Raw genomic sequence first — 142,202 nt, forward strand, 5'->3', positions numbered from 1 at the left:
GTCAAGTCAACTGTGACTGAGCTTGCCTAAATCCTCCAATCACATCCTGGAGTTCTGGAGGCACCCGCCCAATCAATACATTGATTAATCCATGACACTTTGATCACAACGAGTGGCTGTGAAAGCAGCCCTGTGGCTACCAAAGGTTCTCGGCTTCATTCCTGATCGTTCCAAGTCCTCTGCCCAAAACCTGCTAATGTAGAGGATCAAAAAAAGTTTTCAAACTTGCACACAATAATTTGTTTTTTAAACTAATTCACTGCCATTGACGGCTATAGACGTCAAAAATTCATTCAAGCTATTTCTATTAGTTTCACATTTTTTTCCACTTTTGTTAACTAGAGTATGAAAACAGAAGAAAATGCATTGTACATTTATAACAGATAGAAAATTTGTGATTAATCTTGAGTTAACTCGTGAAGTTATGTGATTAATTACAATTTTTTTTTTAAATAATCGCCTCATGCCCCTAATTTAAAAAAAAAAAAGAAAAATATTATTAAAAAATTAGGGGCGTCACACGATTACATTTTTTTATTGCAATTAATCGCATGACTTAAATAGTTAACTCACGATTAATCACAAATTTATATCTGTTATAAATGTACAATACATTTTTTTTCTAGGTTTTCATACTCAACAAAAGTGGAAAAAAAATATGCCTATAGCCGTCAATGGCAGTGAATGAGTTAATTGGTTCATGAGCGTTGCTAATTTCTACATAAGCAACACCGACCTTTTTAATTCACATTATTCCATATCATGCAGACCAGCAGGGCATCAGCTTTAGGCTAGCCTGTCCTCAGTTTCCAGAAGCATCAGAACAGAATTTTCCCGTGGCAGGTTCTGACCCCCGGCGCTTTCAGAAAAGAGGATCAAGCCTGGACTCTCATTACTGCGATTTTGGGAGCGGCTGCAAAGTCAGAGCTGAACTCTGCAATTGGATGCTCTTTGAACCTGTGGGTGTTCGGCGCGGAGGACCTCCATAAATCACACTTTCTAATTGCAGCACCAAAAAAAAGTACGCAACAGTCACTTAGACTGTTATGAATTCATACATGCAGTCAGAAAGTATTTGACTCTATTTATGTTGTCCCTGGATGTCAAAATTTGAAAAGAAAAAAATCACTGAGAAGTCACCAATGTCTTACAAATGCAATTATGCCATCTAGTGGCAGAAAAACTACCTCAATACAACTCAATATCGCACTCATTTTTTACAGTGCAGTACATATTTTAAATTTTAACTCAGTTTTATGAATTATTTCAAAATTACTGTATCAATGACTAAAAGATGCAGCCATATTTCTACTAGTTTTTTTTTTCACTTTTATGTTAACAAGAGTATGAAAACTTAGGTGGGGAACAGACATAAAATGTGCAATTAATTGTGAGTTAACTATTGAACTAATGCAATTAATTGTGATTTAAAAATGTATTTGCCTGACACCCCTAATATATATATATAGAAAGAGAGAGAGAGGAATGTTGTTACTTTCTTCATTGTAAATACTTAATTTGCATATTTGGAAAACATATTTAGTATATAAAACACATTTATTAGTAGCAGGTATTATTTTTTAGTATATGCCGCGGGCTGCTTAAAAATGGTTAGCTAGCCCGCCGCAACCCGATTATGACTTTACAAAAAAGTGGCGGACACATCAAGCATATTGACTCGTTAATACACACAATACACATCACATCACTTTTTTTGCAGTCGTCATCAGTGCTTGAAGTTTCTAACTGACTCAAATAAACCCGGAGAGCACATTATGTAATGACATAATACAGTATGAGGACATCCTAAAGGCAAAGCCGCTGAGACAGGAGCCATCAAAGTCCCTCACTCCATCCGTCCATGAGTCTTAAATCCCAAGTAGCAAAGCATCCTGGGAAGGCTGCCCTTCAGCTTCAACGTAGCCCGCAGCTTCCCGCTGACATTCAATGAAAGACTCGCTTTTGCTCTGCCTTCATGACTCCGTCGCTGCTCCTGCTTGTCAGTTGATAATTATTACTAACATCCGCCCAATTTCGGCTAATTCTATTTGTTTATTGGCACCACGTTGGTCCAAGTACATCAGCAGTTGAATACGAATGTGACGCTGCGGCTAGACAACGAAATATTTGTGATGATTTTTTTTTTTTTTGTTATGAATTTTTCTTTCATCACCCGTCTTGTATTACTGTACATAATACTTGTCCCTCCACATGAGCAACAATTAACCGTCCTTTGCTGTCCTTTCTCCCCATTGATCGCTGATAAACATTGACAGCATGATCCTCATTAATCCCCAATCTTAAAAAAGGTCACAATTTTTCAATATTATCGATTTTTGTTATGACAATGAAGAAAATAATGAGGCCGAGATGATGAGAGTGTATATGACTGATCGCGTCCCATAGTTTGTCTTCCCACTCCAGATTTGACATCAACATTATGAGATACATTACGAGCCACGGGAATGATAAGATTATCAGTGACATTCTTCTGATGCTTCCTCTTGTGCTAATGAGGTACTGAAATATCCATCAGGAAAACCCATTGACTGGCTATCAGGCATCTGCCTGTCGCTCAACTGGCGTATACTGTATATCATATTCCTTTTATATATATATAACCTATAAAGAAATATTTTACTTTTTAGTTTAAAATAGCTAACTTTAACCTCCAGGATCCCTCACCATACACTGTTTGTTTGTTTGTTTGTTTGTTTGTTTTTTTGTCCCACTTTTAGTAAAGTTTTAATCCATTCATGTCGTCCATCCATGTCATGTTTGTTGTACTAGCTAGCTAGCTAGCGCTAAGCTAACCTTGAGCAGGATGGTCTCTCCGGTCCAGCAAACAGGTACATTCTCTTTTTTGTACAGTCTCCGCTGCTCACCTCAGTTATCATTGTTACAAAAAAAAAAAGTACAATTTACTTTCATGACATTCAAGCTGGTACACAAACCGATTTTTAACACTTGCGAGCATAACGACCAATTGCTAAAACGTGAGAGACCCCACACATGACGAATAGAATGTTTGGTATATTGGAGATACCACGCAAGTGATATCGCCACTGACAATTACAAGTCATAGAAGAAGCTAGGCTAACTGTTAGCATATCTGTCTCAATCGTCATTCGCAAGTTTCATTCGTTACAGTAAATACAGTTCACAATACGTTATCGGAACTGGCTGTATCATCTGCGTGAGCCTGTTTCAAAACAAAACAGAGGGCAGCCTGATTTAAAAAAATAAATTAAAAAAAACTATGACTGTGAGCATGGCTGGCAGGCCTCAAGACACAATATATACCTCGGCTGACTGTGTTTGCAGCCACAGACGCAGCCCATAACTCCCGCACAGATACATGTACAATTTCACACGGCGTGTATACATTTGTGAGGAGACGTTGGAAGCCTCCAGGCTGCACGTGTGCGTCCCACTCGGTCACTCTGCACAGCGTGGACGTAGCGGCATGCCGTTGTGAATGCGCTTTTTCATTTTCAGAAATGTTTACACTTACAGGAAAGCATGGCAGAGTTAATCACACTCTGTACTTGAGTAGCAGTACAGATACTGAGCAGAAATACTGATTCTACTCCTTAAGTACAAGAGCAAAAACACCAGAAAAATATATAAACTGTAAGCACCTTAATGATGTCATTTATACTTTGTTACTTCCCAACACCGCCTCAGAGAACACTGAAATTAACGTTTCATGACGAGGAGCTGCTCGACTGTGAATAAAATTATGTTTACTATATTAGAAAAAAAGTCCTATATTTTTATTGCAGCTCTTCATATCTGGAGGCCGTTACACTGTCTCGATTCAATTGCGACTTGTATAAAGTTTGTTGCCACGGGCAAATTTATATCCTGTTGACATATTAAATTAACACTTTCTCTCTGTGTCTCTGAGCTGCAGTACACCACAAAAGTAAATTTATCATTAATTAATGTATTTATTATATATATTTTATTATAATATTAATAATGCTCTACTAATTTAACTCATTCACTGCCATTGACGGCTATAAACATCCAAAATTCATTTGAACTATTTCTTTTAGTTTAACATTTTTTTCTCCACTTTTGTTAACAAGAGTATGAAAATGTACATTTAGAACATATACAGGTATAAAATTTGTGATTAATTGTGAGTTAACTAGTGAAGTCATGCGATTAATTACAATAAAAAAAAATTAATTGCCTGACGAGATGATTATTAAAAATTAGGACCGTCAGGCAATTAAAATTTTTAATCGTAATTGATCGCATGACTTCACTAGTTAGCTCAGGATTAATCACAAATGTTATATCTGTTCTAAATTTACAATTTAAAAAAAATCTAGGTTTTCATACTCTTAACAAAAATAGAAAAAAAATGTTAAACTAATAGAAATAGTTAAAATGATTTTTTATTTATTTATGATGTATTTATTTATTTTATTTATTTATATTTATTTATAATATAATATAATATATATATTTTGTTTACAGTTGCTTAAAAGTTGACATGGAAATCCTACGATTATTCCAAGACAACAAACAGAAGCGCTGTGACGTCCAGCTCGTCGACAAATCCAAAGCTGACAGAAGCTTTCAATACAGCCTGCTGAGGATTGTGACACGTCGACTGAATAATTCATAGCAGATTTACAAGTGACTACACTGAGTCTCGTGGGGAGGATGTGACTATAACTGTCAGCTGATGAATTCTTTAAGCACACCTTGCTCATGCAGGTGCATTATTTAAAAGTCAGTCAGGGTCCACTTCCCCCTCTAAAGAGACTAATCAACTTAAAAGACTCAATCTACTGTTACAAGGTTCATCATTTGTTTCTCACATAATAGAGCAGCGTCCAAACATTATCAGGTCAAGGGCTACATTAAAAATGTTGGCCCAGAGTGAATAGATCAGGGTTCACCAATACCGGTCCTCGATGTCTGGAGTCCTGCAGGGTTTAGATGTTTCCACCCACTAGCACACCTGAATCATATAATCAGCTCATCAGCATGCCTGATAACGATCCTGATCTTTAGTATCAGGTGTGTTGGCAGGCGGAAACTTCTAAAACCTGCAGGACTCCGGACATCGAGGACAGGAATTGGTGAATCCTGGACAAGATCATAGCAACTGCATGTCAACTAAGGGACATAGTAACTGCAAATAAACTACAAAATAAGAGATGAGACAAGGCATAGCAACTGCTTAGCAACTACAAATATCACAAGGGACATATCAACTGCATCACAACTGACAACATTATCATCATAATAAACATATCAACTGCATAGCAACTACAAAATAAGAATGACTAGAAAATCTAAGAATGGCTAATACACCATCATCATAAAGGGCATAGTAACTGCATAGCACCTACAAATATAATCACAAGTAACATACCAACTGCATAGCAACTGACAACATTATCATCATAAGGAAATTGATGCCGTAGGCTAAGGGTAGCTAATACATCATCATTACAAGGGACATGGTAACTGCATACTAACTGACAACATTATCATCACAAGGAACATATTAATGGAATAGATACTATAAAATAAGAGTGACTAGACAAAATAAAATTGGCTAATACATCATCATTGCAAGGGACATAGCAACTGACAACATCATCATAAAGAACATAATAATGGCATAGCATCTATAAAATAAGAGTGATTAGACGATCAAAGAGTGGCTAATTCATCATAATTACAAGGGACATAGTAACTGCATAACATTATCATCATAAGGAACATTAATTGCATAGCAACTATCAAATAAGAGTGACTAGACAAACTAAAATTGGTTAATACATCATCCTCGCAAGGGACATAGCAACTGACGACATCATCATCATAAAGAACATATTAATGGCATAGCATTTATAAAATAAGAGTGACTAGACAAACTAAGAGTGGCTAATACATCATCATCTCAAGGGAGATAGAAACAGCATAGCGATTGAAAACATCAACATTATAACACAATGACTCCATGACCCAATTAACCCAAAACAGTCACATATGACCCCATGACCCAACCCAAAACAGTCATAACATTGGGAAAGATTGATCTAATCGAAATGCTTTAAAATTCTGCCAAAGTACAATCTTCATTTTTGCAATTCAAATGTTTCAAGGTTCAAATGACGTGAGAAAACCCTGACATAAAAACAGTAAGTGTTGCATTTGTACGATCCACACGAGAGGTCATAGTTTGCTTATTTGGGCAGCGGACAGCTGTGAGAGGAACACTCTGCTTATGTACATGCTAAACAGTGGTACGTCCCACACCCACATTGTGACAACCACACACAGTGGAAATACATGCTGGGATATCCTCACATAACCTTACATGGTTTTAATCATAATATCAGTGCATATTTGGTCGCACAATATGTTTCTTTCACACACGCACATACAGAAAAACACAATCACGCAGGGCAAAGATAAACATTGAGTGAGAGCAGATGACCAGGGGATGTTTGTGTCAAGTGAAGAAAAGGCCAAGGTCAAAGATCAGGAGTTCCAGCAAATTATCACGTTATCACGTGACGCTGCCGGGAGTGGAGGCAACTTGACTCCAAATGTACCCGCTTGTGACTTCTTTCATATGTTCTCCTCACTGAGCTTAGTTTATAACTGTGAAAATACTTGAACGGGTGGAAGGTGAATTTATCAATAAGGCAACACTGCCATCTTGTGGATGCTTTTATTCCCATCACATTTTTATCATTTAAATAGTATATCTACTCAAATCCACAGGTAGGATGAAGAAATGTAAGAATTCCGTGCAAATGCTAAATATTCAATTCTGCCTAATATTATTAGGTAATAGTATGTATTTTATTACTTTATTTTATTTCCTCCACAGATGTATGTACTGTACACTTGCAAAACAAATGGAATATAATTTTTGATGTTTTGTTTCGACGTTTTTACACTTCGTAATGAATGATAAACTAATTATCTCGCCTTGAACCAACGATGTTTACCACAGACGTTAAGAATTGTGAACGTTAACCTTACAATCATTTCATCTGGATCCAAGAGATCGCAGTACTCCGGTGTGACCGCAAGAGGACGCCCAAGCGCCAAATTCATGTTGCTTGTCTGAGCAAAAAAAAATGAATCAATGGATTGCTAAAACTCCAATTTAAGGCATCTTCATGCGCCCATACACTTTTTTTTCCCTCCACCATCCAAATAGTGGAACTTCCCACTTTGGGTTTCCCCCTCGGCGTCGAAAGACTTTTACATTTCGTCAGTAAAAGAAACAAGGCGGCGCCACACTGGCAGGCAGGGCCACATCCGCACTCACGCTACTTTTTTAACACTCTTTTTACAAACACACATTCCCTCTCCGTCTGTCTGCCACCCCGTCTGCAAGCGTGTGCGTGCGTGGAGCAGCCGAGCGCCATGGAAGGAGCGTACAAGCAGGGAGAGGAGCAAAGCGCGTCCCCGTTTGTCACGTCGGAGCCGGAGAGTCAGAGGCAGACGCCGCAGAAGAAGAGCAGGCGTTGTAAAATCATCTGTGGGGTATGTTTGGCAAAATACACACGTAATGACTGAGCATCCACCTAAATCCCTTTTAAATCATCATTCGCTCGCAATAACTTCTTCTCTCTTTTTTTTTAAACCCATGTCTGCCTTTCTGTTAGTTACACTCGCATGTCAAACTCCAGTAGTGGAAAGTAAAAAAAAAACAACAACACTATTTTATTTGAAGTCGATTTTTCACCGATATAACAGATGAGCATGAACCAGAGAGCATTGACGGCTATGACGGAATAAATTCAGAGAAGCAAGATATTCCGCATCCTTTATTTAAGTGATTTGTTAGCTCGTCAGCTATAGGATTGATTCGTGGCACAGTTGCACGCCCATGTTGGAAACGTTTAACACCCCTGGTGTGTGTGAACATGGAAACAAAATGTTTTCACCCTAATGCCAAGAGACAGAGGCCAGGAGACGGGAGTTGCCCGTCCCCGCCCCCCCCCGTGCTGTGGGGGTCAAAGGGGCTAGTGTGGCTGAGTGGTGGGGGTCTTTTTCCAGCTGCTGGTGAAATGCAGTTCAGGATACCGAAGAGTAAAGTTTCAAGTGAAAGGAGGCCTTTTTTTTTTAATGGCTTTTTGTTTCTGCAGTGCAGTCAGTCGTTCCAGCAACACCGGAAAATGCTTTGCACAAGATTTTATGTGATTTAAAACAAGAGATAAAAAAAATTATATGTATATTTTAAAAAAGAAAAAGGAATGTCAGCGTTAGATTAAATAGTAATCTGGTTGAATGGGTTTTTGTAAACGATGTTAGATTTGGACATTTGAGTTTCATCTTTGTAGGTTTTAAGTCTTAGATTGTTTAAAAAAAAAATAGCGACATTTGTTGTTTACTCTTGGTGGAATGAAAACGAACCCAAAATATTCATGGGCAGGCTAAATCTGGGATGCAAGCAAAGCTTTTGATGAACCGTATGTAACTTCAATTCAATTTAAAATAGAAAGTTAAACACGCCGTATCCAACAGTTTCCCCACCTTTGCAATGGCTTCCAAGCTAAATGCAACAAAATGGTACCGAATGGTTTTAATTGGTGACATATGTGGACAAACTTCAGACTACTTCCTGGAGTACAAAACAGCCGGCATGCATCTGTTAGTAATTCTAACACTCGTCCTTGTTAAACTGCAGTGTTGAAGAAGTACTTCCAAGAAGAATGGCTTAAACTTTTTAAGACTTCTATAAAAAAGTATATTGAAAACGCAGCAAGGAATAAACTCATGCTTCTATTACAACTGTCAAAGTGTGTTCGTTTGAAAAACACTGTGGAGAAATAATTAAGCATTATCATCGAAACATGCAAAACCTGACAACTACATTGTGGAACTACTGTATAGCGTTATACTTTTTTTTTTCCACCATTTAATTTTTACTGATTTTAGTCTATAGCTAAAACGGGGCCACGCCTTCGTTCGCATCAGCAATTCGCAAGTTCCACTTTAGAGTGCCTCATTGTCCGCCATGAGTGCACGTACACCATGCAGAGATAGATGGATGAATGTGAGTGTCAAGGAGGGAATTCATTTTTGTCTGACTTGTCAGCATGTGGACCAGGACTTTTGCTGCTTTAGAGCGCCTCGTTGTGGCGTGGTAAAGCCCTGCGACGACTTGCTGCGATATACTGTATCTCAGTCGCAGCAAATTTTAAGTGGATATGCTGTAGTTTTACACTTCAAACATCCATTTATTTTTTTATTTTTTTAGACAAAAGATGAGCATTCAGTACTATTTAAATACATGCATGCCGACTATTTGTTTTTGCCACGGAGTAGAGCTCAGGATTACTGTTTGCTTATTCAAGGTTAGTTAATGTTTTTGGAACTAAGCTCAAATGTTTCACTCGTTCTTTTTATAGCATTGCAGTGACGTTTTGAAGCTAAAACAAGCTAATATTGTTACTTAAGAATACAGTGTTTAACCGTACTGTCCACTTTTGACAATTTAGTCCCACAAAACGCCCAAAAGACCTGAAAAATGCGGTCGATAGCGTATCAAGTACGTTTTCCACCAGACAGCCTGTTTACTTTCACAGACCACAAAGAGGGCTAAAGGGCATTCCCGAGGAGCCGGCTCACTCTCGTCATTATCCGCCTGCGTAGCTGTAAAACTCGAACTACCCAGAGAGGCACCGTGACCACAGCATATTTTCATACCTGTCACGGAATTCCACAGACTTATAAAGACGAACTCAACGCTTATCAGAAGAGATTATTTGTGTAACGGTTTACAGAGCTTCTTCTTCTTCTTCTTTTCCTTTCGGCTTTTCCCTTCAGGGCTCGCCACAGCGAATCCGTTTGCCTCCAGCTGAACACATTAAGGCATTCAATTTAAAACCTGTCATAGGCCTATAGCGTTTTTGCTGTTGAATATTTCAAGAACAGCAGTCAGGAGAATCTAACTAAAAGGCCTAAATTTCAACTGTATGCTTTTTTTAGTCGCGCGTGCTTACTCTGCCTCAGCATGATTTTGTTGCTTTAAGATGAAGGAAATTGCCAAAAATGATATACGCGATAAATTGAAAATGAACAAAACTGAGGAGTTTGTGATCAAAATAGATGTGGCATCGACTGTTTACGCTTCCATTTGTTCTTTACCCTCCCTGACTCTATAAACTGATCTGTGAAAATCCCCTCTAATTATAAAGCCCCACCCCCGGCTAGGCGTAGCTTTCCAATAAATTACAGGAGGCCAAAAGGAAAAATTTTGTTTGCTTTTTTTCTCCCTGACTTTTGCTCCATCTTCAATATTTATTCACTCAAAAATGGAGGTTCTACAACTAGCTTTTTTCAAACCCAAAGTCCCTCTCAAGTTAAAATACATACAATATGTATTTAAAATTGACACATAAACTTAAACGTAAACTTACCGAATGAACAATACTGAGCTCTCCAGGAAAAAAATTTAAATAATAAAAATGAAATAAAATAAAATAAAATTGACACATAATAGGGAAGAGTGCTAACAACAATTTAACCTTTTTAATGATTTTTTAAAAATCGCTAACTTTATAAATGAAGCTTCAAAGTCATGAAAAAAATCAACTCTCATGTTTGAGCTGTGAAAATGTATCTGCTTAGAACCCCCGGAGGCTGAAATGTATCCCTTTTATTGGTCTTTCCATGCTGTGGCAAGAGCTAGCCACCAGCTAACTCATGAGCTAACATAACATAACATAATAACTTCCATGGCTTCCGTAGACCAGCAGACGAGCAGCTGGCTCGTCTGCTGGCGTCACCTCGTCTCTTGGGAATGTGAATAACGACATTGAGCTGTTCTGTAAATTGTGACATCCGAGGAAAATGTATGAATTAGGTGCGTGTAACCAAAGCCAGCTAGCAAGCTAGCTAGCAAGCGAGTGATAGAAATAGTGTGTGACTAGTGAGGCAACACATGTCAAAATCAAATAATCTGTGAGCTGCTTATTATTAAGGGTAATGTCGTAATGATATTAAAACCACTTTTGGATCATAGTTTGTGACATTTTTGAATTTTAACTCTTAATAGAAGCATTTAAAAAAAAAAACGTTTTGGTGAGGGTACTGCGGGTACGATAGGCTTTCAAGGTCCACCTTCAGAGGTTACATTTAAGTTATTTTATAACCACAAATCAACACTGGTTATTCCCCAACAAAAAACAAATTAGAACATTGGAAACAACATCTGAGTTTTTGTTGTTAAATAAATAAATGCTGATTATTGAGCTCCTCGAAATTCTTGCTGTATTTTTCAGTATTTCATTTTTTTATATTTCCTGTCTACCAATGACATTGCTAAATTTTGTAAAATTGTTTTTCTTTTGCAGGTCGTTATCTGTGTACTCCTCCTCCTCCTCCTTGCACTGATATTACCCTTCCAACGTTCCCAAACCGGTAGGTTTGACTTTGCGTTGGTCAAAACACAACACAAGATATTTTCCACTTTTGTGACCTTTTTTTTTTTTTTGTGGGTGTTCTAAAAAAAAATGACCTCCTTTCTTGCATGGGTTATAACAAATGTCAGGAATCTGAAGCATGCACTGGATTGTACACATTAAAAATGGAACAGAACCTTTGGGGGTTTTGTCTTTTTGGTTTCCTTGAAAGTCCCCCTCGTCCACAAAAACCCGCTGTGAGTTATTCAAGCGCCACAAAAGGGAGGTCTCATTACCATAGCAGACCGTTTAGAGCCAATGTGGTGACACTGATACCCAACATTTGTCAGATTGTGAGTGTGTGTTGTGAATAAGCAATAGAAGCTGATTAGAGAAGGACGGTTGTCAAAAAGGCTCCGGTCCAAATCTCCTGCTGCGTGTTGGCGGAAGCCTCGCTTAGTTCAGCTGTGTGCGGCAGCTGCCCCCGTCCTGGGTGGGGTGCCTTCTTCTCTTGTGGCACCGCCCTTACGTATTTCCCATTTAGCGTGGCATGGGATGCATATGGAAAAAATTAAGACTTCACCACACGGAGCCCTATTTTGGCATGAGACAGTTGAGTGCATCTTTCTTGGTTGCTGTCCATGTCGCATAAAACATGCTCATTGATACGAGTAACTCAACTTTCTTCAAAGGATAAATTGTTGCGCAAAAAGCTGTTTTGGAATGATGTTATGCTGGCGGCAGTTTGAGCCTGAAGCGTCTACTTGTAGTTTACATTATTTCCTGTGTGGAAATTTCCATCACTATTGAATTCCTGTAGCCCGAAGTCAAGATTATATGCCTTCTTGTGCTAATTCTACTTTATTATGCTGATCCCTGCTAAATAATTGTTTATGCAACCATCACTTGGCTGATTTCACAAACCCTGCTTTTCTTTTTTTTTTAAGTGAGCAGAAGGAAGTAGAGATTTCAACCAAAGCTGCAAAGATTTGAAAAGATAAAAGTCATCTTACAGGTTTTGTCAAATCAGCCCACGAGTGGTTGTAATACTGATAAAGGTTATTTACAAGGCTATTTACAAGACACTCTACTAAGGAAGACTTTTTAACTCATTCACTGCAATTGACGGCTATAGTCAAAAATTCATTTGAACTATTTCTATTAGTTTAACATTTTTTTCCACTTTTGCTAACAAGAGTATGAAAACCTAGGAAAAAAATTGTGTACATTTAGAACAGATATAAAATTTGTAATTAATCGTTAGTTAACAAGTGAAGTCGTGATTAATTACAATTAAAAATTGAAAAAACTGATGGGCCTAATTTAAAAAAAAATTTTTTAAAATAAGGGCCATTCAATCGTAATTAATTGCATGATAATTTTTTATCTTTTATAAATGTACAATAAAAAAATCTAGGTTTTCATAAAAAAAGGAAATGAAATGAAAAAACTAATTTAATTTGCAGTGAATGAGTTAATGCCAAAAAAAAAAATCAATAGATAAGGTAAAAGTGCCATAAACATAAACTGCATACATTTGATTTACTCGTGTCCTTTGGAAATGTTTCACTCATCTAATATACATTTCTAGTGAGTTAGTTGTTGTCATAAGAGGATTATTGCATCAAATTACCGTATTTCCTCAAAACAGAAGCTTCTGAATTACGGTTCGTAACTGTATTTACCTCACCTCAAAAGTTAACTGCGAATCCCATTTCAACTCTGTTGCTAACCAAAACAGCAGCAGTACACACACACAGTCTCGGATGAATTCAAGAGTAAAGACTTTTGACAAATTAATGTGATCATGATAACCCCCCCCCCCCCCCCCTGCAGATGACGATGTGCCCTGGCTGCAGCAGGACGCCTCTGAGGGAAGTGAACAGTCGCAGTGTCCACCAAGGTAGTGCTTTGGAATTCTTTATCATTCCGCATATTTCTACCGTACCAGACAGAGAGCAGTGTGTTTCAAAAGTGGTATCGAACATCCTTATTAAAGTAAAAAAAAAAAATTGAAACAGAATTTGAGGAGAATTGAACAGATTAATGGCATTCCCATTCATTTAAATGGTGAAAGATGATTTGAGATACAAATGTTTTGAGTTAAGTGTGTTTTCACAGATTAAATTAAACTCACATCTCAAGACGCTGTTGTATTCCAATCAGAGCTTGTTGCTTTTGATCACACCACACCATTCTGCTTTTTCTAAGTAATTCACCGTAACGCATTTCTGTAAATAACTCCATTGACTGGCGACACCCACATGGATGGCGAATGAGTGGCCGCCATTGTTCCCAGCCGGCTCTTCTCAGCTTGTGGCTCCGGAAAAACAAAAAAAGAATTGTTTGCGGCTGCCTGCATGTTCCGTCTTTTTGCTTCTTAAAAAAAAGTGACCTTCTGTGGTGGAAGGTTGTTTTTTTTTTTTTTTGTCCGTGTGGAAAAATCATTGTCTCTGTGGAAACCCGTCTAACGACTCAAGCATGTATTTGTGTGTGGGTGTGTGTTATGGAAAAAAGGAACCGCTCACACTAAATGATTATTTTTGCTAATGTGTTGTTGCTCATAAGATTTTTATAAAAGCTTCCTCAACATCCTTTCCTAAGATTATGCAAAAACAGCCTGGCTTTTGCCAAGCCAATTTTTGGTATTACTTTCACCAATCTTGCCGCTTTCCTCTTTAGTTTCACCAGGTCGCCCCTCATCCTGGTGTCCTTGGACGGTTTCCGGGCCAGTTATCTGAAAGACCACGCCAGCCACACGCCAGTCATCAGCAAGTTACGTAAGTGGGCAAAAGTTGCATTTCTGCGGCATCTCGTGGTTGAAGAAACATCCTGATGTGGTCAAACGCCGTGTTGCAGGAGCCTTGGGTACGACCACGTCACATATGAGGCCAGTGTATCCTACAAAGACATTCCCAAACCACTACTCCATTGTCACTGTGAGTATTAGCTGCACCTCGTCTTTTATTTGTGTATCTGCCACGTGCTCTGTAAACAAACACAGTGCAACTCAACCTCCGGCTAGCACTTTATGTAAATGCGGTGCAAACATAAATTACAGCAGAAATTTTGCATCTTCTGTCGGGTTCTTCATGTGAATTAGGGATCAGCAACCTTTTTTTGTCAAAAGAGCCATTTTAGGCCAAATAAATAGCAAAGAATGTGTCTGGAGCCATAAAACTTTTGAAGATTGTGTTGCGATGATTGAAACAGGAAACAGTGTGTTAGTGTTAGTTGAATGTACTGAGGGCCCAAGAACTAATTCGAGCTGCACCAACATAAATAAATATGCATCATCCAATACTTTGACATTCATTTTCTTCTACCTTTAGCTTTAAATTTGTGATTTTTTTGTTGTAATTCTTCATACTTTGTTCTTCACACTTTTTTTTTATTTTATTTTTTTTACTTTTCTGCCTTTCTGGCTAATTTCTGACATTTTTGCCGATTTTATGGACATACGGTCATTTTCCGCCGTTTTTGGCAATTCTGTGGACATTTTATGGTAATTTTCAGGATTTCTACTTTTGATCACTTTTTTCTGCTTTAAAAAAATATATTTTCAGACTTTTTTTGGGCAATTCGAAAAATATTTTATGGTAATTTTCTGTCTTTATTTTTTGACATTTTATGTTACTTTTTGAACATTTAACATTTTCTTGTCTGCATTTTGTATTTTGACATTTTTGGCAATTTTATGGACATATGGTCATTTTCTGCCTCCTTAGTTTTTTGTGACATTTTTTCTGCCTTTTTTGCTCACATTTTCTCAATTTTTTGGCAATTCTGTGGATATTTTATGGTAATTTTTAGGATTTCTTGTTTTGTTTTGGGCCATTTGATAGATCATTTTTGATTTTTTTTCAGATATTTTTTTTTGATTTTGACTTTTTGGGCAATTCTAAAAATACTTTCTAGTATTTTTCTGTCTATATTTTGGGATATTTTATGTTACTTTTTGAACATTTAAAATGTTCTTTGTATTCAGTTCTCTGACATTTTTGGCAATTTCATAGACATTTTATGGTTATTTTTTTAAACATTTTTGGGTAATTTTTTTAAACATTTTTGGGTAATTTTTTTAAACATTTTTGGGTAATTTTTAAAAGCTTTTTCATCTTTTTTGAATATTTAATATTCTTTTTTAAAATCTAAATCTTGTATTCATTTGAAGAATATTTTATCTATAAAATTTTTTTAAAAAAGAATAAATACGTAAATAAATACTAATTTCTGCTCATTTTTGTAGAGATCCACAGGGAGCCACAGGAGAGGGACTAAAGAGCCACATGTGGCTCAGAGCCGCTTGATTTCGGCGATTTTAAATCAAGCAAATTATGTCTTTTATGAGGCTTCACAAAAACTATTGCCAATAGAATTATTTTCTGTAACTCAGTAACATTTGTTTGCCTGTACCACTTCCACTTCCACTTCCAGCACTTGTGGCGCTTTCTGTCAGCAGTCCCTAAAGCATAAAATCCTCTTTTGTATAAATACAATAGCGAATGCATGATGGTGTATTAGTGCTATTGTTTAAACACAGTAATTTATAATACACTTTGACACTCAGGGGTTCTGCAAGTAGGACTTGTTTTGTTTAAGGAGGGAAATATTAAACTAGAGATCTTACATCATGCATGATATTATGGAATGCTGACCTACGGAGACTTGCGCTGCAATTATGGACCAGAATGGCACAATACTTAATTCTCCCAACGTCCGCTATGTTCTTAAAGGGCACTGATTGTGGTGTTCATTCATTTGAATTATTGGTTGGAAAATCCATTAGTCAAATTCCAAATCTGCATCTCCATAAGTAATATTTGGTTTTGTTGAAGATAATAACAGAGATTTCATTGTTACAGGGCCTTTACCCAGAATCCCATGGGATAGTTGACAACAAGATGTACGACGTAACCCAGAATGCATTCTTCAGCTTGAAAACTGAGGAGAAATTCAATCCGAAATGGTACCAAGGAGAGCCGGTAAGTAAATGTTTTGTACTTTTTTGGAGTGTTAATTTTTCCACATCGTATCGTGAGAAACCTTGACAGTTAGCGTGGGCTGCACTTCGTAGGTCTCATTAAATAATGAATAGGAGGGATTTAATGTGCAGGAATGCGTGGCTTCACAAAGGCATTGTCAACATTATCTGTGGAGAGAAATGACGAACATTAATACAGATGTTAGATCACTAGCGACGCTTCGTTTCTTTTTATTTATTCCTCTTTGACTCACTTCACTTCCCTGCAGGTCTGGATTACTGCCATGCGTCACAAATTAATAACGGGAACCGTCTTTTGGCCCGGCTCGGACGTCGACATCAATGGCACCTTCCCAGATTTCTTCAAAATCTATAATAGGTAAGAGTGGCACTGCTTAGTTATCGTTATTTATGTTATTTTAAGAGAGTAATGTTATTCATTAATGTGAAGAGGGATCATTTAAAAAAAAAATTGATTTTAGTCCTACAAATCTCTGCAAGTGTTTGTAATTTAAATTAATCTACAACAAAGTTGTTCAATATGTCCTTGGTTGCAGGTTTTACTGGTAGATCGCATTATATATATATATATATATATATATATATATATATATATATATATATATATATATATATATATATATATATATATATATATATATAAAATTTTTAAAAATAGTCAGCCTATCTTCCAAATAAGAAATTTAGCTCACTGGTAGCGCTTGCTACCAAACCAGTGGGTGCAGGTTCAATCCCCAAGCAATGCGATCACATCAGGTCGATATTAGGGTAAAAAAATGTGATAACCTTGATCCACAACATTGAAAAACAGGATTGTACAAAGTGTGCAAAGTGTCTAATGTGAGGAAAAAGTTGTGATGTGATGACTTTACGACTGACTTATGTTGCGCACATACTAGTTTAGTCAAGTCATCTCTATTTAAGGTCATATCACATTCTATAATATTGCTCGGTGTGGATTTCTCTGTCCACAGAAGCACAACCTTCGAGTCCAGAGTGGGGATGCTGTTTGATTGGCTGGATTTAGCGCAAGGAGAACGACGGTATTTTGGCTTTTTTTTTAATAATATAATATACATTTTTTACTCTAAATATTTTTTTATTTTAATATATATATATATATATTTTTTTTTAATTATATGGATATATATATTATATAATTATATCTGATTTTTTTAAATATAATATATAAATAATAATAATAAATATTTATTTTATTTTATTTTATTTTAGACCTGACTTTTACACTTTGTACCTGGAGGAGCCTGACTCATCAGGGCATCGCTACGGACCGGAAAGCAGCCAAGTAAGGTTTTATCTCAACGGGTCACAGAAAAAAGTAAGGTTGGAAAAAAGTATGTGAGGTTGGGATTAATGGGAGACAACTTGACAGGAGCCCTGACCTCAACCCTATCAAGCATCATCTAGTATATGTCTTGCTCACAATCTGTAGAAAATCTTGAACCAAATCAACCACATTGTCTTCCCTTTTCACTTCCTGTAATGACAACGTGACCCAATTCTTTTGTCCATACGGTGTATCTGATTACTTCATTTGTTCCCCAGGTCGTCGAGGCCCTGAAGAACGTGGACCGGATTATGGGGATGTTAATGGACGGTTTGATGCACAGGAACTTGCTCCACTGTGTCAACCTAATCATCGTATCGGATCACGGTGAGTTGAGAAGGCTATTTTTCAGGTTGACTCGGATTCATCTGCTGTGCAGCCAAAACGAATGAATGGACTATGAAATAACATAAATGTGACCAAAGGCCCGACTGTGATCGAAAAGTTGGATGTTGCAAAAGCAGTGCGGTGCCGTCTTCGCTCGCCTGAAGTCTCTGCGGTTTGGCAGTTGAAAAACATCCAGATGGCTCTGAGGCTTCCATTTGCTTTCGTCATTGCACAAAACGTGCCAAACAGAGATAAAAAAATAAAAAATTGGTGTGTGAACTGAGGAAGAAGTTTAGTCAGATGAAAATATTAGAAATAATCAGATTTATATTATTATATATATCATATTAAAAATATCTGAGATAAGAAAGGCAAACTTTTAAAAAATAATTAATTGATTTTTTTTTATATTTCTTGGCAGGCAAGTTAGCCAACAGCCATTGAAAGTATTGACAGAATGCTGAAAACATTAGACACAAATTGGCTGAAATTTTAACGCACAATTGTAAAACTTTATTCTACTGAAATTCTTCAGCCCATTTCTCATAATCTTTAATTAGCCACTTTTGTTGGTCAGTGTTAAATTGCCTACCATGGTTTTCTGAAAATAATAATACATTTTATTATACTTATGGACAACAGTATTACAAAATCACAATCCAGTGTTTTTATTGGTTATTTAATTATTTTATATTATATAATATTTTGTGTTGCAATATTATATATATATATATATATATATAATTATATATTAATTATTTATTGTTTATATTATCAAGTATGAGAATATAAATAGTTAAAAATGTTCACATGGAATAAGACACCCACTTCCTGTCAGCGCTCTTATTTTGAAACATACTCACACCACTTGCGGTGCGCTACTTAGCGCACTGACGCTAACTTTGCCGCTTTTGTCCCGCCTCAATGATAATCGCAAGTCTCAGGGGAACTCGGCGCTCCATGAACTTTGGTAGTTTCGCACATTTTCGGAGGTCACGCAGGTGTCACAAGTTTGGACGGGAGCTTGTGTGTAGATAAAAATGATTTATGAATGATGTTCTTTTGTAGAAGAAATGCTATACAGCCATACATTTGTAATGTGTTTTTTCCAGGCATGGAAGAAGCAACATGTGAAAAAGCAGCATTCGTGTCTTCCTACCAGGACAACACCGACGCCTTCACGGTCATTCAAGGCCCGGCCGCCCGTATCAGACCCAGCCGCCTGCCTGGCGACTTCTTTTCCTGTGAGAAAACCCAACTTTCCCGTCCTCCCAACACCCTGACCTTTTCCTTACCGCCAACGTCACTTCTCTTTCTCTCCCGCAGTCGACTATGAGGGCCTGGTGAAGAACCTGTCGGTATGCAGAGAATTCCGAACGTGACTTGTTGTATTGATGCAAGCGGATGGAAGATTATCTGCTCGCTTGACTAACGAGCCGCCGTGTGTTGATGCTGCCGGCTCTGTGTCTGTTTTGAAGTGCAGGACTCCCGAGCAGCCATTGAAGGCGTATCTTAAAGAGAATCTCCCCAAACGCTTTCATTTTGCCAACAATGTGAGGATAGAAAGAGGACACCTGTATATGAAAGAAGGCTGGCAGGCTGCGTTGTAAGTCATTGTTGTCATTTAGGGGATCTCATCTCAACTCATTCACTGCCATTGACGGCTATAGACGTCAAAAATTCATTTGAACTATTTCTATTAGTTTCACATTTTTTTTCCAATTTTGTTAAGAGCATGAAAACCTAGATTTTTTTTTATAGTACATTTATAACAGATATAAAATTTGCTAAATAAACTCACAAATTTAAGAGTTTTTTGCTCACTTTATAAAGTGGCAAATTTTCCACTTAATAAAGTGGCAAATTTACAAGTTTTTTTTCCCGCAAATTTGCCACTTTATAAACTCACAAATTTGTGAGGTTTTTTTCACTTTACATTTGCAAATTTGAAAATGTACGATTTTTCTTTTCTTGCAAATTTATGATTTTTTTTCTTGCAAATTTAAAGTGAGAAAGAAACTCATAAATTTGCAAGTTTATAAAATGGCAAATTTGACATATTTTCTAAATGTAAAATTAAAAAATTCTAGGTTTTCATATTCTTTACAAAATTAGAAAAAAAAATTAAACTAATAGAAATAGTTCAAATGAATTTTTGACGTCAATAGCCAACAATGGCAGTGAATGAGTTGATATAGCTTGTTATATGAATTTACCTAAATGTTAAATTTGCGCTTTTTTTGTGCGAAAAATACGGTAAAATGAATTTTTGACGTCTATAGCCGTCAATGGCAGTGAATGAGTTAATAAAGTATTTTCTTCCTTTTTTTATGCACAGAAACAGCAAGGAAATCAAGTACTGTTCGGGCGGTTTCCATGGCTCCGATAACCTTTTCACCAACATGCAGGTGAGACCAAAGCAGGATGTTCGTCACTGAGCATAAATATCTTGTTTAAAAAAAGAATATGACATTTATCAGGTTCAAGTCAAGCTGATAAAATGAGTCTCCGTCAGTCAGATTGGATTTAAGGAAGTAATGTTTAAGCGGGGTTTCACATTCATCGTGATGTCTTTCCTGCAACTGGAATCACCTGCTTATTTTATCTCCATTTTAATAGGACTAAACAGACTAACTATAGTATTATCATTTTTTAATTATTAACAACTGAATTTTTTTTTTTCAGGCAATCTTCATCGGTTATGGCCCAGGATTTAAGAGTGACATGATTGTGCCTCCTTTTGAGAACATTGAATTGTATAACCTCATGTGTGGTAAGTGGCAGACACATTAACTCATTCACTGCCATTGACGGCTATAGACGTCAAAAATTCATTTGAACTATTTCTATTTGTTTTTCCCCCACTTTTGTTAACAAGAGTATGAGAACCTAGAAATTTTGTTTTATTGTACATTTAGAACAGATATAAAATCTGTGATTAATCGTGAGTTAACTGGTGAAGTCATGCGATTAATTACGATTACAAATTTTAATTGCCTGACGCCCCTAATTTTGAATAATCTTTTCTTTTCTTTTTTTTATTTATTTCTTTTTTTTAAATAATAAAAATAACTAGTGAAATTATTAATTTCAATTAAAAATTGTAATTGGCTGACGCCCCTAATTTTTAATAATCTTTTGTTCTTTTTTTTTTTTTTTTTTAAAAGAGAAGATTTAAAAACAAAAAAACAAAAGTGGAAAAAATGGTAAACTAATAGAAATAGTTCCATTTTTTTTTTTACGTCTATAGCCGTCAATGGCAGTGAATAAGTTGATAGGACAATTTATTCTTCATTATTATTTATTATATCCTGCCATTTCAGTTGATGTTGCAAAACACATGACACTCATATAGAAGAAGTTGTTTTTTTCAAACAATTTTTGGGTCAAAGAAGCAAATTTAAGTGTTCAAAATTGAACTTTATGATGCAAAGTTAATGCACAGCAAAAATATTAAATATAAAGGCAGCGTGTTAAATATTTTTCATTAATCAACATATATCATGTTTTCTGCCTAGCTAACTGAATGTTCACATAATTGCAATGTGGCGGTGCCACCTAATTACAGTGATTCGCATATCATTATAGTAATTGTACAATAATAATATAGCCAGCTGGTGTAAACTGAGAAAAAGCTGTATTCTGTCGAACAACCATATCAAACTTATGGCCTGCGGGCCAGAAGTGGCCCCTCACTGGGTCCGATCTGGCCCATGAGAACCGACGCAAACAAAAGTTTTTCACGAAAATTTACTATTTTGGCCACTGGATGGCGCACTGACAACCACGTAAATGAGCTTCTGAAATGTGGCCGTTATTTATGTATTATAATTTATGTATTTATTTATTCAGATGACGCTGCAATAATATAATAATAAATGGGAATATTTTCAGAGCGTATGTGTTATTTTTTGCACCCTGTTGTTATTTATAGCTCATTAGGGTTGAGATCAAATGTAGGTGAAAGTAGCCCTTTTTGATGTTACCCGCCCCGTCCCTTCCAGATCTTCTCGACATCCCTCCCGCCCCCAACAACGGTACACACGGGAGTCTGAACCACCTCCTCAAGCGTCCCGTCTACTTGCCTGTTCACCCTGCGCAGCTCTCCCACGATATCCCCTGCGAGGCCGGTGACTCGCGCCCGGCCGTCGACCTCAACTGCACGTGCAAGTCACTCAGAGAAGGAGAAAGGGTACACTTTTTTTTTTTTTTTTTTTTTTTTTTTACAACGAACCATATCATCAATTACATTACGTCGTTCTTACTGTGCAATCGATTTCAACTGTCTTCTCCCTTTAGGGTGGAGACGCGGCAATCTTGAGTCCAAATGCCGGTGAGTGTCTTTTTATTTTTCCGTTTGACGAGATCATAAAGGATAACTGGTGTGGTTTGCCAGCATGGGTTGTATTTTTAGACATTTTATTTTGGTAGTTCAGCTTTGTGGCAACACTTTGGCCCTTTTCTATTTTCCGCTGGCCAAAGTTCGCTTGTACTCAATGAAGTCAGTATAATCCAAATGAATGGGAGCCAAACCCTGCTGTTATTTTTTTTTTTTTCATTTTGGAGTTCCGTTATTGCATCTTGTAATCCACAGCCCAAGTACAGTTGGCAATCTTACATCAAACATTTTGTGCATTAGGTAACTACGCTGTTATTGTGATTACTGTGATTCCTCAAATTAGTGGCAAGAAAGAAAAACTGAAAAATGTTGGCTTTGGTCCGTCCACATGTGGGACTTACGTTCCAGAGCACCCTCACAATAAATGAAATCAGTTTTATAGCATTTGCGGCATTTAAAAACAAAAGTTTTTAAACACTTTTTTTTTTTAAGTAATACAATCACATTAGTATATTGAGAAAGAGCAAGCCAAGGCAAAAACATTGTTACAGTTTATCAATCCCTCTGTGTTTACAGTAAACAAATCCCATTTTTTCCTAACTAAATAATGTAACTTATCATAATCAATAATTATACCCAAAGATCTACAATATAAAATGAACCTACAGCCATGTAACAAAAAAAAAAATATTACATAGAATTTAATAATATATTAAATAATCTTCAGCAAAAACTGGACTGAACTTGAAATACTTCCTGTTTACGCGCTTCTTCTTTCAAATATAGTGTCAAATAATACTAATAGTATGCCACCATCTAGTGGCCAACAGTGGAATCACCCCAAAATAAACATTTAAACTGTACAAAAAAATGACATCATAACATGAGAAAATGATTTTTCCTTTTCTATCACAGCTGTCAGATGGGGTCTACGTCGCCTCCACCATCCTTTCGGCGTGCCCGGCGTCGTACAGCCGGACGCAACCTTTTGTCTGCTTCACCAGTCCAACTACATCACAGGCTACAGCCAAGACCGTCACATGGCTCTCTGGGTGTCGTATACCGTCCCCAATCTGGTGAGTCTTTCATCCCTAAACATAGCCTCGGCTAGCGGTGATGCGGGTTTGGAAGGGGGCGGAATGAGGGTTTGACTTTTACGGTTCGAATTCCTCCTGAGGCTGTTCTTAGTCATCTCCACAACGTTTTTCTGAACTGTTCTCATTGTGTGTTTAGTGTAAACATTAGCGACCTTAAGTGCATGACACTAGTTTAGAATGATGATTTTCCATTCATTCACTCTATTCTGGCAAGTGACAATTTGAATGGCGGTAATGTTATCTGCTGTCGAGGGAGTGATTAGTTAGTTGCTTTCTGACACCTTCAAATCCAAACGTGTGGTCATTCGATCCTAAAATAATCATTTGAAATCATTTTGATGGGATACTGGCTAGCAACAGTGAACGTAAATTCCGTCATTGTCACGGTGAACCCGGCTTGCATACTTTAATGGTTCATCGGGGGTTCAAAGGGGGTTCTGAGGGCTTCGCATACTCTTCGCATACTCTCCACCCTCAATGTATTCTAAATGTTATATTTTTCTTGTCTTAATTGTTCTTGCTAATGTTTTGCATTAAAGAATATATTGAAATTATTTTTTTATCAACACATATCTATACAACATTTATTTGGAAATATAACAAAAAATGTTAAAGTAAAAATAATAATATATAAAAAAAAAAAGTAAAGAACCACAATATGCCAACACAAAATTCATCAACTCACAGAATAAAATTTTATCATAAAGAAAGAAAACAAACACTTAAAAGAAACTTTGTCTCTGAGCAATTTTATACTGTAATATAGTTTATAAAATCTACATTTTAATATCATTTTGAATTTGGCCCAACTTTCTATTTTTTTTTGTGTTAAATGGTAACCCCCCCCACACACACACAATTTTTTTTATAAATATAATAAGAAATATGTATATTTAAAAATAGGTATATATATATATATATATATATATATATATATATAAATTTTATATTTGTTCTAAATGTACAACAAAATGTAATTTTTTTGGTAAGTTTTCATACTCATGTTAAAAAAATTTAAGCTAATAGAAATATGGCTGCATCTTTTAGTCACCGATACAGAAATTTCATAATAATTCATCAAATTGAGTTCAAATTAAAAAGATGTACTGTACTGTAAAAAACGAGTGTGATATTGATTTGTGTTGAGGCCATTTTCCTGCCACTAGACAACATAATTGCATTTGTAAGACGTTGGTGACATCTCAGTGCATTTTTATTATTTTATCTAATCTTTAACATGAAGTAACGTGAAATTCTGCACAATTCTGCACCCTGACTCCTAACCGATCTGCTCTTTTAGGCCACAATGAAACCCCTGGACCCGTCTCTGGAGGCGTGCATTGGCCCCGACGTCCGCATCCCACCGTCCACCAGCCAGATGTGCGGCAACGACAACACCCACGGCCTGCTGTATCCCGCCAGTGAGTGTGTATGTGTGTGCGCGTCCTGGTCACCGTTTCTCATCACCTGAATTGAAGCTGACAAGTGTAAAAGATGTCAAAAGAAACAGTTAGAGTAACTGTGGCGATTGTCCAGTGAGATTATACGTTCAGTCCTCTTGCTTCTTTCCTTCCAAAAGGCCTGAATATCAAAGACGGTTCGGCAGACTCACTCATCACAAGCAACATGGTGCCAATGTTCCCCGCATTTAAAGGTGACGTATACCATTTTGTTTATAAGACTGCAGCTCACTTTGGGGATTTTAGATGTGAATGTCTCTTTAAATGTATACATTTTCCACTTTCACTTCGATGAATACAGCAGGAAGGCAAATGTTTTGGGTGGGACCACCCAATACCATGGAAAAGTGACTCACTCCATTTGGATCGCTTTGAATGGTTGGGGCCTCACTGTTGAATGAGCTGACAGATGCTGCCCTCAAGTGGCTAATTTGGGGTATTACATGTCAGAAAATAAATGTCAAGTCAGGTTTCCATCCAAATGTTTCGAATTTTTTATGCGAATTTTGTGAAAATGCGCAAAATGGACATGCGACTTGTGCCCGTTTCCATCCGCTCTTCTTTTGCCAATATGCGCCGCGAGGTGACGTTGTAGTGACGGCACTTTGGGACAATGGTGAGTTTCAGGTGGGAATGTTGTTTTTGACGGACTACACGGAAGTAGTTTGTCTTGTTGGCTTCCCTCCCGCATGTAAGTGAAGTGTGTCGTTACATTGAGAGCTGATGTTAATAAAGCCATCTAAAATTGTATTATAGTTTTTCTTTTAATAATTATAAAAAAAGAATCGTGTTTCTTCGTCCACCCAAACATATCTTACTTTATTATCCGCCATTTATTGTTACTACAAACGTGCGTGTGACGTATTTCCGGTCTTGTAGTCGCTTATTCGCAAAACCTGTTTCCATCGCCAAAATGCGCATTTTCCTTTTTCGATACGCTTAAAAAACCACCCCCTCCTAACGTAAAAACTTTTTTTGCGAATTTTGGGGTTTTTTTTTTTTTAATTTCTGGCGTTTCCATTCAGCTTCTGTTTCGCAATTCTTGAAAATTAGTATTAAAAAAAACCAGGTCAAATTTACCAATTAAATACTGTATGTGGCACTGAAAATGATTTATTTGTGTATTTTCCACTTCCATCAGATGTTTGGAACTATTTCCATGGTGTCCTGCTTCCAAAGTATTTCGAGCAGTTGAATGGAGTCAACATCATGAGTGGTCCAATATTTGATGAGGATTATAATGGAAAAGTGGACGCCTTCAAGACCCTCTTGCCGTAAGACGATCGCACATTTGTTGTAGGATCATAAGATCTTGCTCGGTTTGATTTTCCGATTGGTCATAGTCAATGAAATGATTATAGTTAGTTTTAGTTGTTTTATAAACATAAGATGTCGTTTCAGGTTTTTATTTATTTAAAAATATTTGTTTTTGTTTCATTTCATTTCCCCCCATATTTTGTTAGTTTTTATTTATAATAAACATTGGTTTGCAGAAAAGACTACTGATAGTCTCTCCTAGGTTGTACTTGAAATTAAAAGTGTTCATCAAAAATGATCCAATAATATACTGAGCCAATATGCAAAGACCAAAATTCATATTAGAATTTTTTTCTTTCCATCTCCTATTTCTCCAGAAATGAAGCCCCCACGCCGACACATTTTTTCATCATCCTGACCAGTTGTAAGAATTCCACTTTCAGTCCTGTGAACTGCGAGGGTCCTCTCCGAGTCGAGTCCTTCGTCCTGCCGAACAGAGCGGACTACACCGAGAACTGCCCCGTGAGTAACGCCGACGCCGACGTCGCTAAGATGCCTCATTGGGTTTCTTGTCTAAAATTTCCCCGTTGATCCGTAGAGCGGCTCCGATTCAACGTGGATGCACGACTGGATGCAGCTTCACGTGGCCCGCGTCCGCGACGTGGAACTGCTGACTGGACTGAGCTTCTACCACGACAGGTTGTCTGTGGAAGAGACGCTACAACTCAAGACCTTTTTACATCGCGTTTGAAAAAAAAAAAAGAAAAAAAAAAAGCCATAATGCACTTGGTGCCTCATTATTTCAATAATCAGGAAAAAATTATCCTAATGTCCAGGTTTAGCGAATTTTTTTTTAACACTGTTGTAAAATGATTGTTGTACATAATGAACGCCATACAGTGGTTGTAAATGTTGTTAATCGTGTCACGAAATGACTTTTTTTTACTTCCGGAGGCCACAACCAAAGATGGACTGACACAAATCGTCAAAATTCTTCTGAATGTGTGTCCGCAGTTGAGAAGGATTGCAATCATTGTTGGGGGGGTAACGCGTTACTTTTGTAACTACAAAAAAATGAGGCATTGATTGCATGAAAACTGATTTAATGGAGGCTGTGCTTGTGGAAACTGAAGTGATGGGGATCGTGCTTATGAGGACTGATAGTTATGATAGATGAATGCTTAACAAATCTGACTGTTGTTGACAACGAGCACTTCACCTTGCATTGCAAATGACGTGAATTTTCAAAGTAATACGTGTCATTCACTTGTATATGGTGTGGAATATTAGTGTTGCCAAACTGGGGATAACCTTTTTTGAGCAGCCTCTTTGATGACCAAAAAAGAAAAAAACATGTTACTGATAAATTTGTACGACAGCGTATTAGGTATATTACGGTAAAGGGGGTAATATTCCGAGAGAGAAAAAATCGCCACTTTATAAAATTTGAGTTTTGTTCTCGCAAATTTGCCACTTTATAAAGTGACAAATTTGATACTTTATAAAGTGGCAAATTTGCAAGAAAAATACTCTAGTCTAATGTGAGGATTCATTGGTTGTTAATGGCACACTGTTTATAAAAAAAAAAAAGCAGGATGGAGACAGATTTATTCTTAATTTATATACATATAGAGTTTGCGATGTATGCTTGATGAAAAGGGGAATGTCAAACATTGCGATGGGACCCCAATACTTAATGGGCGTTTTCTAGGCCCTGGACCAGGGTACCTAATCACAGTAAACGGCACCGTGAGAAAAAAAGAGAGAGAGACTGTCAGACAGCCTGTGGTGAAATTTGGTCTTGGGCGCCATTGGACAGTTAAGCGTGACAAAATCCCCCAAAAAACACACAGCCAAAGTGGTTAAGAAATTTTTCATGAATGAAAATATTGTTTTGCATTTGCTCAGACAGTCCAGACTTGAATTCAGTTGAGGGAACTAAAGGTCAGGGTGATGACAAGAAAATCCTCCTACTTGAAAGAGATGGAGCTCATCTCTAAAGATGAATGGGTAAAAATGTCAGCAGAGACATTTAAAAAAAAAAAAAAAAAAAGCGGATCAGCAACTATAGAATGTGTTTTATTTGCTGTAATAGCCAATAAAGTTTTTTTTAATTGATTTTTGAGAAGGGTATTGTGATCAAGACAGGCATGCAGTGGATAGTGAGTCTCTCGCAGCCCCTCCCCTTCACGCCCCAACAGCCCGTGGATGTCTCAACTCTCTGAAATGCTTCGGACAACTGAGACGGACAAGCTACACACTCGCACCCGTCGACGGGAACGCGCAAACGATCGGCACAAAGGCGGAAGCGCAAGAACTGGGACCTGGCCCCTACTTCGCAAACAGGAAACGGAAACAAAGCTGATGTGTGAAAACCAGGAAGTCGGAAGTCCCGCCTCCTCCGTGGTATATACCCCATAGTACTAGTCTGTTAGTTGTTATGCTAGATGATTGGTTAACAAATCTGACGGGCAAATTTGCGACGCTCAAAACATCACGAACACGCAACTTTTGCGGAGAAGCATTGCGCTTCATATGCGGAATGATCGCCTCGATACGGGCTTCAGAGATTTCTTCCTGGATTACTTGACACAAGCTCCAGAGCCTCGGCACATGACGTCCCATCACTAGCCATAGTACGGCGCCGCTAGCTTTTAAGCTAGTAGTACTAGCCTAAGCTAACCCTCTTGCTCGGATGTAATAAACCTCTCCACAGCCCACCCCGGCACAGTGTCAACCCAGCGACCCTTTACATAAGGTAAAACATATAATTTTGTTGTGTTATTTCAATCCATTGCTTGAATACTTTGTGTTGAAGTTTTTGACAGCTGGCAGGTCGGGAACTGGTGCTATGTTGCTAGTTAGCTCGCAGCTAACAACACTAGCTAACACGCATAAATATTGACTTGTGGCTATTGATGTTAGCTTCGGCAACGTAATTTATTTGCATGTGTAATAAAGAAAATTATTTATCACAGGTGACATGTTGTCTGACAGTTGACGTTTTCCCGCCGCAGCTCGGACCATGTTTGCTTCTCCGACTCCTAGATGACCGCCACAAACTTGTCATGACCGACATAGAGCCTCACTTCTAGCTTCTTAAGGTCAGTAGATCAATTTCATGCTCTCAAAATGTTTCTAATCGTCCCTGCTGTTTGCTTTACAGGTGACATCCAGGGAGACTCATGCTTTCCGATGAACTCGATTCCAAACCCGAGGTAACCTTAGCTATAACTTAATGACATAACAATGACATTATAGATGGCATATTAGAACTCTTGACACCAAAGCCAGCTAATAGGAAAGTAGTAATTAGTGTGAAGGAATTACAGTGATACATCTCAAGAACAACAGCTTGATTTAGCACTAATAGTGTTATTTTGTCTTCCTCACAGCTGCTGGTGCAGTTTGTCCAGAACGCGTCCATCCCGCTGGTCCAGGGTCTGGAGGACCCCGAGCCCAAACAGCCCTGCCTGCCGCTGCTGACCCCGGTCGGTGGCACTCTGTGTGGACACCTGCAGATCACAGGTCACATTATAGTACTTATTTTTAAATGATACTTTGAAGTAATATTATTATATATTTTATTTAAGTAATTAGTTGAAAATATGTAGGCGTTGCATTCTAATACACTGTCCGTTATGACAGTATATTGTTTTTTTCCCCCCTTTTTGCTAGAAAAAAATAAATAAATATATAATTTAATCTAGATGTTTTTATAAGAAAACTTTATTTTCAATACATATTCGAAAAAGATTTTTTCTTTGCTGTTCAGATGGAGCTCTGAGCCCCCCACCGGAGAGTTCCTCGTCTCTGTCAGAGCTGGGGGGCGTCTCAGAACGAACGCTAGCGGTGCAGCAGACGCACGTCGCACCTTCGCGGGCCTCGCCCAGCCCGCCGCCCATCCTCCACGACTTGCAGCAGTCAGATGGCACTTCCTACGTCCTGCTCAACTTGGCAAAAGGTACGCAGCATCACGTCTTCTGAAGATACAAAACTGAGTCATTGGTTTTATAAATTGATAAGAATATCATTAAACTATGTCTACATATTTATGATTTTCAAATGTCCACATTGTGGGGCTAATAAAGGTTATCTTATATTTATGACAAAATATTAATAGAAAATGTTCATATGCATGAACATTTTATAAAATCTTGTTAAATGTGTAATATTGCATTGAGTTTATTAAAATATATTTACATATTAAAAAAAGCCTTTTATAACATATTTTAAAAATATTTAAACTTTTTTTTTTAAACATTTAAACTCTTTAAAAAAAAAATTAAATAAGAAATTGTTTCTAATATTTTACAAATATTAGAAATGTTAAGACTGCTATTTAAATCTTAAACTATTGCAACATTTTATATGCTTGTCTTATTTTGCTACAAAATATTCTTTAACATTAGGAGCTGTTTTTTTTATTCCAAAATGTTATTCAAAAATAATTTAGTTAGAAGTTTTCCATTTGATCACAAAATGGTCTAAAACGTTGTAAACTTTTTAAACTAATAAAGAAATTATCAAATTTCTTTATTTTATTTTCTATAAACTTTATGTAGTAGTTTAGGAAATGTGCTGTAAAAAATATCAAAATCTTATTTAGTTTAAAATGTTATAGAAAAGTGCTATGTTTCTAGTAATTATATTTTATATATAATTATATTAAATATATTTTAGCGTACCTAACCCTAATAATATAATTAAATAATAATTAATAAATAAATTATTTATTATTCTAATATTATTATTATTTATATAATTAATTAAATAATTAAGACAATTGTTTATAATAATAGTGTAAAAGGTTTTTCAGTAATTCATATTTTAAGACCCCAAACTTTGGCTGAAAAGGAAGCGGGTGCATTGTTTTCACGGAAGATTAAAATTGCGTGCATTGGGCGCAGGCATCACGGCCTCCTCGGATTCCCTCATCTTCGACGCGGATGGGACGGGAGACGATGAAGACGTCCAGTCGGGGGACTACGGCTTGGACGGCATCGCACCCTGGTATCTGCGGGTACAGGAGCTGGCCCACGACAGCCTGATCGCAGCCACGCGGGCACAGCTGGCACGGGACGCCAAGGCCAGTCAGGATGCCAGAGCGGCCAACGTCACCAACGGTAACAATGACATGTTTTCTTCTCATCAGCGCTAAATGCGTTTCCATCGATAAACTTTTGGAACCCTCTCATCCCGTTCATCATTTATTCAGAACTAGAGTGGGCTAACTATTACTGTTATTATGCATCGGTTATATTTTTAACCACTGGTTAAGTAGAGTAGTAACTGTTGAATACTCTGTTAACTTTAACCGGCTGTTATTTTGCTATTCAAATTAACACACCTAAGGACCCCGCTAACTTTTTAACTGTGGTTAACTCTGCGTTTGTGGCTTCATGATGCCTTCATGATGCCCGTTGAGCGCAAGAAAAGAGAGTCCATCGAGGTCTTGACTGTGACTTATGCACACGCTACCACTTAGAAGTAATACTGTACAATGCCAAGTCTCATGCTAAGTCAAAAGAGAAAGATTAAAAATGTGTTTTTTAGACGAGTTCTAAAAATAGACAAAATGGATGAATGGATTGCCCAACATTTAATGGGAGGTGATTCCAAAAAGAGGTTACCTGTCATGTTTCTTGTTTGCTTTCACGTCAATAATCAAACAGACAACACTATGAATAGCGGCTAATTAATACATTTTAATTTATAAGTAAAAAAAAATTAAGTACATTTTAATTTAAACAATTACAAATACTAGTAATAGCTACAAATATTAGATGAAAAATACACACATATTAGTGTATGTGAATATAAAAAGACAATTCAAAACTATTCTGTCAAAATATTACACAAAAATACAAATCAGTCCAAAAAAAAGAGAGACAAAAATCTGAGCAACAAACATATCCAATATTATATGCTACAAAAATATTGGCAAAAATATTCACTGAAATTATACACACAGTAGAAAACAAATAAATTAGAATGAATAAAAATAGATAAATAAATTATTTCACAAAAACTCCTAAATTGCTTCAACCATTGATTGAATAACGTTTTCTTCGTCAGCAGAAAAGTGCCAGGGGTCGTTTTGGATAATATCCATTTCTTTTGCCGACCCGGAAGTAAACAAAAAGAGAAATTGTGGGATATATCGGCGCTAACCAGTGATGTAAACGACAGCATGGTTAACTTTGACGGTGCCGTTAACAAACAGCGTGACTAACAGTGTTTTGAGCAACGCATACTTAACGGCTGGTTAGTTAACAGCGGGTTAAGAATTCAACCACCGGTTAGGGGTTAAACAGTGGTTAAAATAACCGAGAATTGAACAACTGGGCCCAGGTTTTTCTAATATTGTGGTTAACTATTATGCTATTGTTAACTCATCCATTGCATAGTACTTGTAATTAGCATGATGTCAATTTGACTGATTTCTGTGGAACAGAATCCCGTGACGTAACCCAGAGCTAAAATTAGAAGGGGAAAGCTGACTTAAAGACGTACACTTTACTTGAAAGACGGAGGCGAGCAGAATGAGGTCAGCGCTGAGATGAAGTGAGACGCGTAATCAGCGACGACTCAGAACACTTTTCGACGCCTCTCATCGCAAGTCTGGAGATCACAACCAATTTGTAGGCCCGTCCGCATGCTCGGCACGTCTTCATCTGCAGTAATAAGCGCTTGTGGGACCTGCGGCGGGTTTCTGAGATCAGGACCTGGAAGATAAATATTTACAAGTGACACCCAAGGTCTTGCGGTTCATCTTTGAACTCCCCGTGAGGTTCGAAAAGCGCTCCCGGCTTTAGTTGTGTTTACGCTAAGAAAGTTTGGTAAAGTAGTTCTTCAACTTTTCCCCACTCTTTATAATCCCAATGCTAATTAAACATAACTACCACGTATCGCTCTCTAAATGTCATATGAATAAAAAATTTTAAAAAACATCCACAACAAATTGATTTTTTATTTTTTTTAGAGGAAAGTTATCTTTACAAAAACAAAGATTTATTGAGGTTAAATGGTCTTGAGTGGATGACGCACCCGCTGACAGGCTTGTCCATTGCCTAGGCGACCACATGCACGCCTCGCCCTTGGGCGGCGACGAGCGAGAGGCCACCCCGCCGCCGCCGCCGGCACCGCTGCTGCCGCTGCCGCCAGCTCGGACCGGGCGCCCCCTGGCCAGCCGGCAGATCCTCCGCTGCTCTTTTGAGGGCTGCTGCAGGACCTTCACGTGGCCTGCTCACCTCAAGTACCACCTCAAAACACACAGGTGACTGACGAGACAACACGGCTTTCTTTTGAAAGAGGTTAAAAAAAATTTTTTTTTACAAAAAGTTACATTATGAGCTTTGGACCTTGGGACATAATGGGGAAAAGAAACTGAACCCATCTTTTAATTAAAAAATGTCTCAATTGTATCATCAGTGATGTTTTAACAATTAAATTAAAAAAGAAAAATCTTACTTCGCTATGGGAATTAAAAACATGAAAAAATGGACTAATTAAAGTTCAAGTGAATGAAGTTTCCGCCTAATTATACGAGTCCCCTTGGCCTCCCTGTTTTTTTTTTCCCCAGCTTGAACAAGAAATGAAACGGTGCTTATCGTTATAATTTTGCACCCCAAGCGTAGCAATAACACAATAAACAAAGCAATGTTTTGTAAATTGTCCAATATGTGTTAAGCGGCCCGTGTGGCAATAAAAAGGCCTCACACCGACACTAATGCAACCATTTTGGCTATATATCGATCCTTGAAAGGGTTCAAAATGGAGTGTGTCTCTCTCTTACCCGTGCCGTTTGTTGTCAGGAACGACCGCATGTTCCGCTGCGTGGCGGAGGGCTGCGGGAAGAGCTTCTACGTGCTGCAGCGTCTTCAGGTCCACATGAGGACGCACAGCGGCGACAAGCCCTTTGTATGCAAGGAGAACAACTGCGGAAAGAAGTTCACCACGGCCGGAAACCTCAAGAACCACAAGCGCGTGCACACCGGTGAGCAAACGCACGCCGATAAGGGGATGATTGACTCGCCGAGCGCGAGATTTGACCAGTCAGCGGCTTTGGTGTGGCGACCACTCATATTTTATTCAGTGTGACCTTCAGGTTATTAAACGGCGTGTTCCGGTCCACAGATTAACAGAGGAGCCATTGTCCATTGTTATGACACCTTAGCACCATTGGAGAACATTAAATTTCACACACACAAGCAACTCTTCACTTTGAGATATATATATATTTTTTGTACTTGGTTTTTCGAAATAGAAGGCGTTGATTTATTTTTGCTTTGAGAACAGCCTGCCATCTTAATGCTAAAATAAGGTAAAATGTCATTGCGATGCTAACGGTTAGCATCGATAGTCACAGTTTTCGAACCCGTTAAGCAAAATGGCTATGTGCAACAAACTGTATGTAGACAGACAATACAACAAAATGCACATATTTACCCTCTTTGGAAAATAAACAATGTCTTCTTCCTTTGTGTCTGCCCCCCAGTGGCCAAAGTGGGCACAACAAAATGGATGGCGGCATTAAATCATGTACAAACTACTTAAAATCATTAGTCTCCTCAATGACATTAAGTACATTTAACTCGTATCTCAAGGCATCACTTGTACTAGTTTTCTGTTTCCATACACTTCCTGCAACTTTGTCGTGTGTGTGTGTGTGTGTGTGTGTGTGTGCGTGCGTGTGTGTGCGTGCGCGCGTATGTATAGGAGAGAAGCCTTTCGTGTGTGAAGCAGATGGCTGTGGGCGCTCCTTTGCCGAGTATTCCAGTCTGAGAAAACACATGCTCGTACATTCTGGTCAGTGAAATGAGTGGCACCCACGCACATCTACACCCCCACCCTTTCACCCTTTCACCATATGTTTGTGTGAGTGACTTGTTGCCGATATTGTGTATGACCCAGGTGAGAAGCCTCACCAGTGTGGGATCTGCGGGAAGACGTTCTCTCAGTCCGGAAGCAGGAACGTCCATATAAGGAGGCGCCACGGGGAGGAAGGCCTCGCAGCAGAAAGTGGCGAAACAGGTCTTGAGACGCAAAGATCTTTCCTATAAATGTTCACAGGAAGGATTGATACCCAGAACCTCTTGACTGAGAGGCACAGATTCTAACCACTAGTGCACAATGCCACCTAAAAAGTTACATATATGACTGTACTTTTTAGACACCATGGCCCAGCACACTTTACATAAATAAATATTCATTTAGCATCACTTCCTTAAAATGAACCCAGAAAAGCCTGAGATTTGAACCTAGAACCTCTCAACTGTGAGGCATGACGTCTACCACGCTTCACCCGGGTGCACAGAGCGGTGGAAAAGCGCCATTTTCTTTCTTTTTGGCTGACCAATCCGCAGGCTCGAGTGCATCTAGCTCCTCCCCTTTAGTCACGCCAGTATGCTAGGTACCTTTAAAAGAAGAAGAAGAAAAAAAAAGTGTATTGCTGGGTTTGGCTCTCATTTGATGAGCGCTAATCAACTTAAAAAGGGCGACACGCGTTTTCATGCGCCAAATCAAAATGAGCTCTTCTTCTGGCACGCTCATTTATTTATCAGCACAAAAGCGTCACGGGGGGATTGCGAGGCAGACAGACGGGCTCCGGAAATAAGCGCTTCCATTCCACCACGCGCGCTCTAATTGAACAAGATGTGCTTAAATCTGGATTTTATACAGCGTGTGTGGGTTGAAACAATGATAGCAGACAGATACAAGCTGGAATTACGCACTGCACACAGGCTGTGGGAGCCGTTAAATTAACCGTCGACAAACTGGAGGCCCGCGGGCCAGATTCGGTCCTCCGTGTCATTTTATGCGGCCATAACCATTTTTCAAAAGCATAATGTGATTTTTTTTGCATTACAGGAGAGGCCCTCACACGCAGCAGCCTCCTGGAGGCCGACGGCGAGAGTAGCGGTGGCCTGGTTGCCATGGCTACCAGCGTGGACGCCGTCAACCTCCATCATGCCATGCTCAGGTCACCAGGTAGGTGGGCTGAGGTTGTTGTTGTTTTAACTTTAAAAAAAAAAAAAAAAAAAAAAAACGACTTTGAAACTAAGTGTAATTGCGCGAGTCCTTGACATGACCACTTACTGCTTCAGGTCCAGCAGACTCCGTGAGCGTCCTCTCTTCGCCACATCAACTGGTCACCATGACGACGGAGGGCACCACCTATGGAGACGTGGTGGCGCTGCTGTAGAAAGACTTGGGACTCTTGTATATAATCAATAAGAAGGATGATGGTTTTATTTTTTCCTTGTTGGGGGGAAAAGTGTAAAATAACATTTGTATAAGAAAAAAAAAAGTCCCAAAGAAGATGCAAGACGGGTTTTTAGAAAAATAACATTCATGTTACCTCTTCAAACATGTCAAGATACATGCAAAGCGTGGGGAACTTTTTAACAAGCTCCGCCTCCTCGGTGTGTTTGGAGGTTTTCAAAGTGATCCAAGATGGCGCCCAGAGCCCAACTGGCTTCCACGTTGCTCACTTTCTTGCACAGCTACCAACAAAACAGACAACCAAATAACTCAAATGCCTTTTTGTATTTATTCAAATAAAAATGAAATGGGGGAGAAAAGTTTTTCTGGTTTGGTTATGCAAAGTTGATTTATTTGAAGTGCTTCAACTATTTTGCTCATCAGTCTGTTATGTAAATTGCTTTTGATACATTTTTTTCTAATTCAATATAATTTGTCGACTACAGCTTTATTAATTTTAGAACATTTTACCGCATTTTCTTCCTCAATTTGTGTCATTTTTAGGCTGCCCCCCCAACATTCTATTTTGCAGTTTCATAACTTTTTCAAAATTTTTATTTAATTTTTAGATTTTTCTAAAGCCTATTTTCTTTTTATCATATTTTATAGTTCTTAATGTGACCTCTAATTTTTTTTAAATTATTTTCCTAAATTTTGATGCCTCATTGTCCCAATTTTTGTTTTAATTTTCATAAATTTTGAGGCCTACTTTTCCAATTCCAAAGTTTCATTTTAGTAACTTTTGAAACATACTTTATTTAAAATTTCCACCAATCTTTGTCACGTTTGAGGCATTATTTTCATGTTTTTATAAAGTCTTTCCCTCAAAATTCGTAACTTATAAGGCATAATTTCTCCACATTTACTTATTTCAACCCAAAATGTTGCATTGCTTTTGAGTCATTATTTCCCCAAATTTTTGCAAACTTTAGCTAACACGTTTTTTGTGTGTATTTGTTTGTCATGGCTCACCTGCAGCGCTGTGTTGTCCTTGAAGCGCAAGCCGTCACTCAGCAAACAACTGATGTAGGTCAAGTCCAGACACAGGAAAGGGCTGACGGGAAAATCATCCTTCCTTGTCTCCTTGCACACTGAATAACACACACAAAGTCATTAGCATGATTCATTTTATGAATATTATTCAATATGATGATGTCAGCTCACCTTCCTTGGCTCTCCTCTTGAAGTCTCGGACCTCCAGCCTTCCTCCGTGGACCTCGTCTGCAATGGTAAGGAGATGCGCGTTCTCCAAAATCATAAATAATAGCAGAAATGGACAAAATGTGTGTGTGTGTGTACCTATGAGGTGCGCATCCACAGCACAGTCAAAGTAATAGGCGAAAGCGTAGAAAAGAGTCACATGATCTTCAAAACCAGGATGATGGACGATCCCTTTGACCGTCTTCAACACGTCCTCGTAACACGCCGTGTATCCTGACGCGCCTGAACGCAACGTTGACACTGTATTGTGACGCGGCCGCATTCACAAAGTCATTGTTTTGTTTTGTTCTGTGGCTTAAATTGAGCTCACCATCCGGGTCTCCGCTCACTTGGTAGGTTTCTCCTCCAAAGCTCCACTCGCCCTGGAACCTTTTGGGCAGACACGGACTTTTGAAAACCGCACTTGACACACCTGTGGTAGTACATGCAAAGACACACACGCGCGTGAATAGTTTGTTGCTACTCGTGAATGATTTGTTGAAAAAAAATAAATAAATAAAAAACAGTACTGCGAGCACGCAGCGTAGAGAGTCGCGCTGCCATCAGTCCGTTGCCAAGGTAACTGCGGGACAACAAGGCGGGATTGTTAACGACGACAAGCAAGCCAGTAAATAAACATCTCACCCTCGTGACTCACAATGAACTCATTCAAGTGACATTTTCAAGTTAGCACGTCAGTCAACGTGTTTGTGATCCAAATACTAGTCAGTGACATTTAGAGCCGTCGATCTATTGACAAAGTGAAGACGGTTTAATTGTCGTAAGACTCGTCGTTGGCGGTGTTTACCTGTGAGTGTTCAAGTGGAAGGAGGAGTTGAACATGTCCACTCTGACAACGTCGTCTTTTTCTACACTGCAGTCCTGCACACACACCGACAACAAATTTCAATCTTCAACAAAAGGGCACTCGTTTGCTTGACGGTTTAGCCATCAAGTCATCTCATATTTCAGTATTTTTGGGAGGAGGCTTAATATTTTTTTAATTTTCGCATATAACGTTTTTTTGTGTTGAATTGTTGGAATTTTTCTAATATTTGCATACATTTTTGTCCATTTTTTTTGTTTTTACTTGAAATGTTTTTGTTTTTTTTTACTAAGTACTTAAATATATAGAATATTAATAATTAATACGTTTATATAAAATGTAAATATTTGATAGTAATATTTGTTTATTCTATTGTAGGTATTCAAATAATTTGTATTTTTGCATGTTTCATCTAATTTTTGTGTGTTTTTTCCATATTTTCATATGAAAGAATGAATTTGTGGTCTCGCATGTATGCAGTATTTTATAGTATTTCTTCTAAAATAGTATATACACACAAAGGACAGAACATTCTAAAATGCCATTCAACTCGGTTTGTTTAAATCAAAACCAATTTTCCGATTCAAATCGTTTTTCATTACAACCCTCATAGATATATATACCCATCAGATAATTTTTCAAATATAAAAAAAAATCCCGAGCTCTAGTAAAAAAAAGAAAGAAGAGAAAATAAATAAATTAAAAATTAAACCAAATTCAACATGTATATTTCTTATCAAAATAATTGTTAAAATAAATACCTTTGTTGTAGTATTTCATTCAAATATTTTTAAATTTCTCATCCAATATTTTTTTAATGTGATATTTCTCTATTTTTGCAATATTTATATTTTGTACTTTTTGTCAATCCAACCATCCAAATATTTTTAAAATATTTTTGGTAATATTTTAAGCATTATTGGTTTGTCTGTCAAATCATTCACTATTTGTAAATGTGTATTTATTGATTTTATATTCAAGCTTTATTCATTTATCTAATGGAATAATTAACTGTAAATAAAACAAAAGATTAGTATTAAATAAATACAACTAATTATTTGATTAAATTGGTAAAGTGCTTATAATTTAGTTGTTCAGAAACGTACCAAATGTTTTGACCGTCATTTGACTTACTGCGCGTTTGGGCAAAAAGGTGATCTGCGTGGAAGCTCCCCCCAAATCCAAGATTCCCACCGTCTGCTCCGTGAGCGCGTGAAGGTGACCTGAAAACACGTTCGCTCCATTAGATGTTCCCTTCAAAGGACACACACGAGCCAAAAATATCAAGTCCCAGTAGACGGGCTGCGGGAGAACTCACCAGACAGGAAGTTCACCGTCACCCACGCTAGGATTCCTACATTTGAAAACATTGGTGGAAAAAAAAAAAAAAAGAGTCAGCTGCGACCAATCAATGATCTCTTCACATGAAGTGATTGGTCACCGTGACCTTCGCTCGTGCCGTCCATGATGCCCAAACTGTTATCCGGTACCAAAAATGGCGAGTCGTCAAACACGTGCTGTACCTTGAGGAGGAGGAAAGACGACCTGATTGAAATGTTATCCGCTGTAATTGGGTTCATTAATTCCCTAGTGAGGGGGAGGAGGAATAAAGTATCTTCCCAGGGTACCCTGGGGCCGTTAATTACTATTCGTCGTCTGCCACACCAAAACGCGCGACACTCTGACAACACCTCCGCTCACACTCCACGCTGTGCGTCGACACGCTCATGTCGGTCACAAGAGAATTTGTCCACATCTCCAGCGAAAACAGTTGCACGAGTTAGGCAGCATGTATTCACTTTATTCACATGCAGCATTTTGTGTGTGATACTTTGGCTTTTAGGATAAAGAGGTTCAGAAAATGGATGGATGGGACTTTTTTTTTTTCATGTTGTATTTTAGTATTTTTGTCATAATACTTTTGTTTGTGCTATAATACTTTTGCTAAGATTTATTATTTTAAAGAATGGTTAATTTATTTATTTTTTTATCTAATATTCTTAATTTTTTTGACTACTTTCATTCATTTGGATTTTTTTCCCCATTGAATGCAGTACTTTTGTATTTTGTAATATTCATGTATTTATTGGTGCAATATTTGTGTCCAATATAAATGTCTCATCATCATTTTAATGTTTGTTTTTGTACTTTTCATCTTGTACTTTTTTCCCTCTTATAGTTTAAGATCTTTGTATTTTTCCCATAAAATTTTTCGATTTTTTTTTTTGCCTTATATTTTTGAAATTGTTTTAGTATTTAATATTTTTCATCTGATGTCTGTACTGTATATTTATCAAATGTTTTGTCTAATTTGTTTTCTGTGTGCATCCGTGGTAAAATTATGTATTACTTTCTAATAATTCTTTAATTTTTATTTCCCCAATACTTTGTTAAAAAATATATATTGTTCCTGTATTTCACATCTATTATCTATTAACATTTGTATTTTTTCCCCAAATATCGTACTTGTTGCATTGAATTATATGATTGTTTATTATTAGTGTATTCAATTTTACTTATTTTTTATTTTATTTATTTTTTTACAAATTTTAACATGTCATCTAATATTTTTTGTCTAATTATTATCATTTTATTTTGTCTAATTTCACATTTTTCCTAATATTCTACATTTTCCATCTAAAATGTATTTTCATCAAATATTAAAATTTTGTTTTTTGTTTTAAATACAAAAATCTATTTTTATTTCTCAAATGTTTCATCCTATATTTTTGCAGACTTGACATAATTTTTTTAATAAGTTTTGTATTTTTTCTGTAATATTTCTTTTAATATTGCGATATATTTTATCAAATGTTCATTTGTTAGTATTTTCATTTTCCCCCTAATATTTACAGTCATATATTTGGTAATAATATATTCATATATAATATATTCCATTCACACTCCTTCCTGCCACCAGTGTGTGGGAACTGAAGCCAGTCAGGGACATTTTCAAGGTACGACATTTTGTTTGGAGGGACAACAATGGCTCAGTAGCACAAGTGCCTCACAGTTGTGAGGTCAAGGGTTCGAATCTCAGCAGCGGCCGTCCTGTGTGAAGTTGATAAATTCTCTCCGTTTTTGTGTGGGTTTACATAATAATTATGATTGGTGGAATCTACAGTAGTGCATGTTGACAGACTAAGCGCCCGAAGCATTACCTGACTTAGAAGAGCTTGGGCTTTGTCTGGAGACATCAGTCGAAGTCCCGCAGTAGCTCTCAGCATCACTGGAGTGTTTTTCCACTGCGAAGGAGGCACCGCGCTCTTGGCCACCTTCAACAGTGTCCTCACGGAGTGTGCGGCCTTCACAAAACACACACACAATAACATCTCATACCAACCGGGACCTCTCGAGAATTTTGTATCCAGCCATCAACTCACCGTTTCCGGAGCGTGCACGTGCGCTGACAGACCGGGCTTCACCGAGTGGAACGTCTCATTGTCTAATATGGGCAGGGCATCTGCAAGATACAACACGCACACACGTACACATCAGTAGAAGAACAAGCCGACGACAAAGAATGACATCAAATACTTCATGTCAGATGTGCCGATAAATGGTGGAATACAGTCCTGGGGACGCTTTGTATTTTGGTCAAACATTTTTATTTACTAATATTTTTGTATTAACGTGCAATATAGTTGTGTATTGTTCATCTAACATACTTTAGGTCTATGTGTTTGTATTTTCTGTCTGTAGTTTTAGTGTTTTTACTCATTTTTAATTAAAAACAAAACATTTCTTTCTGTACAGAATTATATATTTCAGCATTTGCTCCATATTTTTGTCAAATATTTTTGCATTTTATGTAACAAATATCAGTCTGTATTTTAGCTATTTTTGTCAGGACAAAATATATCAATATTTTTATCTAATATTATTGTATATTGCAGCTAATGTTTTTTAATCATTTATAATATTTATGCATCTTTCATCAAATATATATACATATAAACAGTATATATATTTATTTATAATGCTTTGTATTTGTTGTATAATTTTTTTCTCTAGTTATTTAGATTTTTTTTTCATCAAATACTTATGAATTTGTCATATTCAGATTTTCGGTATAAGATTTTTTCCAGATTTTAAGTATTTTCCCTCTGTTTTTGTTGTAATAGGCAAGTATTTATAAACTATTAAACATGTTTTTCTTTTTTAAATATCTGGGTATATTTCAATGAATATTTTTCTACATTTTTTTGTAATATTTTTTTCAAAAATCTGTTATGTAATTCATTCATGATATAGTATGTTTTTTATTTTTTTCAAAATATAATTCCCTCCACATTTTTAAAATTGTGTAGTTTTCATCAGGACCTGCTTGGGTGTGAACAAAAGCATAGACGTGGATGCGCGTCCCCGTACTGCCCGCATCAAACATAACCGCGTAGACTCGGCTGTGGTTGGCTGTTTGGTGGAGCATGGCAGATGGATGGCCGCCGCCGCCGCAGACATCTGTCCACTCCTGAGCCCCGTTGGCGACCGCCAGCACAACCAGCAACAGGAAAAGCTTCATCTTCACTCTGAAGGACGAAGACCAGAGAGGCACAGTTACTCAATGTAGTTTAATATAACATACTTGAGTATTAATGCTATTTTTACTCTGTTACATCTGCTACATTCCACTCACTTATGTATGTATTATTGCTCGCATGATGTATTTTGTTGTGGTTTGTCACACCTCTGATCTGGACAACCTGTTAGCATTAGCACATGAATGACGTGAGTTATGCAACATGTCATTAGGCAGCGGGATGAGCTACAGGGGAGCGACAGTTTAGTGTGTTTGCGTCAAATCAATGCTCCTGCTTGCTGTCAACATGCTGTCGGCAGGAACAGGAGCATGAGAGAGTTGGATTGACTGTGTCAATCATTGCAACTCCAGTAACACGTTTTAACTGTACAAGTGAGGTCTTAAGTAAGTTTTTTAACCTTGTGATGGCTCTATGTGTGGAAAATTAATTCAGTCCAGTTTTATAATTCTAACAAATTTAAATATTCATATTTCGATGGATTAAGACATCATACATTAGCATCTGTTTGATTAAATCAATTAATATCATATGTATCATAGTTGTTATTTTATATATAATAAAATATCTAATATTTTTGCTCATTTAGATATTGCCAACTAATAGTTCTATTTTTACCACATTTTTGTGAAATATTTTATTGAATTTTGTAGTTTATTAAATATTGATGTACATTTTGTCATAATTTTGTATTTTTTTCAACGGTCTGAATTTAGCTTTTTTTTATTCATATTTTTTTTTTTTCAATTTTACCCCATTTTCGCTATTCCACGAAGGCTTTTAGCCAGAACAAATATTGAATAATAAAAATAATAATAATCTAAAATATGGCAAAAGGTCGCTATAATATATTTATACTATAAAATTATATGTTCACGGTAGTTCATATGGGGAAAATAACACATTCTATACAGAAATAAATATTAAAATACATTTTAATATTACTATACCTAAACTACACGATAATCGTTTAAATGGGGAAAACAAGGGTTTTAGCAACGGGGGGAAATAATACACTTTTTAATAATTGAAAGCAGACAACATATCTCTGAATAAATTAGTTGGTCGAAATAGCTGAATTTTGAGTTTTGTCAATTAAATAAGAAAGAAAATGAGCTGAGGTCGCGGGTGACGCTCAGCTTTTAAATATCTAAACACACAGTTTCACTTGCACACTCTAGTATATAAGATTATTTCCCTAGATTAAACTACAAAAAGGACATTTATCTCCTATTTCAACAGTCGGCAGTCTTATTTCCCCCCCAACTTTTCGCTAGCTAGCGACGACATGCTAGCTCAAGAAAACACGTCCAACTAAACCCAAACTTGAAAGCCTTCGAAAAAAACGAACAACGTCGAATAAAGACAACTGTCTCACAGTATGTAGCTGACATATTGGGTAGTAAAAAAAAGTAGTGAAAAACAAAAACACGGTTGGGTCTCACCATGATGTTCCTCTGTCAACAGAGTAACATTTCCGTTAGCAAAGCTGTGACGCCACGGGTTCCACAAACTAAAAGACAACATTCATTGAAACAAGAATTAGTCATTTATTTTAAATGCAAACACATTATAAATAAAATTCCCTGGTAAGTACTAGCAGTTGCGTACTATTAAAGCACATAAATAATGTGTTACAAAGCTTTACATTTTTATTGTAATATACAGTGTCAGGGTTTGTGCTTTGTAGCGTAAGGAAATAAAAACGGTACGAAGACAAAGTATGAAGGAAGAAAGGCAGTAAAATAGGAAGGCTGAAGGAAGAATAGAAGTATGAAGGAAGAAGGGAAGGCATAAAGGAACAAAGAAGAAAGTAGGAAAAAAGGAAAGAAAGAACAGTAAAAATTATTATGGGATGTGAAGAAAGCAAGAATTGCTGAAGAAAAAAGGGAAGAATTTAAGCATGAAGGAAGAAAGGAGGTAAGGAAAGAGACAGTAGAAAGGAAGAAGGTAAGGATGAAAAGTAGCCTGAAGGAAGGAGGAGGGAAGGACTAAGGGAGAAAGGAGGGAAGAAAAGAAAAAAAGAATGATGGAATTAAAATGGGAAAGACGAGAAAAAGTCTGGAGGAAGGACAAAAGGAGGGATTGGCTCCACGATCCTGATGAGGAACAGCAGTATAAAAACCCAGAAAACGGATGGATGGATTTTATAATGTTTATAATGCTCACTTCAATGATAAATTAACTAATGAAGATGTCAATGCAGGACAATGTCAGCACAGATTAGCCTTTGTATCATTTGGCTGATAAATTTGTGCAACGAGCCTTGTAAAGTTACAACTCAATGAAAGAAAGAGAAACAGACGACATCAGGAATACCAAGTAAACCGCTACAATTTATTGCCATTAAACTTCAACCTGACACATAGCGGACAGCATTGGGCCTTACACAGGGTGCAGAAAGTATCACAGATCAAAGTGTGTGGTCACATTTAGTATGGGACTGCAAGTAAACCTACATACATATCATGTGATGCGTGCGCTGTGAAGCTCTCGTCGGCGGAAGACGACTTATGTGACTGCTTGGAGGTTAATCCTGATCTTTGATTGCTCTTGCAGGCTTAAAAGGAACGACAGCAGACATATCACAAACTTGTCGTGCAATATTGATGAGGACCGACAACACTTTCTCCATAGGAGGCGCATGGATGACGACTTTGTTTTAGTAAATCTTCTACATAAAAAAAAAAGAAAAGAAAAAAAAGCAGCCTTCCACCATTCCCTCGTCATGTTTTTTTTTAAGGCACATGTCAAAGTCACTGAAGGAATGGCAGGAGGTTTAGCGTCCCATTGTCGGCATGGTGACAGCCGGGGTCGTGACGGTGGCGTCCTCGGCTTTCCACTGCGACGTCACCGTCTTGATCTGCGTGTAGAACTGGATGCCCTACACGAATAAATGGGCAACAACGCGCTTTGAGTCATGAATCGACTTTTTTGGTGGTGGACGTACTCTTTTGAAGATTTTCGGACCTGTTTGCCGTAGAAGTTGGTGTCTCCCCTGAACGAGCCTCTGGAGCCGGTGAAGGAGAACATGGGCAGGGGGACGGGAATGGGAACGTTCACGCCAATCTGCGGAAAACCACAAATTACTGTCAGTAAATCGTACATGCACGCAAGGTTCGTAGGCTTCAAGAGCTTTCATCACCTGAAAGGTTTATTTTTTTGTACTTTTTTTTTTTATATACTTCATATATTCTGAAATTTAGATTTGAATTATTTCTGAACCCCCCCCCCCCCAAAAAAAAAAAAAAAAGCACAAATAAAACCTTCCCGCAATTACCACCTCGTGTTCACAAAATGTTGGGAAATAAATGACCACTCCTCTCTATAGGAGGACATCTCAATATCCTATATATTACCACAGAGTAATCTCACCTGGCCTACGTCCACCTCGTGTGTATATTTGCGTGCCGTGGCTCCGTTGGAAGTGAATATGGCCGTGCCGTTGCCGTAGGGGTTGTTGTTGATCATGGTGATGGCTTCATCCAGGTCCTCAGCCTCCAGGACCACCAACACCGGACCGAAAATCTCCTCCTTGTAGCATGTCATGTCCGGCTGGAGACATCATTAAACGTAATAAATAGGAACGCTTCGCCTCCAGCTTCTTGAAAGTTCAAACTTTTTATGCTTCGGTGAAAGCGTAAAAAAAGTATTTTATCAGCGTCCTCGGGATATAAGCTCAGTGGGGGACACAAGGCTTAACAGCTGTGGGAATGCGGTGGAACTTTCTTTTATTATGGATTCAATGTTCTGTCTGAATAAATACCCTTCCCGCAGCGAAAAGAAAGCAACCATTCAAGTGTTTTTGTTAGTGGCAATGCGATTCTTACAGGACATTTTTGCAAATATGTCTGTGGTCACCCCAAAAAAAAGGGACAATGCATCGCAGTAGGTAGTAGAAAGTGGGTTGCGATTGAGAGAAAAGATGATGCATTACATGAAATGAATGAGTACGGTGCTAAATTTAAACAGAATGAACCGATCATCCGTTTGAGTATTTTCAGTCAAAATTGCTACAGAGAAAAGGATTTTACGGAGGCTTACCGTTACGCCGCCCAAGACGGTGGGTCCCACAAAATTGCCGTTCTCATAACCTTTGACGTTGACGTTCCTGCCGTCCAGCAGCAGTTTGGCGCCCTCATTGACTCCGCTCTGGATCAGGGACTCCACGCGGGCCTTGGCCTCGGGAGAGATAAGCGGTCCCACATCGGCGCCGGGCTGATCGCCTTCACAATTGTCCGTCGTTAATGAACGACATGTAATTAACGCTCGACGAAGGCTATGTGATGTTTACCTGCGTTGACACGCAGCGATTTGGAGCGCTCCACCAGCTCCGGGAGCCACTCGCGAGACTCGCCCACAAAGATGGCGGTGGAGAGAGCCATGCAGCGCTGGCCGGCCGCCCCGAAAGCGGCGCCCACCAGCTGGTTGATGGTGTTCTCCTTGTTGGCGTCTGGCATCACCACGCCGTGGTTTTTGGCGCCCTGGGACAACACAGAGAACCACGCAGGTGGTCAAATGTGACATTATCAGACCTCCAGCAAGGTTTCACCATTTCTGATGTGAGAAATTATTGAAGACATCTCTTCAGCTATCATGTTTCAGTTCTAAAAAAAAAAAAAAAGAAATCAGATGGAAAAGATTCTTGCTAATTGATTCTCAATTTATTTGATAATCGATTGCATGAAAAAAACCTACTGATCAAATTTTATTCCTTGTTATTTCAAAATTTTCAATTTTTTTCATTTGACCAAATTGTAATACATTCACATATTTCCTCAGAATTTTAAAATGTATATATATTTTTTAAACCAAGTTATATATTTACTGACATATCCCATGTTTTTCTTGATACTTTTCCTTTTTTCCCAAAATAATTTACTCATGTAATATTAGTTTTTTTCTTCTAGTAATTTGAATATATATATATATAGAGATAGGATTATAAAAAAAAATTCTAGTAATTACAAAAAATTCATGTGGCCCTTAGAAAAATAAAATCCTAAAGCGAAAAAAAAAGAAAATGCAAACTCCAGTGTAAATTGCAGTCAAAGTTCCACTCCACTCCTAAGGGTGCAGTAATGAGTTTTATCAGAGGCTAAAGTTTTCACAATATTTTTACTTTAAAATCTAATATAATTAAAAATAATAATAGTAATGAATTTTATCAGGGTTTAAGTTTTCACAATATTTTTTATTTTTAAATCTAATATAATGATGATGGTAATAATAATAATAAATTATTTTTGAAAATAAAAAACTACCTAATGAAATAATAATGAAAAAGTTTCAATTTTCACATAAGATAACAAATCATAGCATATGAATGTTAATATTTAGGCTAAGGTGTACCATGTTGGACTGCACCCTCTTCCCGTTCTTGGAGCCTCTTTCATAGATGTACTCTCCCGCCTGGTTGGATCCCACGAAGCTGATGGCCCTGATGGCGGGATGGTCGCAGATGAAGTTGACGGCTGTGTTCAAAACGCAAAAGTTTTAAACCCCTCTTCGAATAGACGCCACGCCCGCATAATTTATGTCGCTGACCTGCGTGCTGCCCGTGGATGATGTTGAGCACGCCGTCGGGCGCTCCGGCGTCCTGCAGCATCTTGGCCAGCAGCATGGTGCATCCGGGCACGCGCTCCGACGGCTTCATCAGGTAGGTGTTGCCGCACACCATGCCGATGGGGAACATCCACAGCGGGATCATGGCGGGGAAGTTGAAAGGAGCGATGCCGGCGCACACGCCGATGGGCAGGCGGTAAGTGTATGTGTCCATGTCCTTGGTGATGGACGGCAGCGTCTCGCCCAGCATCAGCGACGTGATGCTGCAGGCGTGCTCCACCACCTCTGCCGGAGGACAGCAACAAACATATGCAGTTTAACCATTTGGTAATTAAGAAACACATTCACATTTAAAAAGTATTTAGAGATGTTATAGTAGACTTTCTCACCAACTTTTCACAAGCATCTTCAAAAATAGACTACGCTGTTAATAACCATTAACAATGAAACAGTTCAGACAACATGACAAATGGTGTCAACACTCCACAAACCTGTTAACAAAACTGTGTTTATGCATATAATTAATTAATTCCGCTTGCTGGCTCTAGCAGTCGTATCTGAAGGTGTTGATTGCCTTTGGGTAGAGTGCAGCTTGAGAAAGCGAGGTAGGCACAGCGTGCTAGTAAATCCTCAACCTGACGGCGCACCTGCACGCGCCGCCGCCTGTCTTTCCGCTGATAATGGAACGCCGTTCGTTACTTTAGCGGCGAGAGCTGCGCCAGGCAACGCTTTGGCGAGAGGATCTTAAATCCTCAACAGGAGTGGCGGAAAACAGACAGCGATTAAGACTCTGTGTTGATTTAGCTACAGGAGAACTGCCCAAAAATATATAAAATAATATATATGGGGAGAATTCCCTAGTAGGAATTTGTCAAAAGTGCAAGCCCTGAAAATTTAACTCAAAACGATGACAAATGGCCGACTTCCTGTTCGATTTTAAGCATGGGTCCTTGAAACTTTCTGCGCCCAATTTCAGGCCAATTAAAGCAAGTGTTGTCTACCTTCTTCGTTTTGAAACCGTGAGATGATCAACTTGCACTTCAAGTTCCTCAAATAACAGTCCTGGAATTTGCCGCTTGAAATCAAAATGGCCAACTTCTTATTCCATTTTAGGCCTGGGTCCTTGAGACTTTATGGTGTGTCGTTTTAATAGACATGTCTGCCTAATCTCGTGGCAATAGGCAAAACTCTGAATTTGAATGAAATGGCAACTTTTCCAAATTTTCCAGGGGGCACTACTGAGCAAGTTTTAGTGTCTAATCCAGCAATTTTTTTAACACTAAATGACTTCACTTTTACCTTATAAGTCATGTCAGAGGATCTTTTTTTTCCAAACAACTTTCCATGAGTCACAACTAATTGAGTATTTTGATTAGGTGTTCAAATTCAGAAATTTGGAGATAAGCATTTGACTCCCACAAAAAGTTTGCTTAGTCATCCTGCTCCGGAGTTTTTCATTTAGCGCCCTAGCAAACGTCCACATTAGCTGAAGCCACATTTTTACTGTGGACGATTGCGCGACACACAAAGAAAGAAAAAAAAAAAAGAGGGAGACAGCGAGAGCGAAATTGTGTTTTTATCGCGGCCCATTAAGCGGCCAGCAGCGATCAATCCAGAGACGACGCACATAAAAAGCTCACTGGGACACTTAGGAAGCCTTGCGTCGCAATCCACTGTGCAGCTGCCTTTACTGGAAACACATCAATCCATGAAGATGAATAACGCCAGAAAGTCAAGGAAAACACTTAGCCCGGGGGGACTTTTTAATTGATCAATAACATCTCGTTTCCTTTTTCCTTCCTCGTTTTGGGGTATTCTGTCAATATGCAAACTGTGATTTAGATCAATGAAACGCTGCACTGAAAACACACTAACTTCTCATTGGGTTTCTTTTGATTCTGGTCATTCTCAATGGGCGCCTTTTTCTGTATTAAGTATTTTTCTGAGGCTTGCGTGTGGCTAGAGTGGCCTTAACATTTCACAGGTGGCATTGCCATCTGTTGGTTTGGCATGCACCTTTTTATTGTTTCAATAGTTAATCATTTCTTTAACTATACATTGAGGATTGATATAGTTAGGATAAATTGAATGTCACCATTAGTCAAGTTGCCATAGCTGCTAATGCGCCTTTCACATGTAACTTTCTCCAGGTTACTGACTGGCCAGAGTGGCCTCATTGTTTTACGGGTTAATATTTTCCATATTTTTAGTTTAACGGCTGATTGACTAGAATGTCCTTAATGTGAACATTCTTGACACTAGTACTTTCTCAAGTGCGATCTAGTCACAATAGACTCCACTTGACTATTCTGAGTATATTGCTTTTGAAGACACCCAAGAGGCTTTACACAAATAGATAATTCCTTGATTATCATTTTGAGCAAATTATGCTCTTCAAGTTTTAGATGATTTTTAAAGGCTTTACAGGTTATAGAGCATTGGTATAAACACAAGGACAGACATGTTTCCCGGAGTTTTTGTTTTTAGCCTAACAATGGAGAATTTTTATGAAAAATATCGGGACTTTTACTCACGCAGTCCTCGGAATACGTCGCCTTCGGCATCTGCCAAAGTCTTGCCTTGTTCCAGAGTGATAATCTTAGCCAGCTCTTTCTAAAATAAACAAAATCAAGACAAAGATAAGCCAAATTTAACCACAACATACTTGCACACGAACACTTCTTACAATGTTGTCTTTGATGAGCTGCTGGTAGCGTAGAAAGATCTGCTGGCGGCTCAGGATGGACGTCTCTGACCAGGAGTGAAACGTGCGCGAGCAGGACTCCGCGGCGGCCAGCATCTCCGTCTGGGTGGCTTTGGGAACACGGCCCACCACCTCATTAGTGGCCTGTGAGGGTGGCGGCGAGCAGAGACAGTCCGTTCAGACACGCCGACTGCGACCGATGCGGGGAAGTCGTTACTTCATCTCATGCATTAATGTCTACAGCAAAAATGTTTTTCTGCTTTTTTACAACGTTGTAAATTTGACTCACGTATTTACGAGCCATTATAAGCTTGCCAGAATGTTGCTGATGCCTCGGGTATCTTTTGTAGTACTGTACTTGTTTTATCTATTTAAACTACCTTTAATAGCACAACAAAGTCAGCATATGCGTCTATAAATACTCACGGGGTTGTGAATGTCGAGCCATTCCGACGTGTTGGACTCGACAAACTTGCCGTCGATGAATAGCTTGGTGGTGGGCTACAAAGGTCACACAAATTCACGGTCACATGAAGTGCACTCTCAATGGATACTTTATTAGGAGCCATTAACTTTTTAAAGGCATTTTTAAAGGCTGTATCACTTGTATGGGAGCTTTGGTGAATCGTATGTTATCTGGTTAATCCAACTTTCCATTTTCTGCAGCATGTGTCTTCATTAGGCTCATGAATGGCAGCCAATCACAGTGCACATAAACAGACTGTCCCGAAAGTCACTATGACAATAGCAAAGCCTAAGCTGTCCAATGCTGATGGACTCACATCTGTTTGAATGATACCTCGAACGAAGTCGTGAAAGGAAGTGCATAGCCTTCATTCACACTCACCCCTATGGACGTTTGGACGAGTTATCAATGGGACTAACATCAAGCATGTCTTAGGAATGTTGGAAGAAGCCAGCTTTCCAACGCAAGCAAGGATTAGAACCTTGAAACTTAAGTGTTTGGTAGAGAAGTTAACAACTATATTATGCGAGGCCTGATACTGAGGAAAAAAATGACAAACATGCAACTGCATGTTGGGCTGTAGAAGCAAGGATGTATAACTTCACTTGCCTGACTTTTTTTTTTTTTTTTGCCAAAGCAATATGGGACTTGTTTGAAGACTTAATTTTAAGTCTTGAGAAATGCACATTTTTATAACTTACTCCCACCTCTTGCAGTATAGAAAATGGATGAATAAATTTGCTTTGCACTTGTGGACAAGTGATACCTAACAACTGTTGTTTATATCCCAAGATTAAAACCATCAAGAGGTTTTCAACCTTTTGTTTCACAGGAAATTGTCTCCAGTACTCTTGTCACGTTGACGTTACGTGTCGGACTGTTATAAAAGCTGCACAGTGTGAGTGATCTCTTCTTACCACAGACGAGTAGCACATACGGCCCAGCTGCAGGGAGGTTGTCTGGAAGGTATTCAAACAAATTTGATTAACACTCAACTTGACTTACTGGTTCCTGTTAATCATCATCTTAGAAATTAAAACAAATGTATTAAACACTCAAATTGACTTTTTGGTGTATGTAAAGCAAATAGAGATTAAATAGAACTGGATTTAACCGACCTAACAAGTTTCATGAGCAAACAGCAGCGCGTGCTACCAGCTAGCCACCTAGCTGTTTAGCTTCAACCCATTAGCCCTGAATGTGACACTTCAACGCTGATTTTATGCTTTACCTTCGCATTCAGCACGGATCGGAGTATTGCTGCCATTTTGCAAAGTAGTATTATTGTTTCAGTCCTTCAAGCGACCCACCACAGAAACCGTACAAGCAGTCAAAACGTTCCTGGCAAAAGCACGGGAGAAGGGGGCGGGGCTAGGAGGATAACCAGCGATCCATAAACTAAAATGAGGGCTTGTGTTTGTGGCTCGCCATTACTCCATGTGATTTGTGAATCGGTTAAAAACGTCACCGAGTGCAGTCGTCGTTTCGCTTCCTTGTTAGGCGGGACGTTTAAACAGCGGCCCAATCCTCAGGCGGCATTCATCAGCCGCCCTAATTTCCTAGAAGCTGATTGGCTGCCGTAAAACCGTCACCGGAGTTGAACTTGTCTATGGTTCAAACCTCTTGGGAATGAATGCGTCAAAAATATGTCAAAGGGTCCGTGCAGCAACATCAAACGAGTCAAGACATTTCAATTTGACAAAATCGAATTTTCAAACCAACAAAGCCCGCTTTGAGACAAGCTTAGTTAAGGAAAACAAGTAAAACTAAACACTCGGGTAGTCAAGTGCCAGTTTCCATGGCAACATGAGTACACGCAACATGGAGTTCCTGCAGTGGAGTTGTGAGGATGTTGCAAGATGGATTGGGTCCGTAGGATTTCCACAGTATAAAGTAGGTTTATATTTTAATGCAAGCAACACAGGATAACGACAGTGACCATAATCATTGAAATTGTTTTCATGGCAGCGGTGCTTCACCGAGAACTGTGTCACTGGCAGGAAGCTGATCTTTGTGGATTGTGCACACATGCCAAGACTCGGAATCACAGATTTTAAAGACATGCAGGTAATGGAAGCTGCTCACAAGGCTTAACATATACAAAACAATCTTCAAATAGGAGATGGAATAAGGTTAAAGAGACTGTGCAGCAAACAGTAGCCAATATATGCCATCTGTTTGTCAAACACTTGCGTGTGCTTTGATTTGCATTCAACAAGATGACTGACTCCCGCGCATTCATTGGCCACTTAATTAGGCTACAGTCGCTCCACCTACACACAAATTACATTCACTCTGCATTAATAAATTGATTTAGTACCCTTCTCATAAAACTGAATATGCTCACCAAATTGTTAGAAACGGCCCTCGATCTGATAAAGTAAAACTACTCATGATGGTATCGGTCACAGTAAAACTAATTACAAGCATAAAGTGATTCTTTTATTTTACTTTTTGAGGGTAAAAAGTGAGGCACTGGGGAACGATATCTATTGGAGCAGAACAAGGACTGAAAATTAATAACAATTTCAATTGCCATCACAATAGTAGAATGTGTTGCTTTTGTTTGCTAAAAATGCGAAATTTATTAGAGGTGTGGTGTTTATTTATTCAAGTGGAAACTGTTCTTGTTGACTACTTTGCTTCACATCTTTAAACAGCAGCTTTACAGCCGCCACGTCTGCTCTGTAGGCATCATATTGACATGATTATACATGGCCGTTATTATCAATATCTCGCATATTAATACATCTCATACTGGCTCTCATTTTTTGAACTTGCAAGTCTATCATCAAAAGATATAAGGTAAACAAAAATAAAATCAGTTTCTCCGGCGCCTCTGTCTGAGCTGACAGCTAAATTAGCTCAGTGCGTCTGCTCCGCTGTGTCAGCATCAAGGTAGAAAGAAGCAGGTGCAGATAATGAAGGTCTATTTTACTCAAGTCGCGCACACACACGCGCTCCTTCATCTTCCTCTCAAAAGACGAAACAGTCTCAATTCTCGACGACAGTAGCGCACCAAACAAAAAGTTCGACACTATCAAAGGACTCCCTTTTCCCCCCTGTCCAACTTTACATACTCACCTGCTGTGCGCTCCGCAGGCCATCGCGGCACATGTGCGCGAGCTGCTGGGCATCACAGAGGTCCTGTGGAGTCGCAGCATCGCCGACCCGCCACGGGACATCGAGGGCCTCTTCCTGGAGATGAAGAGTCGCACGGGTGTGAAGACAGATGAGCTCACCCCTGAGCAGCTCATGGAAGACATCAGCCACTGACGAGAGAAACGTGCGCTTACTGAGTCACGGCAGTTGTGCATGATTGTGTTATACTGCCCCTGGTGGCCAAGGTGGGCACAGCAGAAGGAGCGGCACAATGAATTGAAGCATTCAATCACGATGCACAAACTGTTTAATTCTCGTATCAACATTTTTTACTCGTATCTGAAGACAAAAATCTATCAAACAGTGACTCGAAAAACAAACAAACTCATAAGTCAAGGCACTTTTATCTCAAGGCACCACTCTGGATTCAGAACGCCATCACTGGAAAACATATTTGTAAAAAAAAATAATGTATATTGTACATATTGTAGTGCGTGTATAAAATATGTGCCTTTAATAGGCGGGACATGGTGGGGCATGTGACATCAGTAAATCTGCGTGGGAGTCTCTTGGCTTGAGCCGTGGCTGACAACAGCTCCTGCACAAGTGTGCTCAATATGGTTATGTGTTACAGTTTTCAATAAACAGCTGAGAAGTGCATTGGCGACTGTGGCTCTCCTTTCCCACTTGAAAGGGCATTACAATGAAGAACTTTTAGTGTTATAATGGTTTAGGATTTTTAATTTTTTCAGTTTTAATTTTGTTTTCTAAATTAAGTTTGTTTAATTTTTTAAGAGGTGTGTTTTTATTTTGTTTTAATAAAGGCTTTAGTTTTTATAAATTTTAAGAATTAGTGTAAAAAATTAAACAGTATTTGTTGTGAGATTTAAAAAAAAAAAAAAGCTCACAAATGTGAAAACAAAGGATGTTTTCACTATATAATTCGTTTTATAAATGTGAAACATTTTTTTCTTACTAGCACTCTTGTTTTTACATTTTAATAATTTTTTTTTAAAAAAATTTGTTTTCTAAATTCAGTTTGCTTCAATTAGTTTTTAGATGTGTTTTTTTTAAAAGTTTTTATTTAGTTTTCACAAAGACTTGTTTTTATTAATTTTTGCATTAGTTCAATTTTAAACAGTATTTGTCATTTGCGAGATTTAAAAAAATGGTCACAAAGGTGAAAGGTGAAAATGAAGGATGTTTTCACTATATCATTTTAGAAATGTTAAACATTGTTGTGAAACTTTTTCTTATAAGTACTCTCGTAATGACCCCCCCCCCCCCCCCCCGCAATTTTAGTTTTAGCATCTTGGAATACTGCAAAAGTATACTGTAAAGAAACCTTAAAAAAGATATACAGTAAATTTTTATTATAGCTGGGACTTCCATGATAGACAATTAATTTTGTTCGACAACGAAAAATCCTCGATGTAGCCAGGTTGCGGTAGGGGGACCTTGATATTAGCAACGATACTGTTGTGTGTGTGTGCGTGTGTGTGGAAGCGAGGGATGTGTCGATGCAATTTTCTGCCCGCCAACTCTCCCAGTGACTCACTCATATGCGGGTTCTGACATTCACACTTCCCGCCCGCCGAGCGCCTGCCTGTTGTAATTACGGCCGCTGCAAAGTGCTGCTATTACAATATGCTGCTATTACAATATGCTGTGTAAGCAAATAAATGAACTATTGTTTAAATAAACATGACTTAAGTGTCCCGCAGGAGCTTTCACTGGCAGGTAGACATTAGATGTCCATTCCTATGACCCCGGAAGGCTAATAATTGGACTTCAAGGTAACTGTGTGTGTAACTACCAGGCCAGACAAAGTTGAGGTATGGTTCAAAGGTATGTCAAAGTCAAGGATACAAACGGAGTAGCCCCCCCGGGACAAACCATCATACCCTTAATGTGCACAGTAGAGCTTACTAATTGGACTCCAAGGCCAAAAAAAGATTTCCTATGCTACTAAAGTCAAGGGTACAAAAGCAGAAGCTTTGAGGACACCAGGCTAGTGATGACGATGATGTATTTTGTAGGCTGTGTTTGAGGTACAGAATGTTTTGACGGTATCAAATCCAAGACGGTATCAAATCCAAGACATTGTACCCTGCAAACATCAACTGTTTTGAGAGTAATAATCACATAGTTGAGTCAATATTGTTGTGTATTTACCTGACAAAATGTTATGGGGTAGAATCCCAAACGATACAACTGTATATTTTGGAGTTCATATAAATGTACAAGTATGCCGTTAAGGTAAAGCAGTACCACTGGGTACCTTGTTCTTCATATTCTACCCCTCTTCTTGACATGTATGGCGACTGCCACTTAATACAAAAATTCCCAGCAGTGTACCTAATGAAGTGGTCAATGAAGCTCTTGCCAAGATGACCTAACTACAGCTCTTATTGATTCGCTGCTGCGTTTGGATCAAACTATTGATTAAGACTAGAAATCCTTCATGCTGGTTCTAAATTGCTGGAATTGAATATAATGAGAAAGATGCTAAAGCAGTTAAGCATTGGCCTGTTTTGTTGCCACTTCTCCCCTCGGTGATCTACTATTCAAGCTTTCATAAAAATGTGTTTTCCCTTTCATTGATGTTGTTTATTTTTGTGAACCGTGGGCCTTTGAAGTCATTTGAGACGCTTAGAAGGTATAAAATGCTGACTGGGGGGTGGGGGGGTGGGGGGGTGTTAGGTCGGCGTAGCGTGCCAACAGTTCCACAGGGGAGCTTTAAGTTTCAGCCAAGTCAACATTTGTTCAACGACTGATCTGAGCTATACTGTGATTTTAACACATGCAAGAACAACCTAGAAATAACATCATATATTTCATCGCATCCTATTCAATTAGGTCTATCCCTAAACTAATTAAACATTAAAGCTTGACAATCTACGGTCGCCCATCTGTCGAAGACACCTGCTTCCTAGTTTGTCAAAGTCTGAAATTTACTGCCTCAAACCAAAATGGCTGACTTCCTGTCAATTTCAAACATGGGACCCTGTGACTTTTTTCCCTCCTGTCATGATGGACACAACTCCCCGATTTCTTGTTGATCAGCAGAACAGGTGCGGACGGCTCAATTTTTCAAACTTTCTAGGGGGTGCGACTGAGTGAGTTTTGCTGTCGAATCCCTATCTTTTAGAGAAGCAGAATGTGGTGCATGCTGCATTCTGTCGCGCATGCAGCCTCTCTCTCTCTCTCTCTCTCTGCGTGTGCATGAATAAATGATGACGCTGGGCTGTGAGCGCGGCCGGCAGGCAGGGCTCATGCGTGTGTGTGCGGTGCATCTGTCTGCCGCACACAAACGCTCTCTGTGCAGCCGCCATTGCAATTCCGAACACAAGCGCCAGTGGAACCGGCGAGCGGTGTGTGTGTGCGTGCGGTGTGTGCGCGCGGATGTATGACGGCTGCGACCTCGCAGGCAATCTGGATTAGGAGAGAGAGCGGGGACGAGAGAGAGGAATTATAGGAACATCTGGCTGCAGTCATTCGCAGGGGCTGTTCAAAAAAGCAGCGCCGTCCTCCTCCTCTTCCTTTCTCTCTCTCTCTCTATTCATCTCGCTTTTTTTTTTTTTGGGAGGAGGTGAGGCTGCCTTCCCCCGAGCAATGCTCACTCTCACCCGGCGCGGCGGATCTCCTCTTCTTCCTCCCTCCTTGAAGGGCATCGACGGGGCTGCCAAGGCCGGCCACATGTTACCGGAAGCCAGGCGAACGTGTGCGGGACACCTGCATTAATTCGCTTCTTTTATTCCCTCCTTCTTCCGAGGCGGAGATGCCGGACTTCTACCTTTGACTGTGGGGCTGGATGTGTCCTCCGCAAGGTAAAAGAAAATCTCCCCATAGATGTCAATCAACTCTTGTGATGGGAGGGGGTGGTGTTTAATTGACTTGAGGTGTTGTATGCATGCAGCACTCCTGCAAGGTCAGAAAAAAAAGATGGATTTGAGTTTTTCACACATAGGTGATTGGCTGCGAACACCGGGCTATAATTCACATAAGATGTCTGCTGCTATGGGTGTTTTATTGCCGCTGCCCCGAGGATGCGCTGATAGCCGCTACTGATGAAGCTTCTCCTTTCTGTTGCCGCTGTCAAGTGATTTAAGACGAGATGATATGCAAATGACACCTCAGTCACAAGGTGTGATGGCGTCTAACACGGGGAGAGCGTTGCAAGGCTTCCAAAAACGGGCTGGAGTGGAGAATGTACATTTAAAATCTTTAGAAGGCGGTTCTAAAAACAAATAAAAAATCTTGATCGGGGCTGGGCAGAGTTTACTCAACTGCAGAAGGGGTGAAGGCCTTTATTTGTGCAACTGGAGTATAGAACTAAATTTTAAAAAGGACTAAAATGGAAACATGCAGCAAAGGGGAATAAATGAGGCACTCAACAACGTTGTGTAGCAACCATATTACAGAATCTATTGCAACGTTAAGTGTTGCTTAAGATGCCATCTCAACACTGTACAGTGAACTTTTCACTGCGGTAATAAGAGGCGTCGCTCTCTGCACACACAACATTGTGGAGCAGCCACATGTCAAGAGTCAACTGGAACGCTATACCACGCTAAAGATACCATCTCAACATAAATCATATTTAATACTAAAAAGGGAAATCTTACAAAATGTGCTAAGACCAAAACATGGATGCACACAACCTTGTGGTACAACCACGCCAGAATCTATTCTACAGGAACGCACATTGTCTTTAAAGACACTGTCGCCACATAAATTATCTTTAAGACGACACAATAAACTCATTTACAACATGTGGTAAGACTGCGCACTTAAACAAGGGAAGTATAGCTGCCCTGAACATAAACAACATGGACACTCACAACATTGTGGAGTGGCCACAGAATCCCACATAGATCATCTTTAATACTGCGTTGGGAATTTATTTACTACATCCAGTAGGACTCCATGAGTTACAGTATTATGTAGCCCTGTAGAACATAAACACAACATTGTGGAGCGACCACTTTTCAGAATCCCACAACAGCTGAGCAGGGAATTCATTTAGAACATGCGCTGTAACACCACGTTTAACAAAATTCTTTGAGGAATGTACTGTACATGGACGCCCACAACATTGTGGAGCGAGCACAAATCCGTATCTAATGGAACGCTAAGTGTCGTCGTCACATTAGGAACTCTTTTACAACATGCTCCACACTGCAGAACTGTTTATCTGCTTCGATTGGAGCTGCTGTTTTGGTTAGCAACTGACTACAAACTGATTCAAGTTGGCTGGTGGAATAAATAAGTCACATAGCTTCTTGAGACATAAACATGGATGCACACAACATTGTGGAATGGCCACGTTTTGTGTGAGTTTGCTGGAATGTTAATTGTTGTTGCCAAATAACATGATCATCAGCACTGAGAAGGGTGCTTCTGTTTTGGTTAGCAATGGAGTTTAAATGGGATCAGCAATTGTAATAGTAAACAAAAGTCGTTTTTTTCTTTAATGATTATGGAGAAAGCAAAACCATACTGGATGCTAATCTTCATTAAGGATCCCATTTCAAATCACCTTTAATACAATGCAGAGAAGTCTGTTTACGTGATGTGGTCGCTGCTGATGTTTTGGTTAGCAACAGAGTTAATTAGCTACTAGCCATTTTTTCCCCTGCTCAAGGTGCTAGTTGGATGCATCCAGTCGCTAATTGGGGTGCGGCGTCTGTTAGGTCACTATGTGAGCAAACACGGTAATAAACACACTTCATCATATTTTTACATAAATTAAGGATGCCGTCTCCTTGCCTCGTGTCAAGTGTTAGTCATCACGTGGCGTATTATTCCCAAGCGCCCGCAGGGCATCCTTTGAATCCTCCGTGCGGGCCTACTACACCTGTTTTTTTTTTGTCTTCTTTTTCCCACTCACATACTTCACACGCAGACAGGTGACTGCTTGACCACGTTTCACTTTCAATGACCTACATTTGGGTCTCGTGGGGACCAGCATCTATTGTCTTTGGTCTCCTGTCAAAAGAAAGAGTCTTCATTATTTAATTGTTAGATTGTATTATTATTTTTTAAGGTCACTCGTGTGTCTGTCAAGGATGTCTGCTTCCGATGGGGGCTCACTTGATGTATTCTCTAGTATGAGTGCTGGAATTTGCCCAAAATGGCTGACTTATTGTTCAATTTTGGGCATGAGTTCTTGAGATTTTTTCGTACGTCTTGTCACGAGTGTGAAACTGGTGTCAGATTTTTGTCAAATTTGGAGGTGGTGATACTGCGTGACTTTAAATATGTAGCTTGTGCTTGTCGCTACAAGGTAGGGGAAACATTAATTAAGAAAGATGGCATATGGATCTCTTCAGGGTCTTGTTTCCATCCTACGCACCAAGTTTCACCATGATATGCATGATATTGTGGAGGCAAGTTTAGAGTTTCTGTATTTCAAATTCAATGACAGGCTTTGCCCACATAAGATGGCAGAAGCAAAAAGAAAAAAAACGGTTTGCACTTTATTGACGTCTATCTGTCAGTGTACCTGCTACCGACTGAGACTCATTTGAATAAATTATCAAAAAAGTACAAATGGTACTAACCCGTTAACCAAAATGGCCAATTCCCTTTTCTATTTTTGGGTAGTGGTCTTTGAGACTTGTGTACCCAGTTTCATATATTTTGGTAAAAATGGTGTCGGGGGCAGATTTCTTTTTTTTTTTGGGGGGGGGGGGGGTAATTTTCCAGGTAGCAATGAGTGTTTTTGGTCAGGGTAGGAAGGTCATGTAAATGTCATGTCACCTTTTTTGTTTGGTCATGTGACATTCGCAAGCTAAGCCGTGATAGGTCGCTACCTGAGCCCTTAGCAACTGCGATGTCATTTTCAGTCGACAGCAAGTGGCAGATAAAAACGTGTGTATTTTGCTGATTAATTCATTGTCCACAAACGCAATATTACAGTAATCTGAATACTGTGTTTAGACTACTAGTGGAGCCGCATACAACATATTATTATAAAGAAGATTTTTGACTTGACTTCCCTGTTGATGAATGTAAAGGTACGAGTTTTCCTTATTAAAAACACTTAATCGAATTGTATCTTCAAGCACCGATGTACCGGTAGTAATTTCTTTCCAAAGTAGAAAAACCTATTTTAAGAAGGATTTGTTGCTATCACTTTCAATTCAGCTCGTCCTCGTTTTGCCGCAAAACGCAACAAAGGAGATGTTACACGTTTTTGTCTGCACCCAACGTGGGAAGGGATTGAACTTATTTTTCTTTCACTCCTCCTATACATAAAATCCTCCATGCAGTGCGCCCGCGAGGAATTAAACGGGCGAATGAGAGTGCGTATCTCATATTGATATTCCAGAGTGCTTTTCAAGGTTTCTGTGAGAGAAAATCCCAGGTCATAAGCCCCCCTCCCCTCACATCAGGGGTGCGATCGCACAAGAGCGGCGGCGGAATGCAGATGAGTGTTTGAGCTCCTTCTCCTGCCTGTTCTAGACAGCTAGACGTCGGAAAAATATGAGGAAGGTTGTGAGTCTGTTTGCTCCTCTCCATCCTATCCTGACTTTCGCTTGCCGCTCGGATGCTGTGCGAAGGAAAACACTTGCAAAATGGCAGGGGAGACTTGTAAATGCTGATGAACAGCACTTCTCTTGATGCACCAGGGTCTGCTTAGTATGACGCACACACACAAACGGGACGATACCTTGACATCCAGTCAAAGCAGAGAAATTGCAGTTGCCTCCGAAATTGCATATGAGATGCCGTCCCCCACCTGAAATGCAAAGAAAAAAAAGAATATAACAAGAGTATTGTGTTGCATTGCAGCGTGTCATAGCAGTCAGAGGTTGGTCGGTAGAGTAACCACAAATTGTATTGGATAAGCGTCTAATAATAATTGATAATATGAATCAAGTAAAAGTAAAAAGTAGTCCTCCAAATAATTGTGTAAGACTGTAATGTTTCAGTGAAAAAAAATACTGAAGTACCAGAGTTATTTTTTTAATCAAAGCATTAATGTCACCGAGACAAAAATATAATAATAAAATAATAAAATAATATAATATGCAAATTCAGATATTACCCAACAATATCACTTTAACTGAGACAAAAACACAATAAAGTAAAGCCAATTCTGCCACGACAAATTTTCTTAAAAGGAACCCCCGACTGTCATGACAAGTTTGTACAATATTATTTATTTGGTTGTTACTAACATAACTATGAAATTCATTTTTCAAGAATCATTTCCAGTTTAATAGATTTTGGAGAAACTTTATTTGTATGTACGCCGCTCTCTGCCGAGGAATGTGAAACGCCTATCAAAAAAGCAAGTTAAGCCTTGTTACGTTCCTAATGAAATTATATCTTACTTAAGATTTCTGTTTTTGCAGTGCGGAGACTCTTAAGACATTTTATCTTATTGTGCATGAAAATTAACAAATTTTAGGATTTACAAACTAAGCAAGAAATAAAAGTCCTCCTCCTTGTAACTGATTAAAACTATACTCATAAGTAAAATTTATCAAAAATAGTGCTGAATGTAACAGAGTAAAAGTAGCACTTTACTACCCACTTCTGATTGCAATCCACAGACATTGTAAAAATATGTTCCTTGTTGGGTGTGAGATCATAAAAAAAAAAAAATCCATCAGCTTTCACAGTAAAAGTACATTTCATTAGAGGAGTATTAAGTATCACGACATATCAAAGGAATCTCAAGGTACACTAGTGCCAAACCTCAAAACATCCAGCCACCATCAATGTGCGTTGTTTTCTTGCAGTGGAAGGACAATACCAGTTGGTAGCGGTAATGTGCCATTAAGCTGGTTTGTTCTGTAGAAGAACAAGGGAGGACAATACATTAGGTATAGTCGTGTTTTGCGCTTGCATTTTCCATGGTTACAGGTTAAGTGGGGAGCAAATGTTATTACTGTGTGCTTTTATACAGCGCAATACTGTTTAGTTCAGTTTTTCTTATGAAAAAACATGTAAAAAAACAACACATTTTTGTTTTTTTTGGAAGGCTGGAACAGATTAGATGCATTATCCATTAATTTCAATGGGGGAAGATGATTTGAGATACAAATGTGGTCATGAAATACATCAAACTTGTAATTTCAAGGCACCTTTGGATTTATCCAGAAATCAAATTTTAAGGGATTCTTTCTTGGCAAATACCAGCCATATAGAAATTTCCATAGTAATGTGTTATGGTTCGTTCGGTTAGTTAATTGGTTGTTTTTTGGCTAATCCTGCCAAGGGCGATCAAAACAATACCTGCAGGCTTGGCCGGCTAACAATAAGAAATTCATGCTGCAGTAGCATCAGCAGCATTAGTGTCAACGGCTGTCTCTCACCATTAGCAAGTAATAGCACCCTGACAATGTTCGGGGGCTTTAAAGCAGAACCTCATTTGTTATCCGTGACTAAATTGTCCGGATGCTCTCTCTCCTCTGGGGATTCTTTGTTATAAATGTCATTAGGTGATCTTGAAAACGAGCCCCCTTCCCCTGATTGCATCTCACCTCCCCCTCACGCTTCCCTTCAATGTGACGTTTTTCAGTGTTGCCATGGCGTCGCGGCTGTCATCCAAGAGTTATCGCGTTCGGAGAAGCGTCACAGCGCATGGAGAAGTGTTAGCGAGGCAGACGTCGCAGAATCTATGCTGGGTCACTTTCATAAAATGCTTTGCTGGAGCCATTTTACAGCCACCTTGCAGCTTGTTTTGTTTTGCGCAAGTACACACACAGCTACAATAGAGCCAAATTTGAGCATTTCTGAGTTCCGCAAAGGCCTGATTATCGGATGCCTCGAAAGGATTATCCTGACTGATCCTCCTGTGGTGTGGGGTACACACGAATTGATAATTGGGCCAAATCTGAGCATTTTCTCGCCATTCCGATCAAAGTCGGAAAAAGGCCAGATTATCGCGTGTTTTAGAAAGATTAGACCTGATTTTTAGACCTCCAATTGATGCTGATCCTGATTGATTATCCAGTTATGCAGGGTAGACACATCTCAACAATCAGGCAAAATGTGAAAATTTTTCTTCCCTTTAAAAAAAATCAAAACCAGCGATGGCTGAACTTTCGGATGTGTCTAAAAGACGATCTTAAGCGATAATCCTATGGTGTGGGGTATACACATACTGATATTCAGGCCAAATTAGACACTAAGAACCTAGTGCATGGTGTTGTTAATATAATTAAGGAACCAGACTATTTTAACAAAATTATAACCGGTCATTAAAATCAACTCTAACTCTATCTTTGACTTCAGTGTCAATGTGAGGGCCAGTCATAGACTGTGGGCGGGCTGGATGTGGCCCCCAAGTCATACTTTGCCCAGTTATGCCCTTAGGGTAAGGTTCACCAATTCCAGTCCTCGAGGTCCAGAGTGCTGCAGGTTTTAGAGGTTTCCGCCCACTGGCACAACTGATTCATATAATTAGCTCATGAGCATGCCTGATAATGATCCTGATCTTTAGTATCAGGTGTGTTGGTAGGCGGAAACATCTAAAACCTCGAGGACTGGATTTGGTGAACCCTGCCCTAGTGTCTCTAAAAGATGATGCTGGATGATTCTCCTCAGGTGTGGGCTGTTTTAAAAGTCATTTCAAGGCAGAGAATCGCATATGTTAAACCAGATGTGCGTGGTCAATGTCCCGAGTTGGACCCATCACCAATTCTGTGATTGTGGGATGAACCTGAAACAGACAATCAGGAAGCTCGCTGTAGTTGGGGCTTTTTTGGTGGACACAAATACAGCACCAACCAAAAGTGTTGCGTATTGAAACATATTTAACATTTACAATTGTTGAGGGCGACCATTTTCTGAGCAGAGGAAAAATGTCTGTGTATGTCTACTTCACTTTAGATTCTTTTTGGCAATCCCATTTGCCTCGCGTGACCTTCCCATGATTCCCTGCCCGGAGGCGAACTTGCCAAGGCTCTCTAGACACAAGTTGCAGCATCGGAAACCATTTCCCCCGCGCCCCCTGGTCGTAAGGCGAGTCACGCTATGCTGTGCTTTCTGTTCTCTGAGAAGGCCGCCCCTGGGAGAGCATAGATATCCACTGCTACTGTACACCACTGCTATGCTGCAGTCGCCTGTTTCCATAGATGTGGGGGGGGTGAACTGCCTCTATTAGGCAGCGATCTGCCCACTGGAGCGCACATGTGGGCGTGCGCTGTCAGTCTGTTGTGTACTCCGGGGGCGCAAAGACAAGCTGGGAGGTAGTAAAGCAACATGTGATTGACTGGGCAGGAGATGACGGTCAATGCGGTGCTTTTTTTTTTTTTTTCTCCAGGCTTATCCGCGGCGAAATGAGCACACCCAATATGCAGGATAATGACTTTCCGGCGTCGGTGTGACATTTAAAAGATGAAGAGCGTGATTGATGAGCACGTTGATTGATTATCTGCTTATTTGTTCGTGTACATGATGAGCGCAACCTGTTATGCAAATCCCAGCGGAACGCCAGTATTTAAATGCAAATTAGTAGGGATGGTGGCGGATATCTCCGGCCTGTTTTGGCGGTGTGGGGGATTACAGTGGTAACCATTCGCCTCACGTTCAGCCAAGTTTTCCAAGGGAACGGGCAGAGGGAAAGAGAGCGCAAAAAAGGCCTCAATCTCCACACACTGAATCAATATCAAGTCTTGAGCGCAATTTGAGCCTGGAAGTTGCAGGTCGTCTCTGCCTCATTGCACATCAACAGAGGTCTTGTCAGTCAGCCTCAGAGCAGCACGCAACAAGGAACTGCACCGCAGAGCCTCATCAGCATATCATACACATCTCGGATCTTCGTTAGCGGCATACACACCTCATCAGTGTCAATGTGAACTTCGCTTCACACTAACGAGAACATATACACCTCGGTTCCTCGTTAAAAACATTTCGTCTATGTCGATGTAGACTTTAGCTCAGAGCCTCATCCCCATGAATATCTATAGCACAAATCCTCCATTTTAAGGTAAACAGTAAACCCCACTTCCAGATCCTCATCAACATGAACTTCTATACCTCAGATCTTGATCTGCATAAACTTGTATTCTTCAGTTCCTGATCCACATAAACATCCTGTACCCCGAATCCTCAAAATGAGTTTGTTTACCGCAGATCCTGATCCACATGAACAATATACCCCTGAGATCCTCATTTACATGAACCTATACACCTGAACTGTACGTCTACATTAACTTCTATACTTGAGATCCTCACCAACATTAACTTCTATACCACTGAAGCTGATCCAAATTAATTTATACACCTCAGATCCTCATCAACATAAACTGCTGTACATCAGATTTTCAACCATGAGAACATATCCCGATACAGATGAACTTCTGTATTGCAGATCCTCATCAACGGGACCCTATCAACATGAAGCTAAAGATCTACATCAATGTGAACTTCTGTACCCAAAAGCCAAGGTTAATAAACAACAGTCTACTTCTATAACTTAGATCCTTATGAACAGGAACCTATCCACCCCAGATCTTCATCAACATACATTTCTATACCTCAGATCTTCATCAATGTCAACCTACGCATCTCAACTTCGTTCATATTAAACTCAAACAGGATCCTCATCACATAAAATCTTGGCAGATGTATTACTAAGTCTGCTTTGGTCTCTCCAGGTTGACTCTCCACTGACAATTTAGCGTGATGGGTTTTCTTAATTTCTCGGCCAAAAACACTTATCGCTTCTGAAATGTTTTCTTCCCGATCGTCAGGTGAGATCAGAGTCAAGGAAAGTGAGCCTGTCTTGGCATCGTGTTGGATGATTACTTTTCTTACATAGATACATATCTGGACTTTACTTGAGTAATTGCTTTCTTTAATGTGGATAGCTAACAGTAAATATACATTTTATCTTTTATTTTTCTTTCTGTCCAAGGCAATTTCGATGTTCCGTTAGCTGGTGAGCTATGCCTACAACTTGAAAATGTATTTTCCCTTAGGATAGTTTGCTGACATGGCTGCTTTAGACTGCCTTGTCGTCAACTGTGAGTGCGCACGTCATGGAGAGAAGGTGGAAGAAGGAGGGGGAAAAAACACACCAAAATGACAGCCAGTTGTAGACAGGATCATCTGGCTTGAGTGGCTGCTTTAGAGTGCCTCATTGTCACAGCATGGAAAAGCCCTGCTGCGATCAAGTGGGATATGTTCCAGCCAACCGGAAATTTTAGTGGATATAGTTTTGCGGCTAATTCATGGTTATGTGTAGACATTTTTCCAGGTCGACTGCTGAATGGGGCGTGGTTACAGCGCATTCAGCGGACACGCCCACGAAGGGAACGGCTTGATTTCGCACGATTTTGAAGCCTCATTTTGTAAACTCGACAATTTTTGTAGTCATTTAAATTGCGCAGGGTTGTTAACACTCTTCTCTGTAGTGAGACATTCATTTCCACTTTACAAGGCTGTAAAGAGTAGACTCTGTACTACTTTTACTAAAGTCTACTTAAGAGTCTTACTCTACTCTAGAGTACTTGTACTGAAGTATAAGTGTGTCTGGTATGATCCAAAGACGAATTAATGAGCAGATCATGGCCAATGTTGCGATTTGTGGAGACATGATCTGAAAGACATTTCTAGCTTTCTCTTTTCAGCTCCATAACAGCATGTCTCAACATTCGCACGTCATGATAATTTCTGTGTGGGACTTGGTGAGGGTGTCTTTCTCACTGCAGCTTGATCAGCAGTACTCATAAGATATGTCATACCCAGCAGGCTCGCTGCGACAATATCATTTCTCCCTTATCATCATCATCACGGCGCGTTTCAAACCTGACCTCTTTCTGTCCTACATTCTCCCCGCCTGTCAAAGCGTAACCGCGGCCATTGACCCCCCCAAAACGTCGCCGTCCCGTCTGATGTTTTCTTCCTGCGCCGACAATCGAGGTTATTAGACGCCTGTTGGCTTTTGGAATCATGGCAGTATTCATTTGGCGGAGCTCCGTGCTGAGGCCAGACTTTTATCCACGCTGTCAAGACGCAGTGCCGACAATGGAGACATTACGAGCAAACCACCCAGCCATAACCCTAAATCAGACCTTTCTTGCCTGTATTTAAAGGTTAGTCTGTAGATTTTTACTGCAGTTATGGGATGGGGATCTGTTGTTCTCAGCATTTGATTGGATTGGTCTTCACTTTGGTGGGATATAAGACAGAAAAATGACTCAAAACTCCAGTTCTTGACAGTCGCTATACGATCTCCACTTGATGCTCTATCCCCTCTGACAAAGTCTCGGGATTCATCAAATGGATCTCCCGTTATCCCCTGTCTCTGTGTCACTGTGTCATAAGTAAGAGTAGAGAGAGGGAGAAAAAAAAAATCAATAGCAAGGATGAGCACATCGTCGCAGAGCCACTGGGCCCAATCATCCCATCCTTTTGGCCGCATGATCCCGGGAGATAACCATCTAATTCTGATCAGGCCCTCGGATGGACACTTCAGACTTTCATCCCTGTGTACGCAAACATAAAAGTGGCGGAATTAGCAAATCAGGAAGGCGGGATTGGCATTCCCAGGCCGGCTTAGAGACATGAGCCCCTTTCAAACTGCCCGTTAACGCAATCTTTTTTTCTTGTAAAACGTACTGTCACAGAACCGGTAGCATCGGAGGCCCAACAGAGACGGGACAGTTATTCAAAATCACAGATAATCAGGACTAGTTTGTGAAGTTCAGTACTTGACACTCACTTGTTCTGTTCTGTCATATTGTGTTAAAAGCAATTGTCACTGTTTAACAAGTATTTGATGTCTGCTGGTGCAGACTCATTTTTTGATTGCGGGCAGTTATGCGAGAAAAAAAACGTCCCTGGTGCACAAAATTTTATAGAAACTGTGTGAAAGGGATGGTCATGTCAAAAAGCAGGATTGGCATTCATCGCTGGCTTTTTCCAGTAACTGGTTTCAGTTAGCTCACACATCTTTGTGATCTGTATGTGAAAGCTGGTCAGCTCTCTCTGATTGCATGCAGGTACACACACCGTCTGACTCTGGTTTATAAGGTCCCCATTGGTTTGCTTTCATTCTATTTCGGCTGTTTTCTCCTAACAACCAAAAACCACTGCATCGTCAACCGCGTGACATCTTCAGTGTTACTATTCCTTATTTCCAGACTGAAATGGATAAAAAAGCGTTTAGTTATACTGCTCCATCCGCTTGGAACGCTTTGCAAACAGAGCTGAAACAAACACATCCTGTTTCATTTGGAACAGGGACAGACAACAGAAATCTATTGGACAGCGCCTGCGTTTTTAATTCATCCATCCATCTTCTATACGGCTTGCTCTCACTAGGGTCGCGGGTGTGCTGGAGCCTATCCCAGCTGACTTCAGGCGAGAAGCGGGGTACAAAATTGCATTCAAAACTCCTGGGCTTGATAATTAATTGAATAAAATATTTGATCTCCTATTTTATTTGTGATCGATGTTTTGTAAGATTTATGTTGCTGACCATCTGGATAGGACAAATGAGACCTCGGTCTTAACTCGTCTTGTACCTGGTTAAATGTTATGACTTTCTGTTTGTCCTTATATCTGGTTGAACAAATAACAGGCAGGGGAGATCTACCTGACTAAATCTCCACCACTATTAGATCACAATTATATAAAACATCAATACTACACCAAAACGCAATATAACAGCATGCAACTGTGACCAATACATTAGCTGGAGCAGTTCAGAGAATCAATATTTATTGAATAACATGACAAAAACATGAAAAAAACTTAGCAGAGATGCTGATTATTAGATGTTATGTGTCGAGATCATGGCAGATGTGTTTTGCTTTGATAAGTCAATCAGAGGATGGACCAAAGCTGACATCAAAAGACGGATATATGATTTGACCCAAAAAAAGAATCCACATGGACTGGAAGCAGTGCAGCCAAATAAAATGCAACATAATGGAGGGAACACACTGTTGGGAATAAATGAATACAATTTCATGGAACAAATATTAGAATTTAGGTTGTACATGTAGGTCTTGTTGGCCCTGATAACCCACTACTGTGTATAATAAAGGTTTCCCAAAAAAAAGTGCTTAACGGCTCCAACAAATATACAACACAAAGCAGCCATGCAGCCCTCTGAAGTCTGCAGGTGACTAATTAGTTCCACGTCTAATTTGCACGGCGTTCATTGTTTTCTGGCCCCCTGCTTACAATTTGGACACAGTGCTGAGCCTATGATTCTATTTACAATCCAGTTGTAAAGCGCGTCAGGCTCAAAAGCATCTCTGTCTTGAAGGGAGCGAATTCCCAGAGCAAGACAAATTAATGTTTAATAGCGATGACAGCGCTGCGCAGTCTCTGCTCGATAAACCATTTCCTTCTATCTGTGTTTCTTTCTACCTTATCTTCTCAGGCGTAACCACGTGAATGACAAGTCCAATGGAGACCCTCCTGCTTTATCTGATGGTCGTCTGTGCGGCTGTCAAGGCCCACAAGGTTCAGGTCTGTCCCAAGCGTTGCGTGTGTCAGGTGCTCAACCCCAATTTGGCCACACTGTGTGATAAAAAGGGGCTGCTGTTCGTGCCCCCCAACATCGACCGGCATACGGTGGAAATGCGGCTGGGGGATAACTTTGTCACCAGCGTCAAGCGCAAGGACTTTGCCAACATGACCAAGCTGGTGGACCTGACGCTTTCCCGCAACACCATCGGAACCATCGTGCCGCACGCCTTTAAGGACCTGGAGAACCTGCGGGCACTCCACCTGGACAGCAACCGGCTGACACGCATCACCAACGACACCTTCAGCGGCATGTCCAAACTGCACCACCTCATCCTCAACAACAACCAGCTCATGCACATTCAGATCGGCGCTTTCAACGACCTGACCGCCTTGGAAGAGCTGGACCTGTCCTACAACAACCTGGAGAGCGTCCCCTGGGTGGCCATCCAGAGAATGTCCAGCCTCCACACCCTCAACCTGGACCACAACATGCTCAGCTACATCCCAGAGGGCACCTTCTCGGGTCTACAGAAACTCAAGAGGCTGGATGTGACCTCTAACAAGCTCCAAAAACTGCCCCCGGACCCTATTTTCCAGAGGTGAGTGGATGTCATATGTCTCAGGTAGTGGCGCAACGGATCATCATTGATCCGTGGTCGGTTTCGGATCAGGCCCCATGGATCGGATCGCGCACGGATTGGTGGGTGGCAAAAAAAAAAAAAAACAACAACAATGTGCATATTCACAATCCATTCTGACATGTCAAGGAAGCTGAAACATACTCAACGTAACACGCTAAGCCTACCTTCACAATAAAGTTGACCAAATATAATAATACACTTTACAGCAATACATATAGCATTAGTACACTTTTACTTTGAAGTGTTGTGGTTTGATGGCTAACTTGACTTCCCTTTTTTTTTAATTTAATGGAAAAAAGTGTTTTACAAAAATAAATGAAGAAAAAGTACTATTTATCTCTTTTTTTGGGGCTGATCCGAAAAACGATCCGATCTGAACAGAGACTTTTGTAATCCATTGCACCACTAGTCGCAAGTCTTAAATTCAAGTTAGCAAATCTAAGTCAAGTTGAATCTCATGAATACAACGTCAAGTCTTTCTCAAGTTTTAGACAACCAAGTCCAAGTCCTAAGACCGACTTGTAACTGGTGTCCCCCAACTCTGCCCTTTTCCAAAGAGCGGGGGTCTTGGCCACCTCGGGGATCATGGGGCCCACTTCATTCGCGTTGAGCTTCGGCGGGAACCCGCTGCGGTGCAACTGCGAGCTACTCTGGCTGCGGAGGTTGCGGCGCGAGGACGACCTGGAGACCTGCGCTTCGCCTCAACACCTAGCCGGACGCTATTTCTGGACCGTGTCGGAAGAGGAGTTCCTGTGCGAGCCTCCTCTCATCACCAGGCACTCTCAGGTGTGACCCCCCAAAACTCTCGATTAATTTGCTGTAGCCTCACAGCAAATATCACACTTGGCAGACTTTTAAAGCTCGCAGGAATTCCCTGGGCCGCTCAGTCGTCAATAGGATTTTGTAAAATACATATACTGTAGACAAGATTTACCAAATATAAAGTCAGGTATCTATATAGTGATAATTTTGCAGAATTTCAGCATTTTCTCTTCCCTTGTGATCAAAGTCACCAAGGACCCGATTATCAATTGTCTCTGGCGGACTACTACTATAACTAGTTCTACTATTTCTGCTATTTCCAATAGTACTACTTCAATTACTACTGCTCGACTACATCTACTTACTATTATTTATACAACTACTATTTCTACTGCTACTAATAATACTTGAACAATCTACCACTACTACTTCTACTTGGTCGTCTTCAAGTGCTGTGAAACTTTATTTTCATGTGTGTGGTGTGCCGTGTTGGTACACTACTTTTAGAGCAGTATGCACACATTCATATTCAAACTCAGTACTGTATGTGTGTACCCCGCTTGTTGACAAGATTGTAATAAGCTATTTGCTGGATTGTGATAGATCTGCCATTACGCCGATGAGGTCTAGCAAAACATCCAAATAAAACGATCCAATCGAGGCGGCGCGGCGCAGCAAGCAGCCGTATCTCACGCCTCTTTTACATCACGGCAGACGTTTATCGTTCACGCGTATTTGCCACCGTATCGACGCCCCCGCCGACGCGCTAATTCAACGTTACGACTATGATCAATAGTCGATTACGTTTACAGCGAACAGAGCTGTAAAAGCCCAAACGTGGTCAATATATCAGCCTGATGTTGTTGTTGTAGGAGCTGCGGGCCCTGGAGGGTCAGAGCGTGACGCTACGGTGTAAGGCTCGGGGGGACCCTGACCCCGTCATCCACTGGATCGCCCCCGACGGGCGACTCATGTCTAACTCTTCTAGAGCCTCCGTGCACACCGATGGCACGCTAGACATCCACATCAGCACCGTCAAGGACTCAGGTAGGTTTGGAGTGTACGTCAGATTCGATAGTTAAATAAATACAATCTTGAACACTCGCAAGGAGCTGTTTTAGGCCACAACTTACGCCAAGATGCTCACATGCAGATTCACCCAATTCAATACATTTCAATGGGGAAAATTGATTTGATTTGATTGAGCACATTGCACAAGTCCAGATTTCACATTGGGTAAGCCAATTTGTGAGTAAATCGAGCTGAGAGCATCATTATTTCTGCATATTTAATACACTTTATGTGACATTTTTTAATTGGGGGTGTGCCATGAGATTTTGCATTGTACTGCCAAAAACAGTGCTTTTAGGCATTGCATGTTTTTTTTTTCTGTCTGTCAGTCACGATGCGCTTTTTGTAGTACCTGGCCTGTAGGATCTCTGAATATTTTGACTGTGGATTCATTTTATGTATGTGCAAGTTTTTGGAAGGTCAATTTTTATTTTATTTTTTTTACTGCAGAAACAGAAGTGCTCATCAGCATTCACACATTGAATACCTCTTAGAACTGAGCCTCGTCATGCTATTTTCCAAAAAGGCTATTTTGAAACAAACTATTTTATCGGCCCTCATTTGCATCTGCTAAGTTATGACTCGTGAGTGTATGTATTTTTAAATTCATTTTCACATCAGTCAGCTTCCACCTTCAAGAACATATTGAAATATTTTGAGCTGGGTGAGAAAACTTTTTTTCTTAACTAAATGTGAAACCACCGCTTGCCACGGGTTTTTAAATGATAAGAACCTCCACTGTTTATGTGGTTTAACAGTTACATACTGCAAAACCAACTAACTAATCAACCAAACAAACAAGCAAACAAAATATTCCTAGCTAAATATGAAACCATAGCTTGCCACGGTTCGTTACTTTACCCTTCTTATTTGGAAGCCAGACAAAAATAGCACGCTTGTAAACATGCTGGTGATACTCAGTAACACATCATATGATTGTACTGTTGTTGTTTGTGTGGCTAAAAACAGATCTAGCTTCAAGGACATGTTAAAATATTTTGAGTTGGTTGTCAAAAAAGAACATTTCGTTTCCAGACTAAATGTGAACAGCTTGTCATGGGGTTAGCTACCTTTTAGCTTCCTTGCCAGAAAAAAATACTACACCTGCTAAAACATTACATCTTGATCGTTCATGTGATAAAACAGATTAAAGCGTGTTTAAGGGGCTTAAATAGTCAAAGATTTGGAAGTGTGATATAACAAATGTCTCTTCCAATTGGAGTACCTCCACAGGTTAGCTACCGTGCAAAATCATTGTTTGCGTGCCAGAAGAGAATAGTTTGCATGTAAACACACTTGGGAAACTCACTGGCACATTGTACTTTTGTTTTTTAATAGTAAAACACTTTTAATGACCTGTTGGTATTTTTGGATTGAAGTTTGATGAGAAAACAAGCTATCACAAGTTAGCTACCTTTTATCCAGCTTGCTAGCAAAAATAACAACCAGTTTCTCAACCCGCCTGTGAAACCCACACGTCCTGCCTTCCTTTCTATATTTAGTCAGAGAGAAAAATAAAGTGTAATTGTACATTAAAGAAAAAAGACTAAAAATATTTATTGACTTGGTGCTCAATGTTCTTACGCTTAGCGTCTGAGATGTAGCACCATTAAATAGTCCAATTAACAAGTGCTGCTCAGCTTTTTATTACCTTTGTAATGTTCAACCTTTTGCTGCGTTTGTGCTAAATGAAGCTCGCTGTAAATACGTTTAAATGTAGGCGTAATGGAACTAAACAGTGTTGTTTTAAACGCACATAAACACATTTCTATTCTTAGGATGAGAGAAGTGGTGGGAAAATGTTTGGGCCACATTTTCAGCATGGACAGATGGGCCAGATCATTTATAAATTGGGCTTGGGGTCAAATGTGGATGTAAAAATAGATTATTCTATTAATAAAGTAATAAGTTCTTGTCATTTTTTAAAAGTATCATTAACCAGTTACTGTATTAGCAAAATAACTCAAAATGCTTTTAAATGTTTGTATAAAATAATTGCAGGTTCCTTCACCTGTGTGGCGTCCAATCCGGCCGGCGAAGCCCAGCAGAAGGTGGCCCTGGTCATCACTAAGCTCCCTCACATCACCAACAACACAGCCGCCGAGCAGGAACCCGACCCAGGGTCTTCGGACATCGCCACCGTGACCAAGACAGGGGCGGAGGGTCCAGGTGGCGGGGTGCCCCTGGGGAACACCAAGACGGGCCCGGAGAAGAATGTGGTCATAGCTGAGGCCACGTCCACTTCGGCCATGGTCCACTTCAACTTCCAGAGAAACATTCCGGGCATCCGCATGTTCCAGATCCAGTACAACGGGACCTACGATGACTCGCTGGTGTACAGGTGAGGATTAAGGGTAGACATTTGACAACCAGGGGTAGCACAGTGGTCTTGTGTGGGTATGTTTGCCTCACAGTCAGGAGATCCAGGCTTGAATTTGGAGGTTGGGTTCTTCATTTAACCCAAAAAGTTGAGTCAAATGAATAACCCAATTTTTTGGGTTAAACTGGTTTAAGTAGCAGTCTGTCCCTTTTTGACAGAGTAATTGGGTTAAAATTAACCCAAATTGGGTTTGTTTTTTACTCATTTGTTTTTTTTATGTGAAAAATTCGACCCAACATTTGAGCTAAGTATTTAACTCATCTTTTGGTTTAAATTCACCAAACAGTCCTGCTAAGTAACTACTGTTGAGATTGTGATATACCGGTAATAACCCAATGACTGGGTTAAAAATAGAATTATATGGATTACTTTTACCCACCAGTTTTTTAGTGTGTTGAGAGAGAAAAAATGATTAACAAAATGTTATATGACTAGGAAGCAATCTGAATATAAAATATATTTTTTTATGAAAAATGTATTTGTATTATCAAGTTAAGCAAGTGGAAAATTAAATGAAGTTAAAAAAAATCTGAATATGAGATTAAAACAAATTTTGAGAAAATTTTAAGAGAATTAAGTTGCAATATTATGAGGATAGCAATCAGAAATACAAAACAAAAATAAAGAAAACTAAACAAAAAAACAACTTGTGTTTTAAACTTGCTATGTTATGAAAAAAAATCAATAGAGAAAAAAATATATATTTTGGCAGAATTAATTTCAATAAGAAAAAAAATCATATTTTACACGAAAACACGTTCAAATATTACCAGTAAGACAAATTATCCAAATATCATTAAGATAAGATAAGAAATTGTCATTTCAAGAGGGGAATTCTGAGAAAAGTCTACACTGGAATGCCATTAGCGAGAGTCAAACCCAGAACCTTTGACGTGCTTCCCGCCCCAAACCAAACTTGCTGAACTCAAAATGACCTCAAACGCATGATTAAAACTGCCACACCTGTTGTTTTACCGACTCAGGAGGACACTTAAGTCCCTCGGGGTATTTGGTCTCACAGGCTGAGACTGGACTGTCTCTGTGATTATTTGCGGTGTCCATTAATCCCATCAGGAGTACTAATGCACCGCATCCCACTTCTCAATCTTCAACTCCTAATCCCCCTTTGCCGGAGTGTACCATTTACCGCTTTGATAATGCTTAATCAACAAAATCAAAAATAACAAATGTCAGCACTAAGCTGAAGATGAAAGCGCCGTCAGCCCGGCCGGCGTTTGGCAAAAAAAGAAAAAGAGAAAGCATCCCAGGCATCTTTCATCTCTTTTACTCTCTACTTAGACGCTCATCACCAGGACATGTTAGGAAGGACGGCGACAAAAATGATGCCGTCAACAGCGTGTTTTTGGTGTGGAGCCGCAATGCAGGAAAAAGATAGATAGACAGAATCCTTAATAGCAAACCTTTCATCATGAAAGACGCCGCCTAGAATGAATCAAAAATGTCACCGATGATGAAACGCAGGCACGTCTTAGATGGCCGACTGACAACGTCCAAACAATCAACTGCATAATCTGTTGAGGCGCTAATCCACTGGTGGGCAAATTTGATTGGCATTTAATTTTGAAGCAGGACAGATGGCCGAGGTCATTACCAGAAAAGGTAAAAACTAACAAAAAGAACCCGTTAACGTGTATAGTATATAAAATAAATAATTGTTATCAAATATATAGTATATAGGTACTAATTCATACACATATAGGCCAATATGCAGTACATACACACTTTAATCCCGTTCGTATTTTTCCAGAATGATCCCGCCGACCAGCGAGAGCATCCTGGTCAACAACTTGGCGGCAGGGACGCAGTACGACCTGTGCGTGCTGGCCATCTACGACGACCAGGTCACCTCGTTGACCGCCACCCGGGTCATCGGCTGTGTCCACTTCACCACCGACCCACAGTACCTGAGGTGCCACTTCATGCAGTCCCAGTTCCTGGGCGGCACCATCGTGGTCATCATCGGAGGGATTATCGTGGCTTCGGTGCTGGCGTTTATCATCTTCCTCATTGTGCGCTACCGGGTGTGCAACCAGGGAGACGCAGATAAGGTTAGTCTAGCGCCGTGGCGGGCCAGCCACTATCACGATAGAAATTGTAAATATTCTTAAAACAGATGTTAGTTTAAACTTACTGTCAAACTAAACAAAAAAACTAAGAGAATTCCACCTTTTGTATTTAAAACAACCACATACTATAGCTTAGCCTTTCAGTCCGTTAGCTTAATGCTAACGCTAATTAACATCTATGTTGCGGTGCTATAACCATTAAGCAACGGGCTGAATACAAATATAACTGTACTCACAGTAATACCCCCAGGAAAAATGTTGCCATTATCGAGGGCCAGCACTCTGGCCCTGTGAGGATGAATTTGAAATCTGACTAGCTACTGATTCTGAAGGCCCTGGGCAGATTAGATTGACTTGGAAACACACAGTGTTCAGTAAATGACCATGACTCATTAATCTTCTTTCCAACAGGCTCTGGAGATGGGCGACATTCGTTCCTTGAGCAGCGACGGGCAACTTCAGGGCTGCGGACTCCCCAAGTCTCTGTCCAAGCAAGTCCTGCGTCCGGAGAAGAACGACAAGGAGTGTCTGCGAGTCGCTCTACCTCCCCTGGAGCCCACCAAGCAGCGTGCACCTGTCGTGATCTCCGCCGCCAACACCGGTACCGCCAAACCCTCCCTGCCCGACTGCACCGTGTCTACCTCGGCCGCCAGCCACAGTTGGCACCCGGCCTCCCCGGGTGTCCCGAGGGTGAAGCGCACGATCGCCCCGTCGAAACCGTCCGACGTCCAGCGAGCCAATGCGCAAGCGGATGTTGAACTCAACAACGTCAACCGCAATAACTCCTCGGAGCCGAAAGTGCCACCCATGGTATCCCGCGCCCAGGCGCCCAAGTGGACTGCAGCTCCCAGGGTCCCGCGGGCACGGCAGGCCCCTCGCCAGTACATGACCGTTCCCGCGGGAGCCGTCAGGGTCAACCGCAGACACTCCCTCAATGCGGACTCGTCCAGGGAGCGCTTGTATGTGGCGTACCCCAAAACGGGGGCCAGCCTGCGCTCTAAGCGAAGCCTGTCCATGAGTGGTGAACTACCGCAATTTCACAATGCCGCAAACATTCAACGGGCCCGTGACAAGCTGTCCCGCTCCGAGTGGCTCCTGGAGAGCACCTTATGATTTGGAGTTTACCGAGGGATTTTTCCAAAACTGGATTTGTGGCCTGCTTGCCGGAGAACCGACTGCCTTGTCGACGGCATTGGCGTTCGGCCACTTGGAGGGGCTTCAAGGTCCACTTCGCAAATCAAAGGGAATACGAACAGGTTTATGGACCCGCCTTTGTTTTATACGCTATAACCAATCGACGTCTTCTTCACAAGTGGACCACGAGAAGCACAACATGTATAAAACAAGCTCCTGTACAAAGATTTTCCAAGGCGTATATCTCAAGGCGACTATGGAGAGCCGTGCGTTTTATTCAGTATCTTTGAAATCCGGCTGAAGATACAAATACGCTCTTTGTCCTCTTTTGTAAGACAATCCAGGGTACTAGTAGAGTAACTGTGTCTTGCTAATAACGCAAGTATATCTAATAAATGCTCAAACAGCTTTCTATTAAGCACACTAGTGAGACAGTTGACAAGGATATTGAATAAATGCTCAAACGGCTGTACGGAAAGGTCCAAGACAGACTAGAATGGTTTTGTCCTCACTATTAAGACGAAGTGCAATAGTAGGACACTGTCGTTCTACGAGTGCACCCTTGTTGTTCTAGTAATGTGCTGAATTGTCTGACTAGTGCAGACAAAGAGCGTACTAATACATTGACCTGAAGATGGATAGCAAGGATACGGAATAAATTCCCCAACGGCTTTCCGTTGGCGACCCTTATTGTCATTCTGAATGCAGTAACCCGGACACTCTGTACGATAAAGACAGACGAGGACTCGCCTCCGAGTGACCTTGCCGTGTTTTTTTTTTGTTTTTTTCTTGGTGGAGATAATGAATGTGCTTTTACATCCCAGACGCAGCACAATGCAGCATTTTTTTCGGTGGCATGAGTTGACTCAGCCTGATACTGCCCTCCGGTTTGAATCGATCAAATCACTTTTATCACATAATTACGTCAAGACCCGACGGGCACGGTGACGTTACGCGGGGACGAGCTTCAGACAAATGAAGACATTTCCATGCTTCCCCCAATCTTTTCTTTCTAAACGTATTATCACGCTGATGTAAATTAACTTGTAAGAAGAACGAGCACAACTTGGTACTGGGAGGGGGTGTCAGCTCTTGATTTTGCTGTTGTTTCTGTTTGATGTTTAACAGTATAAATAAAGCAGTGATACAAGGGACATTTCACCTGGGATGTCCGGTACTACAGCATGTGTGTGTTGCTACTGGAGGGGGGAATAAAAATCAAAAGTTGCTTTTCTGGAGCAATTTTCCGCTGTCAATGGCAATCTGGCTCGGGTTTGGACCGCGGGGTGTGTTGGCGGGACGGCTGCGTCTGTTACGCAAGCAGCGCGACATCGTCATGTCAGCGTGCCAAAAGTTCAATTCATGTTAACAATGTGATGACATCAGTTGTGAGAAAAAGAAGAAGAAGAAGAACAGAAAAAACGGAAATGGCTTTGGATTCTTGCTCGGGTTGGAGTTAAGGGTTAGGACTTAATTATTTTCGAACTAGGTTGAGGATTAAGTCTGACCAAAATGCAACCAGCATGGAAAAATAACAGCAGCAACCAAGTGATTAATGCAATGAAAAAACTGCACTGTTATTTTATGTTGTAGTTGAACCACAAAAACATGGTGTGATTGTCAAGGATGAAACAAGTCACACTAAGAAAGAAAATGGGCCATAATAAAGGAGAGAGGGGCGGGGGGTGGTATTTTGAGAGACTGTTGGCAATAATCAGGCGGCATGGTGACTGAGTGGTTAGCATGTCCGCCTCCCAGTACAGAGGACGTGAGATCGAGTCCGGGCTTTGGCTTTCCTGGGTGGAGTTTGCATGTTCTCCCATGCCTACGTTGGTTTTCTCCGGGTGCTCCAGTTTCCTCCCACATTCCATAGACATGCATGGCAGGTTAATTGAAAACTCTTAATTGTCCCTAGTTGTGAATGGTTGTGTGGATTGCCTGGCAACCAGTTTAGGGTGTACCCCGCCTACTGCCCAAAGCCAGCTGGGATGGGCTCCAGCACCCCCGCGACCCTTGTAAGCGGTTCAGAAAATGGATGGATGGATGTTGACAATAATCAATCACGTCAAATGATGACGTTACCCATGAATTTCAGTGTCAGACACTCCACGCTTAACTTTCTTGCCACTAGAGAATATGAAATAATACAAACAATGGAAGCACGGTTTTCTTTATTAATGTGTAAGAAAGTCGAACTAAAACAATACTTCCCAAAGGAAATAATGTAAATCCAATTAATTCGTTCCAGACGCCCAAACATGTTAACAAAAAATACATTTAATAGAGAACAGCTGTAGTTTTAAGTACAAAAACAGTGTTAGATAAATATAAATGATTAATGAAGCTTTTACATCTATGAAATTCTGACGCAGTTCACCGGCGATTTAAATTTTGATCATGACAAAACTAGTGGCTGGAGACTGCCTTATGGTTATGGTTAGTGTTAGTACCAGGGTTCCGTTTAGGTTTAGGACCCACCTACCTAGGTTAGGCTCTAGTGCTCGGAACAGGTTTGGGTTTTTAAGTTTTAGTTTTAGGGTTAGACTAGGATTTACTCTTCCAAACTTGAAGGTACCACTGTACCATGACTAAATGCAGCCTAGCGTATCTGTGTGGTATTTATTTAACATTGATCCGAGACGGCAGCCGCGACTCGACATCAACATGAGCTGATCTCATGTATATTTTGGTCACCGGAAGCTGTCTGATTGATTCTTACATGTGCTCTGCCTCTCGCAGCAGGGAGTCTCAGGGGGCTATAATACATATAGTCGTTTGGGGTGCGCAGGCGGTGGGCACGCATGTACGACAAAGCATCACTTTCATCCGCACCAGATGGTTGCTACCATGTTTATTCAGCATTAGAAGCTCATTAGGACTGATTAAAATGCTAAGGAGCCTGGCCGGAGCCTCGGTTCATTCTTTGGTGAGAGGAAGCCAGAGGTGCCGTTAAATAATAGATGAGGGGGGCAAGGCAAGGAGCAAGGAAAAGATGGAGGGTTTTGCGAAACAAATACGGCGAGGAGGAGAAGGAGGAGGAGGGGGAGGAGGAGGAGGAGGAGGAGGGGAGCTTGGAAAAAGAGGCCACAGGGGGAGTGAGACGGAATGTGAAATAGGAGGAGGAACATCTTTTCGCATCCATCTTTTGCAGCCTCGGGCTTCTCAGCATCAGGGCAAGCGCCCAAAGTGGGGTAGTGAAGGAGGGGACGACCTTATTTAAGTGACGGATTTTGGACGGTTGGCAAACAAGAATCTCGACAGAGTGAATTTAAAGCTCTCAAGCAAAGGCTGGCCAATCTGTTGTGCTCATGGGACACATTTGACTTTTAAAACTGACAGATAGATGAGGTGAAAAAAATGGATAAAATGTTTAATTTTAATAATACATTTATGACCACATTGCTTATTTTTGTAATAATGTAATATATTTGATTTTTTTAAATTGCACTGGGCCCTGTTTTTTGCAGGGGAAGAGGGACCAGGCCAGCCCAGCCAGCAAAAGCGAAAATCCACGTCTCATTAACACCCATTGTAAATGTTTTTTTTTTAAATAAAAAATTAAACCAAAAAAACTTTCTTCATTGAAAAACAAGGGTTGACCCCGCCCAAAAAAATATTAGCTATTAAAAATTAATACATTAATCAATTAGTTAACAAAACTTTTTAAGTGTATCTGTAAAATTGTTTTAATATTATTTTTTATCATATTATTTAATATATATTCACTGAATATGATAAAAAAAATGTAATGTTAATGTATTTTCTTTGTATAATTTAGAATAAAGCAATTTACCAAATAATTAAACATGTTAAAAGAACATATATATTTTTGCTAATATTTTGCATTCTATTATTCACAATAAATCAAATAACCAATCATTTAAGTTAAAATTGTTAAATGACTAAACACTTATTTTACTAATATATATTTTTTTATTATTCTTAACAATAAATAACCTAACAAATATTTTTCTCTAAAAATATTTACAAACATTAAATTATTTACACTACTAATATGTGTTTTTATTTTTTAATAACAAATTAATCACATTATTGAACGAGCTAAACATATAAATTAATAAATGCATTCCTGACTCCTTAGTGGTGTGTCCGCCTCAGGTTGTTGCCATGGTGACCACTGAAATGCAATTCCTAGCGCCGGAGCTAAGTTTATGTGTGTTGAAAAAAAAAATGGAATGAAGCCGACCCCAACAGAGCTGGCTAAGCAGTAAGCGTTAGCCAACCATCGCGACCGCACTGTAATGTGACCATTGCCATGACAACACCCTGAGGTGGAAGCACATTGGTGCTGAGTTTAAAAGGCTGAATTCACTCCATTTTAGGATTGTAAAATTTAGTGTGTTTTAAACCTGGGTTAGGCTTAGAGCTAGGACTATGGTTTGGGTTAGGTTTCAAGTCTCTTTAAGTGAGAATAAACAATTAAACATAACTTCTAAATTTGACACACCACAGAAAAGAGTGTTGTTAACTCATTCACTCCCAGTCATTTTTACAGAAGCAATCCCTTTCACTCCCGGCTGTTTGAGTGGATTTTGACTGATTTTGCAAGGCCCACAGAATATTGTTGTTTTGCTATGAAAACATGAAACCAAAACAAAGATTAAAGTCTCTTCTTTCATCAGGAAAAAAAGTATATTTCTATAAGTTTCCGTTTTGCAGCAATTAGCATAAGAATATAGCTAAGTTTCATCATTATTTACAAATCTATTTAGAATTCTGGGTAATTGAGTTTTTTTTTCAAATTGGTTCTGGTTAATTTCCTATGCTCTGCAGCCACCTGTAGGCTGTTTGTGTAATAACTACCATTTCTTCAACCGTTCTTTGCAGGTGAGAGGCTGCATCAAAGCCTTTTGTATGCTTCCAGCATAAAAAAATAAATAAATAAAAAACGTAGAAATATGTCTTTGGGACACTTAAAACATTTAAAATAGAACATATTTATACGTTTTTGGGAGCAAATGCGTTAACAACCGTGTCAAAAATATAATCGTTTAAAGCTTCCGGTGGCTAGACTATTTCCGAGCGGGTTGTATCGTGACAGACAACTAGGTGTTCAAAAGTGGCCACACCAAATCGAAGCCCAGGTTTAAAAACTGGCTGTCATTTTGGAATCCACTCTCCACCAATTGCTATTCTGCCTTCAATCTCTAACGTGTACACACTCAAGGCCATCTTCAAGGCGCTCCAAAGTAAACACACTACCACAAAGCCGTGGTCCACATGCTGGTTGCCCGCCCCCCCAAACCCAAAAAAACACTTTCCTCACACTTCTCTGCGTGATGTGAACACACTCACGGCCAACAACGAGGCACGCTAAAGCCGCCACGAAAGTGTCCTATCCAAAGGAAGAATGTATTTTTGGTCCCAAAGCTTGGCTAACTAGCTAACTGTGTGTCGCAATTGTGTCGGATAACTGCTGAGGCAGTCGAAGGTGCTTTAGATCTTATATAAAGGGAGTGGGGCCCAATTGCATCACTGGACCCCCATGTAGCCACGCCACAAAAAATAGTTTAACCCAGTATAGGCACAACTGAGTACTACAGAGTTATATTCAAACATGTACAGTATAATCCCTTTACAGGGTCTAAGAATAGAGTTGGGGTTAGGATCAGGACAAGGTTGGTATTACGGCAGTGCTAGTGGTGGGTCCCGCCTCCAACATCTTCATCCCCGCCTGTCCTATTTGAATCAGTCCTTTTCCACCTCCACTGTTCCGCCAATTAAATTCAAGTTCTGCCTTCATAGGCTTGTCATTTTCTTTGTGGCTCTTTTAAGTTGACGGCATGAGTCTCTTTATGGAGGCCATGCAGGCCACCGCCACGATCGCAGAGACCGCTGATGGCTCCAATTGGCGCTGGCGTCTTTGTTTTTAAATACATCGGCGGGCCTATTAGAACAAACCGAAGAGGCTGTTTGGATCCTCCACGTAATAAGAATACTTCATCAAAAGCGCCTTTTAGCACCGTTGGCTGGCCGCCGTTTCATTATCTTCATGCAGCAGGCGCTCTCATTAAGGTTCCCGCAAGACAACATTGTTTCCCCGTTCCTGGGAGAATGCGACGAAGAGAGCCCGGGGGCCACCAAAACAACCACCCAACTCCGCCCCCCTCACCGGGGTGGAGGTGGTGGCGCAAAAAAATATGCATGGGCAATTATCATGGAGTATGCATTATTGAGAAGAGTAAATGGGTCCAGGATGAACATCCTAGCTCATTAATAGTGAATGTGACTCCTGTTTCTGGGAAAACAGCCGTCTGGGCTGCGAGAGGGATGGGAGGGGAAATTGAAATGGTCAATTCACAAGACGAGCGCCTTGTTTACTCAGCAGCGACTGGGACTGCTTCATTTCCACTACACTAACACTGAGCCGAGCGTCCTGACGGTGGTGCTGCAGCTATTGTGCCAGGGATTTGGACTTGAGTTGGGGTTTATTGTTAGGGCTCGGGTTAGGTCTTATGGTCATGACCCGGGTAGAGGATAAGTCAAAGGGTGGGCTTCACACCAGACAAAAAATGGATTAAGTGGGACAAGGGCTAGGGTTCATATATAGGGTTGGGACTAATGTTGGGATTAGGGTTTATGATATGGTTTACAGTTAGGGTAGGTAGAGTTAGGGCAGGCGTCAGCAACCTTTGCCATCAAAAGAGAGGTTTTAGGCCAAATGAATAACTAAAAATCTGTCTGGAGCCGCAAAGCATTTGAAGATTGTGATGAAGGGAACTGTGTGTCAGTGTTAGTCTAATGTACTGAGGGCCAAACAGCTAATTAGAGCTGCAGCACAACACAAAAATATGGCAGCAACATCCAATACATACACATTCATTTTCTTCTACGTTTCCTTTTCTGTCTCCCGGTTTTTTGTTTCGTTGTTTTTATCTTTCACACACTTTAAGACTTTTTTTTGCCTTTCTGTCAAATTCCTGACATTTTAGTCAATTTTATGGCCACATTATGGTCATTTTCTGCCTTCTTTCTTTTTGGGACATTTTATGGCTTTTAAAAAAACAACAACAAAGAATTCTGCCTTTTTTTGCAATCAATTCTCTGACTTTTTTTGGGCAATTTTATTAACATTTTATGGCATTTTTCGCGATTTCTTTTGTTTTTTGACCTTTTAAGGCTATTTTTTTTTTAAATTTCTTTCTGTCTTTTTTGCTATCACTTTTCTGACCTTTTTTTTTTGCAATTTTGTGGACATTTTTCTGTAATTTTTGAAAACTTTTTCTGCTACCTTTCATCTCTCTTTTTCTGACAACTTAAAAATGTGGACTCTGACATTTTTGGAATATTTAATTATTCAATTATTTGTTTCTAAATCATTAATTCATTTAAAGAATATTTGATCTAAATAGTAAAAATGAATTTGTTTAAAAAAAAATCTATAATTTTTTTCTTTAAAAGATGCACAGGGAGCCACAGGAGAGGGATTAAAAAGCCGCATGTGGGAAGAGTAGGGCTGCACAATGTTGGAAAAAACTGATATACTTGTTGAATATTGTGAAACCCATCGATATTGTGATATTTAACATGTACCTAAAGAAATAATATTTTTATTATCAAATGAAAGAGTAAAAAAAATTAATGTGGCGAAATAAACAAGCTCAATGTATTCTTAGCTAATTAATTGTAATTACCCTAGATCAAATATTGGACGGTGATGCACATTGAAATTTGCGTCTGACTGGTCAAATTCTGATAAAAGCAAAAATTCCATATGAAACTTATTGCATGTCTTTGCGATATACATATTGCATGGGCCAACATCGCAATATTTTTTCGATATATTGCCCAGCCCTACTCCAGAAACATGCTCCCCAAAAGACATGTAATGTATATATGCTGCAAAGGGTAATTGCAATGTTCAACTCTAAAGTGGCCCGCCTTGTTTACTCAGCACCCACTGTGACTGCTCGAGCTCTACAACAATAAAACAGTGCCAAGCGGCCCACTTGACTGGTGCCATCCCGCCACGCCAGTCCACTTCTATTATATGGGGAAAAAAAGGATTTTGTGCACAGCCAAGATGCAGCGTAAGCAAGCTTCTGGGGGGATTCTCTGGGTTGCCTTCAGAGAGCAGGAAGGAGTCGCTGGGCCAAGCCAAAGTGACATGCCAGCAGGGTGCTGCTTTTAAAGCCAGTCTTTTGAATTGAATATCATATTTCTTTGCCACTGGCATGTCGGTTCATCATCATAGAACACATGAAAATCTAGAAGAATCTACATTGTAATTGAGTATTGTGGTTCAATGGTACCTTTTTTATAGGCGGCAATTTTGACTATTTAAAGGGTCTTGCACCTGAACAAACTCTTCCTGGTGAATTCATCCAACTGGACAGATGACCAAAGTTCATGATGGCAGAAACGTTTGATGAATCCCCATGAAAGGAAACGCTCTCAAAACTCTGCTCCACAAATTGTAATCTTGAACATAAGTGCTGTGAATGACGATGATCAACACACTTCTACACACTTCATTCAATTCAGCCTTCTCCTTGTTAGAGTGCACTTTCTCCAGACTGCAGAACCAGACGCCAAAAAGTCACAATTTATGCTACCATTACGACTATGATCACAATCATTATCAGCGACCAAATTTGTACCAGACCCAGACAAATACAGAGGGTTGTGTCAAGAAGGGCATCCGACGTAAAACTTTGGCGAATCAAATATGTATATGACTTCCATACCGGATCGGTCGAGGCCTGGGTTAACAACGACCGCTATCGCTGCTGTTGACCTACAGGGTGCCAGTGGAAACTGGACTATTGTTGGTCAAAGAAGGAGAGGAGGAAGGTGTGTTCGCAGGAGGAAAGAGAAGAGGAACACCAAGAGTCCAGCACTGAGAGTAGCGACTTTGAATGTTGGAACGATGTTTTTAAAAGTACAGTAGAGAGCCGTACGTCAAAAAGCCCACTACACTAACTCCACTTAAACATCCATCAACTGTCTACACAGTTATCCAGGGTTTGTCACACACTCCTGACTCTCACTTACATGTGCTGCAGGGGTGATGAATGACACGGAGGCCAGGCTGCATTTCACACGGCGACACAGCCATTAGCGAACATTTGCCTGATAGCGGCTATCGCTCATCTGGGTCATTTGCTCAACGCCCATGCTCAGCTATGAAGGATCTCTTATTGATTATTCAGTGTTGGGAGATTATAAAGAGAACAAGTGGACAGAGGAGGGAAGGGGTTTGGTGGGTGGGCGGCGGGGCACGGCGTTTAAAGCCTCTTTAGCGATGCTATTCAGTTTGACTTTTGCAAAAGCGCATGCTAATCTTGTTAGCGCTTCTGGCTTGTGTGGTGGGCGGCAGGGTCAGCAAGGTTTTCTCTATTGGCCTAAACACTCTCAGAAGCACTGGCCTCTATTTGCAACTACAATTCTAATATTTGAGCCTGAATGTGTATTAAATCTATTCCCAACAGTATTCTATTCTTTCTTTTTTTTTCTTGACTCCACTGCTTCCAATCCAATCAGGGTTGGGGACAAGAAGTGTCAAATCCAGGTCCAGAAAGTAAAAACCCTGCCACAGTTTGGCTTTAACCACTAGAGCTCGCTAACTAGCTAGCTAGCTCCCTAGCAGGTAAACGAGCACCATGGAAGCTAGCTAGGGAGCTCGTTAACTAGCCAAACTGTGGCAGGGTTTTTACTTTCTGGACCTGGATTTGCCACCTCTGTTGGGGACCCCTGATCTAAAGCACAGTAAGCACAACCCTTTTCTACTGATAGACCTCCAAACATGCCTTGAGTCAATTGATGTTAGGATTATGACGGCCTGCTTGGAAAAAAATGCTCTTTGGACCAAAAAAGTCCTTGTAGTAGATGACGGGAAGCTGCCAAAGGGGTGTTGCGAAGCGGGTCATGGTTCACTTCCAAGCGTTGAGTCACGGCGCAGCGAAGACACAGCAATCAACACAGCCGCCGGGGAGATTCCGTCATCCGGATCACACGGGATTACCAATCCAGTCTTTTTTTTGTGTGTGTGCTAATCTTATTTATTGCCAGCGCTGATCTCATCTAAGTGTGCTTGTCGAGTGTCGCGCTTAACGAGGCTGTCACGCTAATTGGGCCGTGCTAGGCTAACACGCCAGCACGCGTCGGAAGCGGCCCTCGCAGCCACGGCTTGATCATCCGTCATTTTGTATAGTCTGGGAGTGAACTGGAAAACGAATGAAGATTACTTTCAAATGTGGCACGAATTCTGTTTTTGAAGCGGAATCTCTGACAAGAACCAGGCAACACAATAAACAGGATAAGCACACTCATGCAGGAGCTGCTGTTGGCCGCAGATCACGACCAGACACTCACACTCAAACTCCACCACACCAGACACTAAAATACACATAATATTCTCTATACATTTTGTGCTTGCCTATTTTTTTGTGTTCAAATACTGTACATTTACAATGTAAAAATTGCTTTCTGTGTTTGAATAAGTTTAAATGTGTATATAGGAAGAATGAGTTATAAAACTTTTTTTTTTTTTTTTTTACATAGTCCCCCCCATAATGTGGATTTTCATCTCTTGCGGTCAGGTCTGGAATGTATCTCACATATAAAACAGGAAGCCATTGTACCTTTAAAAATAAATAGTTTACAGATTATTTGATTTGGAAGAAATGCACCAGATGCACCGGCAGCTGGCGTGTATGTTGCCACTTCACAATGCATAAAATTAGCAATTAATTATTATTATATATTAGCAATTTTTGACTCAGAGTATAACTGACAGCCATTGAAATGCATTTGGGGAAAAAAAATGTTTATTAAATCCCCAAAAATTATTTTAAAAAGTTAATAAGCATTCAGTATACGTGTTCCACAATAAACGAGGGGAAAGAAACACATAAAACACCACACAAAATATTGTAAAAATATTTAACAAAAACAACCAAAAAGGTGAGTTAGTGAATAAAAAATTAAGTAATTAAGAGGAGGGGGGGGGTCACCTGTATTATTCTGTAGGTTCTACAAAAAAATGTATCAGTGGGTGAGTATGTGAATGGCAAGACACCTCTTTTTACATCACACGGCGGCCATATTTGCAATTCGGAGGTTGATTAAATTGCGACACGGGCTAGAGGAGAATTTGAAATGCAGATGCAACAACTCACCTTCCACACCGGCGGCACAAAGTCTTCATCGCCGTAAAGGTCGACGCCTGATTGATGCCTTTGGCCTGGACAAGAAAGATGGGAAAAAATAAGCAGATGTGCGGCACATATCGACAGACGGTGGGATAAAATCACCTCGATAAGGCCGTCGTCATCATTATCTAATCACTGCAATGCACAGTTACACAAAAGAGCCGACTAAAAAAAAAATAAAAAATGGGGCACTTAATCTAATCATGTAGCACAAATTCTGTTCCTGCAATCAACTCTGACAAGAATGGGGCAGGAAATTGCGAGAAATTGTCTTTATTGTAAAATAATAATAATGGCAAAACCTCTTTAGGATTTACAGAGTGTTAACTGTAATCAACTGATGGACAATATTGTTCACACAGGGAGATGAAAAATAGTCCATTTTAACTTTGTTGTTATCCTAACAGTAGCACCTGGAGCGAGCCACAATTTCTCAGCTAAATTCAAGCATGGAGCACTTGCTATAAATCAGATGACCTTAGCTTATGTGCACATTTCAATGCCAAGTAGCTTTCCTTGAGACCAGTTCATGTTCATGTCATGGGGACGCTACTCTACTTATTTGTATCTAATTAATGCTGAACGGAAGCTTTCATTACACATTCAATGCAAATATAAACGTTTTACACAGCTCGCAGATATTTGGATTTTTAGTTTGTTATGTAAAGTAACTGAATGAATATCTATTAATGCACTAAACCTGCAGTGAGTAGTTTGGTTGTTGCTGGATGTATTACTCTCCAGTTAAAGTTAACTGTAAAAATAAACCCATAAAAACGAAGAGAATTACAGAAAGTGTAGACAAAACTACAAATGACATTTCGTTTTGTTAAGTTCCTGAATTATGCTAGCTCAAAGCTAATACGCTAACGAAAATGAGCATGCTACTCGCGGCACTCATATTCTTCAAAACGGGTATATTTTTACAGAAACACCACAGCACACACAAAACGCACACCGACGAAAAAATAAACAATACTCACAAGAATATGTTTTTCATACACTGCAAAAAAAAACAAGTTATATTAACGAAACTTGATAGCTACTTTTTCCTTCTTCTACTCATAAATGTAACTACAATGCGAGGGACCACAGTGCCCCTAAGTGGCCAAATCGTGCATAGCATGAACGTTTGTGATATTTCCACAACGCAACGCAATCCAAATGCTTTCTTTACACGGCAGAAAACAAACGGCGAATTGTATTGCTTTTGCGTGTGACGAGCAGACAAACCACACCGATTGTTATAGTAGTCAAACGACAAATTTGATAATCATCCCAAATTCATTACTTTTCAATGAACAGAGAGCTTCCTTTCATTGAGTTGACCGCCATTTTGACTTGTGATGAAAGGTCGGAATTGTCAGTTGCACAGCAGCAACTGCTCGATTTTTTTTTCATAATTTCACGTGCGCCCGCGACTTGTGGCAGAGACAGTTGAGTCGCCGCGCGACCTAATTAGCGGTTTGGGAATGGTTATTATGGCTAAAAACAAGACAATGTCAAAGCTCCACAGCGTTAGTGGTCACACTTGCGTTACAAATCACCAGAGCTCATTCCCGGGTTTTAATTATGGCACGGCGAAACAAATCGAGCGGCGGAGATGAGATGCGGACTGCATATGAGCGCTAACAAGACAGAAAGGAAGAAAAGAAAGTGTGTCAGAGAGACGACGTTGGATGAATTACAAGTTGTGAGACAGTGGGGAGAGGGACAACAATATTGGCTTTGACATTTCAACTACTCAAAGGCAGCAGCAATCAGATGTGTAACAAGCGACGGCGTTTGCTCAGAAAACCTGTCTGCGGCGCACATGCAGACTCTCTCTCTATCCTCGCCTGTTACCTTGGCAACATGTTTTCTGCATGGAAATAGCATCCGTGGTCGTGTTCCTTGCCACTAAAAGAGATGTTAAAAAAAAAATAATATATTGGAACAAGTATGAATTGTGATAATTGACCAAAGAGACAGAAGCAAGGTGCATATCTCACTTATAGGCCCTCCGGAGACATGAAGAAAGACACTTCATTATGTACAACTAAAAACGCTGTCAATGCTTTGATGCATAATACGCTTAGTTTACATTGAACATGTTTAGTTTTATGAGAGTCAAGTGTATCATTTGAGCTTTTGAGGCACATGCCTGGTTGGGAGACAGTCCGAGCGAGACACTGTGGTTCAACGAGCGAGCTAGAGATTACAAAGAATTGTGTATTAATTATGGATTAACAAAATGTTGTTGTTTTTTTTAAAGAAATTGAAATATAAAAGCAGGAGCTATAAATAAAATTCATACAACATAAACTGGATGTTCCATATCACTTTTCCCCCGCCAAAATGATAACAGTACTAGTATTCAACTGTTGAGTAGTCACTGATACGGATACCAAATACCGATACTTTTGATACATAAAACTTTCACACACAAAAAAACAGACAGATAAAAGATATAGACCCGTATATTCCAAAATAGCATTTTTCCCCCTTAAAATTTCCTGAAATTAATGGCAATTTTCTATACTTCTAATTCCTATTAATAAAGCCGAGTATTGGCTCGATACCTATAACTGGTATTGATACTTGCCCATATCTAATATTAATTAAAAATAAACATAAAGTATAAGAAACTTTATTTTCACTAAAAATGTAAAAAAATACAATATGTAAAAAAAGAAACAAAATTATAGAACATTTCATTTATGAAAATAAAATTTATAAATCTAAAATTATTTGAAAAGATGATAAATATAAACACAAAAACGGACTTAAATATATAATATAAGCTATACATATATAAATGAATATATAATAGAAAATGTAATATATACATGTATATAAATTTAAAACGTAATTATATAATAATTCTCAATATAAAATATATAAAATATAATAAAACACAATAACGAGAATAAAATCTTAAAAATGCAATTAAAACTCAACTTAAATGAAATGATGTAAAAAAAAAATACTGTCACTATTAATAAGAACAATAGCTAAATGTACTCATGAAAAAAATGTAACAGTCAAACATAAAATATATTATAAAAAACGTATGCACATCTATAAAGTGAACATGTTAAAAAAAAGAAAAGTGACCCACAATGACCAAATATATTAAAAATGTTTTACTGCCTATTATTCACTTAAAATTTTTGTGATATACTTTTCTGCGTCATTCAAAATTACAAATACCAAAATAAAAGTACTAAATTATAAAGAAAAAAGTTGACCACAGTATGAATACATTTGGCCTTATGATAATTAGGCTATTATCATTATTTTTTTTAATTATGTGACCATTGTGGTATACTCAATTCCTAAAGTTTGACCCATCTCATATTGAATCACATCAGCATAACGAGGGGGAAGAAATGCAGCCATCAAACCGACGCCACTTTATTCACCCCCCTCTGCACCTTTTAATGAAATCCAACACAAAGCGCTGTAGTAGAAAATCCCGCCTTTACAAGCGAAAGGTGCTCCCGCGTCCTTGTTTCTGTGAGACAGACTAATGAAAAGAAAGAATATCCTGCGTTTGCTCGCGGGCTGTGACGGCTGCGGAAAACTAACTACAGCGCAGGTAAACACGGAGCAACGGGATTAAAGTAGTGGGGGAAGAAAGGAGGAGAGGAGCTGTAATGAAATAAGCGAGTGGAAGAGAGCAGCTGCTGGAGCCTTGACAGACTCCAGCTGCATAACAAGTAGAGCATTTACTCTGCCCTTGTCTTTGTCAGTCACACCAATAAAACAACAATTCCGCTTCAGTCGAACCTCTTAATACCTCAGGTACAGTGGAAATGACTCAGCCTGGGCAATCAAATGCCATGTTTTTGTTGCATTCTGTAATATTTTTCTTTATAAAAACATACAAATGATGGGAAAACGTAAGATTTTTTTGTCCCGTTTTATGCTTCAATTCGATGGGTATTATGCTGCGCCTTCTGATGTGCGGTCTTTGGCCACACGGGGGCAGTATAATACAGACAGACATGAATACTTGCTCAGTAAGGTCTAATTTGAGTCTTTTTCACGTTTTCAATACTTTTATATAATAGCCCAAAAGTGTACACACACAATATACTATGAGTTAAATAATCATACATGTCTTATAAATTCTTAAAAAATATATAAATATATGTCCACCAATAGTCACACAAAATCAAAGAAAGCCAATGTCATCAGTAATCTTGTGCTTTAGCTTCACGAGTCTCATTATCTCTGTTCAATGTGCGATATCTTTATGCAACGTGATGAAAAACTTTGATAACTACTGCGTGTAAAATCGGATTAAGATATCAAATTGCCTTCGTAATTCATTTCTTGACTACCAATGTGTGCGCCTGCGTGTGTAATTTGCTAACGTTTCATGCACGAAAGACCCCTTATGATTTACGATTGACTCACGTGACACAAAGGCGACGGGAGAACAGCACCTTGGAGAGCTCTCGGTGTAATGACATCTGTGAGCAGTAGAGGGCAGTATAGGGGAGGAAAGCTTAGCATGATCATGAGCCGACAAACTTAGACAATCCTGCGGAGCACGAGTGAACTTGTCAGTGCAGAGACCCAGTCTCTTTCTTACTGAAAAAAAGAAGCCAATATAAGAAATATATATTCATAAATCCACTAAATAAGTCCTTAAAATTTACAATTGTCCCCCATTCAAAATAAAGATGATCACACAATACTATTATTTCCAATTATTAAAACATACCATACACAATTTTCTTTTTTCTATTAAAAACAGAGTACTTCAAATAAAATTACCAAATTTAGAATTAAGACACTGATCAGTGCCCCTCCATTTTCTATTTTTGTCTACAATAATATTTTAAAAATACATTTAAGTGTCCCTTGATTTTCTAGCAAATTCACCATTAAAAAAAAAGGTAATATATATATGTGTAATCTAATAAAAAAATCTGTCAAATTAAAAGATAAAAATGCCCTTCCGTTTTCTACCCCAAAAAAGTAAAGGTATAATAAAAGGAAAATCATATCTAGAAAATTCCACTTAGAATTAAAACAATAAATACAAGAGTCCCTTAATTTTTCCAGCAATAAAAAAAAACACAAAATATTAATGAATGCAGATTCAAAATAAGTAAATACCATTCAAGTGTCTCCCTTTTCCCATTTTCTATATAGTGGAAATGACATGAATATAATGAAAATGACTTAATCTAACAATTCATTTATTGTGACGAGAGCATTTTGACCCAGCCGTGTATGCAAATAAGATCACCAAAATATTAGAAATCACAACAGCAAAGTCACAATTGATTAAGCATCCTCCAATATTATTCAAGCAAATACAGCAGGCATCTTACCATTTGTTGCAAACTGTCTTCTAAAATAAACATACAATGGTTAAAAAAAACAACAACCGATGAGCTACTTTGCTGTCAGACGCCTGACATATGAAACAAAAATGACCCAAATTTAAAAGTAAAAGTCAATTGAGAGAGAGAGAGAGAGCTTCTGCACCAGTTGTGTAACTATTCCAACAGGGAAGAGTGGTTTTTATTGTGGCCAGTCGATATACAACAACATGGAATCAAAAACAGGGGAGTAATTATTCTCAAGTCTGTACATCACATTCGAAAAAAAAAAAGAAAGAAAAAAAACGGAAGTGACGCTCGCACCTCTCTCGCACCTCGTTGACCGTGAACAGGAAAAGCCACTAAAAGATTGGATAAACACTTAAACGAATCACATCTCTTTGCCCAAACGTCTACGAAGAGTATACTGTAGGTGGTTATTGTTTTCCTCTGCCAACAAGAACAAGGAGTTAGTGTAACATAGCTGGTTGGTGTACAATATGCACACCGGAATGGCAAATAAAAAGTCATGTGACTACATGAAAACCACTCTGGTAAAAACAAGTCTTTTGCGCAGGGGGGGGCTCCATCTTTCCCATTCGAAATGCCAATGGCGGGGTTTTCGGGGGGATAATGAGTGTTCAGTATTTTTTTTCTTTGTTTTGTTTATCTTCGCAGCGCACCGAGGGGAGGGCAAGGGATGCGTCTCATTGGTTGTTCTTGGCTTTGGCGTGTGTGAGGATGTGCGACTTGAGGTTGGTGGACTGCGCAAACTTCTTATTGCAGCCGTCGAAGGGGCACACGTACGGACGGTCGCCCGTGTGGATGCGCACATGGGTGCGGAGGTTGAAGTCCAGCGAGAAGCGCTTGCCGCAGCCTTCGAAGGTGCACTGGGACACAAGAGACAAAACACAGATGGTTTGCATTTTATGCGAAAGGAAAGTGTGGAGAGTCTCCGTCTCCGGAATACACGAATTCGCTTAGCACTAGTGGTGCAACGGATCACGGTTCGGATCGGCTCATTTTTCGCATCAGAAAAAAAGAAAAGAAAAAGATAGTCATTTGTCTTCATTGATTTTGTAAAACGCTTTTGCCCATTAAAAAATAAATAAAAAATTCAAAATGTCTAATATAGCCATTTTGGAACACAACTTTAAGTGCAATATGAGGCAGAAACACTTATTTTTTTACATGTTCCAATGGCTTAAAGTTGTGTTCCTAAAATATAAAAACATTTTTGAGTTGAATGTTTTTATTTTTTTAATTGGCAAAAGTGTTTTTTAAAATTAAAGAAGACAAATTCCCTTCCTTTAAACATGGAGAGTGACTTACAAAGTAGCCTTGGTCCAGAATATTAAAAAATAATTAAAGTAAGCCAGGTAGCAGCTGTCAAACTCATTCATTTCTTCAAATTAACTAAAATAATTTCATCAACACACATCTTTCACCGGATTAAAACTAGACTAGAGTAGACAAAAAGATGAAAGGAAAAAAAAAAGTAAATTAAAGTTATAATGTAACATTAATCCAACGGCTATAACGTTCCAATAATAATGTTAATCCGACTGCTAGCTAATGCTGGCTAATTTACTAGCTCATAGCATAGAGCCATATTAGCACTTGTTGATATACTGTAATTGTGTGTCAAGTTGTTTCTCATCAAAAACATGAGAAAATTTGATGTGATAGTTTTAGATCCGAAATGTTCAACATAACCGGCCGACCAAAAAAATATACAGGGGTTAAATAATTGACCTGACAAAAACGGTGACAGTTTTTGTTGACTAAAACTAGGCGAATAAAATTATGTTTTCTTGGACTAAAATGCTAGATTTATAGATTTATATAAAAACGGGACGGGGTTGACTAACTGTTAAAAACGAACTAAAATTGGACTAAAACGGAGACTAAATTTAAAAATGACGGATCAAATTAACACTAGTCCTAAATTAGCGATTGAATGCGTGTTAGGGATAGCGTTGTGTTGATGTTGGTCGAACTTTATTGTCAATCAAAACCAAGATAAACAAAATCCAAAACGTCTAAAAGCATGAAGCTCTAGGAGTGATATTCCTTCAAATAACCAATATTCCCACACAAATGCTGACAATATATAGATATTACTTGAAATAATAATAATAAAGATTTGGGAACACTGCTCTAGCACAACACGGGCATACATGTCAAAATGGTGTAAAACTTGACAGAAAATTGAATTAGCTATATAAGTATAACACTTTAGTGGGGTTAAAATCGTGTTAAACGCCCCCCCAATACAAAATCTTAAATGGACTTATTTAAACCCAATTTCAGGCTCCCATTAAAGAAAAATTTGAAAGGTCTGCTTTGTGTGACCCATCCATCTTTCATCCACTTGAACAGCCCGTTAACCCCGTAACCCTCGTCTAATGGATCCATTAAATCCCCTTCCCTTGCACATTCTCTCACGCAGCACGATAACCGCTAATTCACCGACATCAAGTGTATTTTACAACGCTGTAATTGTATACCATTTTTAGATCTGAAAGTCACGCTTAAGAACCCACCTGGAAGGGCTTCTCCCCCGTGTGGACGAGCTGGTGGCGCTTAAGCTTGGAGCTCTCCACGAAGGCCTTGCCGCACTCGGCGCAGACGTGCACGCGGGGCCCGTGGGTGTGCAGGTGCTTCCTCATGGCCGAGTTGTCCCTGAACATCTTTGTGCAGCCCTGGTGGGGGGGAAACAAGCGCACACCTGGCGTTAACAGAAGGAGAAAAAAAAGTGCGAAGGTGGCGAACACCAGATTTGAATACGTGGATGTTGCTAGTTTCCGCATTTAATCACATGCTTTCCTATCTACTTCCTGGTGCCAGACACACTGTGTTATATTGGATAAACAAAAGATGTTTCAGTAGGAAATTCATTGACTATTTGAAAGGATGAAGGCAAGTCGAGTTACAATTGAGACAGGGCAGCATAATTCAGATGAATAATCCATGTATAAAAATGTTGACAAATATTCTTTAAAAAGAAATTAAGCAACCACTTTACAAATAATTTAATCAGTAAGTTTTAATTTAGTACTTTGAAAGGCATGTTCGAATTGAATTATGATTTTTTTTTTACATCTGTAGAACTGATCGATTTGTACATTTTGAACACCATGCTATTTCTAATGCATTGTTTTTAACTGAATTTGACGAATTATTTAAATAAAGATAAAATAATATATATATATATTTTTTTAATACCATTAATTGATCAGCAAATTACTCAATTAGTCGGTGCTATATCAGGTTTATCATTTTTATTTGGTTTAAAAAAATGAATAATTTATTTTTTACCTTTACATTATTTGTGCGATTAAACGATAATCCTAAAAGGTCTTTGTGTTTTTTTTTTCATTTTTTTTAAATGACTTTAATTTTCATTATTTACATTTATTACAACACATTTAAATTTGGGGAATTTCCCCCCAAATTATCATAATGATTGACGGCACCAATTAATTTTGCATCCATACTAAATGTAGTCCTTGTTTTTTCTCACTTAATCATTTTCAAATGTACGTGATTGTAATTATTTGTAATTTAAATATATAGAATTACTGAATTTTGTTACCTCGTGTGTACAAACACAGAATTGCTGATGTAGATTTTGCACAGGGTTATACTGTGGGTGGGCATACAATGAATGGCAAGCTATTGGATAATCAAACTCACTTTATGAGGGCAAGCTATCGTCCTGGGAGCGTCGTCCTCTTTGATTTTCCTGGGTTTCATCCTGTTAGGGGCCCAAAAAATAACAACCCCAAAACACTCAATTTAGTAGATGATGTAAGTGGTTGAATAGTACATTTTGTGAATTAAGATGGATTTAATAAGATGTACAAGAGGTTTGCACCTGGCAAACTCGGCCAGTTGCTTGGGGTCTGAGAGGTCAATCCCAGGGATGCCGCCGGGGGGCAGCTTCTTGCCCGTCATGTACTCTGAGTAGTCGGGCGGTGAGTTCTCGCCCACGATCTGCTCCTCCACCACCGACTCATGGTCAATGTCTTCATCGGTACCTAGAAATACATTACAGAACTGAACCGAACACAAAATGGCATGTCCCTGTAGGCAAATCTGCTGGAAACGGCTGCATTAAACAAAAAGAACAAGTTATCTGATTATTTTGTGTACTGAAAGCCTCCCAAATAGATTTGTATAGGCATAAATTTGGGCAAAATTGAACGCAAAAAGCTACCTTTAATTTGATCAAATGGGAGATTACCTCCAAAATATAGAAAAACAGCTGTGCCATACAAAACCTCAACTGTATGATATAAACGGGAAAAGTTTATATAGTTATTTTGACGTGTGTGGTATTGTTTTAGCTTTGGTGCTATACTAATGTAGCGTCCAAGGCATATAACAACAGTTTGAAGTATCTGTTTTTTTACACTCAATTTTCAAAAACACAACAGTGTGCATTCCTTGAAAACTGGTTATACCACCCCAAATATTCAGTATGACATTTTTCCACAGAACATCCGTGTTTCACTGTGTATTTATCTTTTATCCATCTGCTTTTGAAATATGTTTCATAAATAGATGGGAGTTTTCACTAGTTTCATGCAATTCTAAGGAAAAAATACTATCTGTATATATATCAGTATGTGTGTCCACATCCCACAAGACTATGCAAAGATTTTTCCCCCATTGTTGTGAGGGGTTTCCTCAAATTATCTAATTTCACTTAGTTTGTCTGAAAATTTACAGTGTTCACACATCTATGTTCATCAATTTTTGCCAGCAACGTAGTCACATGTAAATAAATTAAATGTTCTTCCATTATATCTCGCAGATATGTCATTCATGCAAATACGTCCTGCAATTTATGAGCCTCGTATGTTGTTAACACTTTTTGTGACAATTTTGTGGTGTTTTCCTGTGATTCTTTTGAAATGTAACCTGGCTTACTGAGTAAGGTTTTGGAATCACTGCAGTGGAGGGCTAAAATAGCGTCGTAGTCCCACAAACCTACTTATGTATAAAATAGACGTGTTTGCCTCTATGTAACTATCAAAGCAAACTTTAAGGGACTAAGAACCTGTGTGACGTATTGGTTACGCTAAACAAGGCTCGGCTAATCGAGGCCTACTCGTTCCTTCGAAGCGGCTAACTGCTAACCGCTTTTTGAAGTTAGCCAGTAGCTAAAGAAAAATATTTCGCCCAAAAATGGCCACAAAAGGGACGATTGAGTCATCTCACACGCGGCTAGTGTGTTAAACACCAGCGCGGTGATGAGTAACAGGCTTTAGTTAACCCGAAAACGGGCACAATGCGACATTTGAATCGTGTTTGATGAGCACCACGGCACCGTAAGCACCATGTTGTCTGGGCCTGCCACGGTCGCCATTTTTTCGGGGGGCCGCCGCCATACTTCTCAGGACTCGGGGAATATGGCGGCGCCCAGCAACACTTAAAACATGGCTTCCCGTCAAAACAAAAACATTTGGTCGAGGTTTCCGAGTCAAAACAAAAGCCCTGAGCGGCTTCGATCGCCACATCGCAACGGGACGGTACACTCCAGGAACTAGTCGGGTGCAGGGGAAGGACAACGCCCTGGCAAAGAAGGCCTCGTGTATCCGAGAAATGACAGTCGTAGCGGGGCTAACTATCAAGACTTACCCGACGCCCACATCGTCACGGAGAATTCCCCCTCCAGAGTTTTTATCTGCACTTGCTTCTGTTCCCATTTCCTCGCTCCGGTCTCCGCGCCGCTAAGATAGCTTTTTTTGCCCGCTTTCTTCCCGCCCGAGCTACCGCTGCCGCCTCCCCGTTTCACCCGACCCATGGAGCTCTTCCCGGCTACAGTCACCAAAGTCTGCTCGATGTACTCGTCCTCAACCCCAGGGGCCGGCACCGGGATGAGGATCTGGTCCTCGAAGCCCCCGCCGCCGTCATCCGTGTGTAGGTCGGAATCATCCCCGCCGACTACCTCCTCGCGGGTCTGGACTAGGATAACCTCTGGATGGTGATGGTGGTGGTGGTGGTACTGGTGGTGGTGGATGGAGCCCGGGTCGTCGTCCAGCGGCTGGAGCGCGATCATGGGCTGTACATCATCATCATCTTCGTCGTCGTCGTCGTCCTCCTCGTCGTCCTCCTCGTCGTCGTCGTCCTCACCGCCGACCACCGTGGTCTCGATGGTCTCCACCGGAATGGTCTCAACCTCTATCTCGTGGAGTTCCACGATCTCGGCCGGCATCTCCGAGCCGTCCGACCCGATGTACAGGGTTTCTCCGGATGCCATGTCGAAGTCCTCCAGCTTGCCTGTTTCATTCACGCCGCGTTTATGCACCTGGTTTCGGGCTTTCGGGACCCGCCGCGTCAACTCTCACACGCCCCCCCAGCTCAGCTCCGGTTGTCGCTCTGGCCGACTTCGCTGCCTCTTCTTCGGCTCCAACTCTCGCCACTCTTCCGTCCCGCGCCAGATCGCGTCGCTGCTTTGCGCTTACGTGGGGAAACATCGCGAGACCTTGTTTGCAAGGCGGAAGTTGCTTAATATTTTAGCATTGTGAACCCTAAAGCAATCAAACTCGTAATGACGGCCTGAATACGATAGTATGTTTCTTAAAATATTCCGTAATTTATATACTTATTTATACACATTGGGAAACTTCGCGAGACTTGAATAGCGAGGCAGACGTTGCATTTTGACAAACATAAATAAATAATTATGTTTTTTTGTTTTGTTTTTAATATGCCGGAATGTATATATTCATATATCTATATACAACCTAAATCAAAAAAGTAAATATCACATTTTGGGTTGGCATCAAGACAATGAAAGCAATACTGTATATAAAAGATACACAAAAGAATCGAATCAGCCCTCTGTATCCAAGACGTTTTCAGTTTTATTTGAATGTATTTCAAAACACAGTGCATTTTCTTCTTTTTATTAATCTGTTTTTCAACGAGGAAGCACTTTGTCATCATAAAGAGAACAGAATAAACAATAGTTTGCAGCCAATAAACTTTTTTTTTTATTAACATGATCACAAATATTCAGGTGTGTTATTTTTGTTTTTAAAAAAAGTTTTGCAGTGGCTGTTGGTCAAAAGTGTCATTTTGCTGTTTTGGTCCAAAATAAAAAACAAACAAAATCCTTAAAAAAAAAAGAAAGGAAAGAAAGATTTGGATTGTATGAATAATATAAAAGCAAATTAATAAAAACATGCAATATGATCTTTACTATCATATTCTTGTTATAGACTAAAACCCTCTGAGAAATATGATGGTAAGGGTAATAAAAATAATAAACTCCTGGAGACAGTAAAAACTTAAATATAATGACTTTTCTTATGGGCAGCACTGTGAATCTTGTGGTTAGCATGTCTGCCACACAATTCTGAGGTTATGGGTTCGAAACCCGGCTCTGGTCTTCCCTGTAAGGAGTTTTCATGTTGTCAGGGTACTGTGTTTTCATCTCACATCCCAAAAACATGCATGTTTAGCTTCATTTAGGACTCTAACCCGTCCAGGGTATAGCCTGCCTCTTGCCCAAAGTCAACTGGAATAGGCTATAGCTCCAGTCCTTACTCAGGATAAGTGCTATGGAAAACGAATGGAGAGATTATGTTTATTATTATATTCATATTCATTTAGTTAAACATCATTTTTAATGACGAAACCCCTCCAATCATATATCAAAAATGAAGAATATGATAGTAAGGCTAATGATAATTCTTTTTAAGTGTTTAATAAACTCCTGGACACCATAAAACCATTTGAATATATTGAATTTTCTCATGTTTTTCAGGCCAAAGACAGAGGGGCAAACAAGGACACAGAAATGTAAAGAACTGGCAGTCTCTTCACACACTCTCTCTCTCACACACACACACACACACAGACATGGCGCTTCCCCTCAAGTCAATGCACACTGCAAAAACATGGCGGCTACGGCGGCTCCTCGACCCCACAGCAGACGTCACAGTTTGGGCCTGACTCCTCCTCATCCTCGGATAGGTGACATTATGTCGTGCTCACTCGACTAAGTTCGTGTCTAATGGCTGTGGGGAAGAAAAAAAATACAAAAAAAGATCAAATAAATATCACACACAGAAACATTTATTTGATTTATTGTTTGTATTATCAGAAATATCTATTAGCAGCTCTCTGGTTTCATGTCAGTTACTTGCTAACTGGGGGAGTGAATTTTTACACCAGTTAAAAATGTAGATTTTCAAAAATTAAAATAACATAATATAAATAAATAGAAATCACGTAATCCCATTCAATTGGTTTGTTTGGAGGTTATTACCTATATAATGTTATATAAATCTAGTTAATACAAATATTTTGCATCAGAAACAGTAAAATATTAGCTTTCATAAGAGTTTAGACTTTATGTAGATATATTTTTAATTATTTCCCACAATTTATTTGAATATAATAAATCACCGATTGCGCCTGCAGATTTTCATGTTTATTTCTTTGCAAGAGATTGTGGATGCAACAGATCTGTTCTCGTTTATGGATTCTTAGATAGCACATAGTGCCACCCAGTGGTCACAAGTGTAAATTGCAACTTTAATCCAATTGACGTCTTATTTTATTTATTTTAACCCCGTTAAAATGCAGCTTTATTCACATTATATTATAACTTTAATACTGAAAATATAAATATTATCTGTAAAATGTAAGTCATTATTCTCGTTACATTATAACTTTATTTGTGTAATATTGTGACTTAATTTTCAAAATTTTGCAACTTTAATCTCGAAAATATACATCTTTTAATCTAATGGTGTAATTTAAAAAAAATGTCAGTGTGGCCCTAATACTCCTTCATGGCACAAAAGGATTGTTTAAAAGAAAAAGAACAGGATATGTAATAAAAAGCTGTCATGCACAAATGACTTTTTCTTATTGATTGGTTTTACATTGTCAACCGAGGTAGCTCTCACCGTCAATAATTTCTTCTTTCACTTTGTGCAACTCGCGGAACACTTCTTCCAAGATTTCCTAAAGGAACACACACATCAGTCTTTTGTAAAACAAATCAATTGTCTTTATTTTAATCCTTAACATCTTACCTGTTTCATCCTATCCATGTCTATCGAGTCAGCGTCGGTGCCGCTCCCCGCAGGCCGTATTCTACGTAGTCGTCAACAAAGCAAATATTAAATACATTTTCTGTGTGATTCTGTATCACGATAACACACTGTCTCTCACCTTGAAGCCATTGCCCTGTCCGCAGAGTTGGCCCTTTCCCACGGCTTTTTTGCTCCATCTATATGAACGAGATGCATGACAGTCATGTTGGCATGAAAACAACAGCGTAAAACGTCTGACATCTCCCAAATAATCAAATAAAATGAAATCGCGCACCAAGATATTCATGTGATGCTAATACTAATGTTAGCTCACCTGTGGCATTCTGACCCCCCCTCGTGCTGGGTGAGGAAGAATTTGGGTCATCCTGAATTAAGACACACACATAATAATGTTTTTAACTTGTTTATGGCATTTTACATCACAGTGACGCAATTTTTAAAAAAAATATTAGATCATAATTATTGGAGGATGATGCGCTCACTCACACTTTGGTTGTCGTCTGGCTTCTCTGATGCTGCTTTTCTTCTGGGAGCAAGAGAAGGTGCCATGTTAGGAGGAAAGTAAAAACAACAACAACAACATGAAAAAGTATGTAAACAAAATAAAAACACAGTCATGCTTTGAAATTTTGAATTTATCTTCTACGGAGAATGACTAGTATTGGCATGTACAGTTTATCCATATGTCTGTATTATACTGCCCCCAGGTGGCCAAAGCACATACACTAAAAGGAGCAATACGTTGTCTATTGAATTGATGCAAAAAATGTGATGAAACCAGTTAATTTCTTTATATTCTATTTAATTTTCATTACTGCACATTTTCATAATTTATTTATAAAGTGGTGATATGATGTGTGGTATAGATTTGTGGTAACTCAAACTTCAATGCAACCAAAGTGAATATGAAAATGTTCTGTCAGACCTTCGGGCCAAAAGAGCGTTCATCTCCTCCATCAGTCCTCCGTTGCCGCCGCTCGTCCGGTTGACTTCGTTGTTTTTGCTGCCGGACGAACTAGACGAGTTGGACAAGCTCTCCTCCGGCTGGCGAGAGTACGGCAAGATTGTTAAAATGGACGAATGGGTAGGTCATTTGTAGATAAGGTAAAACATTCAATTAAAAAGTCAAAATTTTAACATACATCTGTCATATAGTGGGCACAAAGTCTACACACCCCTGTTCAAATTCCGGGTGTGGGTGATTTACAAAAAAACAAAAAAAAACAAGACCAAGATAAATCATTTGAAAAGTTGTACACGCTCTACAAACTGTGGATGTGGCTGTGTTCAGAATTAACCAATCACATTTAAACTAGTGTTAACTGGGAGTCAGAGATTAACCCCAAATAAAGTTCAGCTGTTCTAGCAGGCTTTTTTTTAAATTGATTTTTTTACACACCTCAGTTCTAGCTGGTTAATTGAACTGAACAAAGCCACATCCTCACTTATAAGAGGGTGTGCACACTTGTGCAACCATATTACTGTATTATTATTTTTTTTAACTTTCTCTCTTGAAAAGAGTTGTCATGTGAATGCAGGAAAAATCTTTATTTTTGTCAAATTTTCAATAGCACAAAAAATGGCAATTGAACAGGTGTGTGTAGACTTTTACATCTACTTTCGGTATGCATAGTTTATTTTATTAATAAAAAATAATGCTATGAAATAATATTTACAAGTAATTAAGTTAAAATTAATAATTCCAAAATTTCAAATGTTAACTGTGTGTAAAATTGTTTCTTTTACTAACATTTTTATTTTATCTTATTTACAAATAAAAATTAAGGATTATTTTAGTAAAGGTTTTATGTTTTATTTTCTATTTATTTCATTATCTATTCTTATTTTATCATAAAATAAAATAAATAAAAATAGTTAAACATATGTATTTCTTTTTACATTTTACAAATGGACAATTTAATAAAAACAATTAAAAAGTGTAATGTATGTGTAAAATTGTTTTGTTTTATCAATTTATTTCAACATGAAATAAATTAATAAATTATTTAATAAAATACGTAAAAATATTAACCAAGTATTTATTCAAATAAATAAAAATACATTTAATACACGGTACTGTATATTATGCAAAACTGTTATATCTAATAATACTAATATATCTTTTGTCATCATTAAGTATGACAGGCCTCACTCTTTGCACGCGCCGCAGCTTGGCGCCGGCGATCATGGCGGCGAGCCCCGTCTGGGCTGCCGGCTCCTCCCCGTGGCTGGGCATTGGCGGCGGCAGCGGCGGAGGCGGGGCCCCGGCGGAGGGCGGCGGCAGCGGCGGAGGCGGGGCCCCGGCGGAGGGCGGCGGAGGTCCAGGGGGTGGTGGTGGAGGCGGAGGGCCCGCTGCCATGCACGCAGGAGGGGGTACGACCGGGGGCGCCACTGAGAGCACGGCGGGGTGGCCTTGGAAAGGAGAACCTGGATGATAGAAGAACATCAAGGGGGGAATTCTTGAACGGCCATTTTGGTTGAATATCGTGACTGTTTGACATCACTACCTGAGTTGGAGGAGTGTCGCTCCCGCTCCATGTGGGCCTGCATCTGCTGCTGCTGCTGCTCCATCATCTGCCTGCAGGAACACGCACAGTACACAACACGCCATCTTCCTTATAAGAATCTTAGAAATCCTATTTATTTATGTTGCTTTGTATATCGGAAATGTAACTTTTGTTGTTAAAATTTAGTGAGAAAGTATAGCGTGTTGTTGTTATGTAACTCAACTGTCTGCGCATCTGAGAACTTCAAATTCACGTGTGCGACATGCAGTCAGACACAATATCTTCTCTACACAAACACTTACACACAGAAGTGGGCGCACACAGCTGGCTAATCCTCACCACCACTGCTCTTGTCTTTGGGTTCACTCGGAGTTCGCCTGCTGCTTTTGGAGATAATTCACTACTACGCTTTTTTTTGGGGGGGTGGTTGGTTTAAATGTACTAAAAATTCAAAACTGCATTTAAATATGCCAACAACAAAACACAATGAATTTTCAGATACATTTTTGTATTAGCACAGAACTTGGAAAATGGCTTGTAAAATAATCCTAACGTTATACGGGCATGAAATGATTGTTATTTGGGTGGGCGAGGAGATTTTGTGGTCAAAGGTCCGTCTTAAATTCAGTGGGCGGGGCCCTTTTTTGAAAAAAGGGTTACGTCAGCATTCGGAGCAGCAAAGAGGATTTGTGGGCTTTTATTTTCCTATCAGTGATATTATTCGTTTTTGACAAAAAAAACAATAGAGTGGAGTTCAGAGTTCAATTTGTTTGGTAGCTAGTGACTCACTTTACTCGTATATCAAATCAATTGTCCCTATTGAAATCTATTGAAATGCCATGAATCCGTTCCAGACCCGCCAAAACCACACATTTTTGTTATATTTTTATTCAAAGAAACATATCACTATATTGCTTAAAACCACAAAACAACAGATATAAACTGGTTTCATAAAGTCTTAGTTGTACTGTTGTATTTTGATGTTTGTCTTTAAGAGGTGCGGCCTTTTTCTTAGTGACTTCAGGAGCTGCAGTCAGTTAGTCTGCACGTGAGCGTCTTGGTGTGAGCTGTGGTTGACAGCAGCACCTTGCATTGGTGACTTTGGCTCTCCTTGACACCATGTGAAGGCAATTATCAAAACTTAATTAATTTTTCCACTTTCACGTTAGTGGCATTGTATCTGAAGTGTATCTCAAAATTTGGATCACAGCACAAAGCAAAAAACTAAACAAAACAAACATTAGACATTAAACATAACACCCTATTAGAAATTGGGAAATTCAAATTCTCAGAAATTCTAAGTACATTTTTACAAGGAGTTTAACTAGAATTTTTGATGTGAAAAAAACTTTACTAGAATTTTTCAAGTAAATATCAATCCCCATTTTTTCAGTATACATTTATTATGGCCCTGCAGATAGAGATTTTTTTAGGCCGATGCAAATACCGATATTTGTCAGAATAAAATTCTTACAACCGATTATTGGCCGAATATTTTTAAAAATATATATTGAATAAAATATTTTTTCACGTACAATAATGAGAAAAAATACAGGCAGAACATTTGACTGTTTTACAATACTTTGTACTATAGTACCATATTTGTTTACATTTACAACAGAGCGCAGAATTATACGTTTTACAAATTTTCCTTTTCTAATATATTTTTATATTAGAATTTCATTTTTAAAATCAGAATTTTTTGGTGCCATTTTTTTCATCTTTGTCTTACATTGTAATTATAATTAATTACATTAATTAATATATATATATATATATATATATATATATATATATATATATATATATATATAGGGTTTGAGAATATAGGGTTAGGGTTTGAGATATATATATATATATATATATATATATATATATATATAATTAATTGTGTTAATATGTTCTTAAAAAATTGGAAATTTTTTTTTGTTTGATTTTAGCCTATTTAAAAAAAGCTAATATCAGCCGATTAATCTACCAGCAAAGAGTATACCGGCATATCATAAAAACTACCCACCTTGCTCTCTGGGCTTCCATCTCTTCTGAGCTTGGTCCATTTTGGACTTGGCGTTGCACAGCTGGACCTGGGCAAGAAAAGACGGAGGAGTGAGTAAGCAGACAAGGTGAAATCGAGCTGAAACATCTAGAACAAGCGAAATAAAGTCAACCAAGCATACAAACGAGAGCAATTAAACACATTAAAACGAAAACATCCACCTTTATGATGCTTCATGTGATTGAAGCAGGAACAAATATACAGTAGCACCGTTGTAAACAGACGGCCAAAGTGTATCTCACTATGTTGTTGCTGGCCACCACTAGCTGACCTGAATGACTTTTTTAATCATCTTTAAACGTGTCAATACATCAAACACTACACATAAGATACGACACACAATGAGATATCCAATAGTTCACCTACATGACATGCCGAGGAATAGGAAGCGACTGTAGCAGACACACAAGCACTGACAAATCCACTCGCTGCTGCCTACCATAGTTCGCCTTGGCCTGCTCTTCTTCCACCTCCTCCTCCTCCATTATCGCCTCACCTGGCTACCTCACTTTTGCCCCTCCCCCCCACTCGCCAACTATCCACAGATCATCTGTCATGTAACGCAAACCTCCAAGGCGGCAGAAGTGCAGCGGGCGCCCCCGGAGTCATGTTCCCACTACAATTGATGCTATTAGAGAGGAGGTGGTGACTTCGCGTTAGAGGCAGGGAGGCTCCAGCTCCAGCAGGTGGAGAAAATTTGCCCCCACAAGACCTCAGTTCAGTGACATAAATTCATTTAATCTAAATAAATAAAAAATATATATTTGTGAGTATGATGCTATATGGGTGGTGACTCACCTCCGTCCTGGGCGCTGAGCACGCTGAGGGCGAAAAGCATGGCGTTGGAGAAAGTGGTAGCCTCCTCCTTGCTGGCGAAATTGAGGCCGTACACCTGCCGGGCGTCTCTCCATTGGTGGAAGGTTGGCGTGGCCTGGTTATACTTCAGCCCCTTCACGATGGAATAGTTGATGACCACCTGAGCACACAGGAGGAGACACATCAGAAATCAGACTTTTGAGCGACTATGTGAATGGACAGATATAAATGAAGAGTTAAGAAATAAGAGAGAGATGTGTGAATAGATAGAAGTTTACATTTTGTGAATGTGAATGGATGGACAGCATTTTACATATTGTGCATGTGAATTTATGTATTTTTATTTATTATTATTATTATTATTTCACTCTTTGAAAAAAAGAAATGAAAGGGGGACAAAAAGAAGTAAAACTTGTTATTTCTGCCCCAAATCAACACAAAATGACTAACAGCGAACAGTCAAGGCATTTTCAACATAAAAAATTTACAAATTAAGTAAAAATGTCATTATGTGTGTACGTGAATGGACAAACATTTAATTTTATGTGTGTTTGTTCGTGCGCCACTCAATTTTACAGTACGTGTACTGTATATACCAGATTTTATTCTTATTAGTGCCACTATTATTCTGACTTGAAAGTGAGAATTCTGAGAATAAAGTGAGAATTCTGAGAAAAAAAGTCAGAATTCTCACTTTAAAGTCAGAATTCTGACTTTATTCTCAGAATTCTGACTGAACTGAGAATTCTGAGATTAAAGTGAGAATTCGCACTTTAAAGTCAGAAATCCGACTTTAAAGTGAGAATTCTGAGAATAAAGTGAGAATCTTGCCAAACTTTTTTTTTCTCTCTTCACTGGCCCTAATCCTCTCTGTAGAAAATCCCCGTTCTTTTATCTGGTTGTTTCTTTTGACACTTAACAAATAATTTTGTATTACCGCTGGCGGCCAGAGGTGGCAGTAATACACCGAAAGTATTAGCCAACTGCCAAAAGAAAGTAGTAGAAGAAGAAGTAGTAGCTGTGCATTACCGCCAGTAGCCACCCTTTTCATAGCATACTAAAGAATCATAATATGGCAGTAATGCACCAAAAGAAAGCAGAAGAAGAAAAAGAGTAGTCATGGCAACCAATTTTTGCCATATTGCTAGCTTAGCATGCCGCTTCTTTATGCCACAAAAAGGATTCACACCAGCAAAACGGCGCAACAACCGACTAGCATTCTACCTTTGGTCACAATGCAATGCACGATTCTATTTAAGGTAAGCCATTTTTAACTAAAAAGGAAAATAATAAACTCTAAGATGATTACCTGTCTTTGTGAACCAACAGTTTATAGGATTTGTGTATGTGAACAAAGATGATTAAATTACGTTTGTATGATGTTTAAATCACAGCATGTGTGTGTGTGAATGCCTAGACAGGTAAGGCCATGACACACCTGCTGGTCCTGCAGCTTGACCCCCACCACCCTGAAGGTGTTGCTGGGTGTGTTGTGGTAGATGTTGATGCGACTGAAGCCCTGCTGGCCCGGCTTGATGGGCACCCACTTCTTGCTGGTGTCGTCGTAGACCATGACCGAGGCCCTCGCCTGGCAGATGCTCTGCTCGCTGGTGGAGGGGGACAAACCAACAAGCCAATTATAATGACACATAGAAGACGATGAAGAAATGCCACGCTGCTGCCTTGCACCTGAAAAGGAAGCTTAATTAACCACGACCCGTTTCTTTCCAGTCTGCCCAGTGTGCAACTTTCATTTAACGAGCAGAAAAACATCCACCATTAGCGAATTTTAGAGGCAGTGGGTGGTCGGCGTCTACTCCCGTCTACTTCCTGTGTTTGTGCTACGCTACGCTAATTATCTCCTGGTTACAGCACAAAACGAGCCATCCAACACATGAAACGGAAAAAAATACGTCTGCCTTTTTAAAGGGAAAGTCAACCCAAAAATGGTCTATGTTCTCTAGCGCCCCCTCTAGTGTGTTTGTGGAATATAAATTAAGCAGCAAAATTCAGCCATTTTGACACTTCAAAATGACATCACAGTTGCTCAGGGATCTGGTAACGACCAATCACGGCGCAGCTTGGCAATGTCACATGATTTTGATTCCTATGGATTCCAACAATGGACAATTTTGCAATGTAGGAGGAAGCAGGAGTACACAAAAGCTCCACAAAGGAATTCGGATGTGCTTACTGAGTGTGTTGTGCATAATAATATAATTCCTTCCACTGTGCTGTCTCTCTCTCACTTTTCAAACTACCATCCCTTCTTCTCTTTTCTGACACAGCTTTTTTCTCTTTGCCTCCAGGGTCGATGGTCTAATTTTAGCTTGGCGGAGAGGCAAAGACACAGATGGGACATCTTCTTCTCTTCATTCTCGTCTCGTTCGTCTCATTTGCAAGTCAAAACTGTTTTCTCTGCTCCTCGTCCGCGTTTTTGTTCCCGGCCTCCTAAGTCATTCTGTTTAATTAGCTCCTTTCCCCTTTTGCACGTGTGTCTTTTGTCTGCACAACACATGGTACAAGTGTGTGTGTGTGTGTGTGTGTGATTACAGTAGGGGAAAGTGGGGTGACAAAGGGAGCCACAGTGCGCAGAGATAAATGCAGTCAGATGGACAAAGCAGCCAGACACAACACTGGAGGCCACACGCACGCACGCGCACACGCACGCACACACACACAGTCTCATTAAGAACATCAGCAGATGCTGGACAAGTCCCTGATTGCATTTGGTTTACACAATTAGCGTAAGCGAGGATTAAAGGGCTGAGAGTAGATGAACTGATATGTTAATGCACACTTTATTTATTCATGTTTGTTTCAATGTAGTGGAGTGATTACACTGTATTGATTAAACAATTGTCACTTTGGTTGGACAACTGCATTGCGTCACACCGAGAGCCATTCATGAATATTTTTAGCTATGTTTTAGCTATGTGTGACTGTCGTTAGATGTTACGTACTAGCAAAGAATGCACCTCGTGTACCATCAAAAGTGAAAATTTCGGCTTCTCTACCAATTCTACTAATCGGGGTGTGATTTAAGGTTAGCATATTGACTTATTAGCATATGTGTAAAGTGCTAGTGTGCATATTTGTGTGATGTCATATCAGTTTGTGCCGTTATTTAGGCTAGCTATGCTAGCTATAGTAGCTAACACTGCTGATTAGCCTGATGTGAAGGTGGTTTGTTTGAGTTAAATAATGACTGAATACAGTCATTTATGTACCATGGGTTCATGATTGTGCACATGCTAGATACATGGTGTTGATGTTTTATGATCTTCTTGGTTTTAAATGTTCTGTCACCATCCTGTGGCATCTACGCACAATTATAACCCCATTTTACAAGGGGGGAAATAAAATAATTGTACATTTTAGCAGTGTTTCATTGTAGTCAAATTTATGAGATTAAAACCATAACATTAGAAGGAAAGAAGCTGTCATTTAACAAGGTTAAAGTTGTCATTTTACAAGAATGAAGTAGAACTAATAACATTTTAACAATTGCTAAATTTTAAAAACGAAAGTCAGAAGATAAAAACATATAATTTTACAAGAATAAAGTTACAATTCTACAAAAAATAATAAGAATAATAAAATTCTATGAAAGTAAAGTTGTATATTATAAGAGGCCAGTTGTAATTTACAAGTAAAACATTGGAATATTTAAATTTAATATATTTAAAAGAAGTATTTATATTGATACAAAAGTTTTTTTTTTTTTTTTAGGAGATTGAAGTCCAACCTTAAAGAGAATAAAGGCATATAATGACCAAGTAAAAAAATAACAAAAATTTACTTTAAAGGCTAGAAAGTCATAATACTAAGAGAAAAATTTACTGTACCACAGTAAAGTCAAAACATTACAAGAATAAAGTTGTATTGAACAAGAGTGAAGTGGGAATTTAAAAAAACTATTTTGCTTGTGCAAAGTCTCTATATTCTAAGAATAAAATTGTAATTTTACAATATATTTTTGACATTCCTGGCATACACGTGTTAAGCTAAAGTTGTGTGCTACCATGTCTGACTGTTGCCAGGCCATCTAAAGGAGTAGGTAAACAGTTACAAAAAGCCAAAGAAAAAGTATTTTACTAGCATAACTACAGATTCCGTTGCAGTCAGTTTTAACAAAGTCATTGCAAAGTCATCTCAAATGTTCTAAGGTTGATTTTTTGACAGTCACTCAGTTGAGGCCAAAAGTATAAAACGTGTTAGTAAAAGTCATGTTATTAATAACTCCGTGCTTCTTCCCGCATGAGCGTCTGGCTGAGATTTCTGTCAGAATTCACTGTGGCAGCCCGGGTGACATTTAAAGTGTGCGTGTGTGTGACTTATTCATGTCTCGTGGAGAAACTATTCATATTTGATCCGAGTTACTCTGCTTGCGTACAAGTGTGTCGCGCATGTATGTGTGTGTGTACGTGCGTTTCCGTTTCCTCCCCTCCGATCCGCCTTCTTTGCTTCTCTTTTAGCACAGGCGCCTCATTTATTCATGCTGCTTTCAATGCCGCTGGGACTCTTCGACGCCATTTTCTGCCAGTTGCTGAGAAGCGGTGCTTAAAGTTGAACTGAGTCGACAAGTTAAAGAAAATAAATTAAACACATGGCTGCATCCTCTGGTGTGTGTTTTTTGAGCGCGTGTGAATATTGTGACTTTTATTGACCATGATGTGCGGTACAACATATCAAAACAAAGATGCTGCTGGTAAGATTATTTTAAAGAAAGACCTATAAGGATTTTTCCCTAAAAAATTGCATGAAATTGTACTCGTCCATCCCTAATTTTGACTTTATTCTTAGAACATTCCAACCTATTTTCTAAAAATCTTTTTCTTACCTCTATAGGATAGTTCAGAGTCGGACTCGTTATTTTTTCCCCCCTTACAGACAATTGTTTTTTGTTTTTTTTTCCTTTTTTATTTTTTTTTTTCTTACAGACAATTGTTAAAAAAATGATAATTTATTTTTCTTAAATGTTGTACTCTTTATCATATAAAAATTACAACTTTTCATCCCATTACGACTCATGATTTCAACAATTACACACCTCATTCACATAAAGCATATCACAATATTTTTTTCAAATTGACTTTTATTCTAGCTGCTCCTCCGATTTTTGTCTTATTTTCCTCGGAGTGGAACTGCACAGTCCATTGAGACATCGAAACAGTGATCAATTTGTGTGCGCTACAGTTGTTGATTCTCACACACTCCATCACGGCGTCGCAAAAAGACGAGCTAACAGAAGGTGTCTTTGTAGAGCTCGGCAGCTGCTCGGCAGTAACGTCCAAATCCCCACAACAGTCAACAAACTGTTTTGTCTTTTTGTCTTAACAAAATCTTCCGTGTATACGGTCTACTGTATGTGTGTGTATGTGTGAGTGCATCCTCTGCATGACACTATGAAAGCTTCATGAAGCAGAGGAGTAGAGAACAGCTGAGGACTTAAACATTTATAAAGACACCAGGCCAGGGCTACATTAGCTCTAATGGACTAAACTGCAGCTAAACAGGCTCCACTGAGGAGCCGTTCAACTGCCATGGAGGAAAACATGGCACTTCGGGTAATGACGCTGAGCTGTTGCGCAGTGAAAACACCTCAGACAAGTGATTGGTCGCCAGCCCATCACTAACACATAGGGCCTTATTTTCATGCCGAGTGCAAATTTGCCACAAACGGCGGTCTAACTGGTATTTTTGCTTCGTTGTGTTATGGAACGCAGCCGACTCCTGGCCAATCGAAGCGGCTCCCCTTCCCGTCGTGGAAGTTAGGGAGTATTTTCGCTACATGTTCTAATGCATTTTTTCTAAATCACATCTGTATCCATTTTTTTTTTTTATGGGAATGTAATAAGATAAGTTTGAAATCATATTTAAGTGTTTTGGAGTCACAGTTTGTTCTATATTTACAGTTTACTCATAAAACTTGATTTTGCTCGAGTGAAAGAACAGCTAGATTTCCACCTTTAGCGCTTACAGAAATGTAAACAACATAACATATAAAATGTAAATAAATGTTCAACTCCACAGGCGCGTTAACGTACTAAATACACACGGTAGCATTGTGCATGTGCTTTGGCTATGAATATGTTTACGTTTTCTATCTGGGGAAACAGAAGCCAGATCCTGTTAATGTTTCCCACTGTGAAAAAAAAAATGAGCTGGCAGGAAAATTTTTTGGAAAGGGAGGGGATAAGTCAGCATAAAGCTCATTTGGCCGCTTGGAGCACTGACAACAGTTTTAATGCTAATTCACGTAATCCTTTTTTAAGGCCATGGAATTTGCTCGCGGGGTCCAGCGCTGATGGCTTCAATTATGGAAAAAGAAACCCCATCATGCTCATATTTTCAAACACTACACGCACTCCACTTGCTGCTTGACATTTGGAGGGAGCCCCCCGAATGAAACACACACACACACACACAGTGATTAGAATGTTGCGAGCATGCACGAGCAGGCTAATCTGTTGGCATGACAACAGCCGTAGAATATTTGCTCTGGCCTAGAAAATATGGCTGCCTGGCTGAGACGAAAAGATGAATGAGTACTGGTGAGATATAAATAAATAAATGTGTTAGTGAAGAAAAAAAAACACACACACACACGACAGTCTACTCATTAACGGAGCAATAATACGCCACATCCTGACTGATCCTTGCATAATGATCATGCTCAAATGTCTCATGAGGACGCGGCGGGCACTTCAAGTATGAAATGAAGAAAAGTAACTAAACACACTATTTAATTAATCAATTACTTGAATCAGTCAATGAATGTAAAAAAAAAAAAATCTGACATTGTCTAAGTCTTCCTCAGCAGTAGTTGGTGCTATACTGCGGCAGTTAAACAAATCGGCGAATTATTATCTGCATCAGAAAGAAAGGTCTTTGTTGACTATTTTCAATAGTAATATCATGTATGCGTCCCTACGAGTCAAAACATGGCATGCTGATTAATATTGCATTTGTGAAATATGAATTAATCAGCTATATCTACCGGTTTTTATCCATCTCAAGGGGCAGCCATTTTGCCACTTGCCGTCAATGGAAAATTACTTCACAGTTGCTCAGGGCTCAGGTAACAATCAATCACGGCTCACCTGTTTTCCAAGTTTGGTCGTGTTAGGTTCGCGATCCGAGCCATGATTGGTCATTACCTGAGCCCTGAGCAACTGTGATGTCATTTTCAGTCGATTGGCAAGTGGCAAAATGGCCGCCCCCCTGAAAAGGCTAAGAACAGGTGTATTTTACTACTTTCTTAATTTTACACATATAACAATATAAAGACAATGTTTGGGTTGGCTTTAAATTCCGTTTTATATATCAAAAGTACTGAAGGTATCCAGTACCTGATACTCATACTGGTATCGGTCTGGGAAAAAAAAGTGATTTTAAACATCGCTAATAGCAACTAAAGCCTCAAGTTGGCAACGCTGCCTCTTCTTTTATATGTCCTCTCTGTTCGCAGCCACATTGTTAGTGAAAGTTCACATCAGGCTTCAGTTATTTTCCATCTCTGTGATAAATTGGCCAGAGTGGAGTCTGCCTCGCCAGCGTCTCCATTAGGAGCTTAAGGACATTATATTATTTTTGCTGACATGACCTTCAAGTCACCTTGAAGACTTTTGACAATTCTGTCCATGCAGCTCAAAGCCTGGAGAACATTTCCCGTCATGACCGCTTTAAACTCGGCTGCATTTAGACACCGTGCTTGATAATGCCTACATAAAAGCGTCTCATTAAACTTTCACATCGACCTCCTTTCTCCAGCCTCCCCCCCCCGCTGCTATTGCTGTACATCTCTCAGCATCAGCAACCAGGAAACTCTTTAATGCTTTATGGGAACACATGCAGGGAAAAGAACCCCCTTCTTTCCAACATACTCAGAAGTCCTTCTCACGAAGAGATACCACAAAATGGCCGTAACAAAAGGTCCGGAATTTATTTGACAAAGAACCCAGCAGACATTGATGTCACTGTGTGCACTTTCACAAAGTGACAGTTAGATGGCATTAGTGTCTGACAGTGACAATTCAACTCAAGTCAACTCGACAAGACGAGAGAAATTAGTTTCAGGTGTTAAACTTCATAGCCTTGTCTCTGCATTACCATCTATATACACACCGGCCTCTTTGACACGTCTGATACTACTGCCGAAGGCTTTAAAATGCCGGATCTATTTCCATCTTCCCTCTAAATGTCAAAGTTGTTTATACAGAAGAGCAGATTGGAAAAAAGGGCACAAAAGCCAGGCTTTTACAAACAATGAACAAAGATGGAAAATTGCTGGGTCAGCTTTATTCGCCAATTCAGTATCAGTGTTACTTAATAAAAAATAAAAAAGTGAATCTAAATTTAAAAAGAAACTTAAAACTAGTTTAATCGAGGCTTGTTACTACCTTTGAAGCTATAAAATAGGTGGGTCGACTTCATCGCCTCATCTTCACGTTGGTGCTGTAAAGTAAAAAAGTAAATTAAAAAAAAGGCAAAGTACATAAAATGGTGTTTCAAAACGGTGAAAAAACAAGCTCTCCACTCTCCACACCATACCAATCTCAACTGTTAATCAAATATCACTACAGCAACCTGGAAAAATCTACTTAAAAATTGAGCTGTCCGCTTAAAACCTACAGTGACTGGGCTGTTCCACTCCATGACAATAAGGCGCTCTATATCGGCCACGGCAGCCTAAAGCCCTGGCTGTCAAGTCACACCGTAATTAGTAATTAAAAAGAAAAAAATCCCCCTTCCTTGTTATTCTGCCCTTTTCTACGTAACTCGTGTGCACTCATAGCCGACGACGAGGCGCTCTCAAGCAGTCATGCCAGCAGACTATCTGAAGGGAAGGTGCATTTTCTGGGTGTTGTAGGCATAGCTAGCTTGCTAACTTCATCATGCCTGTAATTCTCAGTCTTTGTACATGTTTTCATCTTCAACCATATATATTATTGTATGTAGAAACAAATCTCTAAATTCCCTTTATAGAGTTTTTAAAAGATCAAATCTATCAACCATAATGTGCGCAACACAGAAGTCAATAATATATCCTTGATGAGGCTCTAAACAAACACACACGAAAAAACACAACTGTGTTTTTTTTCTTCCAAAAATCAATAAGTGACCTCCGATTGATTATCTCAGATTCACATCTGTGTTTGCATGCGATCCGTCTCCCAGTTGTCAACTTGCTAAGGGAAACATTAGGCTAAGTGCTCTGGATTGCAGTGGGACTTGGACGTCTCACAGGCACATCTGTAATTGGCCGTGGCGTGTCCGCAGCGGACATGTTGTTGCGTGCAGCCGTGACCCATCACTTCCGTGCCTCCGCTGACCCAGAATAGTGACAAATTCCCAACAGTGCTTTCCCCGCCTTGTGTTTGACTTCTGCCCTAATCTGCCTGAGCGCGCCGCGTGGACGGGAATAACGCACGTTTGCTGTCTCCTTTAGGGATCCTGGAAAACTATGAGATATAATCCTCAGGAACAGAAAATAGGGTCAAAATTATTTTTACTTTGTTGTCGGTATGACAAGAAAAAAGCTAGGTGGAACAAACACAGAGCCAAATGAACTCAACATTGTCAAAGACATGATGTGTTGCAAAAAGAGTGTTTGGAAAATCACAAATATAAAGTTGAGATTTTATTTTACCGCCTTATCACCCTGCCTTACCTGAAACCATCACAAATGCGCCGGTATCTAACAAAGCTAACAGCACAACTAGCTAAACGCCTCATTTGACCAATCATAGCATGATTGGTCAACTGCTTGTCACATGACATATGGACGCCATCTTGTTATCCTGCTGAAACCGAGTTATTCAAACTCTCTCTATATACGGCTCTGATTGTAATAATCCCGCCCAAACATTCATATGTACTTCCTAGGTGTCATCTTGATTGTTCTCTTATGAGACATTATTGCTTTAATATTCCTTCATATTATTATTATTATTCTTTTAAACAGTCTTGTTGCAGCTAGGCTATACAGCTAGCAGCATCACTACCGGTTGCAGCCTGGTGCCATCCAACATTAGCATGAATATGCAAAATCGTGCCAACACAATGTTTAGCGTTATCTCAGCGCTTTCTAACAAACCCACATGACTCAAGTAATTTGGTAATTACTAGCAAAGTGTCTAATTATATGATGGTGTGACTGCAGGGTTAGCGCAATTATGAGAATGATGACAGCGGAAAATGCGAATTTATTTAGTAAAGACGATTCCTATTAATGCTAATGTTAGCTTATGATGATAATAATGGCTCAAGCTTTTGTGTCAAAAACATTCAGATGATTAATTCTCTTTCCTATTCCCGCATCCACTGGTCGTCTTTCATATTTACTTCCCTTTTGCTTTGCTCCTCTCACCATCCCCCATCTTTCCCTCTCACTTCAAAGGCTCACCTTACAAATCGACACACATATAATTTCTCCATCACCTCTTTAGCTAATCCATCCATCCAGTTATCACTGTCAAGGAGGACTCTTGCCGAGAGCCGCCATTTTTCAATGTCAATGTTTGACATGGGCGACATAGCCAGTGGAGATGAGAGCGGATGCTTGGTATAGCGACCGTGATATAGTGAAGCATCACAACCCTGTAAACCTGTTCCAACAGCGGGGTGCCACTGCCAAAGGAAAAAAGCTTCTTAGCCGAGCTGAGTCCCTTAAAGCTGCACTAATCAGAGCTGTTAGAAGAGTCGCTGTCAAACATATCACAATCTGCAAAGCCAGGACAACTGCTGCTTTGACAGAAAAAAATATAGTCGAAGACTCCTACTAGATTTTAAAAAGTAGGCTGAAAAAGTAGAATAATTATGCTATTAATATAGATAGAAATACACTGAACCTGGTTGTATTTTTAGAAAAGTTCAATGATGATCAACTCCTGGCCTGCAGGTGGCAGAGTTACACACTACAAAGTGCCTGACTGCCACAAACATCACCCACTAGTTTTTGAACTATGCTGTTAAAAAACAGAAAAGAAGTAGTAGAGATTAAATAGTTTATTTAGATATATACAAGATTATTTGTATTATCCTTTGCATGAGATCAAAGGACCAAGCAAAGCGCTAACATTAGCCACAATCAACGACGGATGGAACAAAACTTTGGGTTCCTTTTTTAACATGATTTTTTCACATTCTACTTCTTCTACTAAACAACCAATGAAAACTATTATATCACATTTGTAGCAAACTAGCCTCCATTCATAAGTCCTACTTGACTCATAAAACAGTGAAAACAAGACGCAATCACCTTGTTTCAATTAACCGCCTGATTTTGACAATGCATTATCTCTCCTGTGCGACTGAAGACCGTAAAGGCCAGATTGTTGGATGTCAAGTCAACCCAAAAGTTTGGGGACGGCCATTTTGTCTTACAGTGCTACTTGCTGTCAACTGAAAATGACATCACAGTTGCTCAGGACTCAGGTAACGACCAATCATGGCTCAGTGGCAAAATGGCCGCTCCCTGAGATGGATAAAACAGGTGGATTTTAACTCATATTCCACGAACGCAATATTAATAAGAATGCTGTTTTTAGACTAGTGGGGGAGCATACAACATTTTATTGTAAATAAAATTTGGGGGTGACTTCTGTGTGAGTTGAATTGAGTCATAGATTCCATGATTGTGAAGTGAAACTGAATATTAGCCAGTTAGAAAGATTAGCAAAATGACTTTTTCCATGCACACACACACAGGAGCAACTGGTTGCGTTGTGTGATTGTACAATGTGTTGAAGTTATTCACTAAAAGAAAAATGACAATGAATAAATTTTGCCACTGCAATGTAGTTACCAGATAAGGCTATAGTTAGCCTAGCTTCTTCATCTGTTGCTAGTATTAGCACTACTACTAGCCACAGTTAGCAATGCACTTGTCAGCCATTTGTTGAACCCCGAGGAACAGTAAAACACAAACACAATGAACACAGGAAGGAGCTGCTGTCAGCCACAGCTCACATCAAACCACTCACACTCCGATGTCACATGCCACACCAGGCCCAACCTATTGTTCAATACGCATGTTTTAACATGTTTAACTCATTTGCTCCCAAAAACGCAGAAATACGTTCTATTTTAAATATTACCTTCCTCCCAAAGACATATTTATACGTGTTTTGTGTTGTTGTTTTTTGCTAGAGCATACAGAAAGCTTTGATGCAGCCTCTGAACTGAAGAGAATGCTTGAAGCAAAGGTAGTTATTACAAAAACGACCAGCAGGTGGCAGCAGAGTATAAGAGATCAACCAGGGCCATGTTGCAAAAAGCTATTTCCCTCACTGTTTTAAACAGATTTGTGAATAATGATGAAACTTAGCTATATTCTAATGCAAATTGCTGCAAAATGGAAACAGATAGGAATATACTTTTTCTGATGAAAGAAAAAACTCAAATCTTTCTTTTGGTAGGTTCCATGTTTTTATACCAATAGAACGCTATATTCTGCAAAATCCAGTAAAACAGCAGGGAGCGAAGGGGGTTGCTTCAGTGAAACTGGCTGGGAGTGAATGAGTTAAGTGTGTTTAAAGAATTTTAGAGGAGTATAATTTTATATAAAAAAATGCATATTTTAAAGTACTCCCGGCGATAAACAGGGGTTCTCTGTAAACAGATTTCATTTATGCACAAAGACCACGTTATACTCATTTCCACCCACAAGCCTACAACAAGTAACATCTTAGTAACATTTTTACAAAATCACATTGGTGACATCCGCAGTTGTCAGCAACAAACACGAGGGCCGCCTGTGGATGCAATATAGGAGCACCGACGCCGGCATGGAGAACAAAGGATGCGCTCGGGGAGGCGGCCGGAGAGCCACCACGTTTGTGACGCGACTGCGGCGTTGTCAGCCCCTGCGACCGCCGCCACCATCACCGCAGCGCACTTGCCCGGCTTGATGTGCCTTCACTGGCCATCAATGCTGCTCCTGGGGGCCAAATACGCTAGTGTGCATCCCCGCCTCCTCCTGCCCCTCCTCCCCTCTGCAAGGCCACAGTGGCCATTGAAGCAGAGCCATACTCACAGACACAATCACTACTTTCTGTAAAAAAAAAAATCTAATCAAATCCTACCTGACTTTGAACTCGCTTATCTGCGGTTGCGCCCCCGGCTCAGCGCAGTAGATCTGCGGGAAGTAGAAGCGGTGCGACTGCAGGTTGATGTCCATGTCGGCGAATAAAGAACACCCTTTGGAGTCTCCTTTTTATGCTTGGTCCGGGCTTCCGTAGAAGACGTCAGAGTTCAAGGGGCGACATAGCACCTGAAATGCTAGGAAGGCATCACCCCTTCTGTGGCAAATAAAAAAAGGCCCACTAACCTATATCCCAACTCCTTGAATGAACAAAGATGACTCCACAGTCCACAGAAATGGCAATGCCGCCTCCTTCCCGAGGAAATGAAAGGAAAAGCTGGATTCCAGTAAGCGGCAAGATCCGGATGAGAGTGAGCGAGGTTGCTCGGTATATGAAGAGAAAAAAAGAGTGTGTGCGATGGAGAGAGATTCCCGGTGCTTTGAGGCGTTGCCCTCGCGCTGCCTCTGCTCTCGGTGTCTCATTGGATTACCTACTCCCTCTCCATCCATCCCTCCCCTCCCTTTCTCCCCTCCCAGCTGTGTCGGGAGCTGGTCCTGCCATCCCTCCCTCCCTCTCTCCCTCGCTCTCTCTTCCCCTCTCCTCCTCCATCACCATCAACCACCTCCCCCTACCATCTGCTGGATTGGGCGAGCGTAAAACCACGTGGACAGAGAGAAAGAGAGGGAGTGAGAGAGAATTTAATTCATCTGATGGCTCACGTCTCAGGACAAACACACACATACACGCGCATGCACACGCTTTCACAGGTTGTTCATTAACAGAGTAGTAGAGGGACGCAGGTGGAGAGAGACAACGAGACAGTGATGAACTGCAGCGAGTGGCTGTGAATGGAAGCACATGGTGAAAAGAACATGCAATGTTATTATCAATCAGCTTCTAAAATAATGGGCCAGTTATCAGACAGCTATTGAATATGCAACCATATAAAAGAATATGATGTAATATTAATTCATAAAATATAAATAAATATGTATTTCTTAGTTTTAAGAAAAAAAGTCACTTTATTACATAACAAAATCAAATAAATTAGTAAAAAAAATTTTGTTTAATATCAACAGTCTAAATCAGTGGTTCTTTTAAGTGGTACGCGAAAGAATCATTGCTAAAGTATCAATCAGTTGTATTTTATTTTAAATACAAAAAAATTACCACTTCATCATTAAAAATCTGATTTATTGGCCAACTATGTAAACACACAAGGAACTTTTATTCAAGTAAAAATTTTACTAAACTTTTAAGTACATTTTGTTAGCCTAATAGCATAACTTCCTCAGGCATTTTTAACCGACTGTCACAATATCCATCCATTTTCTTAACCGCTTATTCCTCACAATGGTCGCTGGAGCCTATTCCAGTATCAATCAAAAATCGAAGCATCCTTGCTAAAGTTCTTAGCCACCCATGGTCATGGTTAATCCACAATCGAGGCAACTGGACTTGACTTGTTTGTTAAATTTATTGTTTCCTGAAAAATATTAAAGAATGACCTATAGGCAATTGAGCTATTAGGCTAATGATGTTATTTATACTTAAATATAGTATTAATGTTAAAATTATTCTTGCGTTTTAGGAATAAAATCTCTGTATTGTTTTTTGACGAACACTTAGGCCTACTATGTTAAACTAACTGCTCGTCATAATCAGGGAAATTCAGTCGAATGCCTACCATCAGTAAACACGTGCCTGGTACTAGGGCTGATCGATTATGGAAAAAATAATAATTATGATTATTTTGGTAATAATTGAAATCATGATTATTCAAATGACAATTTTTTGGGTACAAAACAAGAAAATGTTTAAACATTTAAAAATATTCAGACAAATAAAATTATTTGAAACACTATAATTTTGTAACTTCCTTTTGGAACAAACGAGATTTAATAAATTAGTCATTAAATTTTTTTTTTTTTAAAACAACTCAAAATTTGTATTAATAAACTTTTTTTTTTGTTTACAATTATGCTGATTTTGTAATTGTGGAGTGTAATCATTGAAATTGTAATTGAATTTTGATTAATTGCACAGCCCTGCCTGGTACTCTCTGCAGTTGAGTACTGTCACTACATATACCAGGAGATTTTTTTTAAATGCCCAACATTGCTGGGTCACACTCTTCATCAAATCAGACTTCCAGTCATCCAACCTTTGACCCATTAATATTGACGTGCTCCCATCTTTCGCAGATGCACGCAGATTATAAATCATGTACAGCTCTAAAAAAAAAGAAAAATCATAATCTCTGCAGCAATCATGGTTTGGAAACAATAAATCCCTGCCATATTTACACCACGTACGCTCTCTTTCTAGTACACGGCTCTCAGGCTGCGTCCCGCTGCGTTTCCTTTAATTGATCCACTGACATTGCTCTATTGTGCAGCTGCAGTTTAGTCCTAGTTTACCCGGCAACACACACAAGTATGCAAATAAGCAGGATTTTGTTTACAGTTATGTGTGCTCCAAATGGAAAACATTATGGGAACATAACATTTTAATTGCTTGTGTATAAATAGTTTTGTCTAATTTGCATATAGCACGTTTCTCATCTCATGACTTGAAGATGGGCCATTTTCAAGCGATGATCAAATCATCAAACTACAAAAAAACACTGAACTCGGAATGAATTAAACTTGTACTTGAATGTTGGGATTGTACAGTATAAGCAGTGGCTCATACACGTTTGGAGGCCAGCCTGCATCATAGAAAGGAATCAATTCAATCTTATATGGTTTCCCTCTGTCATCCATGATATAATTTTGAGTTATCTGGTAACCGAAAGTCCAGAAATCCATTTTCACCCACGCAGTACTGTCCACCTGCAGGCGGTCACGCTGTGCCAAGCGAAGAGCAAAGTGATAAGTGGAAATGGATGAGCTGTAAACAACACACACACACCAACGGGAGCAGGCAGTTGAGATGCAAAGACACACACAGGCTAGAGTCACCTTCCGCTCTGCCTTCAGTGCAAATGACTCACAGAGTGCACTGATGTCACCCAGAATGCACTAGGTGACAGGTCACATGATCTCACACCTGACGCCGGATGTTTCCCTGACATATGCAGTCAAGTTAAGGTTGTCATAGTGCATTAACGTTATTGTTAAAAATGTCACTGATATGACTCACCATGGATGCAGCTGCACACAAGCAGTACAAACACACTAGTCTCAATATTAGCTACACCCGAGACATCTAATGAAGATTAACTTTATCTAAAAGTTCTGTCTTAATAGTTTGAATTTTTTTTTCAGTAGAAATAATGTAAATTATTCCAGGGTCTAAACTACAGTCACCATCACAAAACTGTAAATTGTCAAGGCGACGTCTTACAAATATGGTCTAAATACAAATATAAAAAAATATATTATTATTATATATAACATAATATTGATGATCTTAAGTCTTTTAGTAGAAACTCTCTTAATATTACTGTATTCGGGAGTAACCAACCCTTGCCTACGAAAGGGTTACTAAACCAAGCAGCTCACCTCTTTGCCCTTGTCCCGCATTCAACCGGCAAACGGCTACTATTATTATTAATCATATGGGTCACAATGGAAGCCATCAATACGCATCAGGCAGTCCGGGTGACATTCGGTCCCGCTCATTGATCCCTCTATTGGACGGCGTGAGTGAGCTGGGTTTGGGTCGCAAATTAGGACGCTAAACATGCAACCAAAACAAATCAGTCAAAAAATCAAGGATATCATCAATGACAGCTGGGCAATTCATCTTTAGCTATGCATAATTATCACCCAAAAAACAAAAACAAACAAAGCTTGCCATGAAACAAGGGCAATGGTCCTGATTGGCTGTATTATCCGGAAGTGAAAATAAAATTAAAAGGCGGGCGGTTTGTGCGCATGCCCAACACACGCGTACGTTAAACAGTCGGTGAACACGTGACCAGAAATCACGACAAGCCACCTTATTTCAGCAGCAGGTGAAAGGCCCTCACCTGAGCTAGCATTCAGTTTAAACATTGCAATTTTAGCCTTTAACCGAGTTGTTCAAATCCACAAAAACGGCAAGAATGTCTTCTTACCTCATCTTAACTCTCCGGCGCCTGTGTCAAACATCCAGCGGCTCTTTGGTGATGTTGAAACCGGCGTTGCTAGCGCCTCCTGCCGCCACCTCAATGTGCAGATGTTAGCTTAGTGGAAGAGGAGGGGGGGACTATGGAGGAGCAAAGGCGGCAATGTGGAGGGAATGCCACACGACTGGCCACAGTTTTCTGGTCGAATGTGTTTGTGTGTTTATTTTTATTTGTATTTTTTATAAATAGTCGCGCGGGTGCTGTGTCACGACAGCAAGCTGCCATCCCAGGGCCGACAGGCCGGGCGGAGAGCGGCTGCTAGGCGGTCCAGGGATGCCATCATTTTCCCAACCCACCGTGCTCAGTGATGAGAACCACTATGGCCTCCAGTGGCCAGTATAGGTACTGCGCTAGCGGTTTTTTGTGCAGTAATGTTAGGCATTGTACTCAACATTGTAATTGTATTTATTTTTATTTTATTTTGTATGGTTCCATGTGGTTTTGGCAGTTTAAAACTTGTTTTTTTTTCAAACGTACACTTGCAGACATTTTTTTCCAAGTGATTACATAGATAGATAGATAGATAGATAGATAGATAGTCCTACCATTATTATTTTTTTTGCCTGTAGAAATATATAATAGCTGCACAATGAAAGTATTGAATAGAAGGAATACTGAGTATTCTCACACTTTAATCGCCACAGGAGGGCGCTAAAGCTTTCCCCCTGAAATTGTTTTGGACAGACTTGAAGCTAAGTCAACCTCATCAATGGAGAGAAAGTTTATTTTTATGCTATCAAACAAAAAAAATGTGTTTTAAGTTTATTTACAAATAATATATATGATTTTAAATCTATTTTTGTTTGATTGCATTAAAATAAATTTCACTCCACAGTCATCAGTCTGAGATGTGCGTTTATGAAAAATGAAAAACATCACAGCACAAGTTTATTTATTGTTTTACTGCACTAAACCTCACATTATTCTAGTACATACTGTACTGTATGGAAATACAACTACAAAAAACAAAAACAATCAACACACACACACTCCCAAAAACAATAACAACAACAATATTCAGGTAATAACAATAGCATGTAAGAAACCCTATTTCAAACTACTGTAAAATACTATATTTTGTTGAATAGTGGCCCTGGCTCTAGTAGTCACAGGGTTAAAAATAAATAAAAGTACAATTTTCAAACAGTACTACTACCATGGATCATAGAGATTATAGTTCACCAATGTAAACTAAAACAAACTGAACAGTTACTAACCAAAACCCCAGCACCTAGCGAAGCATGGAAGCAAACAGTGTCACAGAAGAATTAACAGTGTGCTGCCCGGAAATATTGTCTTTAGAGACAATTTAGTAATCCAGCATAACCATACATGGTGACAGAAGTTGGGGCTCAATCAAGTATTATCTAAAATAGCGAACAAATAAAGGTAGACGCTTCCCCCTGTTGAGTATATAAACAAGAGTTAGCATTTCAATCAAGCATTTAGGTTTGAATAGGGCTAGAGTTATAGTTTTAAATAAAGATTAGGGCTTCAAATTAGCATTTGAAGCCAAGGTAAGGCTTTCAATTTAGGTTTTAAACAAGGCATAGGGTTTGAAATTATGGTTTCAAACAAGGGGTTGGATTTGTTTTAAATCGCCTTTTGAAGTTAAGGTCATGAACTTTTTGCATTCAACAGTGGTGTTCCTCAAGACTCACTGCTAGGCTCATCGCTATTTCTATACAGTTAGTATTTGCGAAAACACGTTAAGTCAATAAATAAGACAAAAGTTGCTCAAAAGAATCAAGATCAACAGGTAACGTGACAACAAAATGAAAGCATTGTTTAGAGCTGGTCAGTAGCAAATCTGAAAGTACTGGCTGGGGGATTTGATGTTAGCATCCTGCTGCGTGTTCTGCTGACTGCTGACTTTGTTGGTGGTCTTCTGAAGGTTCAACATGAAGGACGGGCTCTTCCTCCTTGCATCGGATTTAGCCGTGCCCCTCGCCTGCGGGGTGCCTCCTGGCCCACCGCTACCCCCCGCCGCAGGCACCGTGGGGGCGGATGTCGCAATGGTCTCAGAGGACCCAGTCTTTCTTGAGAGGGGGCTCAGATAGATCTGCATAGTCACTAAGTGAAGCGTTGAGATGGGGAGGAGGTAGAATGGTGGTGAATGTGAGGGGGGGGGGGGGCATTAGGGAAAGAAGTCATGGTGAGATGTGGAAATGAAGGAACAGAGAAACACAACTCAAATACTAAATTGAATACTAGATGGTGTAGTAATGTCGTCATGGGTGAATCCTACCTTTGCTGTGCGTCACTCGCCTCATGCCTGCATAGTAACAACACACTTATGTCATATTTCTTGTAAAGACTTGCAATAAAACAATTAAGACTGAAACTCAAATCTTTAACCTGAATTTACGGGTCCCTCCTTGGTTCTGCTGCTCCTATCGGAAAGAGGAGAAAATAAGGCTCATTACTAGAATCATTGCTTTTTTTCCTCTTTACTCCTCATTGCTCAGCTCTACATTAGTTGTAATCTATTGTGTTTGTCAATATTTTATAAACATCCTCACCCTTCTTGTGTGCTTGTACAGGACGATGCAGATGAGGACGGGCGCGCTTTGGGGGTCTTACACGGACTGTCCTTCACACTTCCTGCAGGGCTCCTGGCACCACTGCACAGACGACACAACAAGTAAGGACATATTTGTTAACGTATTTCTTTTTTTCCCCGTATAATAGTATCGGCCTCCCACCAGCGAGGGGGTGTAGGGCTGTAGTTCCTGCAGATTCCTCCAGATGGTAGCGTGGAGCTCTTCCTCAAGCTGGCAACTCCCGAAGACCCCATGGGTGCTCTCGGGGGCAGACCCAACGAGACAGGCCTCCCTGTGAGGGGGCACCAATGTACATACAAATAAATGCCGTTGTCTTATTATAAGAATTATAATATTAACATTTTTAGTAGCTTTTCGTGATCAGTTTTACCCCTCAGAGGCATTGGATTGGATGAGTTCACAATTTCAATTAGCCAATCAACAGTGAGAAATGGTGACAACAATTAAACGATTCAAATTAAATGAGATTATTTATTTTGTACTCCAACTCCATTTTCGTGTTAAAATTTTGAACTCTCAAGTATTAAAAAAAAACCCATCTGCAATTTAGACAATAACCTCCACAACAAATTAATTGCTGGCCTGTGTGTTAGTTTGATTAAAAAAAATTCATGGACATTCAAGTGCATGTAAGATGATTAACGGAAATTAATCTGGTAATTGATCATTAATTCAACTGACAAACCTCGAAAGCAAGTATAGTTTATATATTAGTATGTTGTTATTAAAGTTTAGTGTTTTGTGATGAGTCATCAGGCCAAAGCAAAATCTCTAGGATTAGCTTGTCCATGAAAGAAACCTAGAAATGGGGAAGAATGACCCTAAAATGGCTGCTCAAAGGCAAATTAGCAGACTGCCTGTATCTTTTCTGGAATGTTTTTTTGAGATTTTTTGGGTGGGTCTAGTCATGATCGACACACTGACCAATTTCTATGTTGATAAGTTAAACTGGCTTCTGGGGCTGAATTTTCAAACTCAATTTAGTAAAGATTTGTGTTGGAAATATTTCCAATATTAATGACTTCCTGTCCAATTTCAGGAATGAGACCTATGCCTTTTTCGTGCATCCTGTTATGAATGAACACATTTTGGTGGTGACAAAGATATAACCTTGCAGGAGCACTACTGGGTGATTTATCCATTTTTATCAAGTTCACAGTTCAGAGACAGAAAACTGATGAGTTAATCAACACAAATTTTTTGCCAACCTTTAGTGCCCGTCGTCCTCTTGCCCGACGCGGTGGCCTGGTGCTCCTCGGAGATGTTGAGCCTCTTGAGGACGTCGGCCAGGGTCATCTTCAGTAGCTGGATCTCGTCCTCCTGCATCTGCATCCTCTGCTCCAGGTAGGTGAGCCGGTCGGCCACATCCAAATTGCTGGCCGCCGAGCTGCGACCATCTGGGTGGGGAGGGGCGTGCGCACATACGGATGACGCCATGGTAGCCAGCGTTGATTATGTAGCACATCTCGCCAATGCTTACATGAAATCCCCGGCTTGTTTGCATCAGGTCTCGTGATTAAGGTTGCGGATTTGTCAAATAGAGATGGGCAGATGGGTTCATCTTCTATAGCACCCAATTGCAGTGCTATTGTTAAACTGCATAATGGTACCCATTTACAAGAATTTTAAATAGTGTATTCTTTTTTCAATAAAACCTCTGTTTTCATTTTTTATTAACACTTAGGCTTACTCAGCTACCATTTTAAAGTTTGTCATTATTGTGGTGGTTGTTAGAGACAAGTGTTTTTTTTAGGTGGTATTTGGTGTAAAGTTTTAAGAATAGCTCAGTTCTCAACCTTTCAAGGAAAAATACTGTAAATGGTTGGTAAATATATAACTAATGCACTTTAACAATAAAATATATGTAGTATATACTGTATTGTATTTAAAATAAAAGAAACTATGTCACACGATTCCTAATATACATAAAAACAATTAAAATATTTTAAATAATAAATCAACATTAAATGTATAATAAATAAAAGTGTATTTTAATCATTCAAAATAAATCTTTTTTTTTTTACTTCCTAATACAATATTTTCTGTTACCCGTTTATATGTTCAATAAACAAACAATTTTAACATAGGGAATACTATTATTCTAATATGTTCCTTAAAATTTATGAAAAAATTATATTAATAGAAACACATTCACTTATTTATACTCACATTCGCAGCTAAGGACAACTTAGAATCTTCAATAAACCTCATCAAAAATAAGATATAGTCAGAATAAATAATGTTAAATAAAAACAAGATTGTGCATGTACAAGCAACCAAATGTAAATAAAATCCATATTTTCCATTCATCAGCATTAAGACTAAGCTTTCCGACCCCCTTCCCGTCTCACGCATGGCAGTCAGACTAAAGCAAAAGAGGTCAAAGCACAGCTGGACACACGGGACGGTAAACAAAATTCCCGGTGTCATTGCAACAAAAATGGCGGTCTACCATGTGAACCGCTGGACGCCGACGACGAATAATCGCGATGGAACCTCTGTGGGCCCGCCGGGCCTTCCGCCGCCGCCTTTGCCGTCTTCCTCCTCTTCCTCTCCTCGCGAGAGCACACTCTCTCTGTCCTCCTCACGCCTCCTCTGGATCCACTCACATGGGACGACTCTCCGTCCATCCTCTGCAGACGCAATTCTTGGACCCACCTCGCGGCATCCAGGCCTCCTGATGCTGAGCCTGCTCTGGTTTCCACGGCGACTGGCAGCATGAACGGGATGCTCTGATGCTTAAAGCCCTTCGCTCTGGGCTTAAAACCTCAACCGTGGTTCAAATCAGCCTAAATTGGTGTGTGTGTGTACTGTGATGGGGTACAAATGATAATCCCCCAGACTGAGCCTCTTTGACCCCGCCCCATTGGCCTCACACATAAGCCTCATGTCACTGACAGGAAAGGAGGCAGAAAGGGGAAAATGTGGCTTCTTCCTTATCTTATCTTCTTCTTCCAGGACAATCTGGAGCCAACTAACACTTAAATATGCTGTATCATATAACTTTGCCTCAAAAACATTAGCTTCTTGCTAACACATAATTGGAAATGACATAGACAGGCTAATGAATAGCATCTACTGTATGTGGCGATGTTATAATGCATTAGGAAGTGGATATTTTCTCAACTCATCTGAACTTTATTTATAGAGCACTTTAAAAACAACCATCCCTGACAGTTAAAATAATAAATTAAATATTTTTAACACAAATATTACTGCAAATGATTGAGTCACTTACAATAGTTGAGTAAAACCTGTTTGTCTGTGTGACTGTATTATACTGCCGCCCTTGTGGCCAAATCACGCACAGCAGAGGGAGCAGCAATGAATTGATCGTGATGCACAAACACCGCCCTAAAGACTCTTACATACAGACTAACCGGCAAACCTGAATCCAGCGCTTTATGCCACTCAACTAGGCCACGCCTCTTAAAGGCACACATCCAACACACAAATATGACAGTAAATACACTTTCTGAGACAAGTTTATTTTATTTTATTTTATAATACAGTGCTATTTTTTTTATCCTTTATTACATTTAGGACATGATTGTGTTATTTGTGGGGCTGGAAGGGATTAACGGCATTTCAATTAATTTCAATGGGGAAAATTAATTTCATGTGCAAGTAAACTGTCAACTGAGTTGCAAGCTTGGTTACGAAACATATTCAACTGGGAAATCAGTACTGTAATCAATAAAGCGTGCCATAACCGGCTTCTGATTTCCTGTTTGTCTCAAACCGGCCGTGCCATCATCCGCACACGCATACACACTCCCCATATGGTGATTGGGATTAGAATAGCACATAATCCCACTCCTGTAAAAGGGAATTAGCAGTCCGAAACTCCATCTCAGATGTGCAAAGGCCGCGCTCTCCCTTGCATGCCTTTCATGCAAATACATATCAACACACATGTAAATAGTTACGCACGTTTCAAAATATGCACAAATCTACAAAAGTTTTGGAAAAGTTCATATGAAACATTTAATTTGGGCCTCTTTGGCACACATACTCTAATTATATAGGTGACCTGAGCTAGGCCCTTGTGATCATCTTTCTTGCTGTGGTCTTCATCTATGCCACTCTTTTGGCACACTTACTAGTTGAATCTAGTTAAGTCACACATTCTTACATGGGCTAGCAAATTCGCTCCCCTGTGTGGGCGTGGCTAAGATCTTTTGACGAAAAGAACCTTCCACTGCTTAATGGCTGTGGCAAATTTCAAGAGCAAATTTCATCAAGGCCACCATACCATCAATTCACATACATTTCCTTGCAATGGGTGGACAGCACGAGTCAACCGTCAACAAACCCCTCAATTAATAGCAACAACTCACCCACCGTTGGAATCTGAAACCCTACTTTCCATTTTTAGAAGAAAATTGTTTAAAAAAACCAAACATTTAATAACAAAAGCTTCATGCACCTGTCATGGAGTCAGTGTCAGGCGCCAGTAGGGAGTCGCTGTGGTAGCTCTCCTTCAGCGAGCCCCTCTTGAGGAGGGCTCCGGGGTCCTCCTCCATGCCCAAACCGGGGTCCACCAGCTCCTCCAAATCCCCCTCGGCCGTACCCGCAGCCATGATGTGGATCACCTTCCCTTAACAGCCGGTCACACCCACAATTTCCCCCTCGCCCGCCACCCACCTGCAACTTCACAGGCGAGTGCACAGAGAGGCTGATGTCACTCAGAGGACAGATTAAGAGCCTGCTAAGCCATCTCCACTCACAATCTAGTGGGGGTAGACTTTGTGTGTGCGCGTGTGTATACAGTACATGGCGGTAAACACTTTCACAGTTACACAAAAAAACAACTTCCTGTAAGATACATTAAATTTATTTTTATTTTTTTTAAACAACAGTAGCTAGCTACTAGTAAACATCTTAAAAGGTACAATTTTGAATCAAAGTTCATCTTGTCAGCCTCGTTAGCGTAGCCAGTTTATTTCTGTAAACTCCCGAGTATGGAGGACTAAAACTGACAAAATTAAAAATAAACAAATGACTAAATAAATAAATTAATGAATTAATAAAGGTGAAAATAAAAAGTGATATTAAAAATATAATTCAAAATTTTAATACAAAAATAAATATATATGGAAATTAAAAACAACAAAAATATATATCCTTAAATAAATAAAAGTAAAAATAAATACAAAAATAAATATATAAATAGAATTAAATATCAATCAATAAATAAAAAGCCTCTGCCCTCACATTTATTTATTTCATGCTGCAGACACTCTGTCAAGTCGAAATGTTGAGGAGGCGGTCATAAGCGTGTCTTAAAGAAATAACGTGTCCGAAAAAATCATCAACACCACGCTTCCACCGTTTGCACCCCCTTGGGAAATATTAACCAGCTAGCAAACAAATTGCTAGCAAAAATAAAACAAAATGACTAATTTTTAAAATAGGCTAAATATATAAAAATCCAGCTAGCTAACATGCTAAAGTAATAAGTTGCCAATTATTGCCAGAAAAACTTCCAAAACAAAATTTGTTAGCAAAGCTGGCTAAACCCAATAGCGTTCCCTAATAACATATAATAGTAAATCACAAAAATAAATTAGAAAAGGAAATTTTGTAAAATGTATAATTCTGCGCGTCAGACATCTTCTCGAGGCTGCCGCTGTGATTCGCCACTGGACGTTTCCAAGGTGTGGTTTTGAAATTTAATGTACAGTACTTCCTTTCACTTACAAAATAAGTGGAACACAATGTACCTGGTTGTCTATTGATAAACCACAAAAGTTGCAGACAAGTGCACGTTCAAAGTGCTTACGTCAGGCTGCCATGCGGTGTGGTGCTTTGCGAGGATGATACCATGTGCAGATTAGGCGGCATGAGTTGATTAATTGCCATCATCAAGGATGAAAATATGCTGAATGGGCAAAGTAGAGAAGTAGGACATTGTGTCATGGTTTTAGTTTACACTGCTCTCGTGTGTCTGTGTCTGTTTTTTGTGTACCTTTGTGTCTGTGAATGTCTATTGTCCAGTTTGTGTGTGTTTGTGTGTACATTTGTGTAACTGTGTTTGTGTGTGTGTGTGCTTAGCCAAGATGCCAGCAGGGGTGTTTACTCGCACCTGCCTCAACAGATGCAGCTAGCGACCTCAAGACCTTGCACAGACAGCAAAGGTTCTGAATCTGACCTCCTTGCACGCTGATACAAATTTGTCTCACTGCTGCCCTCCTGTGGAGAGCTGTATGCACGTTTATCTCGCCTACCGGGAAACATCGCACACTTCCTGTTTTGATCACATGGATGGAGAGGAGAGCTTCCCTTTTGCACTCAAACGCCGTCGAGAACGCGGGGGAGGGACATTAGTGGTCACTAAACATGTCTAGAACAGCCACAGAGGGCCTTTTCTCCTGACCTGACCGCATTTTAAAATAGTTGTATAAACTAGGGTGTTTGCTGATCTTTAAAAAGTCTTTCATGGTGTATTATATTCCCAAAACTGTTTCCATGTGATTTTTTTGTACATGTCTGTAACAAAGATTGGGATTAAGGTAGCATACGTATTTAAAAATGAAACAAAACAAATACACAAGATACATGATCAAACTTTGTATTTTAAATTATTTATTTTACTCTACAGAAAAAAAGTTCTATGTAAATTCATCACGTTTGTTTTTATTTAGAATTGTAAATGCAAATATTCTGTGATATCACAATGTTTTTTTATTTTAAAAATGTTTTAAGTTATATCAAGCATTTTTTTTTTATTAAATACATTAGATACCACACTAATACTAATTGCATTTAATTTAATTAATTTAATTATTATTATTATATATGTTTTGCTTTGTCACTAATAACACCAAACTGAGATTAAGACTGTTTTGGTTTAAAAAATAAGAAAAAGTTGAATCTTGCAAGATATATGGCATTTTTTCTTGATTTAAAAAATATTTTAAATCAGATATTACACTAATTTAATTTCTGTTCCGTAACCGATAAAACCAAACACAGATTTAGACCGTTTTTTTCACTAGCTATTTGTACTTAAATAAATAAAATTAGACAGCACAGTAATTTTTGCTTTGTCACCAATAATACCAAAAACTGAGATTTAGACTGGGAAAAAAAGCCTTCCTGTTTAGCCAAAGGCTAACGACTGCTTCAGACAATGTGGTTACTTGAAAGTGGCTTTGAACCTTCAGTCACAATAGCTGGTCAAGTCATGATCCTAGAAAATTTGTGTTGTCATTTTTTTAATTTTTTAATGTTTTTTTCTGCTAGAGCTCAGTATTGTTCATTCGATTTGACATCATCATTGCTCTCCTTTAAAAAAAAAAAAAATTAAAAAAAAAAGTTTTTTTTCTTTCTCTTTTTTTTTTTTTTTAAATATATATACATATATATACATATACACACATATATATATGTGTTGTCATTTTAAAGACTGTAAGATAATGAAACAATCACTTGTTTTTTTTTAATTTCACACTTGATGGATGTCAGGCACTCCAGACATTTTTCCATATGTCCTTCATTACCACCGTAATAATCTTTCATTGAGACACTTTTTTTTCATAATTTAAAACAGTTTCAGAGTATTTTTTTTTTTAAAGAATTACGTACATTCTATGAGCATTCCTGGGTTAAATTGGTCAAAAAGAGAACACTCAGACACAGCAATTTCACAAAGAACTTCATTAAAATGTATAAATATTCTTCCAATGCAACATTAAAATCAGTAGGGATGTTACATTAATTCAAGAGATCTTCCAGGGTGCGACAAAAAAGTGACAATAATATCCAATAGACACGTCTCTACTGCAAAAATATCTAAACTTTTTGTTGTTGTTCATTTTTACACCCCGTTGGCCCCGAGACTTTTTCCAAAGATATCAAAATATATGTCCATGAGAAACATCAGTCTGCAGTCTGCTTTCGTTTTGACTCACAACACTTCCTGTGTGACATGACAAAAAACATGTCTAATCTCTCATCTGCCTCACCGCACAAGCGTTGCAAGATGGAGGCCGTGAAATGAGAGAGTGGGGGGGGGAGTGGATTATTTTGGCTTCTGGGAGAAAAACTGAATTGATGTATGGTGGAAGTTGTTGTTTTTTAAAGGTCATTGGAGAATTTTATTGAAAAATTGATCGCAGCCAATGTGTATTTTGTAGAGCTGCACGATATTGGAAAAACATGCGATATAGTTGCTGAATAGAGCGATATTTAACATGTACCTAAAGAAATGACCATTTTATTATCTAATGCGGCAAAATAAGCAAACTCAATGTATTCTTAGTTAATTAATTGTAATTACTTCTCGATAATGTTCAATTATTGGATGGTGGTGCACATTTTAGTTATCGTCTGACTGGTCAAATTCAAATAAAATCATAAAATTCCATTTTAAACTTATTGCATGTTTTTACAATACGCATATTGCATGGGCCATTATCGTGATATCGATATTTTTTCAATATATTGTGCAGCCCTAGTATTTTATTTTTCGTATGTTGTTTTTCATGAAAGTTTGCCACATAGCCGTAAGACCGCAAAAGATAAGCATTTTGTTCACAATAGCGGTTATCCGGCATGCAGTTGGCTAGCTAGCTATTGTATGCCTCTGCTGTGGCCACTTTAGAGCGCCTCGTTGTTGGCAGTGAGTGGGCGCACGTCACGCACAGAAATTCCAAAGGATTTTTATTCTCAATGTTAGTTTTTTGTCGTTTAAATGGCTGACATATCCACCGAAGTGTCAGAGTGGAGGCCTCTTTTTGAAGGGGGGGGGGGTGCTTTACCGTATAAATTAAAAAATCAATTTAAATCAATCAATTTCTATCCATCAAAGCAGACCATCAATTCCACAAAGCATGACCCCAATAAGTTAAATTGACCTCTTAAGTACATTATGCAGTTCATTCTATTTAAATATCCTTACTTTAAATATAATTAATACAGATCTTGCAAAAATACTACACTATGTGTCTATTCAAACAGTGCTTGGATTAAATATGTACACTTACGTTTTTTTATAAGGGAAATTTAACATGTTAATTTAACAGAATATTTAAACAAAATTAAGTACAATTGAGTTGCTTTACCCCTCATAGGGGAAAATAAAAAGTCATCTAAAAATATATATATATATATATTGCATGTGCCATCATAAGTAACTTCAAATGTTCCTAATTAAACAGGGTTTCATCAGGATCAATACGACACATGACCAGGCTTTGATTGGGGCCAGATGTTTGGATTCATGCAGCCTCCATTACGCAACAATGGCTTTCTCGTTTACGCATATATAGATGTTTACATATATATTCATAAGGAATGGCTTGGTCATAATTGGAGCAGTGGTAAAACGCCAACACTACTTCTACTCAACCTCTTCACAAGTCAAGTCATGGATAATATGTTTGTTTACATCGACAAAAGCAGACATCTTTACGACTTCGCTCTTCTCTGCCCCGCCACAATAACATCTTTCGGAATGATTTAGTGCAATTTTTAACAAGGCTTTCTAACCAGATGCTAACGCTAAAAGATAATGAAGCTGTGTGGTTTAAAACTGTAAAAGTGGTTTGCGTTTCCACCTCTCGTGGGACAAAAGTTCATTCAGTCGATTCAATTTCACTTATTTACCACAAATAATTTATCTTTGCGCTGATGCTTCTGAATCAACTAGGACAAAAATTTGATGTTTAATAACACTTTTTTTTTTCAGACCAATACCAATACGAGTACTCAACACTAGCCAATGATACCCACACCACTAGTACTTTTGATATGTAAAATTCCCCCAAAATATTACCTTAACATTGAATAAAACTAATGGCAATTTTGTATACTTCTAATTTCTCGTTCCTGATCTTAAAACGGCCACCCATTGGCCGCTGTTGCGAGAACGATACCTTTAAATAAGGCCAAGTATCGGCCCAGATACCGATACCTAGTATCGGTATTCACCCATCCCATCGATTTCGCATAAGCACTCCTTGCGATGTGATCTGTGTGAGCCTGTATTGCATTATAAAGCTCCTCATACAATATATATTTTTTTTATCCATAAAAAGATGGTGTCCGCCGAGGAAGACACAGGTTGCTACAGAAAGAGGACATGGGTGAGAATAAATTTAAATGTGGATAATTTAAAAGGCGGGATTTGCTCCCATTCATTTGAATGCAACCGGTGCCCGCTCGTGTATATTCTTACCACAAGTTTCGCTATTTCCTCCAAAAGCTCGTCGAAAATTAAAAATATGGTTAAGTATTGTTGTAAAAGTGAATGTTGAGCATCCCTCAGCGTGCGGCGGCCCGGAACTCTTTCCCTGTTGGACCCTTTTAAAGGGCAAAAAAAAACACCCAAGAGATACGAGTTGAAGCTAGAGTTGTTTTGAGTGAACTTTGGTCTGACATGTTGTAGATTGTGTTGAGCGATGTCCAGAAAAAAAAAAAAAAGATAACAACAACCGTCAGAAAGAGTGAGCGGCACCGAGAGATTGGCTTCCTGTAAAAAGCTGCTTTTGTTTGGTTTGATTGCCTGAAAGCCTCTCTGGGAAGAAAAAAAAAAACACGCACACATATCACGCATTCCCACATTTATCCACACTGACAACACTTGCATACTCACACACACACACACACACACACTCGCCCAACTGTCCATTATCTGCTCCTTCAGTGGAGGTTCAGAGTTGGAACCTTAGCCACCGGCTTAGAAACGGAACAAACATGGTGCTAAGGTGCTTTAGGGGGGAGACATGTGAGAGACAGTCGCCCAGATCAGCCCTGGTGTTCAGCATGCCTGGCAGGCAAAGGGAGGACGGCGGAGGAGGGGAGGTAGGAAGCAGAAAAATCTGATTTGATGGAAGCAGAAAATACAAGCGAGCTGACCGAGAGGCCGTACAACGATTTGACTGTAACCTCTTCAGCCAACTAAAGGGCTCTGTGCTTTGCCTTTTCACAAATGCACTCCTCATCCCTTCAAGGGGGTGACCAGGGTTGGGGCGGGGGGGGTTACTTTTGGGTCACTTAAATGCTGCAAACTGAAAATACTATTTTTGTTAAGATCGGATGTTTCATTCATGAGTGCCACAAAATCAGCAATGTTACAACAACGCCTTAAGTTATGAACGTCAGCGGCAACATGTGCTATGTCGTAGCAACAACATCGACAACGTTAGCAATGTTGCTGTAGCGTAAACGTGGTCAGAATGTTGACATCTGAAATGACTAGGCACGGGCCGGTAACCGGAGTTTTAAAACTTCTCGGTTTCAAAAACGCTAAAAGCGTTCCATCAGTGGTAAGTATTGCAGTCAATACTTTCAATAAATATCACATTTACGAGAGTACCACCTATTACTCTTTGACAAATTCAACATTTGCACAAGCTAAATAAATACTTTAGATTCGCTACCGAAGCGGCTAACTAGCATGGCTAACACCATTTTTTTCCCCACTCTGACGTTATCTCACAAAGTGAAGAAGAGCAGAAAAGTAGCTACTCTGAGAATTAAATACTTTTACAGTTGGGTTACATTTTATTTAGAAGCAAAAAAAATTTTTATTATTTAATTTTACTTACTAATATATACCCATGTGTTAAATGGAAAAACATTATTTACCCAAACGTTCAAAAAAATAATACATTCTAGATGACTAGAAGTGAGATGGACAACTAATCGATTATCAAATTAATTGACAATTATTTTTTATAATCAATGAATCGTTTAGATATATTTTTTATTTAAAATTGTCCAAATGCTCAGAATTTCAGCTTCTCATCAGTAAATATTCTCTAATTTCTTTTTTTTTTTTTTTTTAAGTAAATTCTCTAATTTCTGTAGTCCTCCAAGAAAGCAGATTGATTATCTTTGTTTTGAACCAAAATAAAACAAATGCTTTCCCTCACGTTACAGACCAAACCAGTAACTGAATAATAATTACTTTATGTTTGTGAACTGTCAATTTGGAATAATGTCCTGTTTTTGAAAAAAGACATGGAAATTCAATTTTTTTTAACCCCTAGGCGTTATTGTGACCATTTTTGGGCTTTTTGTTGTTGCTGACCAAGCCATTT

At 39.3% G+C, this 142,202-nt stretch overlaps 10 protein-coding genes across 27 annotated transcripts in view; 4 read left to right on the top strand and 6 right to left on the bottom strand.

Annotated features, from left to right (window-relative positions):
• The first annotated feature begins 7,169 nt into the window (after positions 1–7,169).
• enpp1 (ectonucleotide pyrophosphatase/phosphodiesterase 1) lies at positions 7,170–27,488 on the top strand. Its single transcript, XM_077552777.1, has 23 exons — positions 7,170–7,536; positions 11,355–11,421; positions 13,239–13,305; positions 14,085–14,182; positions 14,262–14,341; positions 16,268–16,387; positions 16,656–16,765; positions 17,382–17,450; positions 17,641–17,713; positions 17,974–18,082; positions 19,195–19,326; positions 19,409–19,440; positions 19,561–19,688; positions 20,421–20,490; positions 20,768–20,855; positions 22,087–22,274; positions 22,382–22,415; positions 23,337–23,497; positions 24,819–24,939; positions 25,098–25,172; positions 26,120–26,252; positions 26,613–26,757; positions 26,834–27,488. The coding sequence occupies exons 1-23, from the start codon at positions 7,417–7,419 to the stop codon at positions 26,984–26,986; spliced, it is 2,373 nt and encodes a 790-aa protein (XP_077408903.1). The 5' UTR covers positions 7,170–7,416; the 3' UTR covers positions 26,987–27,488.
• A 973-nt stretch (positions 27,489–28,461) lies between these two features.
• On the top strand, positions 28,462–36,824 carry znf410 (zinc finger protein 410). 4 transcript variants are annotated; one of them, XM_077552787.1, is made up of 12 exons: positions 28,462–28,993; positions 29,214–29,339; positions 29,402–29,453; positions 29,631–29,763; positions 30,011–30,199; positions 31,146–31,361; positions 33,313–33,514; positions 34,053–34,234; positions 34,957–35,046; positions 35,152–35,271; positions 36,109–36,242; positions 36,345–36,824. In XM_077552787.1, the coding sequence occupies exons 3-12, from the start codon at positions 29,421–29,423 to the stop codon at positions 36,360–36,362; spliced, it is 1,317 nt and encodes a 438-aa protein (XP_077408913.1). In that variant the 5' UTR covers positions 28,462–28,993; positions 29,214–29,339; positions 29,402–29,420; the 3' UTR covers positions 36,363–36,824. The 4 variants fall into 4 exon arrangements, with proteins under 4 accessions (XP_077408913.1, XP_077408910.1, XP_077408912.1 ...); XM_077552784.1 differs by having other exon boundaries at positions 28,464–28,993; positions 36,109–36,228; XM_077552786.1 differs by having other exon boundaries at positions 28,464–28,993; positions 29,233–29,339; positions 36,109–36,228.
• Positions 34,229–45,223, bottom strand: entpd5b (ectonucleoside triphosphate diphosphohydrolase 5b). 4 transcript variants are annotated; one of them, XR_013289452.1, is made up of 17 exons: positions 44,511–45,223; positions 43,164–43,230; positions 42,851–43,056; positions 41,911–41,990; positions 41,689–41,832; positions 39,975–40,050; positions 39,846–39,881; positions 39,662–39,750; positions 38,510–38,583; positions 38,232–38,284; positions 38,033–38,134; positions 37,801–37,944; positions 37,666–37,722; positions 37,474–37,592; positions 36,599–36,743; positions 36,337–36,498; positions 34,229–35,294 (listed from the first exon to the last, which is right to left on the bottom strand). XR_013289452.1 is itself a non-coding variant. In XM_077552788.1 (15 exons), the coding sequence occupies exons 3-15, from the start codon at positions 43,047–43,049 to the stop codon at positions 36,642–36,644; spliced, it is 1,275 nt and encodes a 424-aa protein (XP_077408914.1). In that variant the 5' UTR covers positions 43,050–43,056; positions 43,164–43,230; positions 44,511–45,223; the 3' UTR covers positions 36,595–36,641. The 4 variants fall into 4 exon arrangements, 1 of the variants encoding a protein (XP_077408914.1); XR_013289450.1 differs by having other exon boundaries at positions 34,229–35,654; XR_013289451.1 differs by lacking the exon at positions 43,164–43,230 and having other exon boundaries at positions 34,229–35,654.
• Positions 45,224–45,381: 158 nt separating this feature from the next.
• Positions 45,382–76,872, bottom strand: LOC144039436 (methylmalonate-semialdehyde/malonate-semialdehyde dehydrogenase [acylating], mitochondrial-like). Of its 6 annotated transcripts, XM_077552781.1 has the most exons (18): positions 75,837–76,872; positions 63,615–63,710; positions 62,581–62,649; positions 60,675–60,893; positions 58,699–58,826; positions 58,532–58,637; positions 54,885–55,072; positions 52,718–52,759; positions 51,761–51,835; positions 51,317–51,478; positions 51,165–51,243; positions 48,613–48,915; positions 48,418–48,539; positions 47,360–47,549; positions 47,110–47,291; positions 46,441–46,620; positions 46,036–46,134; positions 45,382–45,949 (listed from the first exon to the last, which is right to left on the bottom strand). In XM_077552781.1, exons 7-18 carry the CDS (start codon positions 54,915–54,917, stop codon positions 45,845–45,847), a joined length of 1,572 nt encoding a protein of 523 aa, XP_077408907.1. In that variant the 5' UTR covers positions 54,918–55,072; positions 58,532–58,637; positions 58,699–58,826; positions 60,675–60,893; positions 62,581–62,649; positions 63,615–63,710; positions 75,837–76,872; the 3' UTR covers positions 45,382–45,844. The 6 variants fall into 6 exon arrangements, with proteins under 6 accessions (XP_077408907.1, XP_077408908.1, XP_077408905.1 ...); XM_077552782.1 differs by lacking the exon at positions 60,675–60,893; XM_077552779.1 differs by having other exon boundaries at positions 58,532–58,826.
• LOC144039442 (sterile alpha motif domain-containing protein 15-like) lies at positions 53,156–55,455 on the top strand. The gene is made up of 3 exons (XM_077552790.1): positions 53,156–53,693; positions 53,769–53,867; positions 54,903–55,455. The coding sequence occupies exons 1-3, from the start codon at positions 53,607–53,609 to the stop codon at positions 55,074–55,076; spliced, it is 360 nt and encodes a 119-aa protein (XP_077408916.1). The 5' UTR covers positions 53,156–53,606; the 3' UTR covers positions 55,077–55,455.
• On the top strand, positions 58,164–80,608 carry lrfn5b (leucine rich repeat and fibronectin type III domain containing 5b). The gene is made up of 7 exons (XM_077552776.1): positions 58,164–58,732; positions 71,263–71,950; positions 72,550–72,778; positions 73,627–73,801; positions 75,827–76,166; positions 77,974–78,274; positions 78,704–80,608. Exons 2-7 carry the CDS (start codon positions 71,277–71,279, stop codon positions 79,403–79,405), a joined length of 2,421 nt encoding a protein of 806 aa, XP_077408902.1. The 5' UTR covers positions 58,164–58,732; positions 71,263–71,276; the 3' UTR covers positions 79,406–80,608.
• A 15,170-nt stretch (positions 80,609–95,778) lies between these two features.
• yy1b (YY1 transcription factor b) lies at positions 95,779–102,391 on the bottom strand. Of its 2 annotated transcripts, none has more exons than XM_077552334.1 (5): positions 101,571–102,391; positions 99,802–99,964; positions 99,621–99,681; positions 98,468–98,626; positions 95,779–96,811 (listed from the first exon to the last, which is right to left on the bottom strand). In XM_077552334.1, exons 1-5 carry the CDS (start codon positions 102,190–102,192, stop codon positions 96,629–96,631), a joined length of 1,188 nt encoding a protein of 395 aa, XP_077408460.1. In that variant the 5' UTR covers positions 102,193–102,391; the 3' UTR covers positions 95,779–96,628. The 2 variants fall into 2 exon arrangements, with proteins under 2 accessions (XP_077408460.1, XP_077408461.1); XM_077552335.1 differs by having other exon boundaries at positions 99,802–99,952; positions 101,571–102,389.
• Positions 102,392–102,772: 381 nt separating this feature from the next.
• On the bottom strand, positions 102,773–127,870 carry evlb (Enah/Vasp-like b). Of its 3 annotated transcripts, none has more exons than XM_077552333.1 (13): positions 127,538–127,870; positions 111,822–111,990; positions 110,366–110,543; positions 109,529–109,595; positions 107,512–107,582; positions 107,157–107,431; positions 105,930–106,048; positions 105,491–105,530; positions 105,318–105,369; positions 105,123–105,180; positions 104,984–105,044; positions 104,855–104,912; positions 102,773–103,957 (listed from the first exon to the last, which is right to left on the bottom strand). In XM_077552333.1, exons 1-13 carry the CDS (start codon positions 127,540–127,542, stop codon positions 103,920–103,922), a joined length of 1,191 nt encoding a protein of 396 aa, XP_077408459.1. In that variant the 5' UTR covers positions 127,543–127,870; the 3' UTR covers positions 102,773–103,919. The 3 variants fall into 3 exon arrangements, with proteins under 3 accessions (XP_077408459.1, XP_077408458.1, XP_077408457.1); XM_077552332.1 differs by lacking the exon at positions 127,538–127,870 and adding an exon at positions 123,475–123,963 and having other exon boundaries at positions 105,491–105,527; XM_077552331.1 differs by lacking the exon at positions 127,538–127,870 and adding an exon at positions 123,475–123,963.
• Positions 127,871–128,463: 593 nt separating this feature from the next.
• Positions 128,464–134,849, bottom strand: LOC144039842 (uncharacterized). 3 transcript variants are annotated; one of them, XM_077553548.1, is made up of 7 exons: positions 134,582–134,849; positions 131,361–131,549; positions 130,294–130,423; positions 130,111–130,212; positions 129,947–129,981; positions 129,837–129,863; positions 128,464–129,661 (listed from the first exon to the last, which is right to left on the bottom strand). In XM_077553548.1, the coding sequence occupies exons 1-7, from the start codon at positions 134,733–134,735 to the stop codon at positions 129,387–129,389; spliced, it is 912 nt and encodes a 303-aa protein (XP_077409674.1). In that variant the 5' UTR covers positions 134,736–134,849; the 3' UTR covers positions 128,464–129,386. The 3 variants fall into 3 exon arrangements, with proteins under 3 accessions (XP_077409674.1, XP_077409673.1, XP_077409675.1); XM_077553547.1 differs by lacking the exon at positions 134,582–134,849 and adding an exon at positions 132,605–134,553; XM_077553549.1 differs by lacking the exon at positions 134,582–134,849 and adding an exon at positions 132,605–134,556 and having other exon boundaries at positions 129,453–129,650.
• A 2,950-nt stretch (positions 134,850–137,799) lies between these two features.
• The window catches only part of LOC144039688 (bromo adjacent homology domain-containing 1 protein), an 18,209-nt gene continuing 13,806 nt past the window's right edge, over positions 137,800–142,202 (bottom strand). For both annotated transcript variants that reach the window (XM_077553301.1, XM_077553302.1), the window contains exon 7: positions 137,800–142,202. This exon is cut by the window's right edge and continues 414 nt beyond it. The gene's annotated coding sequence lies outside the window, so the exon portion shown is untranslated.

This window comes from Vanacampus margaritifer, chromosome 19 (assembly GCF_051991255.1).
Source record: "Vanacampus margaritifer isolate UIUO_Vmar chromosome 19, RoL_Vmar_1.0, whole genome shotgun sequence".
In the NCBI taxonomy this organism is placed as follows: Eukaryota; Metazoa; Chordata; class Actinopteri; order Syngnathiformes; family Syngnathidae; genus Vanacampus; species Vanacampus margaritifer.

What these genes read in the sequence shown, in the direction of transcription:
- enpp1 (XM_077552777.1), top strand. Translation starts at nt 7,417, where the DNA reads ATGGAAGGAGCGTACAAGCAGGGAGAGGAGCAAAGCGCGTCCCCGTTT. An exon ending in GCCAGTCATCAGCAAGTTAC is followed by an intron (nt 14,183 to 14,261) that starts GTAAGTGGGCAA and finishes GCCGTGTTGCAG; the next exon opens with GAGCCTTGGGTACGACCACG. An exon ending in ACTACACCGAGAACTGCCCC is followed by an intron (nt 26,758 to 26,833) that starts GTGAGTAACGCC and finishes GTTGATCCGTAG; the next exon opens with AGCGGCTCCGATTCAACGTG.
- LOC144039442 (XM_077552790.1), top strand. Translation starts at nt 53,607, where the DNA reads ATGAGTACACGCAACATGGAGTTCCTGCAGTGGAGTTGTGAGGATGTT. An exon ending in TAGGATTTCCACAGTATAAA is followed by an intron (nt 53,694 to 53,768) that starts GTAGGTTTATAT and finishes TTTTCATGGCAG; the next exon opens with CGGTGCTTCACCGAGAACTG. An exon ending in CAGATTTTAAAGACATGCAG is followed by an intron (nt 53,868 to 54,902) that starts GTAATGGAAGCT and finishes TGCGCTCCGCAG; the next exon opens with GCCATCGCGGCACATGTGCG.
- lrfn5b (XM_077552776.1), top strand. Translation starts at nt 71,277, where the DNA reads ATGACAAGTCCAATGGAGACCCTCCTGCTTTATCTGATGGTCGTCTGT. An exon ending in CCGGACCCTATTTTCCAGAG is followed by an intron (nt 71,951 to 72,549) that starts GTGAGTGGATGT and finishes CCTTTTCCAAAG; the next exon opens with AGCGGGGGTCTTGGCCACCT. An exon ending in ACCAGGGAGACGCAGATAAG is followed by an intron (nt 78,275 to 78,703) that starts GTTAGTCTAGCG and finishes TCTTTCCAACAG; the next exon opens with GCTCTGGAGATGGGCGACAT.
- LOC144039436 (XM_077552778.1), bottom strand. Translation starts at nt 53,067, where the DNA reads ATGGCAGCAATACTCCGATCCGTGCTGAATGCGAAG. An exon ending in ATCGCTGCGTGTCAACGCAG is followed by an intron (nt 47,292 to 47,359) that starts GTAAACATCACA and finishes ACAATTGTGAAG; the next exon opens with GCGATCAGCCCGGCGCCGAT. An exon ending in CCGTCTTGGGCGGCGTAACG is followed by an intron (nt 46,621 to 47,109) that starts GTAAGCCTCCGT and finishes TGATGTCTCCAG; the next exon opens with CCGGACATGACATGCTACAA.
- LOC144039842 (XM_077553547.1), bottom strand. Translation starts at nt 132,872, where the DNA reads ATGCTGCCAGTCGCCGTGGAAACCAGAGCAGGCTCAGCATCAGGAGGC. An exon ending in GGCGTCCAGCGGTTCACATG is followed by an intron (nt 131,550 to 132,604) that starts GTAGACCGCCAT and finishes CTCCCCACCCAG; the next exon opens with ATGGTCGCAGCTCGGCGGCC. An exon ending in GGAGGGACCCGTAAATTCAG is followed by an intron (nt 129,864 to 129,946) that starts GTTAAAGATTTG and finishes GTTACTATGCAG; the next exon opens with GCATGAGGCGAGTGACGCAC.
- entpd5b (XM_077552788.1), bottom strand. Translation starts at nt 43,049, where the DNA reads ATGAAGCTTTTCCTGTTGCTGGTTGTGCTGGCGGTCGCCAACGGGGCT. An exon ending in CATGGACGGCACGAGCGAAG is followed by an intron (nt 39,882 to 39,974) that starts GTCACGGTGACC and finishes TTTCAAATGTAG; the next exon opens with GAATCCTAGCGTGGGTGACG. An exon ending in AGGACAACACAGCGCTGCAG is followed by an intron (nt 36,744 to 37,473) that starts GTGAGCCATGAC and finishes TTTTGTTGGTAG; the next exon opens with CTGTGCAAGAAAGTGAGCAA.
- evlb (XM_077552331.1), bottom strand. Translation starts at nt 123,569, where the DNA reads ATGGACATCAACCTGCAGTCGCACCGCTTCTACTTCCCGCAGATCTAC. An exon ending in GACAGGGCAATGGCTTCAAG is followed by an intron (nt 105,045 to 105,122) that starts GTGAGAGACAGT and finishes ACGACTACGTAG; the next exon opens with AATACGGCCTGCGGGGAGCG. An exon ending in GAAAGAAGAAATTATTGACG is followed by an intron (nt 103,958 to 104,854) that starts GTGAGAGCTACC and finishes TCTTCCCCACAG; the next exon opens with CCATTAGACACGAACTTAGT.
- yy1b (XM_077552334.1), bottom strand. Translation starts at nt 102,192, where the DNA reads ATGGCATCCGGAGAAACCCTGTACATCGGGTCGGACGGCTCGGAGATG. An exon ending in CGTGACGATGTGGGCGTCGG is followed by an intron (nt 99,965 to 101,570) that starts GTAAGTCTTGAT and finishes ATGTATTTCTAG; the next exon opens with GTACCGATGAAGACATTGAC. An exon ending in CGGGGGAGAAGCCCTTCCAG is followed by an intron (nt 96,812 to 98,467) that starts GTGGGTTCTTAA and finishes CTTGTGTCCCAG; the next exon opens with TGCACCTTCGAAGGCTGCGG.
- znf410 (XM_077552784.1), top strand. Translation starts at nt 29,421, where the DNA reads ATGCTTTCCGATGAACTCGATTCCAAACCCGAG. An exon ending in TGGACACCTGCAGATCACAG is followed by an intron (nt 29,764 to 30,010) that starts GTCACATTATAG and finishes TTTGCTGTTCAG; the next exon opens with ATGGAGCTCTGAGCCCCCCA. An exon ending in CCACAAGCGCGTGCACACCG is followed by an intron (nt 34,235 to 34,956) that starts GTGAGCAAACGC and finishes GCGTATGTATAG; the next exon opens with GAGAGAAGCCTTTCGTGTGT.